This window comes from Scyliorhinus canicula, chromosome 9 (genome assembly GCF_902713615.1).
Source record: "Scyliorhinus canicula chromosome 9, sScyCan1.1, whole genome shotgun sequence".
Taxonomy (NCBI): domain Eukaryota; kingdom Metazoa; phylum Chordata; class Chondrichthyes; order Carcharhiniformes; family Scyliorhinidae; genus Scyliorhinus; species Scyliorhinus canicula.
In genome coordinates this window covers 133,616,782-133,752,663 of record NC_052154.1, presented here as the reverse complement: position 1 = coordinate 133,752,663, position 135,882 = coordinate 133,616,782, and the positions used below count along the sequence as shown (strand labels likewise).

Sequence of the window (135,882 nt, the reverse complement as noted above, 5' to 3'; positions counted from 1 at the left end):
CCCCACATCCACCCTCCGCCACATCCACCCCCCCATCCACCCCCCATCCACCCCCCATCCAACCCCCTATCCACCCCCTATCCCCCCAACTCACCCCCATCCACCAACGCCCCCCATCCTCCACCCCCCATCCTCCATCCACTGCCCCATCCTCCACCCCTCCACATCCACCCCCCCACATCTACCCCCCCATCCACCCCCCCATCCTCCCCCCCCCACATCTACCCCCCACATCCACCCCCCCCACATCCACCCCCTATCCCCCCACTCACCCCCATCCACGACCGCCCCATCCTCCACCCCCCCATCCACCCCCCCTCCTCCACCCCCCCACATCCACCCCCACATCCACCCCCCATTGACCCTCCCCCCACATCCAGCCCCCCCCCCCCACATCCACCCTCCGCCACATCCACCCCCCCCCACACACATCCACCCCCCACATCCACCCTCCGCCACATCCACCCCCCCATCCACCCCCCATCCACCCCCCATCCAACCCCCTATCCACCCCCTATCCCCCCAACTCACCCCATCCACCAACGCCCCCCATCCTCCACCCCCCATCCTCCATCCACTGCCCCATCCTCCACCCCTCCACATCCACCCCCCCACATCTACCCCCCCATCCACCCCCCCATCCTCCACCCCCCACATCTACCCCCCACATCCACCCCCCCCACATCCACCCCCTATCCCCCCACTCACCCCCATCCACGACCGCCCCATCCTCCACCCCCCCATCCACCCCCCATCCTCCACCCCCCCACATCCACCCCCACATCCACCCCCCATTGACCCTCCCCCCACATCCAGCCCCCCCCCCCCCCCCACATCCACCCTCCGCCACATCCACCCCCCCCCCCCCCCCCCACACACATCCACCACCCACCCCCCCATCACCGGCTGCGAAAGCTACTTCCTGGTTGCCAGGATGGGCCCACCTACTTACCTCCCTCTTCCGCTTCGTCAACCAGCACGACTGGTTGACGATTTAATTTTGCAGGGGTGAACGGCGACAGCGTGACTTAGTCTGGACTGCGGCCCAGCCAGGCCAGAGAATAGCGGGAGCCTGTGTGATGTGCCTCAATTGCCCTCTCGGCGGATTCTCCGACGTGCGCGACACAGATCCCGATGAAGCCATTCCCACCGGTTGGGAGAATGGCGGGGCGGCGTCGGACCGGAGAAACATCCATTCTCCAGTACAGCGCGGCATGGGATAATATTTCACTGAATTTGAAGGCAGACAAGACCCCAGAGGAGTCTGCTTCCTCAAGGTCAATTTTGCTTTTGAATGTCGATTCTAAATTGTTATCTAAAGTGTTGGCGTGATGTTTAGAGGGAATTCTCCATTTGGGGGGACCAGACTGGGTTCATAAAAGGTCGGGGGCTGGATTCTCCGTCAGTGGGATGTTCCATTTTTCCGGTAGCCCGGGGGTTTCCCAACGGCGTCGGGCTGCCCCACAATGGGAAACCCTATTGACCAGCCGGTGTAACGGAGCATCACGCCGGTGGGGTGAAACAGAAATGTGGCGCGGTGGGAATCCAGCTCCAGATTTTGAGCAATAATGTCAGAAGGTTACTGAATGCGATCCAAGTTTTTCAAAAGCGGGTGTTGGATGGGTTAGTGATCTCCCTGGATGCAGAGAAGACTTTTGACAGGGTAGAAGGGAATTTATTAGTTTATACATTATGGAGATTTGGGCTGGGTGAGGACTATATTAAATTAATACAGGTGTTGAATCCAGCAGCAGTGCTCACAAATGGTGATTGATCTGGAATTTTGGCCTTCAGAGAGGGACTAGGGATGAGTCTGCTCCACTATTCAATCATGGCTGATACGTTTCTCATCCCTATTCTCCTGCCTTCTCCCCATAACCCCTGATCCCCCTATAAATCAAGAACCTACCTGTCTCTTTCTTAAAGACACACAGTGTTTTGGCCTCCTCATCCTTCTGCGGCAAAGATTTCTATAGACTCACCACCCTCTGGCTGAAGAAATTCCTCCTCATCGTTCCTTCAGTCTGTGGCTTTGCCCTCAGGTTCTAGTTTTTCCTACAAGTGGAAATATCCTTTCAACGTTCACTCTATCTAGGTCCCTCAGTATCCTGTAAGTTCCAATAAGATCCCTCCTCATCCTTCTAAACTCCAATGAATACAGACCCGGAGTTCTCAATTGAAGCCAGACATTTCTGTTCCCATTATTATCGACGTGGTAGATAGATTTGATACCTTCGCAGGCTATAAGATTAGCTTTACTGTAATAAATGTGCCGAGCAACAGCAATAAAACAAATTTAACAACACATAATAGGATGCAACCTGCCCAGCAACAGATAGCAATCTGCCTAGAGACAGCAGTACCTGTATTCAAAAGATCGGATGAGATGCAACTCTCCCAACAACGCGATTAGAAGGTATTTTAGATAAGAATCAGATGCAAATAGTTTATGAGTAGAAACAGTTTACCTGGATGATTGGGAAGATAATGAAGTTATACATATGATACTGTCTAGAGTCAAGGAATTTGAGAGGGGCAGATAGCTAAGTGCACAGAAGGAAGAATCAAAGTGGAAACAAGGTATAATTGCCATCAACCCCAGAAGCAAGGGAGGCCAGTTGGCACCTGGCAGGCTTAGAAGCAGACAAGCCTGAAGGTCAAGTTTTACATCTAACAACCTCTAAATCTTCGAACCAGGGCAGTGCAGAAACCCTTCATTAAGGCAGTCTAAATAACTTTGCTGGACCAGGAATGGCTGTTTCCCACACTTGATTATCACCCTCTGTTGTGTGATAACTAAAAGCTGTTTTTTAACTTATAGATTTATTTAATTTTGATCTTGTTTGGGAGCTCAGGTATCATAGATATATTTTGGAACAAGGTGTATGTTCTACCTAAACTGTATGTTTGGTAATTCATATACCTTATACCTTGGAGCGGCGCGGTAGCACAGTGGTTAGCACTGTTGCTTCAGAGCTCCAGGGTCCCAGGTTCGATTCCCGGCTTGGGTCACTGTCCGTGCGGAGTCTGCATGTTCTACCCGTGTCTGCATGGACTTCCTCCGGGTGCTCCGGTTTCCTCCCACAGTCCAAAGATGTGCAGTTTAGGTGGATTGGCCATGATAAATTGCCCCTTAGTGTCCAAAAAGGTTGGGTGGGGTTACTGGGTTGCGGGGATAGAGCGGAGGTGTGGACTTCAGTAGGGTGCTCTTTCCGAGGGCAGGTGCAGACTCAATGGGCCAAATGCCCTCCTTTTGCACTGTAAATTCTATGATTCTATTTGTCTTAGAGAAGAGTAGTCTTGTTCGTGTGTATTTGTCTTTTCTTTAATAAATTATTATCTTTAATAATTGTTACATGATGACTGGGCTATTTATTCTCATTGGGATTTCACCTGTCTCTTACCATCAAAACAAAATAAAACTATACACCGCCACAAACCGGTGTTGCAAGTTGGAATATCCTCGCAGATAACAGTGGTGTGCTTCGTGACATTTACAAATGTTGACGCCATGCCGGTGGAAGGGTTGAGAGATGGATTGGCCATGATAAATTCTCCTTCCTCCAGTCTGAAAAGCACTATTCACTGATACTCTGTTTCCTGTCACTCAGCCAACTGCATCCCCATACTGCCACTGTCCTTTTTATTCCATGGTCTTTGACTTTGCTGACAAGCCTGCTATGTGGTGCTCACCATATGAACACCATATTACCCTCATCAACCTCTCAGTTACCTCATCAAAAAATTCAATCAGGTTAGTTAAGCATGATTTTCTTTTATTAAATCCATGCTAACTCTCCTCAATTAATATATACTTATCCAAGTGACTGTTTATTTTGTCCTGGATTATCATTTCTAATGGCTTTCCTACCACAGAGGCCAAACTGACTGGTCTGTAGTTGCTGGGCTTATCCCTTTTTTGAATGGGGTGTATCACTTACAATTTTTGTGTCCTCTGGCATCACCTAAGGGCTCACCCTACCTAAGGCGAAATTGGAAGATTATGGCCAGAGCCTCCGCAGTTTCCAGTTACTTCCCTCTGCATCCTTGGCTGCATACCAGCCAGTCCTGGTGAACTATACACTATACAGCTAAACTTTAAAATATGCCATCTTTATCAATTTCTGCCTATCTCAACTACCTCCTCTTTCACCCTGACCTTAGCAGCCTCTTTCTTCCTTTATAAATTTTAAATATATACATATTTATTGCACTTTTACCAATTTATACAAATTAGTATCCCCAATAACACATAACAACAATATTAATGTCAGAAGAAAGAATAACACCCCCACCCAGAACTACGCTGCCTCCCCCACTAACAGTGCTCCTTAAAGTGCATTATAAACGGCCACCATCTACGAGAACCCATTGATCGACCCCTTCACTGTAACCGTTACCTTCTCAAGGTACAAGAATTCCATCAAATCACCCAACCATGCTGTGCTGCTAGCGATGTCCCTTCCTTCCAACTCAACAAAATCAGCCTCTGGGCCAGCGAAGAGGCGAAGACCAAAATATCCGCCCCCCACCCTATCCTGGCCTCAGCTCCTGCTAGTCTGACACCCCAATACAGCTACCCCAATGAGCATGACTCGAGATCCACATTCAGGATAGTCAATATGGTGCAAAATAAAGGCCCCAAAATGCCCATCAGCTTGGGCAGGACCAAAACAAGAACCCCTCACTCTTATCCTCGACCCCTTCAAAAAATCAATTCATCCTGGCCTTGGTAAGGTGTGCCCTTAACACCATCTTTAGTTGAATCAGGCTTAGCCTCCCGCAGGATGGCATCACATTCACCCTACGCAGGGACTCACTCCACACCTCCTCCTCCAAAATGGGTCCTAGCTCCTCCTCCCACCTGGCCTTCACTTCTTCCACCAAAATCTTTCTACCTTAATAAAGACAAATACGAAACACTCATTGAGTACCTCAGTCTTGCTCTCTACTTCTTCAGTCTCTCATAGGCTGCACCACTTCTCTTACTATTGTTTCTATACCTATGATAGACTTTTGGATTTTCTTTTATGCTAGTTGCCAGTCTCTTCTCATACTCTCTCTTGACCCCTGTGATTTTCTTTTTCACTGCCCCAATGAACTTTCTATATTCAGCCTGGTTTTCACTGTATGATGAATTGAGGCCTGTAGTTCTTTCCATTTGTTCCTTGTGCTCATTATGTTAGTTAAAGAAAGCTTATTTGAGTTACTCACTCTGATCTGTCCATCAGCCACCTCCTTAATATGCTTATCCCCACACCAGTTTGACATGCTATTAGGTAATTTGGACATTCTGAATTATCCCTCTGTGTATCCGAGCAGGCGCCAGAATGTGGCAACTAGGGGCTTTTCACAGTAACTTCATTGCAGTGTTAATGTAAGCCTACTTGTGACAACAAAGATTATTATTATAAATCGCTCCCTCTACAATATCCTTTTAATTTGCTTCAAGATGCCTGGCACCATCCAGGGAGTGTGACTTCACATCCTACTTACAAAGTATGCTATCTGGCCCCCTAATTATTGGATCTCCTATTACTGCCACATTACACTTTCCATTCTTCTTCACCCTTCAGACACCTTCCTGCTCTATGCTGCCCAAGGACCGCATCCTGGCTGTCCTTCTGACAGTCTTTATCTTATCCTCCTACTTGTATACAACTTGTTACACCGCCAACCATTTCTAATTCTGACAAAAGGTCATCAATCTGAAACATTAACATTGTTTCATTGTCTGACAGGCCTGGATGCTGCCAGACCTGCCGAGGATTACAGCATTTTCTGTTTTCAAGCATTGCACGGTACTTTGCTCCTGTTATGATGACAGAAGAATTGCAGCGTCGACTGATCATGATGTTAGGCAGGTACAGAAGTCAGGAAGGGAGCTTGAGGCTGATGGTAGAGAAGAGAGAGTGTGACAGGGATGACAGTGGGGGAATGGGTTTTAGGGAGTAGGTATGAGGGGTGGGAGTAAAGGGGCTACTGCTGAGAAAGAGAGATGGTAGTTGAAGTGATTTAAATGAAGTTGAAGTTCAGATTAAGTTTGTTAGAGAGATTCTGTCAATGATTTGGTACAGTGTGCATTGTCCATTCTCAGTTTACGGTTGTTAAGCACAGCAATATCTTTCAGCCACAGTACCTTCAAAAAACTAACAAAAGTTGATTGGAACAGATGGTTTGGTCTCTCATTCAGTCAAAGAGATAAAGATTATTTTGTGATACAAGAAAGTCTGTGATCAGCGAAGGACTCAGTTTCAACCCCTTACGCCATCACCTCAGTGAATTTGGGCTTGGCACGATGCTGAAATCATTTGTCGTCACCTTTGTCTCTAACTTGCCTCTTTGGGCAAGAGTCCTTCACCGTTCAACGAATCCTTTCACCCACCTCCAGTATCCTCCCTCTACTTGGACCCCTACCTCAGACCTCCTACCTGCTCTTGATCTTTTCATTGAGTACCGTCACCATGACAATGGCAGTCTTAATTTCTCTGCTCCTCTCATCCAACCCAAACTGTCTAATTCTGAACTTGTGCACTCGCTCTCTCAGGTCGAACCTTGACTTTGTGATCAAACGTGCTGACAAGTGTGGTGCTGTTGTTTGATATGGTAACCTCTATCTAGAAGAGGCTGAGCACCAACTCTCAGATACTTCTTCCTACCTCCCCCTGGGCCATGACCCCACCACCGAACATCAAGCCATTGTTTCCAGGACTATCACTGACCTAATCTCCAGAGATCTTCCCTCCGCAGCATCCAACCCTACAGTCTCCCAACCCCACACATCCCGCTTCTACCTCCTTCCCAAAATCCACAAACAGGAGTGTCCTGGTCGATACATTTTCCCAACCTGTTTGTACCCCGCGGATCCCATTTCATCCTATCTTCACACCATTCTCTCTTCCTTTGACCAGTCCCTTCCCAGCCACTTGCAATTCCTCTGATGCCCTACAACACATCAACAATTTCCAGTTTCCTGACCCTAACCGCCTCCCATTCACGATGGACGTGCATTCCCTCCACACCTCCAACCCTGACCAGGAGGGTCTGTGGGCCCTCCCCTACTTCCTTGAACAGAGGCCCGACTAATCCTCACTCACCACCACTCTCTTCCAACTGGCTGGATCTGTTGCCTCACTGAACGATTTCCCCTTTAACTTATCTCACTTCCTCCATGGATATGGATACCAGCTGGGCCCCAGTTACACCTGTCTTTTTGTGGGGTCTGTGGAACAAAACTTGCTCCAGCCATACTCAGGCTCCCTCCCACAACTCTTTTTCCGCTACACCAAAGACTGTACCGGTGCCACTTCCTGTTCTTATTTGGACCTGGCAAAATTTATCGATTTTGCTTCCAATTTCCACCCTTCCCTCAACTTCACATGGTATATCTCAGACACTTCTCTTCCTTTCCTTGAACTCTCTGTCTCCATTTCTGGTGATATATTGTTTACCAATATTTATTACACACTCACCGACTCCCACAACTTCCTCGACTACGGCTTCTCACACCAGGCTTTCTGCAAGGACACCATTCCGTTCTCCTCTATCATATCTGTTCCAGTGATGCAACCTTCCAAAATAGCACTTCTGGCGTCTACCTTTTTCTTGAGCCAAGTTTTCTGCCCCCCCCACTGTGGTTGACAGTGCCCCCAACAATGTATGACCAATGCCCTCACCCCTTTCTTGCCCAGCCCTTCCTCCCATAACCATGATGGGGGTCTCCCTTGTCCTCACTTTTCACCTCACCTGCCTCGGCATTCAAAAACATTTCTTCACTATTTTCACCAACCTCAGCATGATGCCACCACCAAACACATCTTCCCCTCACGGCCCCATCAGCATTCCATCAGGACCATTCCCTCCTTGACATCTGAGTCCACTCCTCCATCACCCACAATTCCTCATCCACTTCCCATGGCATCTTCCCATGTGATCACAGAAGGTGTAACACCTGACCCATTAAATCATCTCCCCTCACCCTCAAGGACCCAAACATTCCTTTAAGGTGAAGCAGCAGCACAGTGGTTAGCACTGCTGCCTCACGGCACAAGGGACGCGGGTTCAATTGCAGCCTTGGGTGACTGTCAGTGTGGAGTTTGCACCTTCTCCCCTTGTCTGCGTGGGTTTACCCCAGGTACACCGGTTTACTCCCACAGTCCGAAGATGAGCAGGTTAGGTGGATTGGCCATGCTAAATGGCCCCTTAGTGTCCAAAGACGTGCAGGTTAGGTGGATCGGCTATGATAAATGCACGAGTTTATCGGGATATGGGTGGGGGAGTGGGCCTAGGTATAGTGCTCTTTCAGAGGATTGGTGCAGATTTGATGGGCCGAATGGCCTCCTTCTGCACTGTAGGGATGCTGTGGACTTGCACTTCCTTCAATTTAGTCTACTGTATTTGCTGCTCACAATGTGGTCTCCTGTACATTGGGGAGACTAAATGCAGACAGGCTGACTGCTTTGCAGCACATCTTCTCTCAGCCAGCAAGCATACCCCCAAATATCCTGTTGCTTGCCATTTGAACCCAGTATCTTGCTCTCATGCCCACATGCCCATCCTTGGCCTCCTACAATGTTCCAGTGAAGTACAATACAAACTAGAGGAACAGCACCTCATCTTCCAATTAGGCACTTTACAGTCTTCTGGAGTTCACATTGAGTTCAACAGCTTCAGACCATGAACTCTCTCTGCTCCACTTTGATACCAACCCCTTCCCCAAGTCTGTAATTTGTTCTTACGATTTACTTTCAGAGAGCACTGATCCTTGTATGCTGTTAACACATTCCACTAACTGACCTTCAAGCCACTATCAGCACCTTCTTTAGTCTTTAATGCTACTCTTAACATTCCCTTTGCGTTGTGCCCATGACATCTTTGTTACTCTCTCGTTAGCTCCCATTTATCTTTGACCCTCTATTTTGTTCCTCCCCCTCTTCAACGGTATAAAACCCATCACATTTCTACCTCTCTTCAGCTCTGAAGAAGAGGCATCCGGACTCAAAACATTAACTCTGTGTCTCTCTCCACAGACGCTGCCAGCCCTGCTGAGATTTTCAACATTTTCTGTTTTTATTTCAGATTTCCAGCATCCGCAGTATTTTGGGTTTATTATGCAAGCAAGTCTATTCGTTTGACTTGACACAGCTGGGGCACATACATGATGTCAGCAAATCAAGGCAAACTCTGCTCCGGAATGTGGAAAAACTGCTAGGCACAAGACTCGTTGGTGCGGAGAACAATACTGAATTTTCTACAGATTATCAGAGATGCAAACATATGCTGGGTGATAGGGTAGTTAATATTTATTGACACCAATTGCGAGAGCACCAGACCGATAATTTAATAACAGGTGTTACCTCCTCAGTTAAGCGTAATGAGGTTAAAGGAAGTCTTTAAACAAAGGGGAGTTACAGATAGGTCTGTCATATGGTAGTGATAAGAAAGGTTATAAAGGTAGAGAGTCAGCACCTAAACAGCTACAGTGCATCTATCCTATATGGAAGAAAGTAATCTTGGCTGGCATGGTTCCCATGTCCAAGATAATCACTGTGTTCTTGGTATGGTTTGATTTGATTTGGATGTATTGTCATGCGTACCGAGGTATAGTGAAAAGTATTGTTTTGCATACAGTCCAGGCATGTTCCATACATCAAGAACATAGGACATATGATAGATACACAATGTAAATACATAGGCACAGACATCAGGTGAAGCATACGGAGTGTAGTACTACTCAGAGACAATGCATGGAGAGTTCAGTTCAGTCCATAACAGGGTCATTCAGGAATCTGGTAACAACAGGAAAGAAGTTGTTTTTGAATCTGTTATTGCGTATTCTCAGACTTTTGTATCTCCTGTCACAGAGGTTTGAAGAGAGAATAACCCGGATAGGAGGGGTCTTTGATTATGGTGTCTTCCCAAGGCACTGGGAGGTGTAAACAGAGTCAATGGATAGGAGGTGGTTTTGCATGATGGACCGGGCTGTGTTTACAACACTCTGTAGTTTCTTACAGTCTTGGGCCGAGCAGTTGCCGTGCCAGGCTTTGATGCAGCCAGATAGGATGCTTTCTATGGTGCATCTATAAAAATTGGTAAGAGTCAATCGGACATGCCGAATTTCCTTAGTTTCTTTAAGGAGTATAGGCGCTGTTGTGTTTTCTTGGTCGTAGTGTTGACATTGGGTGGACCAGGACAGATTGTTGGTGATGTGCACACCTAGGAATTTAAAGCTGTCAACCATCTCCACCTTGGCACCATTGATGCAGACAGGGGTGTGTACGATACTTCACTTCCTGAAATCAATGACCAGCTCCTTAGTTTTGCTGACATTGAGGGAGAGATTGTTGTTGTTACACCACCCACCAGGTTCTCAATCTACCTCCTGTACTCTGACTCATCGTTGTTTGAGATCCGATCCACTACGGTCGTGCCATCAGCAAACTTGTAGATGGAGTTGGAGCCACAATTTGCCACACAGTCATGTGTATGTATGGAGTATACATAGGCTAGCTTTAGTGTTGGAGATAACTTACTTCATCATGTTATGAAGGTTTTCCAGGGAAGAAACTGTCTGAATTCTGAAATAGGCCATGAGGATCACGGTGTGTGAGTAACTCAGGCTGTTCCTTTGCTTACAACCATCACGTAAATTTGTGCTGCAAGCACTTAACAACACTGTTCATTGGTTCCATGACTCAGGGGAGGGCCCAATATCGCACGTGGCTAGCGCTCCAATTCACCTATGATGCAATATCTGATAACCAATGTCACAGCTTCCATTGCAGAACAGCAGCTTCCTTCTGCAGGAGAAGCCCTCATGGGTCTGGATACCAGAGTTCAAATGTGATTCCAAAGCCTTACCATAGTTGGTGAATCTGTTCTCCCAGTCGGGGAAGGCGCCGGGGCCGGATGGGTTTCCGGCGGAATTTTATAAAAGGTATGTGGACCTGTTGGGCCCCCTGTTGGTCCGGACCTTTAACGAGGCAAGGGAGGGGGGGGGCTTTGCCCCCAACTATGTCACGGGCGCTGATTTCCTTGATCCTGAAGCGGGACAAGGACCCTCTGTAGTGTGGGTCATATAGGCCGATCTTGCTGCTAAATGTAGACGCCAAACTGCTGGCAAAGATCCTAGCCACAAGAATAGAGGATTGTGTGCCGGGGGTCATTCATGAGAACCAGAAGGGATTTGTGAAGGGAAGGCAGTTGAATACAAACGTACAAAGGCTCCTCAACGTCATTATGATGCCAGCTGTGGAAGGGGAGGCGGAGATAGTGGTGGCATTAGATGCCTTTGATAGGGTTGAGTGGGGGTATCTGTGGGAGGTGTTGGAGAGGTTTGGGTTTGGGGAGGGGTTTGTCCGTTGGGTGAGGTTGCTCTATGAGGCCCCGATGGCGAGTGTAGCCACGAATAGGAGGAGGTCGGAGTACTTTCGGCTGTACCGGGGGACGAGACAGGGGTGTCCCCTGTCCCCCTTGCTCTTTGCATTGGCAATTGAGCCCCTGTCCATGGCGTTGAGGGAGTCAGAGAACTGGAGGGGCCTGGTGCGGGGTGGGGAGGAGCATCGAGTGTCGCTTTATGCGGACGACCTGTTGCTGTATGTGGCGGACCCGGTGGGGGGGATGCCGGAGGTGATGAGGATTGTTAGTGAATTCAGGGGCTTCTCTGGGTATAAGCTGAACTTGGGCAAGAGCGAGTTGTTCGTGGTGCACCCAGGGGATCAGGAGGAGGGGATTGGTAAGCTCCCACTGAAGCAGGCAGGGAAGAGCTTCAGGTACCTAGGGGTCCAGGTGGCTGGGAGCTGGGGGGCCCTGCACAAGCTCAACCTCACAAGGTCGGTGGAGCAGATGGAGGAGGAGTTCAAAAGGTGGGATATGTTACCGCTTTCACTGGCGGGGAGGGTGCAGTCCGTTAAGATGACGGTGCTCCCGAGGTTTTTGTTCCTGTTCCAGTGCCTCCCAATCCTTATCCCGAAGGCCTTTTTTAGGAGGGTCAACAGGAGTATTACGGGATTTGTGTAGGCGCATGGGACTCCGAGGGTGAGAAGAGTGTTCCTGGAACGGGGCAGGAATAGGGGGGGGCTGGCATTGCCCAACCTCTGTGGGTACTATTGGGCTGCCAATGCAGCGATGGTGCGTAAGTGGGTAATGGACGGGGAAGGGGCAGCATGGAAGAGGATGGAGGTGGCGTCCTGTGTGGGCACGAGACTGGAGGCGCTGTGTTGCACGTTTTACTATGGGCGTAAAACGCGTTTATTGGAGTGTATTAACACGCCTCCGAGTTCGACGTGTGCTTAACACTGCTAGGCTCTGTTCTATGTAATTATTTAAGCTCTGGAGTCGCCAGCTGCCGTATAGGCAACGTCACAAGTATTCCAAGGTCAAATTCAAAGTAATAAAGACGATACACCGATTAGTCAAGTTCAAACGATCAATATTTATTATACAGTTAATAATAAATACTCATGCACACACACTAAGAGACTAAGCTACAACTAAACATAAGCAAACAGAATACTTATCTAACAGGAACAGGCAAGGTCAGAGAACGAGGCCTTCGTCCTGGTTTTGTCTGCAGCCTTCAGCAAGCGTTCTGGCACTTGGGAGTCTAGCGGGCTTGGATCGCGTAGCGAGCGTTGAACTTACGGTTTCGGCGGCTGGTGCTCAACGGCTGGAGTCAGGATACCAGGTGTCAGTCGGGGCCGGAGCACAGGTTTAACAGACCGGACAACACGAGGTCCCTATCTTTTATAGGGGTTCCATTGTCCTTCCCTCTTCTCGGGCGGGCTCTACCTATTGGATCAATTTCTTATCGATACTGGATTAATTCCCCAATGCGAGGGGGTCTCCGTGATGGAGGGGGCGTTTCTTATGTCCTTTTGTTCGGAGATTTCTGGTGCCTCGATGTCTGGGTCTTGATTGGAATGTGTCCATTCAGAACCAAATGTATCTATTGTGTGGGTGTTCAAGTCTGATGGCCTCATTAGCATGCAAAGCGTTTTGCCATTTGCACCTAGCTAAGGTCTCTTCACCTGAGCCCAAACTGGTTTCTGCTGCTGCAGAATGCAAACTGCTCTTTGCAGACTGCTGTTCTGGCTGAACTGTCTGTTTCTCAGCAGCCTTCCATTTTAGTTTGGCTCAGTGTCCATTTTGCGTGGCCAGCATGGCTACATTCCCTCCTTGTGATCCTCACAATCATACTATTGTGAAGGATCACCTATGTACTTTGCCTCCTTGTGTTCTGACCTCTTGCCAGTTCCTGTTCTACTCTGTTCTAAACTATGGGAAGAAGAGAAAAAAATTTTAACTAACATTTCTACTTGGCCCTATGTCAAAGGGACATGCATTACTACAATTGGGAACCTCTACCTATCACTATTAACCTTAACCTTAACTTAAACATTTAATCACTCTAAAATCTTAACCATTCACACCACAACATCACACTTCCCAACTCGGCAGTCGAGTATGGAACAATATAATACATGGCTGAATTTTATTTACAGAGTGTTGTAATCAGTGAGGGGTTGAGGGGTTTGGTGGAATCCGAAGATGGGGGATTGCACTCTATAGATGGGTGAGGTGCTGGAACGAGAGGCTCTCCTCTTCCATTTCCTCAACCTGAGGGTCTGCACTAGGATGGTGAGGATCGCAATCACCAACAGTGATTCGATTATGTAGGACATGGAGTACCACGTCATGAATTTAGTACACCAGGTCTGAACCTCGCTGATCAGAGCTGAGCACTGGGGGTTTGCTGTACTAGAAACATTTACGGTGGGGGTTGTGGGGGAAACGTGTCTTGTTTCCACACATATACATATGACATTAAATAGTAATAAGTGGGCTTCCATCATTTTGCTGTTCTTCTTCTTTCTCTTCCTTCTTCCTCCGGTATTGACAATCCTGGCTTCGACCTCTGTCTCGTCCTTTGAAACCTTTGGGATCAAGCACAGTATCTGTCAATACACAGTTTAAGACCTTTACTTGTTAGTGCATCTGTCTTTCAAAACCCAATTGACCCTTTAAAATGACTGGCTAAGTCACACCCTGTGACTCCCCTCATTTTTTTTTTCAAAAAGCGAATTTAAAGACCAGCATACACCTAACAATCCTTCCTTCTGCGAGCCGTCTCGCAGGCTTTGCTGATTTACCATCCGAATGTTTCCGGATGTAAATAGCATGTGGGATGGCGGCCGAAGGGCTACCTAACCTAAAATGAAAACAAATTTGGAAAGAAACATCCGAATGAGTTGCGTATGGGCCGCTACGGGTACGAGTTGGATGGGATCCCCGGGTAGGGCGTGCTGTGCCATACCCGAGCTTGGCTGACCAAGGGTTGGTTCTCAGACAGGGCGGGTCCTCAGTGCCGTTTGTCCACTGCCTGAGTAACCTGGAGAAAACGGGTACGAATGTGTTAACCATGACTTGCAGCCTCTATTTCGCCGAATAGAGGGGCACCTAAAAAACCAAGGGAGCCAAGATGCTCCAACTGAGGACATCACTGAAGTTCTCAGAGATATCTGCAGATAAACTATTTGGCGTGTGGCCTTACAACTTTGGAAAGGATCTCCAATCAAACCGAAGTTCTCAAAAGTTTCGGCAGACAAGCTAACGTGCATGTGAGGTGGTCACAATCTTTTCAGCTGAAAAGAAGATGTCCATCCTCCAACTGAAACATTGTACAATCCTGAGACAAACAAACATAAAACGAAGACAAACATACGTGCAGGTTCCATCAGAAAGGACATCGTTTCCCTCAAACGATTCCTATCTTACATCATCTGGACACCTCACTTTGATTCTGCCTCTGTGAACAGGGTCACAAAGGGGTTGCCGTGTCGGGAGTCAGACACCGTGTCGTCCTGCTCTCCCGGATCCCACACCCTTGTGTGGATCAGGCATGCAATTCTGGAGTTGTGTGACCGGGGGTCACTCTCGTCATTGCGGACAAGTCTGTAGGAATTGTCCCTGTGCCATTGTGTGGCGTCGAGTGTGTTGTCGGGGTAGTCGGGGTCGGGTGGTGGTTCTGGGTTTTTAAGGTAAGTGACTTCCATGGGGTCACTGGAGTCGGGGTCGTAGGTGGTGCAGTGTGGGCTGTATGGCTGTGTGGTGTCGCTGTCTTCAGAGTCAGTGTCTGTCCTACTGTCTCTGCTGTGGCAGCTTGTGGGCGTGTCGGGGCGTGGTCTGTAGTGGTCTGTGGGCGGAGTCGTGGGCGAGTCCGTTGATGAACTGGTCTGTGAGGGGGATGGTGGAAAAGTGTTTCTGGTGGGCGGGGTGAAGTGTTCTGCTGCATCCAGCAGGACATGGTGAGCATGGTTGGCCTGTGTTCCATAAGCCTTTAACTGGTTTATATGGAACCACGCGGTCTTCCCATTAGGATACTTTATCCTGTAAACGGAGGGGCTAATTTTGTCCGAAATTGAGTAGGGACCGGAATATTTTGGAGCCAAAAAACTGCTGGGGTTATAAACAGATAACATTACCTGTTGCCCAACCTGGAATTCTGTGGTGTGTACGGTCTTATTGAAACAGGCAGTCCGTTGCTGTCGGCGTTTCCCTAGCTGGACTGCGGCTGCGAGCTGTGCAGACCTCACAGTCTCAACTAGTTCTTTAACTGCCTTTTCATGTGTGAGGGCCGTCACTTCGGGGCTTGTCATGTCCAGTCCTAAAAGGAATTCGGTACCTTTCATAGGGCGTCCGGTCATGAGTGTGTGTGGTGTGTATCCTGTCGATGTGGAGACAGTGTTCCTTATGAACATAAGTGCAAAGGGGAGCACTGAATCCCATGTGGAATTGTTCTCTTGAACCATTTTCCTAAGGGTAGTTTTTAGGGTCCGATTCATGCGCTCCACAATCCCGCTGGACTGTGGATGATACGCAATGTGGAAGTTTTGTTTGATGCCGAATATTGTCAGGACGTTCCTCATGACCCGTCCTGTAAAGTGAGATCCCTGGTCCGAATCGATACTTCGGGGTAAACCCCATCTCGTGAAGATGTGGTGGGTCAGGATCTTTGCAGCTGTCTTAGCTGTGTTTGTTCGCGAGGGAAATGCCTCTACCCATTTGGTGAAGGTATCTATCACCACCAGAACGTATTTATAGCCATTCCGACAAGGGGGCAATGGACCTATAAAGTCGATCTGGAGGTTTGTCCAAGGGCCGTTAACTGGGCGAGTATGCCGAAGTTGTGCCTTCTTAGAATACCTGTCCGGGTTATTCTGAGCACAAATCAGGCAATTCTCTATGTAGTGCGTTACATCATTCCTGAGATCAGGCCACCAACAGAGTTGCCTGAGGTGCCTCGTTGTTGCATCAATTCCCTGATGCCCGTGTCCGTCATGGAACAAGGCAATCATCTGATTCCTGTCCTGCTGTGGGACCACATAAAGTCGGTCCTTAATGATCACACCCTCATGTGTGGTCAGTGCGTGTTTAAAGTGCTCGTAAGCAGGCACAAAGTTTCCCTTAAAAACCTCCCTGAGGTCTCCGTCCTGTTTTTGTGCTGCCACGAGATCTTTAATATCAGTCTGTGAGACTTGGACTGCGCTCACAGGGGCGCTAGCTGGTGCGCTAGCTGGGGGGGTCCATAAGTGTCCTCTCCTGGAACCTGCCTTAGCCAACGCGTCGGCTTTTACATTCCCAGGGGGTGATGACCTATGGTGACTTCTTACTTTTATTATGCCGAAGGTCCTGTCCTTCGCTTTCGCTAAAATATGCTGGAGTAGAGGGGCTGATGGAAGGGGTTTTCCGTCTGCGGAGACAAAACCTCGTGTCCTCCACAGGGGCAGAAAATCGGTTAAACTGTTACAGACATATAAGCTGTCTGAATATATGTCTGCTGGGCTGGGGAAAGAATCGGGGTGGTCCACTATGTACGCTATGGCTGCTAGCTCTGCTGCCTGCGCGCCTAGGTGACCTGGTAACTTAAGAGCGATTTCTTCGAGAGCGCGCCCCTGCGCGTCCTCTACATAGATGCCGCATCCTGTGATACGCTCACCATTTAAAACTGTGGAGGAACCGTCTACATAAATCCTCAAGGGTCCACACGTGTCTGTGGGCTGGGGGCTTTGTTTTGGGTTCCCTATCTTCCTGGGGGGTGTTTTTGCTAAAAAGGGTCCTGTGTTATGCAGGGGAGCTACAATTTCACAGTCATGGGGCTGTCCGGGGTATTGGAGGTTGTCTGCTAAGTATGTGTGTGTGCGTGTCCGTTTCACTGTAATGTCCCGTCCTTGTAAGAGTAGGGTCCACCTAGCTGCCCTAATCTGGCTAACTGAACCGTCCTTCAGTCGACCGTCTAGTAGTAGCTGTGTGGGTGTGTGTTCGGTCAGAATAGTAATGGGGTTGAGTCCGGTGATGTATGAGAAATACTGCACTGCCCAGAAGACAGCAAGGAGGTGCCTCTCACAGGCTGAAAATCCTTGTTCTACCGGGTCTAACAGTCGGGAGGCATAAGCCACTGGTCTTAGCTGCTCGTGCCGTTCCTGAAGCAACACGGCCGAGAGGGTTAGATCTGTGCTAGCTACCTCGATTGCGTACGGTGAAAGTTGGTCGGGGACTAGCAGCGCGGGTGCTGCACTAAGGGCTCGTTTCAACTCTTCCACAGCGCCTGTATGCTGCGGAAGCCATTCCCAGGGGGCTCCTTTCTTAAGGAGGTCTGAAAGTGGGGCGGCTTTTGTCGCGAATCCGTCTATGTGGTTCCGACAATAGCCAACCAGTCCTAAAAACGACCGGAGGGCTGATACATTCTGGGGAAGGGGCAATTTGACGATCGAATCAATTCTTTTGAATTCGATCTCGCGTTTGCCGTGCGTGATGACTGATCCCAAATACATCACTTTACTTTCCAATATTTGGGCCTTTTTCGGGTTAACTTTACAGCCAATTTCAGTTAAGAGTTCCAGGAGTTCGGCCAGAAGCGAAATGTGCTCTGCCTTTGTGTCTGTCTGCAGTAGTAGGTCGTCTACATACTGGACCAGACAATCGGGTCGGGAAAATTTCTCTAATCCACTTGCCAGCTGTCGGTGGAAAATGGAGGGGGAATTGTGGAATCCTTGTGGGAGGCATGTCCACGTGTACTGCTGTGTTTTAAAAGTGAATGCGAATTTGTATTGGCACGCTTTTGCCAATGGTATTGACCAGAATCCATTACTGATGTCCAATACCGTGAAGTACTTGGCGTTGAGACCCTGCTTGAGCATGGTCTCGGGACTAGTAGCTACCGTTGGGGCTACTGCGGGGGTTACTTTGTTGAGTTCCCGATAATCGATGGTCAGACGCCATGATCCATCGGGCTTCCTCACTGGCCAAATAGGGGCATTGTTGGTGGAGGCTACCGTTCTTAGTACACCTTGGTCCAACAAGCTGCCTATAACTTTTTCTATTTCCACCTCTGCCTCGAGGGGAAATCTATACTGCTTTTGCGGTCGGGGGTCCTGTCCGGTAACATGAACTTGTCCAGTCATTCTGCCACAGTCATGACGGTGACTTGCAAATGCTGTCCTGTGTTTGTTTAGTAGGGCCTTAATTTGTCGGTCGGTGTGGAGTGTAGTCAGGTCGAATGAGTACTCTCCCACTGCGCTAATCCGATTAGCGTAGTCTCCTACTGTGAGGGTGGCTGGGGCTCTGTCTGATCTCGCCATTCGCCAGACACACTGGTTCACTGGGTCGAACGACAAGCTGTGGGCGTTCATAAAATCTATCCCCAGGATGTGCTCTGCTGTCCGGGGAAGATTTACTAAAACTACGGGGTGCCTTGTGCTAATGTTCCCTAGCTGGATCGCTACGGGTGCTGTGATATGTCCCTGCTGCGAGTGTCCGGTGAACCCGCTAAGTGTGATGGTGGAGGTGGTCGGCCACGTGTCTGAGTGTGCCGTGGTCGTGGAGTTAATGGTGGTGCGGGATCCTCCTGTGTCCCACAATAACTCTATGGGCTTCCCTTTGACTTTTGCCGTGACTACGGGCCTCCCTGATGAGTCCCATAGTGTGTCACAGACCCAAGTGGGGGAGCCCGAACACCGTCAGTTCGTCTCGTCCACATTGGTGGGTCCTGACTGTACTGCTACATTGTGGATGGGTTTTGCCTTGTTGCGGTTCAGAGTGCCTGTCTGCTGGCCTCTCTGAGATCGCTGGGGTGCTTGGCATTCTTTTGCCCAATGCCCTAACTGTCCACAGTTATAGCACTCCTGTCCTTTCTGTTGAGGGCTGCTCTTGCCTTCATTTACCCATGCGGGCTTCTGGTGCTCTCTGACTGCTTGGATATCGGCAGCAGCCTGAGCCTCTTCTGGGGATCTAACCTTTGCTTTTGCCTGAAGCGATTGCTCCCAAGCGCGGGACAATCTTTTGAGGACCCATTTTTCGTTATGGGCCTCTTCTGAGGGGTCGTAATTATTGCAAGCGCTCTGTCCTGCTTCTGTTGCGTGTGAGATAATTGTGCGCGTCCACTTAACCATGTTTTCGCGGGTTAAATGCGCTCTATCTAGCTGTCCGAAAACTGCGCTGAAGTGAATCCACAGCCTTCCGGCGAATGCTGTGGGGTGTTCAGATCTCTTCTGCCTGCACTTATTCAAGCCTTCTACGGGGTCACCTCTATTGTACCCGATGGCATCTAAAATGGCAGTGTGCATCTCCTCTAGGCTGCCTCCTGCCACGTTCTGTGGGTCGGGGAGGGCTGCCACTACACTCTGGTCTAAGCTCAGCACGGTGAGCTTAACCTGCTCTCTCTCATCCAGGCCGTACATGGTAGCCTGCTGTTTTACTTTCGCAAAGAACTGGTGGGGGTCTGCGGTGGGGAGGAACGGAGTGATCTTTTCACAAGCGTCCCTTAGCTGGGTTACTGTTAAAGGGGTGGTGTAAGTTATGTCTGGGGCGCCTTCTGATTCGGCTTTCCTCTGTGTGGTTACGGGATTCATGGGTGCGGTTATGATCTGAGCTGTGGGGGGTTGGGGTGCCTGTCGTTTCTGCTGAGCTGCGGGCGCACATGTTCCCTGAACATAACGCTGCGCTGTCTCGCTTAATTCCTGCCAATCTGGGGCGTTTTCCCCATCTAACTGAGCTCCAAAGGTGCTTTGGAAGCCATTCTGCACCGAAAGCAGAGATTGCAGTTCCGCAATCTGTTTTCTGCATTTCGCGTGGTCAACTGTGCTTTGTCTTTGTTCGGTCGTTGCAGCGTGGAGTGCTCTCAAAGCTGCTTTGAGATCGGAGCATTGCCTCTGCAATGCCTCCACCTGCTTTTCCGATTCCTGTCTTATCAGAACGGCACGTTGCACGTCCTGATAGGCTTTCTCATACTGGGTCTGGGAACTGTTCAGATGAGCTAGACAAGACTGGTGAGCCCTCTTGGCATCATCCACCTCTCTACCCTTCTCTGCCAACTTCCCTTTAAGATCCAGGTTTTCTTTCTCGATGTCCCTGACATCGACCTTACTCATTCGGTTCCTTTCCTCTAAATCTGCCCGGAGCGTCCTGATGACCTCCTCTGCGCCTCGCAACTGTGCCAAGCAGGACACAATCGCCATCGGCTTGCGTGCTTTACTTAAACTCTTTTTGTGTATCTGAGAGAGGTTCTCCCACCAAGTATGACCTATACTTCCGGGACCTGTCTCCTCATTTGCACAAAACTCTTTCCAAAGGGGCCATCCCTTTCCTTGTAAATATTTGCGGAGTTCCAGCTCCCACGTGGGACACTGGCCTACTCTGCTACTGCTGCTGGTCGCTGCGACCACAAACTTTGCTGGATCCATCAGGCGTTCCATTGCCTGCATGGCCATTTCCTCTGACTCTCTTTTTATAATTTGGAACAGGGGGTTGCTGGGGTGGTGTTTTGAGAAAAGGGTACGGCTTACGCTATTTTCCGATCACAAAACTACCGAAAGTTTGTCGCAACAAAAAGCTTTCAGTTTTACCTTACAGCCCTGTTAGTACGCATGCACTAAAACACACTTCCGAATTTCGCTTATTATTTTGAACACCTTGAATACTTGTGATCTCTTTCTTTCTCTGCAATTTGGAGTTCTAATTCAAATTTCAGGGTCCTGGACACTGTGGTGTTTCCACTTACAACAGGGTCCCGGCGGAGTCGCCACTAAATGTTGCACGTTTTACTATGGGCGTAAAACGCGTTTATTGGAGTGTATTAACACGCCTCCGAGTTCGACGTGTGCTTAACACTGCTAGGCTCTGTTCTATGTAATTATTTAAGCTCTGGAGTCGCCAGCTGCCGTATAGGCAACGTCACAAGTATTCCAAGGTCAAATTCAAAGTAATAAAGACGATACACCGATTAGTCAAGTTCAAACGATCAATATTTATTATACAGTTAATAATAAATACTCATGCACACACACTAAGAGACTAAGCTACAACTAAACATAAGCAAACAGAATACTTATCTAACAGGAACAGGCAAGGTCAGAGAACGAGGCCTTCGTCCTGGTTTTGTCTGCAGCCTTCAGCAAGCGTTCTGGCACTTGGGAGTCTAGCGGGCTTGGATCGCGTAGCGAGCGTTGAACTTACGGTTTCGGCGGCTGGTGCTCAACGGCTGGAGTCAGGATACCAGGTGTCAGTCGGGGCCGGAGCACAGGTTTAACAGACCGGACAACACGAGGTCCCTATCTTTTATAGGGGTTCCATTGTCCTTCCCTCTTCTCGGGCGGGCTCTACCTATTGGATCAATTTCTTATCGATACTGGATTAATTCCCCAATGCGAGGGGGTCTCCGTGATGGAGGGGGCGTTTCTTATGTCCTTTTGTTCGGAGATTTCTGGTGCCTCGATGTCTGGGTCTTGATTGGAATGTGTCCATTCAGAACCAAATGTATCTATTGTGTGGGTGTTCAAGTCTGATGGCCTCATTAGCATGCAAAGCGTTTTGCCATTTGCACCTAGCTAAGGTCTCTTCACCTGAGCCCAAACTGGTTTCTGCTGCTGCAGAATGCAAACTGCTCTTTGCAGACTGCTGTTCTGGCTGAACTGTCTGTTTCTCAGCAGCCTTCCATTTTAGTTTGGCTCAGTGTCCATTTTGCGTGGCCAGCATGGCTACAGCTGGTAACGGCGCCATTGTCACTCCCTCCAACGAGGTATACCACGAGCCCGGTGGTGGCGGCTTCCCTCAAAATTTGGGGGCAATGGAGACGGCATAGGGGAGAAGTGGGGGGCTCGATGGAGGCCCCGATACGGGGGAACCATCGGTTTGTCCCAGGGAGCATTGATGGCGGATTTCTGGGCTGGCACAGGGTAGGGGTTAGGAGGTTGAGGGACCTGTTTGTGGAGGGGAGGTTCGCAAGCTTGGGGGAGTTAAAGGGGAAGTTTGGGCTCCCCCCGGGGAACATGTTTAGGTACATGCAGGTTAGGGCGTTTGCCAGGCGACAGGTGGAAGGGTTCCCCTTGCTGCCCCCATGTGGGGTACGGGACAGGGTGCTCTCGGGGGTGTGGGTTGGAGGAGGGAGGATTTCGGACACATACCGGGTAATGCAGGAGGTAGGGGTGGGGGGGTTTGGTTCGGAGGGAGGGAGAACTGTGTACATGGTTTTGTGGGATGTGGCGGGTGTTATCTCTTTCCCTTTTGTTGTTTGGGTGTTTTTTTGGGTTTTTTTGTTCGCAGTTGCTTTTGTAGTTGGGTGGGTGTTGTTCTTGGGTTTTTACCACGGTTGTTTTGTTAATATTGTTTTGTTGTTTATATTTTGTGAAAATCTTAATAAAAATTATTTTTAAAAAAAAGAATCTGTTCTCCAACAGATCAGTAGGATTACTGAGGTGCTTCCCCAAGAGAGTGGCAGTGGCTCCATAGAGGGGGGGGGGGGGGGGGGGGGAGATGTTTGGGGGGGGGGAGATGTTTGGGGGGGGGGGGGAGATGTTTGTGGGGGGGGGGGGAGATGTTTGTGTGGGGGGGGGATGTTTGTGGTTATTGGTATCACTTATGAATTATTTCATCATGTAGACAAATGGGCCGTGCACATTGTAGAATCTCTTCGTATTCTTGTCCCACATTTTCTGTTACACTTCATCCTCATCCGCCTGCTCCTCAGCTTCTTACATTTTTAAAATTTCATTACGGGTTGTGAGCAGCGCTGGCTAGGCCAGCATTTATTGCCCATTCCTTATTACCCTTGAGAAGGTGGTGGTCTTGAACCACTGCAGTCCCTGTGATGTAGGTACCCCCACAGCACTGTTAGGGAGGGAGTTTCAGGATTTTGGACCCAGCAATAGTGAAGGAACAGCAATATATTTCCAAATCAGGATGGTGAATGACTTGGAGGGGAACTTGCAGGTGGTGGTGTTCCCATGCATCTGCTGCCTTTGTTATTCTTGGTGGTAGTGGCTGTGGATATGGAAGGTGCTGCATAAGGAGCCTTAGGTGAGTTCCTGTAATGCATCTTATAGATGGTACAGCTGCTACTGTACATCAGTGGTGGAGGGAGTGAATGGTTGTGAACGGGGTGCCAATCAAGCGGGCTGCTTTGCCCTGGATGGTATGGCGATTCCTCCATGTTGTTGGAGCTGCACTCATCCAGGCAAGTAGAGAGTATGCCATCACACTCCTGACTTGTGCTGTGTAGATGGTGAACAGGCTTTTGGGAGTCAGGAGGTAGGTTCCCGCTGCAGGATTCCGAGCTTCTGACCTGCTTTTGTAGCCTCAGTATTTACCTGGCTAATCCAGCTCAGTTTCTGGTCAATGGTAATCCCCAGGATGTTGATAGTGCCATTAAATGTCAAGGAGCAATGGTTAGACCGTAGAATTTACAGTGCAGAAAGAGGCCATTCGGCCCATTGAGTCTGCATCAGCCCATGGAAAGAGCACCCTCCACCCTATCCCCATAACCCAGTAACCCCACCTAACCTTTTTGAACACTAAGGGGCAATTTATCATGGCCAATCCACCTAACCTGCACATCTTTGGAATGTGGTAGAAAACAGAGCATCCGGAGGAAACCCACGTTAGATTATCTCTTGTTGGAGATGGTCATTGCCTGCCACTTTTGTGGCCCGAATGGTACTTGCCACTTGCACATGTTCTATGCCACTGGATATAGTCCAGAGCTTTATGGATTTGGTCATGGACCCTTCAGTATCTGAGGAGTTGTGAGTGATGCTGAACATTGTGAAATCATTAGGAAATATCCCGAATTCTGACCGTATGATGGAAGGAAAGTCATTGATGAAGCAGCTGAAAATGGTTGGGACTAGGGCACTACCCTGAGGACTTGACAACTGGTAAAGACGCGTGTCACAATTAGTTTTTCTTTCCTACTCCCTGATTGATTACAACAGGATTTTAAAAAAAAATTGATAAGGTTGAAAGTATCAATTCAATGTTTGTTTCGAACCATTTATGTGCTGATTGCAAAGAGCTCAGTCTGACAGGCTTTCTTGAGTTAAACACAAAGGGGTTCGTTTGTATTGTGCTAAAGACCCACCCAGGTAAATATATATACATATTTCCAAAGTTAAACCACATGTGACCTTTGCAACACACGTACACACACAACAAAGAGTTCACTGTTTAGGATTTATTCACTGCTGTTCATGGCTGAGATGGTTTTTAATGGTTCTTCTGATTTTTCCCTCTGGAAATGCAGATTTGGGATTTTGAAGTTTCCTTCATTTTTTTCTGTCTGTTGATCCCAGTATGATATAAGTCTGCTGAGTGATTGAAATTCTCAATCTCGGTTATGCATTCCGAAATTTAACAAAGGTATGGCTCATAACATGAGGGTAGCTGGGAGAGAGATGTTACTCGTCAATTTGCAGATTTCTTCTGACTGATAGGAGCAAGTAGGGTGTTCATAGAATCATGGAATCTCTACAGTGCAGAATGGGATAATCCAGCCCATTGGGTCTGCACCAATCCTCTGAAAGTCACCCTAATCTCAACCCACTCCCCGCAGTATCCCAGTAACCCCACCTAATCTACAGGTCAATTTTAACATGGCCAATTCCTTGGCATGTCCTAATTGTAATCCACATTGGATACTTGCAGAAACTGACCAGGTTGTAATTCCAGATGTGTTAAGTGACCTGTGGCAGCCATCCTAAATAAATATATTTTCTTGCTTTAAAAATCCTCTTAAATAATTTAAATATATATTTGACCAGCCAATGAAATTAAAGATTAATATTCCACATGCACGCTTCACACCATCATAACAACAGGCAGTGGCTTGGGCTGCTCTTTCATACTGCTTAAACTGGGCACCATGCAGCAAACTACCAGAACCTATAATACCTGTTCAGCAGAGTGCCGCTGGGTTCATCCAAAATGATTCAGGCAGCAGAACCATTTCTTAGTTGTCAATGGTGTGCTCTATAATATTCCTTTTTTTGTTAAAATGTATTTTATTCAAACATGTATCAAAACAGGTTACAACAAATGAACACCCAGGAAACTTTTCCCTTTTTCACCCTCTCCTCCCCTCCCCTCCTACCCCTCGCCTTCCCACCTGCAATGAACAGCTCTTAAAACACAGTCACAAACATCCCCCACCTTTTCACAAACCCCTCTGCAGGGCCCCTTAACTCATACTTTATCTTCTCCAACCGCAGGAAATCGTACAGGTCACCCAACTAAGCCACTACCCCCAGTGGCGATGCCGACCGCCACTCCAGTAAAATTCGACGCCATGCAATCAGAGGCGAAGGCCACGACATTGGCCTTCCTCCTCTCCATCGGCTCCGGCTTCTCTGAAACCCCAAATATTGCCACCAAAAGGTCCGGGTCCACCTCCTCCTCCACTACCCTGGCTAAGAGCTCGAATACTCCTGCCCATAATCTTCCCAATTTTTCACAACCCCAAAACATGTTCACGTGATTCGCTGGCCTCCGCCCACGCCTCTCACATGCATCTGCTACCCCCTGAAAGAACCCACTCATTCTCGCTTGAGCGATATGTACGCTGTGCAGCACCTTAACCTGTACCCGGCTCATCCTTGCACAAGAGGAGGTCCCGTTTACCCTACGCAGTGCCTCACTCCATTCTCCCCAATTGATCTCCTCTCCCAACTCTGCTTCCCATGTCTCCTTGATCTTCACCACCCGCTCACCTCCCTGCTCCCCCAGCCACTTGTATTTATCCCCAATTCTTCCCTCCCCTTCCACATCCGGAAGCAGCAGTCGCTCCAGCAGGGTGTATCCCGGCAACCTAGGTGGCCCCCTACAGACCTTTCGCACAAAGTCCCTAACCTGCAGATACCTGAACTTACTCCTGTTCGGCAGCTCTACCATCTCCCTTAGCTCCTCCAGACTGGTGCACGCTTCCTCCAAATATAGATCCCTCACTTTGACCAGCTCCACCTCCTGCCACCTCCTGTATACACTATCCATTCTCCCCCGCCCCCCCCATGATTCTTGCACAGTGGTGTTAACACAGACATCCTTTCCACCCTAAAATGCCTCCTCAACTGATTCCATATCATTACTGTGGACTGCACCACTGGACTCCCTGAATACCTACTCAGAGTCATTGGCAACGCTGTCACCATTGCCCTCAAACTAGACCTCTTACAAGATTCATCCTCCATCCTAACCCACTCTGCCCCTTGTCCTTCCCACCATTTAGGCCTCACGGTAGCATGGTGGTTAGCATCAATGCTTCACAGCTCCAGGGTCCCAGGTTCGATTCTCGGCTGGGTCACTATCTGTGTGGAGTCTGCACGTCCTCCCCGTGTGTGCGTGGGTTTCCTCCGGGTGCTCCGGTTTCCTCCCACAGTCCAAAGATGTGCGGGTTAGGTGGATTGGCCATGCTAAATTGCCCGTAGTGTAAGGTTAATGGGGGGATTGTTGGGTATACGGGTTACGTGGGTTTAAGTAGGGTGATCATTGTTCGGCACAACATCGAGGGCCGAAGGGCCTGTTCTGTGCTGTACTGTTCTATGTTCTATGTTCTATGTTCATCGCCGCACCTTGTCTACATTCGCTCCCCAATAATAATGAAGCAGGTTCAGCAACGTCAACCCCTCCGGCTGCCTCTGCCTCTGTAGCAGGGTCCTCCTAACTCTCAGCACCTTCCCCGTCCCTGTCTGAATTGGTCATGTCCAATTTCCAAAAAAAGACCTTTGGTATAAAGACCGGGAGAGCCTGAAAGATAAACAAGAACCGTGGCAGAAGGGCTTCCGGGGGCGTGGCACAGGGTGGCTGCAGTGCGAAGAGCTCCTGCCGGGGGGCACGAGTCGCGGCGTTTTCGGGGATTTCCCCGAACATTAACTACCGTCGGCCTTTGGGGCCGTCGCGAGCAGCCAGCCGGTGAAAACCGGTGAAGAACCCCGCGCGGGTGTTGGGGCGATGGGGGCTGAGGTCCTGGGCCCAGCGCAGCGTCGGGGCCAGAGCAGCGGGGGCGGAGCTACGAGGAGGCAGGCCCGAGTCCAGGACACCATGTAAGAGCGGTGTCCCACAACGAATGGCTTCCACCTAGGAGGAGAAAAGAAGGCTGGAATCTGGTCCCAGGGGAGTTCTGGATGAGTACAGAGGGGAAAGGAAGAGAGCTGGAAGATTTAAAGAAATTTTAAAGAAGTTTGGTGAAGTTTTTTTTCCCTCCCCTTTGTCTTTAAAAAAAAAAGAATAATTCAGATTGATGAAGGACAGAAGGGTGGAGGGAGAGAGAGAAGAGAAAGAAAGTGAAAAACAATAAGCGGCTAAAGGATGCGAAAAGCAGCGTCGAAGAAGGGAGGAAAAGCGGGGTCGCCGTTGAAGGCGAAGATGAATAAAAGTGGTGGTAGGATGGCGGACGCCGAACTGCAAAGCGGGGCCGCACTATTTACGGTGGAGAAGATGACCGAGGTGATGGCGGGGGAGCTGGAAAAACAGTTTGCAGGGCACATGGAGGCCTGGAAAAAGGAGACAGCAGCCGCATTGAAGTTTCTGGTGGAGGAGGCAGTGGCAAAGGCATTGGCCGAGGTGAGAGAGCAGGGCGAGAAGATGAAAGAAGTGGAGGAAGCCATGTCATGACACAGTGACCAGGTCACCTCGATGGGAGATGAGTTGCGGAGGGCTGTGGAGATTAATAGAGGTCTCCGAGCAAAGCTGGAAGCCTTGGAAAACCGCTCAAGGCGGCATAATTTGAGAATTGTGGGCTTGCCCGAAGGGACAGAGGGCCCAAGGCCAACACAATACTTCGCTAAGAAGTTGGCGGAGCTGATGAGGGAGGGTGAGAACCCCTCCCAGTATGAGCTAGACCGAGCCCATCGGTCATTAAGGCCGAAGCCCAAAGTGATCGAGCCGCCAAGGGCAGTAATTATCTGCTTCCATAAGTTTTGCGTGAAAGAGAAGATGTTAAACTGGGCGAAGCAGAAGTGGGAGATACTATGGGATGGCACTATGGTCCGGATCTACCACAACTTGACGGTGGAGTTGGCAAAAAGACGAGCGGCGTTTGGGCGAGTGAAGGCGACGTTGTACAAGAAGAGGGTACGGTTTGGTATGGTGTACCCAACGAGGTTGAGGGTAACGTATAACGGCAAAGACTTTTATTTTGAGACAGCGGATGTGGCTGAGGCGTTTGTGAAGGCAGAAAGCTTGGGACAGACATGAAGAGCGGAGCTGGAAGAGAGACTGTGGACTGTGTTTGAACAGCCGGAAAATCTATAAATGTTATAACTTACTTTTTACGGATTTGTATTGTAATCTACTTCTCTTTGTCTTGTTATCGAGTTTAAGTTAATGGTGGGTTGATGGGCGTTCTGTGTTGCGACGGTTACATGTTATATTAGTGAATTGTATGGGTTGGATTGTTGGGTTTGTTTTTTTTTTCTCTGGGACTGGGTGGAAGGGGAGGATATGTCTTGGCGGGGGGGGAGCCACCCGCACCAGCTAGCTAAAGTCAGTCAGCTAGTGAACGGAGGTGAGAGGAGAGGAGGGCTGCGGACATTGGAGCCTGGATAGCAGGCGTCAATGGGCCTACGAGGCGAGCAAGAGGGGGGGGGGGGGGGGGGGAGGAAGGGTTGGATGCTGGGGGATGTTTCTGGGGGAAAGGTAGGGGTGGTTTTCGGGAGGGGGGGGGGAAGGGGTTCGATGTTAACAACGGACAGGGGCGGGTCAGGCTTAAGGGGCAGGGCCCGGCGGTGTGTTGATGGTGGATAAGAAAGGTGGGGGTGGGGGGGGGGGGGGGGGGGGGGGGGTGAGAGACCCCCAGTAAGGATGGATTAAGATTCTAAAAGATTTGTTTCCCCAGTGTCGATTTGCAGGATTGAGGGAGCTGGAAGCGAAGTATGGGCTGGAGCAGGGAGAAGTGTGTGTCCTGGCGTGGCGAGAGGACCTGTTGGAATACTTGACCCTTGAGAAGGTTAAGCTCGAACTGAGGGGAAGCTCGGAGGGGTTCTACAAGTCATGGGCACTATTTATTATGCACTTTCGAGAACTAGATAACATCGAACATTAGTTGGGGGGGGAGGGGGCTGTGTATGTTGAAGATGGCTATGGGTAATCCCTGATTCCTTTTTTCTTCCTTTGTCATTTGTTTATGTTAACATGCGGGCTAATGTCTGGGCATGGTGGGAGGATGGGATCGTTGTTACTGTTATGGGGATTGAGATATTTGTTGTTGGTTATTGATTGTTGTTGGGTATAAATTCGGGAGAAAAATTGTGAAAAAGGAGAATAAAAATATTTTTTAAAAAAGAACCTTGGCAGAATATTCATTTTCACCACTTGGACCCTCCCCTCCAGCGTTAAGTGCAGTGAATCCCACCTCTTAAGATCCTCCCCAGCCTCCTCCACCAGCTTTGTTAAGTTCCACTTATGGAGCCCCGTACATTCTCTTGCTACCTAAACCTATCCTTCACTACCCTAAATGGCACCCCTCTTAATTAGCCCGCTGTGCCAGCTCATTCACCGGGAATACCTTGCTTTTCCCTCCATTCAGTTTCTATCCCGAGAACCCTCCAAACCTCCCCAGCAATCCCATAATCCTTCCCATACTCGCCAACGGATCCGAAACATACAGCAAGAGATCACTGGCAGAGAGCGACACCTGATACTCCTGCTGTCCCCTCATAATCCCCCACCACTCCGCTGACCACCTAAGCGCCATCGCCAATGGCTCTATGGCCAGCACAAACAGCCACGGCGACAGCGGCACCCTTGCCTCGTTTGTACCCCTGTGTAAGTCAAAGCTTCGCAAACTCATATTATTCGTCTGCACACTCGCCCTTGGTGCCACATACAGCAACCGTACCCATGCCACAAATCTCGGCACAAACACAAACCTCCCCAAAACTTTGAACAAGTACCTTCACCCGATCAAATGCCTTCTCTGCGTCCATGTACACCATCACCTCCTGTACCAGAGCCCCCGACGGAATTGTCACTACATTCAACAGCCATCTTATATTACTCGCGAGCTGCCTACACAAAGCCTGTTTGATCTTCTGCGACCACCCCCGGGACACAATCCTCCACCCTCCCCGCCAACAACTTAGCCAATACTGTCACATCCATGTTCAATAGTGATATGGACCTACATTCCACCGGATCCTTCCCCTTTTTCGGGATTAGCATGATTACTGTCTGCTTCATCATCTCCGCCAGCTCCCCCTTCTCCAGCGCTTCATTAAATGCCCCCAACAGATGTGGTGCCAGTCCGTCGCAAATTCCTTATAAAATACCCACAGGCCCTGGGCATTTCCTTACTTCATACCCTTGATACGATCCAGCACATCCCTCAGCCCCAGAGGCTCCTCCAATGCCTGCCTCTTTGCTTCCTCCACCTGGGGACATTCTAGCTCATCCAGAAACCGCACCTTGTGTTCTATAATGTTCCTGATGACTCTCATTGAATGTCTGCCGTGTGCATGAATTTTGACTGAAGTCATGAGCCATGTCATGAGCAGTAGCCTTTGTTGGCCAATAGCCAGTCTTTGACTTGCCATGCTAGTTGAAATGAAAGTAGCACAAAGAACGATCTTCAAATGAAGGAATCGTGACAACTGCCAGATATCAGCATTCACCAACATGATTAGTTGCACACCAGCTGCACATTGAGAGATTGGAATCTATTTTCATTCACGAAAGTGGCTAGGTTGTCATAAGGTGCACACAAGGCAATGTGCTTACAGACAATGGAACCTTGGAAAAGCCTGTCTTATGATCCCCTTAGAGGCCAATAACTTGAAAACAAAGGAATCCCCCAATGATCTGAACAAAATGAACTGGTGAACAAGATTTAATTTTTCCAAATGCTTTAACAGACAAACCTAAAATTAAACATTCATTAACATATAAATGGTATTTCACTAGAAATGAAGAATTCCACTTTATATGGTCAATATAATGAAGATACGCCCCACAAAAGTACAAGCATTCCTGTTCAGCTTGTATGGTATTAGTTCCACAATATGCAGTTCTTTATTCACAGTGCAAGCCAGGAGTCCTCTTTGTCCAAAGCTTTCACAATTTTGATCAAAGTGGACCTGGCCCGGGCACTTTTTCTCCCAACCAATCGATGACACCTCTGCTCATGGTTTGACCAGTTCTGGTAAAACCATCCGGCTCTTTAGCACAGCTATTCACACAGCGTTCCATGTTTTAGACCTTTTTTTATCCAGCTTGTGCTTTGCTTCTGAAAGCTCTGTCTCATTTTCTGTCAAACAAAATATAAACCCCTACCTGAGAGAGATTTTCTTCTTCTTCTCCAGCAAGATTCCCGTGTGTTCTGTTGCTGATCAAAAACTGTAATCTGAAACCCCAATTAATTTGTATTTGTTTTTTTTAATAACCTAGCTTTCATCCTCATAACAACCTTTGTCATAATCTAACTTCTCAGAAAATATGCCACAACCAGGAAATCCAATTACACCCCTTAATGCTTCTCGTGTGCCCCCACCACCTTCTCCATCTTCTGGATCGCCTGATCCTGGGCTGCCAGCTTCGTTTCCACGTGGTCAACCACCACCCTAATCGAATTCACTGCCCGGGCCAGGTCCACTTTGATTTCAAGAGCTATCTCAGAAATACATTTCTTTTGCAAAATTCAGAGTTTGTCACGTCTGTAATCCAAGCAATGATGTATGTTCACTCTGCTTGCTTATCTCTGGCAAGAGGGAATTAAATGGAGCTGTCTCTGTGTAGGGAGCCTTTATGACTTCCCTTGTATGGGCGGAGGAGGCGGTAGAATTTGTCAGAAATAATGAACTGGCAGGAGAAGGTGGACTTTGAACTTTGGTGAAGGTGCTGGTACGATGTTGCTGTTAACTTATGTTTGGGGCCATTTCTTTCTTTTTCAGATCCAGGTGTGTTTTGTTGTCCTTTGTTAAGGGAGGAGGGGTTGGTCCCTTTGCTTGGTTTGTTTGCACTCCTGTTCGAGCAGAGGGGAGGCAAATCAGCGGGGGGTAGGATGCGAGGCGCCATAGGCGGGGGCCGCCAGGCTAGCTGGGCGGGCTAGTTCATGGAAGCGCAATGGGGGGGTGAGTAGGAGGTCAGTGGGGGATGGGGCAAGGGTTGTTACTGGGGGCTCTTGGGGGGGGGGGGGTACTGCTTTTAAAGTGTAAGGGGAGAAGGATCGCTGATGGTGGGTGCCTGAGGGCGGGCCTGGGGAGGTGCGAGACGTGGGCTGGAGGCTGGCCCAATAGGGACTATGGTTGATCGGCAGGGTGCCCCCCGATTAGGCTGGTCACGTGGAACATGCGAGGATTGAATGGGCCAGACAAGAGGGCCCATGTGTTTGCACACTTAAAGCGATTGAAGGTGGTTGTGGTCACGCTACAAGTGATGCACTTGAAGATGGGGGATCAGATTAGGCTGAGGAAGGGAGGGGTTGGGCAAGTGTTTCATTCAGGGTTGGATTCTAAAACAAGGGGTGTGGCAATTTTGGTCAATAAGTGGGTGGCATTCGAGGTGGGGAATATAGTGGCGGTCTCTGCGGTGGGCTACTTTATGGTAAGTGGGAAACTGGAGCGGATGCCGATGGTGTTAGTCAACATCTATGCCCTGAACTGGGATGACATGGAATTTATGAGGCAGGTGCTGGGGAAGATTCCGGACCTGGATTCTCATCACCTGATTATGGGGGGGGAGGGGGGTCTTTAGTACGGTCCTGGATCCGAGGCTGGACTGGTTGTTTCGAGGTAGGGGAGGGTATCGGCTACAGTTAACGATCTTCGGGGGTTCATGGAGAACATGGGGAGGTGGATCTGTGGAGATTTGGGAGGCCGAGGGCGAAAAGATTTTCATTTTGCTTCAATGTGCACAATGTCTACGTCCGAATAGATTTTTTTCATGGTGGATAAGACATTGTTGGCGGGGGGGGGGGGGGGGGGGGGGGGGATGTTGAATATTTGGCACTAGTGGTGTCGGACCATGCCCCGCACTGAGTGGATTTACGAGTGAGCAGGGAAAGGGGGGGGGGGGGGCAATGCCCGCCATGGAGGCTGGATGTGGGACTGAGGAGGAGGTATGTGAGCGGGTGAGGAAGGCCATCCGGGGGTATGTGGAGATTAATGACATGGGGGAGGTTTCGGCAGGTACGGTACGGTCTGGGAGACACTGAAAGCAGTGGTCAGGGGAGTTTATTTTGATTCGGGCACACAGGGAAAAGGCGGAGTGGGTGGAGATAGAAAGGCTAGTGGAGGAAATTCTGCAGGTGGACTGGAGATATGCAGGGGCCCTGGAGGAAGGGTTGTTAAAGGAACGCCAGAGGCTGCAAATGGAATTTGGGTTGGTAACCGCAGGTAAGGCGATAGGGCAGCTGCGAAGGGTGAGAGGGGTGGTATACGAGTACGGGGAGAAAGTGAGCAGGATGTTAGTGCACCAATTGAGGAAGCAGGAGTGGCGAGAGAAATTGGGAAAGTGAAGGGCACGGTCTTGGACCCGGCGGGTATGAATGGGGTGTTTAGGGAGTTTTGTAGCAAATTGTATAAGTCGGAACCCCCGGCTGGGGAGGAGGGGATGAGGATGTTTCTGGAAGGGTTGGAGTTCCCGAAGGTTGATGAGGAGCTGGTGGAGGGCTTGGGGGCCTCAATTGGGCTTGTAGAAGTAGTGGAGGGGTTGAAGGCGATGCAATCGGGTTAGGCCCCGGGACCGGATGAGTATCTGGTGGAATTTTATATGACGTTCTCGGGGTTGTTGGGACCGCTGTTGGTAAGGGCTTTCAACGAAGCAATGTGTCACAGGTGTCAATCTCCCTCATTTTAAAACGGGAAAAGGATCCGGAAAATTGTGGGTCGTATAGGCCGATCTCTTTATTGAATGTGAATAAATATTGGCGAAGATTGTGGCCACAAGGATCAAGGACTGCGTCCCAGGGGTATTGGGGAGGACCAGATGGGGTTCGTAAAGGGGCAGCACTTGGCGACCAACATTAGGAGGTTCATGGATGTAATTATGATGCCTCCAGAGGGGCACGAAGTTGAGGTGGTGGTGGCCATGGACACAGAGAAGGCCTTTGATCAGGTGGAGTGGAAATACTTATGGGAGGGCCTGGGGCGGTTTGGGCAGGGATTTGGGTTCGATTGCAATACCAGGCACTGGTGGCAAGTGTGTGGACAAATCGGGTGTGATCAGACTAGTTCAGGTTGTACCGGAGGACGAGGCAGGGATGTCCACTTGCCCCACTGTTGTTTGCCTTGGCTATAGAACTGTTTGCAATGGCATTGAGAGCATCTAGGGTCTGGCAGGGGATAGAACGGAGGGGGGTGGAACACAGCGTCTCGCTCTACATGGACGATCTGCTTCTGTACATATCGGACCTGCTGAGGGGAATTGGAGGGATTACGGGGATATTAGAGGAATTCAACTGGTTTTTAGGATACAAATTGAATATGGGTAAGAGTGAGGTCTTTGCGATCTAGGCGAGGGGTAGGAGAAGGGACTGGGTAAGATGCCATTCAAGGTGGTGGGGGGGAGCTTTTGATATTTGGGTATCCAGGTGGCGCGGGAGTGGGAGCAGCTGCATAAACTGAAATTGGGGCAGCTGGTAGAACAGATGAGAGGGGATTTTCGGAGGTGGGACGCACTCTCATTGTCATTGGCAGGGCGGGTACAGATAGTTAAAATGACGGTCCTCCCAAGGTTTTTGTTTGTTTTCCAGATCCTCCCAATTTTTATTCCCAAGGTATCCTTCAAAAAGGAGAATGCAGAGATCTCGGGATTTGTTTGGGCGGGTATAACCCGCGGGTGAAAAATGTACTGCTGTGGGGGGGGGGGGGGGGGGGGGGGGGCTGCTGCTAGCTCTTCCGAATTTTATTAACTACTACTGGGTGCAGATTATTGCGATGGTCAGGAAGTGGGTAGTGGGGGAGGAGTCGGTATGGGAACAGGTGGAGGTGGCGTCATGTGAGGACACAAGTTCGGGGGCATTGTTAACGGCACCCCTGCCGTTCTCACAGGTTCGTACTCCACAAGCCCAGTGGTAGTGTGTGGACAGTGGAGGCACATGAGGTTGGGGGGGGGGGTCGCTGTGGGCACCGTAGGTGATAACCACCGGTTTGCGCCAGGTTGGGGGGGGGGGGGAGTTTGGTTGGATGGGGGGTTTGTGCCGGGGGGTTTGTTGGGTCTATTATTGAGTTTTTGTTTATTGTTGAAACTTGGATGTTTATAAATTGTTAAAATTATAAATGCCTCAATTAAATATTTTCTAAAAAAAAAAGCAGCGGAGGCATTAGCAATAGCTAAAAAATGGCTCCTAATGGGCCTAATTTCTCCTTCTCAGTATTTAGACAACACTCCCATTAAACCACAACCTGATGAATTGATCTGGTCTAATTATAACAGTCTCCAATGTCGATGGATTATTTTGTTGAGGGAATTGTAAGAAATTTGAGGACTTTGAGAGTTTTATTTTATGTCACGCAAGTGGATAGACAAACCTATTTTTCCCAAAGTAAAATAAAGAAGAATTCTGGCTCAGCACAGGACAGCCGTTATGAAATGTTAGTTGAGTTCCACTGTACTTATTGATTTCACAATGAGGCCCTCATAGCCAATGTTCCCTTTAAAATTCAGTTGTGTGCAGCCCATTCCTTAGATTTAGATTTGGATTTGGGTTTGTAGTCACGTGTAGCGAGGAATAGTGAAAAGTATTGTTCTGCGTAAAATCCAGACAGATTGTTCCGTACATGAAAAAAACATAGGACATACGATAGATACACAATGTAAATACATAGACACAGACATTGGGTAAAGAATACGGAATGTAGTACTACTCAGTAGAGAAGATGTGTGGAGAGATCAGTTCAGTCCATAAGAGGGTCATCCAAGAGTCTGGTAACAGCGGAGACAAAGCTGTTTTTAAATCTGTTAGTGCATGTTCTCAGACTTTTGTAACTCCTGCCAATGGAATGGGTTGGAAAAGAGAATAACCTGGGTGGGAGGGGTCTTTGATTATGCAGCTCTTTCCCAAGGAAGCGGGAGATATAGACAGAGTAAATGGATGGAAGGCGGCTTTACATGATAGACTGGGCTCTGTTCACGACTCTCTGTAGTTTCTTACGGTCTTGCGCTGAGCAGTTGCCATACCAGGCTGTGATGCAGCCAGATAGGGTGCTTTCTATGGTGCATCTGTAAAAATTGGTAAGAGTCAATGTGGACATGCTGAATTACCTTAGTTTCCTGGGGAAGTATAGACGCTGTTGTGCTTTCTTGGTCATAGCATCAACATGGGTGGACCAGGACAAATTGTTGATGATGTCTTTCAGTGCATGGTGTTGCCTTTTTTACCTGCTATAAATATGGCAATCAATGAGGTTGCCCTTCTTTCTTTAGATATCAATGTTATATTGCTCAGAGTCGCCAGGTATCAAATGATACCACCACAAGGTTCAACCGGATATCGATTTAAAGAGCCAAACACTGGTTAATTAGTTCAAGATCAAGGCTACTTTATTTACACACACAATCAATCATGCAACATAGACACTACTAGTTAAACTACACCTGTCAGCTATGACAACCTGTACTTAACTTCAGGCACCCGGCTTAGGTCAGAGGAACAGTGGCCGTTGTTCGATTCTGGATCTATCGAGTCTGTAGAAGTAACTGCTGCTCAGCTGGGCTCATCCATCTGGTAGCGGGTGTTGAACTTGAACTTGCTTCTGGTGGTGCTGCCCTTGGAAGCAGACGTTCCCGGAGCGCCTGGTCCAAGAGAGGCCAAACACTGGTGGACTCTCTTTTTATCCTTGGGGAGTTTTGCGCTCTTTTGGGTGGTCCTTCAGTTTGGATCCCACTAATTGGGTAATTCTTTTTTTTTAATATAATTTTTATTGGAATTTTTTACAGAAAATATAAAACATGACAAACAATGAAATGCAACAAAATAACCCATAATAACTGTGACACCCCCAGACCGTATCGGCGCATGTATCACATCCCCCCCACCCCCCAACCCCAATGAACAACAAAAGAACTTAAAAATATATTAAAATTAAATAAACAAACATAGTCATTGTCGCCCCCCCCCCCTTTTCCCTCCCCTTTTCCCTCCCCCCCCCCCCGGGTTGCTGCTGCTACTGTCCCTGTACCCTACCGTTGAGCCAGAAAGTCGAGAAAAGGCTGCCACCGCCTAAAGAACCCTTGTACCGACCCTCTCAGGGCGAATTTGACCTTCTCTAGCTTAATGAAACCAGCCATGTCATTGATCCAGGTCTCCACGCTTGGAGGCCTCGCATCCTTCCATTGTAGCAAGATCCTTCGCCGGGCTACTAGGGACGCAAAGGCCAGCACACCGGCCTCTTTCGCCTCCTGCACTCCCGGCTCCACCCCAACCCCAAAAATCGCGAGTCCCCATCCTGGCTTGACCCTGGATCCCACCACCCTCGACACCGTCCTCGCCACCCCCTTCCAGAACTCCTCCAGTGCCGGGCATGCCCAGAACATATGGGCATGGTTCGCTGGACTCCCCGAGCACCTGACACACCTGTCCTCACCCCCAAAGAACCTACTCATCCTCGTCCCAGTCATGTGGGCCCTATGCAGCACCTTGAATTGGATGAGGCTAAGCCGCGCACACGAGGAGGAAGAATTAACCCTCTCCAGAGCATCAGCCCATGTCCCGTCTTCGATCTGTTCCCCCAGTTCCCCCTCCCACTTAGCTTTCAGCTCCTCTACTGACGCCTCCTCCACCTCCTGCATAACCTTGTAGATATCGGATATCTTCCCCTCCCCGACCCAGACCCCTGAAAGCACCCTGTCGCTCACCCCCCTCGCGGGAAGCGAAGGGAATCCCTCCACCTGCCGCCTAGCAAATGCCTTTACCTGCAGAAACCTGAACATGTTCCCCGGGGGGAGCCTAAATTTCTCCTCCAACTCCCCCAGGCTCGCAAACCTCCCATCAATAAACAGGTCCCTCAGCTGTCTGATGCCCGCTCTGTGCCAACCCTGAAATCCCCCATCAATGTTCCCCGGGACGAACCTATGGTTCCCCCTTAACGGAGCCTCCATTGAGCCCCCCACTTCTCCCCTATGTCGCCTCCACTGCCCCCAAATCTTGAGGGTAGCCGCCACCACCGGACTCGTGGTATACCTCGTAGGAGGGAGCGGCCACGACGCCGTTACCAGGGCCTCCAGGCTTGTATCCCCACAGGACGCCCTCTCCATCCGTTTCCATGCTGCCCCCTCCCCCTCCATTACCCACTTGCGCACCATCGACACATTGGCCGCCCAATAATACCCCGAGAGATTGGGTAACGCCAGCCCCCCACCATCTCTACCCCGCTCCAAGAAGACCCTCTTCACCCTCGGGGTCCCATGCGCCCAAACAAAGCTCATGATGCTGCTAGTCACCCTTCTAAAAAAGGCCCTAGGGATAAAGATGGGCAAACACTGAAAAAGGAACAAGAACCTCGGGAGAACCGTCATTTTGACGGACTGCACTCTACCCGCCAACGATAGCGGCACCATGTCCCACCTTTTAAATTCCTCCTCCATCTGCTCCACCAGCCTGGTAAAATTAAGCTTATGGAGAGTCCCCCAACTCCTGGCCACCTGCACCCCCAGGTATCTGAAACTCTTCACTGCCCTCTTAAATGGGAGTCTCCCGATTCCCTCCTCCTGATCACCCGGGGTGTACTACAAATACCTCACTCTTGCCTAAATTTAACTTATAGCCCGAGAAGCCCCCAAATTCCGCTAACAGCTCCATCACCCCCGGCATTCCACCCTCTGGATCCGCCACATACAACAGCAGGTCGTCCGCATACAGCGATACACGATGTTCCTCCCCACCCCGCACCAGACCCCTCCATCTCCCTGACTCCCTCAACGCCATAGCCAAAGGTTCAATCGCCAGTGCAAAGAGCAAGGGGGACAGGGGGCACCCCTGCCTGGTCCCACGGTAGAGCCTAAAGTACTCCAATCTCCTTCCATTGGTAACTACACTTGCCATCGGAGCCGCGTAGAGCAGCCTCACCCATTTGATGAATCCCTCCCCGAATCCGAACCGCTCCAGCACCTCCCACAGGTACCCCCACTCAACTCTATCAAATGCTTTCTCCGCATCCAGCGCCACCACTATCTCAGCCTCCCCCTCCACTGCCGGCATCATAATAACATTTAGTAGTCTCCGCACATTCGTGTTGAGCTGCCGTCCCTTGACAAATCCTGTCTGATCCTCATGTATCACCCCTGGCACACAGTCCTCTATCCTGGTGGCCAGGATCTTCGCCAGCAACTTAGCGTCAACATTGAGGAGCGAGATAGGCCTGTATGATCCACACTGTAATTGGGTAATTCTTGATCACTGGATTTGATTTGAGCCAATAAAGGAGCGGGTGCCTCGATGGCTGGGCATGTCCTAAGTGGTCATTTACCCTGTTGTTGATGCATCCTGGGTACAAGGAGCGGCGCCGAAATGTCTGGGATTGTATCGGTTGCTCAAGTATCAGTCCTTTGTCTTACGGAGATGGGCCATCAAAATGCCAATCGGTTGGGGGTTTCGATGCTGTCTGGATTCTTCGCTCACAATATACATTCAGGCTCTGAGCCTGCCTGAACCTTGCATTGTCCATTTTTCCCGTTATGCTTTGCGACCGTCCATGTTTCTTATTGTAAGTGGCCATCCCAGAAGGCTACAATAGTCCCTTTAAGTTTACTTGCATTGCACGCACATATGCTATTTCTCACAAAGCCAGGCCTGTGTAGTATACTTCTTTTTGTTTTAGGTGTAGCTTAATTGCAGTTTTCAAATTTTCCACAGTAGTTGCATCAAAACAAAGGGAAATGCGAAAAAAAAGCCATAGGTATCAATGCAAAACAGGTGCAGCACATAACAAAAGTAATTGCCATCATAGGAACAAACAAGACCGGATGAGTTGGGGATAAAATCCCCAATGTGTTCCTCCCACAAATACAAGATCCGTTTGCACCACAGCAGGATATAGTCAACAACACAAGGTTACATCATACTCAGCTTCAAAACAAAAATAATAGAGGAATTAAAAAACCCAGAGAACCTCAGTGCTAAGGTGGGGGTTTACACTGACACTCACAACGCAGTCAAACTCCCTTTCAGGCCCAGGACAGAGCAGACAACCATTATGTAACTACGAGACAATAAGGAGAGGGCTGAGTACATCAAGTCTAAGGAAGTCTCAAGCCTCAAAGCCAGGGTCTCCCATAGAAAATTCAGAAAAGAATGAAGAGTAAAAAACAAGCAGCAAGCAAGACCCTAGCTACCAAATCCCACCCACTGGGTGTCAGGTCCAAGGAAGGAACAGGCGTGGACTATCACTGGCTCCCTCACTGGGGAGCCAGAGTAGCCAAGAGGTTCAAGACCAAGAATGATATCAACAGATCACAGCCAGGAAGGGGGAACCCTGCCGCAGGGAGGAGGGGACTATCAGGGCCAGTCCACTGCTTCCTCCCCCTCCCCCAGCACAAGGCAACCCACCCCGACAGCCAAGACCATTCAGAAAATAGGGAAAGGCTACCACAAGACCACTTACTAAAAAGGCCCGCTCATTTAACCACGGCACCGAGACCTGCCACCTTAACAATCCCACAAGTTCTTAGGAGAAAGCCAAGAACAAAGTGAGGGATTCAATGGAAGCCACACCTCCAAGGTCTTTCAGAGGGAAGAAAAAGACAAGGAGAAAGCAAGAACTAACTGACAGAGTTGCCTAGGCTACCGCCCAAGGCACCATTATTTCCACCATGTCGTCTCACCAACACCCAGCTGGTCAACAGCCTAGGCTCTGGCCAGAGGAGGGGGGAATGACTCAATTGGCTCAGCCACCTCCAACCCCTCATGACCAACATCAGGAACAGGACAACACAGGACCAGTGGTTGGAAGACCGCCCCAACCTCAGGTCTTGAAGACAGGATTAGATGTGCTCCATTCAATTTGATTTGCCCAGTCTCCAGATTGAGATTCCCGAAATATGGCACCAAATTCTTGACCTTGACTTGGAACATCTCCAACGCCTCAGCGTTGAGTACCCAATTAATTTTTTCCAATTAAGGGGCAACTTAGCATGGCCAATTCACCTACCCTGCACACCTTTGGGTTGTGGGAGTGAAACCCCGCAAACATGGGGAGAATGTGCAAACTCCACACAGACAGTGACCCAGAGCCGGGATCGAACCTGGGTCCTCGGTGCCGTCAGGCAGCAATGCTAACCACTGCGCCAGCGTGCTGCCCTAATCTATCTTGATGGATAACAGGCCATGCAGCAGGAACTCAACAGTACGGAGGCAGCTCCCATCAGAGACAGTGCTCTCTCCGTTTCTGAACACTCTCATGTGCCACCATTGCCTCCATAAAAAAACCCGCAACTCCTGGAATTGGGCCTTGTGGAGCTGTATCTCAGAGCCGGGATTTCCAGTGAGAATGGCATCTTCACTGCTGCTTTCATCTGTCATTGCACACCGCACCATCGAGGCAGGAGCCTGCTCAATAGCAATTAAAGGCAAGGCCCCATCCCAACTCCTTCCAGCCGCCATAAACGAACAAGGATTTATACATTCTAACTCAGCTCTGTCATGCAGAAACACCAACCAATAATTCTCGGAACATAGTGTAAGCTATGTATACCAAGAAAAGGCAAAAAAAATACAGAGATGAAAAGACAGATTAAAAGATGAGAAGAGCCGGAGCTCGTAAAAACACAGTCACTCCTGCACTCACAACACATGACCCCCCCACCCCCACACTGTGATGTATTTATTGTTGCGCAGTTGTGCAACTTATCAGGTATTTAACTTTGAACATCACCATTGCAATATTGCATGCACTCACTTTACAATATGTAATAGACAGGAACTATTCCAGAACCAGACAACAGGGACTAAGCAGCATTTTTAAAAAAATTATTAATTCTCAGGATAAGGGTTTAATTGGCAACTCTATAATTTATTGTCTATTTCTAGTTGTCTTTTAGAAGGTGGCGATGGGCTTTCTTCTGCATGGTGATGGTACACATAGTGCTGTTATGTAGAGAAGTCCAGGATTTTGACTCAATGACAACGAAGAAAAATTGATATATCTCCAAGTCAGCATGGTGTGTAACAGGACAGGGAATTTGGAGATGATGGTATCACATGCATCTTCTGCCCTAGGCTTTTCGTAGATGGTGGAGTTCACAAGTTTTGGATGGTGCTGATGAAAAAGTCTTAACAAGTTGCTGTGGGTGCACCTCCTAGATAATATGCATGACAACTCTACTATGGTTGTGTTGGAGGGAGTCGATTTCTAAGTTGGTGGATGGAATGTTGATCATGAGCACTTTTGGATTGTGGCAAGCTTCTTGAGTGTTGTTACAGTGGCTTCTAACCCAGTAAGCATAGAATATTCTAGATGAATATTCTATCCAACTCATGACTTGAGCCTGTACGTGGTAGAGAGGTTTTGAAGAGTCATGATTTGAACCATTTATCATAGTATGCCCAGATCCTGCCAGGATATTTTTGTGGCTGGTCCAGTTGAGATTTGGTCAAAGTCAATCTCAGGATATTGATGGTGACGGATTCAACAATGATAATGTAATTGAATCATTGAATGTCAGGAGCAGTCGTTTAGAATCTGTCTTGTTGGAGGTGACCATTGCCTGAAACTTGTGTGGCGCAAATGTTATTTGCTATTTGTTAGTTCAAACCTGGATACTGTCCAGGTCTTGCTGCATACAAGTATGGACTGCTTCATTATCGGAGGAATTGCAAGTGGAACTGAACACTATGCAATCATCAGTGAACAGCTCCACTTCTGACCTTATGATGAAGAGAAGGTCATCATTGAAGCAGCTGAAAATAGTTCTGCCTCGGGCATTACCCTGAGGAACTCCTGCATTTATGTCCTGGGACTGTGATGCTTGACCTCCAAAACCTACAGCCATCTTTCTTTGCGCTAGCTTTGACTCTGTTGAATGTTGCCATGATCCACGATGACTTCAGCTAGAGCTTCTAGTGCCACATTCAGTCGCATGCTGTCTTCATGTCAAGAGCAGTCAGATTCATTTGTGAAATGCAGCTCTTGTGTCTAGAAGGTTATTCCTGAGCAAGTGCCATTTGATAGCACTGTTGATGACTGGCTTTAGATGGTTTTAAACGTTTTGTTTTTGTTTTTTTTACTCGCATACTAGGCTACATTAGCTGTAAGGATGGGAATGTGCAGCCTCTTCCTCCCATTAGCTGCTTAATTGTCCACCACCATTCATGACTCAATTTGGCTGTGCTACAGAGCTTTGACTTGATTGTGGGATCTAACTATAGCAGTGGTTCTCAAACTCTGTTTGTTGAGGGACAATTTTAAAAAATGGATTGTTAATTATATATCTAAATGATCACCTATCATCAACTTAGATCATTTAACTTATAACACTGGGATATCTTGTGGCTGAGTGGATGCCATCTGTGCCTCGGAAACAGAGCTCTGGGTTTGAGACCCATTGCAGGACTTGAAGGCCATGGAAGGTGTGTTCATAATGTGGCCAAACAGGTTGATTGTCAACTTGTAATTTATTATATCTATGACAGGCGGTAAGAGTGGCAGAGTCAGCCAGAACTGTGTAGTAGCTGCAATGCAACAGCCTCCACATGTTGAAAGAATCCACAGACAGGCTCTTGCCACTGGCTGCACTCTGTGGCAAGTGTTCTCCTCGCTTCGAGGAACTGCTGATGATGATGAAATTATAATACCATATAATATCATAATATGAAAGTGCTGCATTTAGATTGCTTTCAGGAAATCGAGTATTTACTCAAGGTGGGCTATGTAACTGCCTCTCACTGCAGAGTTTGTCTATGATTAGCAGCAGCACAAAGGGTGTAACAACACAGGGAGAGCAGAGCATTGAGGAATAAGCCGAGGGGAGTAGGAACATGGTGGAGTGCAGGAGCAGAGGAAGAACAGAGCACAACTCTAGTTGCATCTCATTCGATTTTTCTTGACCAGGGTGCCCTCGGACAATCCATTTTTAAAAATTGTCCTTCAACAAACAGAGTTTGAGAACCACTGCTGTAGATAGATCCCACAATCAAGTCAAAGCTCTGTAGCACAGCCACATTGAGTTGTGTTCTGCTTTGATACCCAAGTCATAGTTGAGTGGTGTGTCCAGTCTTATTCTTTGCAATGGTTTGAGATAACAAAATGACTTGCTAGGCCCCTTCAGAAAACAGTTAAGAGTCATGGGATAATTGAATCGTAGAATGATTTTAGCCCATTTAGCCCATCCTGTTTGTTCTGGATCTCTGCGGGAGCAACCTCCTACTTCCCGGTCATTACCCAAAGCCCTGTATTCTTTCCTCTTCAGCCACATTGTTATTGTACTGGAGTTACATATATTCCAGGCCAGGTAAGTTAAGCAGGTTTTCTTTTGTTAAGGACATTGGTGAAGCAATTTTGTTATCTCAAAGGATCAGTACTGGAAGCCATGTTCTCAAGATTATTAGTCCAGGTGTCTGATTATTAATGAAGTCACATAAACATACACAACAGGATTTGCTTAAAAAATAGTTTCCACTTCATTTCATAATATGAGCAGCCATTTTGAAATAATGGAATGTGATGCGAACTCTGTTTCTGGTCCAAAAGAGATTCTTCCGCTTAGATGCTATTGAAAACCAAATCATTACATTTTTAAAGAGAGACATATGTAGAACATACAGCACAGAAACAGGCTATTTGGCCCAACCCTACCATGTTTCTGCTCCACTTGACCCTTTTCCAATCCCTCATCTAATTTATCAGTGAATCCTTCTATTCATTTCTCCCTCATATTCTTGTCTCAAATGCATCTCTGCCATTTGCCTCAGGCACTCCTGTCACAGCACTTCCACAGTCTCACCACTCTCTGCATAAAGTTGTTTCTCTTGAATTCTCTAGGTGACTATCTAACATTGACATTACCCCCCATGTTTGCTCTTCTTCACTTTAGGAAAGGTTTTTTTTTAATCATTCCTGGGCCTTGGGTGTCACTGTTAAGGCCAGTATTGGCTTCCCATTCTTAGCTGCCCCTCGCAGATGGGAGTATGCTGTCTTCTTGGATCACTGTAGTCCTTGTTGTATAGATATGTCGTATTCTTAGGCAGGGAGCGGGTTTACCCACAATGTTGTTAGGGAGGGAATTCCAGGATCCTGACCCAGTGACAGTGAAGGAATGGCAATATAGTTCCAAGTCAGGATGGTATGTGGTTTTGGCAGAACACCAGGTGGTGGCATTCTCATATATCTTCCGCTCTTGTCTTTCTAGGTGGTAGAGGCTGTGGGTTTATCAGGTACTGTCAAAGGAGGCTGGATGACTTGCTGCCGTGCATCTTGTGCACAGTTCACTTTGCATCGGTGGTGGAGGGAACATGTGAATGGAAGAGCAAGAGTATATAGTAGACCATATTTTGAACTAAGAAGGAACAAGAAAATTCAGAGGGGCAATGGATGGAGCAACCTAATCACATAAAACTTTGTTCAGACAGAAAAAAAAAATGCCCTCTCCCTGGTTATAATACTGAGTTCTGATGCCCGGCCGTGATTTCGGTGAGATTTATAATGGACATTTTGACAGATGAAAAAAATAGACCTTCAAATTTTTTTATAGACTATTACAGAGCACAAATGGTTCCAGGAATGAGGAATTTCAGTTATGTAGATAGCACACTGGTGAGCACTGTTGCTTCACAGTACCAGGGACCAGGTTAGATTCCCGGCTTGAGTCATTGTGTGGAGTCTGCATGTTCTCCCGTGTCTACGTGGGTTTCCTCCAGGTGCTCCGGTTCCCTCCCACAAGTCCCGAAAGACGTGCTTGTTAGGTGAATTGGACATTCTGAATTCTCCCTCAGTGTATCCGAACAGGCGCCGGAGTGTGGCAACTAGGGGATTTTCACAGTAACTTCATTGCAGTGCTAATGTAAGCCTACTTGTGACAATAAAAAACATTACTATTATTATTATGTAGATTGCCGAGATTGGGATTATTGTCCTTCGAAGGAGAAGGTAGAGCAGGGATTTGAATGAGGTATTCCAAATCATTAGGGGGTTTGGATAGAGTAGATAGAGAAAGACTGATGGAAGGATTGAGAATAAGAGGAATTTCAGAGGAAATTAGAACATAGAACATAGAAGAGTACAGCACAGAACAGGCCCTTCGGCCCTCGATGTTGTGCCGAGCCATGATCACGCTACTCAAACCCACGTATCCATCCTATACCCGTAACCCAACAACCCCCCCCCCCCTTAACCTTACTTTTTAAGGACACTACGGGCAATTTAGCATGGCCAATCCACCTAACCCGCACATGTTTGGACTGTGGGAGGAAACCGGAGCACCCGGAGGAAACCCACGCACACACGGGGAGGACGTGCAGACTCCGCACAGACAGTGACCCAGCCGGGAATCGAACCTGCGACCCTGGAGCTGTGAAGCATTTATGCTAACCACCATGCTACTGTGCTGCCCAATTGGATTATTATTTGAAAAGGAAGAATGTGCTGGGCTACGGGCAGGAGGCCAGGGGATGTAACCAGCACAGACATTTTTTTTTTAAATTTAGAGTATCCAATTCATTTTTTTTAATTTAACGTGGCCATTCCACCTACTCTACACATTTTTTGGGTTGTGGGGGTAAACCCACACAAACAAGGGGAGAATGTGCAAACTCCACACGGACAGTGACCCAGAGCCGGGATCGAACCTGGGACCTCGGCGCCGTGAGTCAACCGTGCTAACCACTTGCGCCACCGTGCTGCCCAACCAGCACAAACATGACGGGCTGAATGATCTCATTCTGTGTTGTAACAATTCTGTAATTCTATGAAGCGGACCATACAAATTTGCAGGCGTGACTTTCTACATGTAAGCCATCTGGCCTAATACCATTCTCTTGCTCATTCCCCTTATTCTATACAATTCATCTCTTTCAAGTAACATATTTGTTTGAAAAACAATTCATGCTTCAACAGCATTTTATAGCACAGAATCCCACATTTTAACTACTCATTGTGTAAGGTGTGTTTTAACCTCTCCTTTAATTATTTTGTGATAATCTTAAATTTGTAATCTCTTGTTATCACTTTACTAACCAACGAAAATAATTTATCACTATTTACCTCATCATAATACTTTGTAACCTTGAAGATCTATATTGTGTTCCCATCATCGTATTGAGCTTGAGTGTAAAACTGACCCATTCAAGTTATTCATCATAATTCTAACTTAACTTTACACTGTTTTCATTGCTTTAAATCATTGCTCTAGTGAAGAAATTGTGTCCAATTATTCTGTTTAACTTTTGAATTATTAAAAAAATCCCCAAACAAAACAATCTTGAATTAGTTTCAGAATCATAAAGACTAATTTAATTGTGGTATGTTCCAACATTTAAACCAATAGACCCAGCCTAAATGATGGGCTGTATTCTCGCAGAGTTGGGCAGACTCCATAGGCTTTTGAAAATGGCAGCCGGGATCCAATTCCAGGATTCCGGATACCATTCGTAGCACCACCAATTTTTGTCAGAGCAGGATATGGGTGAAACTGGTGTGGGGCACGAGGCCACACCCTGCACTCACCTGCTGACTTCATTGTGTGTATAGGCATCTCCTATCCCTCTGCAATTGTTATGAAGCTTTTCAAAGAATCATGGTCCATGGCCCTCAGAGGTGTTGCGACCCATAGTTTGGGTGAGGAAACCTTTCAAAAGGTCTTACCCATGCCACCTCATGCCCCTCCACCCAACCCCAATGGCCACTTATGAACCTCATGCCAATTGATGCCCCTCCCCCTCTCCTACTGTCCTTTCATACCCTCCATGCCAACCGATGTCCCTTCACCCATCCTCAATTTGCACAAGATAAATTGGTGTCAAGTGTTTGCAGTTTCTACAGTTGATACGTTGAAGGTCTGGTTGACAGACACTTTTATATGGCTGTAGTAAAGGGAGTTTTTTTAATAATAAAGTTATGAATGAATGTCTGCTTTAAAAACACTTTTTTACACATCACATTATCATGATAGAGTTCAATAGTTCTGCACAGTGTACATTGAGTAAATAGATATTGAAGTGTCATAGGTTGCCATATAAGGACCATTGGCGGCGGGTGCATAGGTTTGCATAGAAAGTATGATTAGCTATTGGGGACGGGTGGAGGGGCACGAGGTGACATGAATTGTCATGGAGAGGGTATGTGGAGCCATAGAGTTTTACAACACAGCAAGAGGCCCTTTAGCCCATCATATCTGCGCCAGCCATCAAGCACTTATCTATTCTAATCCCATTTTTCTGCACTTGGTCCGTAGCCTTGTATGCTATGGTATTTCAAGTGCCATCTAAATGCGTCTTAAATGTGGTGAGGGTTCCTGCCTCTACCCCCCTTTCAGGTGGCAGTGAGTTCCAGATTCCCACCACCCTCTGGGTGAAAAAGCATTTCCCCTCTTAATCTCCTCCCCTTCTCTTAAACCTATGCTCCATGGTAATTGACCCCTCTACTAAGGGAATATAGTTCTTCTTATCTACCCTCTCTATGTCCCTCATAATTTTGTTCAGCTCAATCAGGTTGACCCCCCCACCTTCTCTGCTCTAATTAAAACAATCCCAACCAAACCAGCCGTTCTTCATAGCTGTAACGCCCTATCCCAGCCAACAGGTGGGATTTACCTCCCTTGAGGTAAGGGAGGTAAGTTGAGGATGGGTGAAGAGGCATCGGTTGGCATGGAGGGTATGAAAGGACAGAGGGTGAGGGGCATCAATTGGCATGAGGTTCATAAGTGGCCATTGGGGTTGGGTGGAGGGGCATGAGGTGGCATGGGTAAGACCTTTTGAAAGGTTTCCTCACCCAAACTATGGGTCGCAACACCTCTGAGGGCCATGGACCGTGATTCTTTGAAAAGCTTCATAACAATTGCAGAGGGATAGGAGATGCCTATACACACAATGAAGTCAGCAGGTGAGTGCAGGGTGTGGCCTCGTGCCCCACACCAGTGTCACCCAACTTAGTGTCGCAATGAGACTGTTGAATCTTGCAAGAGGCCTCTTGCAAAGTTTGCGATGCTCAAGACGTCTTAAGACCATAAGATATAGAAGCAGGACTTGGCCCATCGAGTTTGCTCTGCCATTCAATCATGGCTGATATTTTTCTCATCCCCATTCTCCTGCCTTCTCCCCATAATCCCTGATCCCCTTATTATGTGTGATTCAACCAAACCTCGTGATCTGGATCGCCCCCACGCTGGATTCTCCCAGCGCCCAGGAACTAATGGCCTCTCCAGTGAGGTCTCGACTGGGCGCGTTTAGTACTGATCCACACAAACGTGGACCAGGCGCAAACTCACCTGGGATGTCTCCCAGGCCATTGGAAACCCTTGAGTGGTCAGGGACAGGGCAGGGTGACAACCTGGGTCTACCTCTGGCACCTCGACACTGCCACCCTGGCACTTCCAGGTGCCCAGTTGGCACTGCCAAGGATCGGGGCCTGAGGGGGGAGGGAACCATGCTGATGAAAGGCAGGATGAGGGGGTAAAAAAGGTGGGAGGGTGAAGGTGCCTCATAAAGTTTGGGGAGGTGAAAAGGGCAGTAGGCTTGAAAATGGGGTCCTCTCATTGACCCCATAGCGTGTTCTTTCACTTGTGGGTTGGGGGAGAGGTAGTGCCCAAGTGTGCAGTGTGGACATTGTCCATGGGTGGGGGGGTCGGGATGCCATTTAGAAATGGTGTTCTGATCTCCTGCTTCAATGGGGAGTTTCGGTCGCTGTACAAGTCGGGGCTACGTGCAGCCTTGGCTGTTCAGGCCCTCGTTGCGTTGAATAGCCCTGTGTTTTTTGTCACTGCGGATGCCAGGAAACATGCGGCTAAACACACTCGGTAGGGGACTTTGTTCTCTTTTGGGAGAATCGCGCCCTTAGAAGTGTTTTGGTTGAGCTCTGTCCAACATCCTGGTGAATCCTCTTTGCACCCTTTCTAGTGCAATCACCTCCTTCCGATAGAGTGGAATTGTAATGGGAGACAGCTAGAAGGTAGTTTTCTGTTTTATTGATTTTTCTGTAACTGGTTTGAAGACCCAGGGCACCCAACCAGGCCTTTTAAACAGTCCACTTCCCTACCTGGTGAACCTTGTGGGTCTCTCCAAACTATTTCCTGGGGTAGCAGGGTTCCCATAAAACCTGGCCACCCCGGAATGAAAATCTCATTAAATCGACCCCAAACAGATATTCTCTTCCTAATTAATATATACCAATCAAAATCACTTGTCAATGTCCAATGCATCTGTGCAAAATTAATGAGTCAAACCCCATTAGCATGCTGAGCTAAGAAATTTCCTGACTCTCATTACCCGCCTCTAGGATGAAAATCCAGCCCGTGTGTGTGTGTGTGTTTCTGTGAGCGTGTGTGAGAGGGTCGGCACGAGGCAGTATATGTTTTACATAAGAACGTGTAACCTTGTAAAAATCCAGAAATAATAATCAGTGATTATTACATTAGAAAGTTTCTCTTCAGATGGATCACATCATGTAACACAAAACAGAAACATTGTTTAAAGAGTGTAACTGTTGAAGTCTTTAAAATGAAAGAGAAGACAAAAATTGAGTATTTGAGAATTTGTCCAGATAACTAAAATGTAACTTTTTATCTCCGAAGTTAAAGCCAGGGAAAATCCAGCAGTTGATAATTTTGCAATGGAAACTTTACAAGCTTCAGCAAAACGTTGTACTCTTTCGTGTTCATTAACAGTTTCGCCTGGTTGGAAATTTGGAAGGACACTAAAGGGCCTCCTTAGTGTTCACCAATGGAGAGGTGGGTTTCCATTAACAAGCAGAACAGGCGGCCCAAATGGACGCTAGGAAGAGGCCAGCGTTGTGAAAGTGAAAGTCTGCACGGGAAAAAAAAAACTGGCATTAAGACAATTCAGTAGACTTGCATCACATTTACAGAGAAAGGCCTGGAAGGTGACAGGACAAGTTTTAAGGGCGAGGTAGAATGGGTTGGTGCATGGTACTTAAGAGAATAGAATGAAATGATTGGTCTACCATTGTGCAAGATTATACACCCCTCCTTTGGTAGCCTCAGGTTCAATATCAGATGGGTTTGGAGATGAGCAGCATGTTCAGAGATGTTCTGGAAGACGTGTCTGTGACGCAGATACAGGAGGAGGCTTCAGCTCTGAAAACTAAACTCTTTTTAATTTTGATACAGCAGCAGTTTACATGACTTAATATAATGAAAAGTGATAGTATGAAAAAAAGTTATAAAAGAATCCTAGAAATCGTAGCAATTGAATCCTTAATTTGTTTATATAATATTTTTCTATTAGTTTAATGAATTTATTAATGGCACCATTAAAACTGTAGGCAAAATATACAATTATTTTAAACATCTGTGCTAATGTCACAGACAGTAAAATTAAATTGATAATTAAAATATATGAAATACTAGTTTTTAAAAAAGATGACTCTACGAATTTGTACATTTGTTCAATGCAGGTCTTCATATCTGGAGTCTATCTACATCAACAGAATGTCTCTTTCTCTCTCTTCATCATTCATTTCATCTGGCAAAGAGTTTCCATCTCTCCCTTCATCTGTTTTTCACTCCCTCCCCTAACTATGAATTTGGTTTAATATAGGCTACTCAGGGTACATGGTTAGTCTACTAATAGCACTAATTAAATGCATTACCATCCTAGACATGGGACCAACCCAGGTTGGAGTCAGTAAAAAAACATGAGTTTTCCTCATTTACAGATTTGAAAGAGCTCAATAAGGTAAGTTTCAGGTTATAATATTTAACTTTTCCACAATCCAATATGGTCATGTACCCAATTAAAGTCGGGCTTAAATATGACCTTATATCAAAATTGCCTGTCTGAAAGAAAAATAAGGAAGGAGGATAGAAATTAAGAGAGGCAGTGTGCAATTAACTTCATGGTCAAATATATGCTTTGTACAGGCAAATATAACTGAGCCATACAAACTAGGAAGTCTCTGGTCCCAGGTTCATGCTAAATTAGTTCATCTGAGGCAACATTCATCAGTTTTAGTGTCTCTGTATTAGGGCGAGGTCTAAGACATAGTGATCTTGCTCCTGTTCATTATCCAGTGACTACTTCTGGAAAATGGACATATGTAGATATTGGATAAGGACAGAATTCGGTTTGATTGTGATGGGTCACTGTCTGTGTGGAGTCTGCATATTCGCCTTGTGTCTGAGTGAGTTTCCTCCGGGTGCTCCGGTTTCTTCCCACACATCCTGAAAGATGTGCTGTTAGGTGAATTGGATATTCTGAATTCTCCCTGTGTGTGTGCACCCGAACAGGTGCTGGAATGTGGCGATGGAGGGCTTTTCACAGTAACTTCATTGTAGTGTTAATGTAAGCCTACTTGTGACTATCAAGGTTATCAAAGATTATCAAAAAGAGTGGCTCAGTAGCACCAATACTGAACGAGCTGGCTGAGTCCTAAATAATAATAAATCGCTTATCACAAGTAGGCCTCAATGAAGTTACTGTGAAAAGCCCCTAGTTGCCACATTCCAGTGCCTGTTCGGGGAGGCTGGTACGGGAATTGAGCCCACGCTGATGGCATTGTTCTGCATTGCAAGCCAGCTGTTTAGCCCACTGTGCTAAACCAACCCAGGACACAACTGCTAGACTGGGTCTGCAAAAGGAGGTGAGGGAACCAACCAGTGGGAGAAATATATTTGAATCATCCTCACCAACCTGCCTGTCCATGGCATCTGTGGTAGCAGTAACCACCTACCTTTGTGGAGACAAAGTTCCCTCATTTTTTTTTAAACCAACCATTTTGGGAGACAAGGAGGCGATTCTCCAAAATGGAGACCATGTGTTTGCGCCGTCCTGAACGCCGTTGTGTTTCACGACGGAGCAAAATGGGTACGGGGACGACCGATTCTGTCCCGCACAGGGGGCCAGCACAGCGCTCGAGGGGTTCAAGCCGCTCCAGCCTCCCTTCCCGGCGCCAAATGGGAGCCGCGCCAACCCACGCATGCACGGGGGACTTCTTCAACGCTCCGGCCCCTCGGCAACATGGCGCGGGGGTTCGGGGCCGGAAGTGGAAGAAAGTAGGCCCGGGGCGGGGGGGAGAAAAAGAGGCCGGCCCGCCGATTAGTGAGCCCCGATCGCGGGCCAGACCCCATCGGAGGCACCCCCCGGTGAAGGAGCGGTTTTCCCCGCCCCACAGGCCGCCCCCCGACCCATCGCGCAGTTCCCGCCGGCAGCGACCAGGGGTGAAAGGCGCCGGTGGGACTCTGCCGTTTCCGCGCGGCCGCTCAGCCCATCCAGGCTGCGGTACGGCCGGCACCACGCCAAACGCGCCGGCGCAAATGGCGCCGATTCTCCACACCTCGGAGAATCGGGCGGCGGCGTCGGGGCGCGTTCGCGGCGATTCTCCGGCCTGGCGCTGGGGCTCGGAGAATCGCGCCCAAGACATCCGAAAAGAACAATCTGTAAAAGGGCAGTCTGTGGTCGATGCGTTGAGTGGGAGGACAGTTCTCCGTCCCGCAACGAGGTAGTTTTTGTAATAGCAGCAAATTTTGTTTCAACTAAGTGTATTGAACATGTAAAGAGCAGTTGGGGTTAGCGACCGAAGGGTCGCCGGAAACCAATGTTGAGTGCAGAGACTGTGGCAAAGAGCATTCTTTAAACCACACGCAAAAAAACCCAGATCAGGGCGAAACAAAGACCTGCCAGAGACAGTAAAGAGTTTTTTAAAAACTTTTCCAAATCAATGATGGGAACATGGGGTGTGTATGAGCTGCGGCAGGGCAAGAATGGGTGGGATCTCTGGGTAGGGCAGTGATCAGTGCCATTGCTCCACTACCCGAGCTTGGCTGACTGACTATATAGGGGGTCCTCAGGCAGGGCGGGGATTAGTGCCGTTACTCCACTGCCTGGGTGACCTTACACGAGCGGAAAGAGTTTGTAACATATGGACTCCAAGAATGTGTAGATGAGTAATCATGACTACATCAAGAAATTTAGTGGACGCGTGACATTTATGAAACATCCGAGACTGGAAGAATAAGGTGTATCAAGAAATTTGAGAACTAAAGGCGGGCAGGCTCCATCAGGAAATAGGACACCGTAAATCTCAATCGGTTCCTTTTTCGCATCATCTGGACACCTCAGAGTTCCATTTCTAAAAGTGTTGTAAAAGGGTTACCATAACGGGAGTCAGACTCCGAGTCATCACCATGTCCTGGTTGCCAAACCCGTGTCTGCCGTTTTCGTGCCATGGCCACGTGGGCCGTCGTGGGATCCGAATCGTCGTTCCATACCAACCGACAAGAGTTATCGCGGTGCCAATGGGGAATTCTTCGGTCAGAAGGGGCGGTAGCTGCAAAGGGCAAACTTTGATCGTGTGGCGGTGGCTCTGGTTGTGGCAATGAAAGGGGGTATGAGGGGCCAAACATATCTTGGCCGGGGTTCCTGGGGCTGGAGCGACTGGGGCCTGGGCGGTTGTGCTATTGGTCGTTGATTTCAGATAAGTCTGGAGTGCTGTGGCTAGCGTCCGAATCAAGTTTAAGGTGGAAAGTCTTTCCTGGGGGCGGAGACGAGGTCGGGTCTGTGGACGTGCTGTCCTAGCTGGGAGAGGGTCGGGCTAGGTTGTCCGTGGGCGAGGCGTAATCGTCTGCTATTGCCAGGGAGATGTGGTGCGAGTGGCTGCCCTGGGTTCCATAAACCTTAAGTTGGTTGATATGAACCATCCTGACTTTCGATTAGGATACGTTATTTTATATACCGAGGGGCTTACTTTATCTGAAATCGAGTAGGGTCTTGCAAATTTAGGAGAGGAATGAACTGGTGTTATGTAGGGAAACCATCACCTGCTGACCGACTGCATACTCTACTGGGTGTACTGTTTTATCAAAGCAGGCCTTACTCTGCTTTTTCCTAGCGCTTAGTCGGACAGCTACAGCGAGCTGGGCTGCCTTAACATTTTCCATTACCTGTCGGACTGCTTTTTCGTGGGTGAGAGCGGTGACTGTGGGGCTGGCCAAATCAAGTCCTAATAAATATTTAGTTCCTTTCATGGGTCTTCTGGTCATAAGGGTGTGGGGGGTGAAACCTGTGGAACTTGATACTGTGTTCCTAATAAACATAAGTGCAAATGGGAGAACTGTGTCTCATGTAGTGCTGTGCTGTTGCACCATTTTCCTGATAGTCGCTTTTAGGGTTCTGTTCATACGTTCCACAATGCCACAGGATTGTGGGTGATAGGCAATATGGAATTTTTGTTTTATTCCAAAAATCGTCAAAACGTTCTGCATCACTCTTCCTGTAAAATGCAAATCTTGATCTGATTCAATGCTGTTTGGGAGTCCCCAGCGTGTAAATATTTGCTGTGTTAAAATCTTGGCTGTTGCCTTAGCCGTGTTTGTCCTGGAGGGAAATGCTTCCGCCCATTTTGTGAAGGTGATCCCCACCAACACATATTTAAAACCATTTCTGCAGGAGGGGGTGGGGGTGCGGGGACCAGTATAATCTAGCTGTAAATTCGTCCATGGGCCATTAACAGGGCGGGTGTGTCTTAATTGACCTTTCCTGGAGTATCTGTCTGGATTATTTTGAGCGCACATTTAGCAATTTTGAATATAATGTGTGACGTCTGCTTTTAAATCAGGCCACCAGCACAAGGGTCTTAAGTGGGCAATGGTGGTTTCTATCCCCTGATGTCCGTGTCCGTCATGAAATTGACAAATAAGCTGGTTCCTGGCCTGGGTGGGAACCACATAAATTCCATTCTTCAATACAATTCCGTCCTGTACCATCAGTGTATCCTTGAATTTGTCGTAGGGGGCTAGGAATTTACCGTTTAAAATTTGCTGAAGAGTGTCGTCTGCCTTTTGGGCCTGTGCTAAATCTCGGATATTGGTCTGTGAGACCCGGACTGCGTGTACTGGGGCACTCTCGGGGGGGGGGGGGGGGGGGGGGGGGGGGGTTGCCAAAAGTGACCGTGTCGTGATCGTGCCTTTGCTAGGGCGTTTGCTTTTACGTTACCGGGTGGGGACGAACGATGATGATGGCTTCTGACTTTTATTATGCCATATTTGCGGTCTTTAGCTGTTTCAAGAATGTGCTGAGGGTAGGGGTTTGCCGTCGGCGGATATGAATCCTCTAGATTCCCACAGGGGCAGGAATTCCGTCAAACTGTAACAGACATATAGGGCGCGATTCTCCCATATGGGGAGAAATCGTAAGGCTGGCGTCAAATCCGGGCGGGTTTGACGCCAGCCCCCCCTTCCCGACCGGGAACCGATTCTGGTCCCCGGTCGGGGCTAGCATCCCGACGCCGTAAACTCCGGCATCGCGGGCTTAACGAATTTCGTTAAGCCCGCTTGCCAGAGTTAGCGCCGGCTGACGCATCATATGACGTCAGCCGCGCATGCGCGGATTGGAAGACTCCAACCCGCGCATGCGCGGATGACGTCATCGCGTATTTGCGCGAAACCCGCGCATGCGCGGGCCGGGATGCCCCTCAGCCGCCCCGCGAATGGATACTGCGGGGCGGCGGAAGGACAAAGAGTGCGCGGGCATCGGGCCCGCTGCCCGCGATCGGTGCCCACCGATCGCGGGCCCATGGCACCTTGGCACGGCCGTGGTACTGCCGTGCCAATCGGTGCCATGGTTTTAAAAATCGACAGTTTACGGCCGTTTTTTACGAACGGCCAGACCAGGTGTGTTTGCCATTCGTAAAAACAGCCGTAAAGGGCTGGGAACTCGGCCCATCCATCAGCTGAGAATCGCTGCCGGCCGTAAAAAAACGGCGGCAGCGATTCGTATCGGGAGTCGGGCGTGGGGGGGGGGGGGGGGGGGGGAGAATAGCGGGATGGCGTCGGAACAGCGTGGCCGTAAAATTTTACGAGCCACGCTATTCTCCGCACCGTCGGGAGTGCGGAGAATCGCGCCCATAAACTGTCTGAATATATATCTGCGGGGGTTGGGAAAGAATCTGGGTGCTGCATTATTTATGCGATGGCTGCTAACTCGGCTGCCTGCGATCCTAAATGTCCTGGCAACTTTAGCGGTATCTCCTCCAATGCACGTCCCTGTTCGTCTTCCACATATATACCACATCCTGTAATCCTTTTTCCATTATCAACGGTGGAGGAACCATCTACATAAAATTTTTTAAGATTTATCCGTGGGCTGGGTTCTCTGTGGTCTGATGCCTGCTTTTGTGGGTAGCGATTTAGGAATAAAGGGTCCTGTGTTGTGCCTGGCTGCGATGATTTCACACATGTGGGGTTCCTACTGCAAATTATCTGCTAGAAATGTGTGTGCCTTTGTCCTTTTTACTGTAATGTCCCTTCCTTGTAAGAGTAGGGTCCAGCACCCTGCTCTAATCTGGCTAACTGAACCGTCCTGTAACCTACCATCTAACAGTAGTTGCATTGGGATGTGCTCGGTTAAAATCGTTACGGGGTTGAGGCCTGTGATGTATGGAAAGTACTGAACAGCCCAAAAAACTGTGAGCAAGTGCCTTTCGCAGGCTGAAACTCCTTGCTCCACTTCGTCGAAAACTCGTGAGGCATAGGCTACAGGTCCTAAACGATTGTGCCTTTCTTGGAGTAGTAGGGTAGCAGGGTAGCATGGTGGTTAGCATAAATGCTTCACAGCTCCAGGGTCCCAGGTTCGATTCCCGGCTGGGTCACTGTCTGTGTGGAGTCTGCACGTCCTCCCCCTGTGTGCGTGGGTTTCCTCCGGGTGCTCCGGTTTCCTCCCACAGTCCAAAGATGTGCGGGTTAGGTGGATTGGCCATGCTAAATTGCCCGTAGTGTCCTAATAAAAGTAAGGTTAAGGGGGGGGTTGTTGGGTTACGGGTATAGGGTGGATACGTGGGTTTGAGTAGGGTGATCATGGCTCGGCACAACATTGAGGGCCGAAGGGCCTGTTCTGTGCTGTACTGTTCTATGTTCTATGTTCTAGTACGGCCGATAGGGTTCAGTCGGTGGTCGCAGGGGCTGCACCTATGGTGCGTTTTAATGTATCAATGACATCCATATGCTGTGGAAGCCATTCCCAAGGGGCGTTCTTTTGTAGGGGCTGCCTTGGTGGCCAAACCGTCTGTATGATTCCTACAGTAACCAACCAGTCCTAAAAATGGCAGGAGTGCAGTGACACTATGAGGCAAGGGCAATTTAACAATCAAATCAATCTGTTTTTGCTCTATCTCTCTTTTTCCGTGCGTGATGACTGGGCCTAAATAAAATACCTTTTCTTTTAGGATTTGGGCCTTTTTCGGGTTGACATTACATCCAATTGAGTGTAGGAGACCTAATAGTTCGGAAAGAAGCAAAATGTGCTCTTCCTTGGATCAGTTTGCAGGAGCAAGTCATCCACATACTGAATGAAGCATTCGGGTCGGGAAAATTTGGATAATCCATTTGCCAATTGTCAGTGGAAAATGGAGGGGGTGTTGTGGAAACCTTGCGTAAGGCATGTCCATGTATATTGCTGTCCTTGGAACGTGAAGGTGAGTTTATATTGACAATTCTTATCTAATGGAATGGACCAGAAGCCATTGCTAATGTCCAGTACCGTAAAATACCTCGACTGCAGTTCCTGCTTTAGCATTGTCTCGGGACTCGTGGCAATGGTGGGGGCTGCTAATGGAGTTACTTTATTGAGTTCTCTGCAATCGATGGTCAGTCTCCATGAACCGTCTGGTTTCCTTACGGGCCAAATTGGGGCATTGTTTGTTGAGGCTACAGGTCGAGCAAACTTTGAATTACTTTTGCAATTTCTACCTCGGCTTGCTGTGGGAAGCCATATTGTTTCTAGGGCTTGGGATCGGGACCTGTAATGGCGACTGTTCCCGGAATGTTTCCACAGTCGTGCTTGTGCTGGGCGAAGGATGCTTTGTGTTTCCTTAGGACCTCTCTAATTGTCCTATCTGTACTAATGGCTTGCGGATCAAACCAATAGTCACCTACTGAGCAGATTCTGTGTTCGTAGTCTCCTATGTGAGCGTGGCGGGGGCTCTCTCTATTCTAGCCATTTTCCAAACACACTTATTCATGTGGTCAGAGGAAAGGTTGTGTCGATCCCTAAAATGTGTTCTGCTGTTCAGGGCAAATCTGCTAAAACAACGGGGTGCTTGGCCTGTAAATCCACTAAGGGTGATAGTGTCTGTAGTGGGCCATTTGTCTCGCTGAAACATTGTGGAGGCGTTTAAAGTGGTGTGGGACACTCCTGTGACCCAAAGGAACTCCAAGGGGTGTCCCCAGACTGTGCCTGTGACTACTGGTCTACCTGACTTGTCCCAGAGTATGTCGCAGACCCAGGTTGGGGAGTCTGAACACCGTCAATCTGTGCTATTTATGGAAGAATTGTCTGGGCAGGCGCTAATACTGTGTTAGGCCTGGCATTGTTCCTATGTGGGGGCGTTCGCTTTATGATTCCGTTGCTGGTTCTGGGGGGGGGGGGGGCATTGCATTCGCGGGCGTAATGTCCCTTTTGTCTGCAATTATAGCACCCCTGTGCTCTGTGGTGCTGTCCGTCATGTCTACCCTTGTTTACCCGTGCGGGGTCCTGATGTGTCCTTACTGGATTCATATTTGCTTCTGCTTTCTCCTGCTCTGCCTTTTTATGTAAGGATTGTTCCCAAGCTCTAGAAAGTTTCTACAGAACCCACACTTCGTTATGTGCGGCGTCTGAGGGGTCATAATTCACACAGGCTTTTTGACCTGCTTCTGTGGCATGGGAGACTAAAACATGGGTCCATTTGGTTGTGTTTTCGACATTTAAGTGTGCCTGGACTAAATCTCCAAATACCGCTTTAAAATGGATCCAAAGGCGTCCTGCGTATGCAGTTGGATACTCTCCCTTCTTTTGTCAGCAGCGATTTAGACCTTTTACGGGATCTCCTCTGTTATAACCAATTGCATATAAAATAGCTGCCTTCATGTCCTGGAGGCTTCCTCCTCCTATAAACTGTGGATCGGGTAATGCTGAACTAATGGATGGGTCAAGGCTCATACTATAAGTTTCACTTACTCCGGTTCGTCCAGACCGTACATAACTGTCTGTTGTCTTACTCGCTCAAAGAAATGGTGTGGGTCTGCTGTGGGTTGGATTGGTTCAATTTTGGCGCAGGCATCCCTCAATTGTGTGATGGTTAGTGGGGTGGTATAAACGAAATCGGGCTCCTCGTGATCCTGTGACGTGCGCTGCGTGGTGACTGATTCATGGGGTTGTGTGCTGCCTGTGCAGTCGATCGTGCGGCTTCTTTTCTTTTCGGGGCCTGAGGGGCTCTATTGTGATTTTCGGTGTCTTCTACATACCTATAGGCAGTTTCTTTGAGTACCTGCCAATCGGTCCCATCTTGCTGGTCTAAATTTGGTCCAACGGTGTCTCTGAAACCATTTTGTACTGAGAGCAGTGACTGTAACCTTGAAATTTGATGCCTGCATTTGGCGTGGTCTACTGAACTCTGCCTTTGTTCCGTTGTGGAACTGTGGAGTGCTCGTAAAGCTGCCTTCAAGTCTACGCATTGCTTCTTTAACTGTTCTACCTATTGTTCCGTCTCTTCTCTTACCAAGACTGCACGTTGTGTATCTTGGTAGGCCTTATCGTATTGTGTCTGAAAGCTGCTTATGTGGACTAAACAAGATTGGTGTGCCCGTTTGGCATCGGCCATCTCCTTGTCTTTTGCTACTAGCTGCTCTCAGAATTGCTCATTAACTTTTTCACACTTGCTAATGCTTCCCTCACTCTTCTCTTCTTTCTCTACAAGCTGTCTGCGGAGCATCCTCACGACCTCCTCTGTGCCTCGCAATTGTGCCAGACAGGACACGATTGCCATCGGCTTACGAACTTTCCCTAAACTCTTCTTGTGTATCTCGGTTAGGTTGTCCCACCAAGTTTGTCCTATACTACCAGGACCTGACTCTTCATTCGAACAAAACTCAGACCAAAGGGCCATCCTTTCCCCTTCACGTATTTCCTTAGTTCCTCTTCCCATATGGGACACTGCTCTGCTCTATTGGCCGCTGTGACCTCAGGTTCCTGCGGGTTCATGAGGCGTTCCATTGCTTTTGCTGCCGTTTCTACTGGTATCTCTTTTCTGCATCCTAAATTTGGGACGGGGGGAATAGGGTGGCGATGCAAACAGCGGGTATGGCCTAAGCTATTTCCGGTTCACAAAACTCCCGATAGTTTTACGCAACAAAACCTAACGAGTTTACCTTATATCCCTGTTAGTACGCATGCAAATTATTACACACTTCCGAATCTTGGAGGTTTGATCAATACTGGTCTTACACTTGTGTTTCTTTTCACTTTTCCAATTGGGTTTCTTTTATTAAAAAAATAATTTTTATTGAGATTTTTAAAAAAATGTATAACAACAAAACAATAATAATAATAACAACAATAACAATAATAAACACCCCCCCCCCCCCCGGCACCCATAACAACGCATATAACGAACCCCCCCACCCCCCCAAACCCAATAAACAACAAAATAAATTAACAATAAATTAAAGTAACATAAACAATGCCCCCCTGAAACCCCCCCCCCCTTTTTTTCCCCCCTCCCCCCCGGGTTGCCGCTGCCGCTGGCCTAGTTCCCTATCGTTGAGCCAGAAAGTCGAGGAAAGGTTGCCACCGCCTAAAGAACCCTTGTACCGACCCCCTCAGGGCGAATTTGACCTTCTCCAGCTTAATGAATCCCGCCATGTCATTGATCCAGGTCTCCACGCTTGGGGGTCTCGTATCTTTCCATTGTAACAAGATTCTCCGCCGGGCTACTAGGGACGCAAAGGCCAAAACACCGGCCTCTTTCGCCTCCTGCACTCCCGGCTCCATCCCAACCCCAAATATCGCGAGTCCCCAGCCTGGTTTGACCCTGGATCCTGCCACCCACGACACCGTCCTTGCTACCCCCTTCCAGAATTCCCCCAGTGCCGGGCATGCCCAAAACATATGGGCATGGTTTGCTGGGCTCCCCGAACACCTAATGCACCTGTCCTCACCCCCAAAAAACCTGCTCATCCTCGTCCTGGACATGTGAGCCCTGTGCAGTACCTTGAACTGGATGAGGCCAAGCCTCGCACATGAAGAGGAGTTCACCCTCTCCAGGGCGTCCGCCCATGTCCCCTCCTCAATCTGCTCCCCCAGCTCCACTTCCCACTTAGCCTTCAGCTCCTCTACCGACGCCTCCCCCACCTCCTTCATCACCTGGTAAATGTCAGACACATTCCCATCCCCGGCCCACACCCCTGAGAGCACCTATCCCTTACCCCCCACGGGGGCAGCAAAGGGAACCCCTCCACCTGCCGCCTAGCAAACGCCTTGACCTGAAGGTACCTGAACATATTCCCCGGGGGGGAGCTCAAACTTCTCCAGCTCACCCAGGCTCGCAAACCTCCCGTCAATGAACAGGTCTCCCAACTTCCTAATGCCCGCCCTGTGCCACCCCAGGAACCCGCCATCAATGTTCCCTGGGACAAACCGGTGGTTCCCCCGCAGCGGGGCCTCCACTGAGCTCCCCACTTCCCCCTATGTCGCCTCCACTGCCCCCAAATCTTGAGGGTAGCCACCACCACCGGGCTCGTAGTGTACCTCGTTGGAGGAAGCGGCAATGGTGCCGTTACCAGTGCCTTCAGGCTCGTGCCTCCACCGGACGCCATCTCCATCTGTTTCCATGCTGCCACCTCCCCATCCATTACCCACTTGCGTACCATCGAGACATTAGCCGCCCAATAGTACCCAGAGAGGTTGGGCAGCGCCAGCCCCCCTCTATCCCTGCCCCGCTCCAAAAAGACCCTCCTCACCCTCGGAGTCCCGTGCGCCCAAACAAATCCCATGATGCTGCTGTTCACCCTCCTAAAAAAGGCCATCAGAATGAAAATGGGGAGGCACTGGAACAAAAGCAAAAACCTCGGGAGCACCGTCATTTTAACGGACTGTACTCTACCCGCCAACGACAGCGGCAGCATGTCCCACCTTTTAAATTCCTCCTCCATCTGCTCCACCAACCTAGTAAAATTGAGCTTGTGCAGAGTCCCCCAACTCCTAGCCACCTGAACGCCCAGGTACCTAAAACTCCTCACTGCCCTCTTTAGCGGGAGCCTACCAATCCCCTCCTCCTGATCTCCCGGGTGTACAACAAACAGCTCACTCTTGCCCAGGTTCAACTTGTAGCCCGAGAAACTCCCAAACTCAGCAAGAATCTCCATCACCTCCGGCATTCCCCCCATCGGGTCTGCTATGTACAGCAGCAAGTCATCTGCATAAAGTGACACTTGGTGCTCCTCCCCACCCCGCACCAGACACCTCCACCTCCCCGACTCCCTGAGATCCATGGCCAGAGGCTCAATTGCCAACGCAAAAAGCAAGGGGGACAGGGGGCACCCCTGCCTCGTCCCACGGTAGAGCCTGAAGTACTCGGACCTCCTCCCATTTGTCGCTACACTCGCCATCGGGGCCTCGTACAGCAATCTCACCCATTTAATAAAGCCCTCCCCGAACCCGAACCTCTCTAACACCTCCCACAAGTACCCCCACTCAACCCTATCGAAGGCCTTCTCCGCATCCAATGCCACCACAATCTCCACCTCTCCTTCTGCCGCCGGCATCATTATCACATTTAGCAGCCTTCGCACGTTAGCGTTCAGCTGCCTCCCCTTCACAAAACCCGTCTGATCTTCATGTATCAGCCCTGGCACACAGTCCTCTATTCTAGTGGCCAAGATTTTCGCCAGCAACTTGGCATCCACAGATACAGCAGTGAAATTGGCCTATATGATCCACACTGCAAGGGGTCCTTATCTCGCTTCAGGGTCAGGGAAATCGTGCCCGTGACATCGTCGGGGGCAAAACTCCCCCCTCCCATGCCTCGTTAAAGGTCCGAACCAACAGGGGGCCCAACAGGTCTGCGTATTTTTTATAAAATTCAGCCGGGAACCCATCCGATCCCGGCGCCTTCCCCGACTGCATGTGGCCAATCCCACTGACCAGCTCCTCCAACTCGATTGGCGCCCCCAGTCCCTCCACCTGCTCCTCCTGCACCCTTGGAAATCGCAGCCTGTTCAAAAAGCTCTCCATTCCCTTCCTCCACTGGCGGCTCCGACCGGTACAGTTCCCTATAGAAGTCCCTAAAGACCCCATTGACCTCTGCCCCCTGCCACACCACATTCCCACCCCTATCCTTCACTCCACCAATCTCCCTAGCCGCGTCCCGCTTGCGAAGCTGATGCGCCAGTATCCTGCACGCCTTCTCTCCATATTCATAGACCGCTCCCTGTGCCTTCCTCCACTGTGTCTCCGCCTTTCTGGTGGTCAATAAATCAAACTTGGCCTGCAAGCTACGCCGTTCCCCCAGCAATCCCTCCTCCGGGGCCTCCGCATACCTCCTATCTACACACAGCAACTCCCCCACCAGTCTCTCCCTCTCCCTCCTCTCCCCCCTCTCCCTATGGGCTCGGATGGAGATCAGCTCCCCCCTAATCACTGCCTTCAGAGCCTCCCACACCATCCCCACCCGGACCTCCCCAGTATCATTGGCCTCGAGGTACCTCTCAATACATCCCCGGACCCTCCTGCACACCTCCTCATCAGCCAACAACCCCACGTCCAGACGCCAAAGCGGGCGCTGGTCCCGCACCTCCCCCATCTCCAGATCCACCTAATACGGAGCATGGTCCGAAATTGCTATAGCCGAATATTCGGCATCCTCCACCCTCGGGACCAACTCCCTACTCAGGACAAAAAAATCAATGCGGGAATAAACCCTGTGCACGTGGGAGAAAAAAAGAGTACTCCCCAGCCCTCGGCCTCCCAAACCTCCAGGGATCCACCCCTCCCATCTGGTCCATAAACCCACTCAACACCTTGGCTGCCGCCGGCCTCCTGCCTGTCCTAGAACTAGAAGGATCCAGTGGGGGATCCAGCACCGTATTGAAGTCCCCCCCGCCGATGATCAAGCCCCCCACCTCCAGGCCAGGAATGCGGCCCAACATACGCCTCATGAAACCAGCATCATCCCAATTTGGGACATACACATTTACCAACACCACCCTCTCCCCCTGCAGCTTACCGCTCACCATCACATATCTGCCGCCACTATCAGCCACCAACTCAGATGCCTCAAATGCCACCCTCTTCCCCACCAGGATCGCCACCCCCCGGTTCTTCGCGTCGAGCCCTGAATGAAAAACTTGCCCCACCCACCCCTTCCTCAGACGAACCTGGTCCGCCACCTTCAGGTGAGTTTCCTGAAGCATGGCCACGTCCGCCTTCAGCCCCTTCAGATGCGAAAACACCCGGGCCCGCTTAACCGGCCCATTCAACCCCCGCACGTTCCACGTGATCAGCCGGATCAGGGGGCACCCCGCCCCCCTCCCCGTCGACTAGCCATAGCCCATCGACTGCTCGCCCCTGGCCAGCACCCCCCACTCGGCCCATTTCCCACGCCGATAGAACCTCACCCCGACCCCCCCGACCCTCACCAGCTCCTCCCTGGCCAATCCAGCAGCAACCCGGTATCTCCCCCCCCCCCAGCCACGACGCTCCCTCCATAGTACTTCCGTGAACCAGCTGACTTCTGCTGACCCCGGCAGCTCCCGCCCTAACTCCGACCCCTCCCGATATGGGGTCATCCCCCCCCCCCGCAACAGCTCCTTGGCACCGCTCCAGCGTGGGAAAACGGAACTGATATCCACGCCCCTTGCCTCCAGCTCCACCCCCCTCGTCCCGCTTGGCGGGAAACCAGAGGAAAGCCCGCGCTTTCCCACTGCCCCACCCCACCCCCTCAGTGCAGCTCCCAAATAGCAGTCCCAACCCATCCACCCCCCCAGTACAAACAAAAACAGAACAACCACAGACCCCAACACCCCCCTTAAAACACAAAACCATAACCAACATCATCCGAAAGCGGGGAAAAAAAACCAAACAGAATAGCCAGCAACAGCATAAACAGTGATACAAAAAAACACCCCACAGTCCCCAATCCCTAGTTCGAGACCAACTTTTCAGCCTGCACAAAGGCCCACGCTTCCTCCGGGGACTCAAAATAGTGATACCGGTCCTTGTAGGTGACCCACAAGCGCGCAGGCGGCAGCATGCCGAATTTCACCTGCCTGCTGTGGAGCACCGCCTTCGTCCGGTTAAACCCGGCTCTCCGCTTGGCCACCTCCGCACTCCAGTCCTGGTAGATACGCACTACCGAATTCTCCCACTTGCTGTTCCTCACCTTCTTGGCCCATCGCAGCACACACTCCCGGTCACTGAACCGATGGAACCGCACCAGCACCGCCCGCGGGGATTCATTCGCCTTAGGCCTCCTGGCCAGTACTCTGTGGGCCCCCTCCAGCTCCAGGGGCAGATGGAAAGATCCTGCCCCTACCAGCGAGTTCAGCATCACGGCCACATAAGCCGGCAGGTCCGACCCCTCCAGCCCCTCCGTGAGGCCCAGGATCCGCAAGTTCTTCCTCCTTGACCGAAACTCCATCTCCTCAAAGCGGTCCTGCCACTTTTTGTGGAGCGCCTCGTGCATCTCCACCTTCCCCACGAGGGCCGAGACCTCATCCTCATGCTCAGAGGCCTGCTGCTGCAACTCAAGGATCACTGCACCCTGGGTTGTCTGGGTCTACAGCAGCTTACTTGTCGTAACCTTCAGAGAGTCCAGCAACTCCACTTTCAGCTCCGTAAAGTAGCGCAGAAGGGCCGCCGGCTGCTCCTCCGCCCACTGCCTCCACTCCCCCGCTTTTCCAGGGGAACTGCTGCCGCTTTTTTCCTCGCCCCACTCCGGGTCCGCACCATAAATCCCGGGGGGGGGGGGGGTATTGCTCCAGACCCCTTTACACACCGGGAATCGTCGAATCAGCGCTGTTTGGGGCCCTTAAAAGAGCCCACAAGTCCTATGCTAGCGGGAGCTGCCGAACGTGCGACTTGGCTCCGCATAGCCGCAACCGGAAGTCTATCTCCAATTGGGTTTCTAATTCAACGTTTTGTTGGTTCGCTCAGAATGACAAAATCACTCCTAGGTCGAGTCCCGTCAGAGGTCTCCAATAACTATTGCAAATTTGCACCGGAGACGCCAATAATGTTGCCAATTAATAATGATGATTTTACTTTTCAGAGTCGCCAGGTATCAAATGATACCAGCACAAGGTTCAACCGGATAATGAGCAAAGATCCAACAACCAGTCAGTTAGTTCAAGTTCAATAATAGTTTATTTACACACAAGATTAACTCACGTATGCAACATAAAAAGACTGCAAGCTAAATTATACCGAACTTTACAACAGCTGTACTTAACTTCAGGCACCTGGCTTTGGCAGAGGAACAAGGCCTTTGTTTGGATCTGGAGTGGCTGGGTCTGGAGAAGTAACTTTGGTTCTGCTGGGCTCATCCGTCTGGTAGCGATCGTTGATCTTTAACTTGCTTTAGTTCGTGGTGCTGCAGTCGGCTTCAGGTATAGGCCGCGGCGAAGAGTGCCGGTGTGCCAGGGCCAAAAGAGATCGAACACATGGCAGTGTCTCTCTTTATCCTTTGGGGTTTCGCGCTCTTTTGGGCGGTCCTTGGCTTTGGACCCAATAATTCGGCAGGCTTCAATTACTGCCTTCGATTTGAGCCAATAAAGGGGTGGGTGCCTTGATGGCTGGGTGTGTCCTGAGCGGTCATTTACCTTGGCTGTTTGGGCTTCCTGGGTGAAGGGAGTGGCGCCGATGTGTCTGGAATTGTATCTGAGACCTGAGTACCAGTCCTTTGTCCTGGGGAAATGGGCCATTAGAATGCAAATTGGCTAGGGGTTTCGATACTGTCTGGTTCTCTGTTAACAAATATACATTTAGGCTCTGAGTTTGCCTGAATCCTGTATTGGCCATATTTCCCTTGAGTCTTTACAAGTATCCATGTTTACTTAAAGTGGCCATCCCAGATGGCTACAATACCCATCACCAATATGGATTGTGGTTGTTGGAGGTCAATCATCTCAGTTCCAGTATATCACTGCAGGAATTCCTTGGGATTGCACCCTAGTCCCAATCATCTTCAGCTGATTCATCAATGACCTTCCTTTCATCATAAGGTCAGGTGTGAAGATGTTCGCTGATGATTGCACAATGTTCAGCGCCATTCACAGCTTTCTCAGATACTGAAGTAGTCCAGGTCCAAATGCAGCAAGACCTGGACAATATCCAGGCTTGGGTTGACAAGTGACAAGTAGCATTCATGCTACACAAGTTCTATGCAATGACCATCTCCTGGCCCTCGGTCACTGTCCATGTGGAATTTGCACATTCTCCCCATGCCTGTGTGGGTCTCATCCCCATAACCCAAAAGATGCATGGGTAGGTGGATTGGCCACGCTAAATTGCCCCTTAATTGGGAAAAAGATAATTGGGTATTTTAAATTTAAAAAAAAAGAACTCCACGCCATTCAAAGATAAAGAGCACAGGGCTAAATCGCTGGCTTTGAAAGCAGGCCAAACAGGCCAGCAGCACGGTTCGATTCCCGTAACAGCCTTCCCGAAGAGGCGCCGGAATATGGCGACTAGGGGCTTTTCACAGTAACTTCATTTGAAGCCTACTTGTGACAATAAGTGATTTTCATTTTATTTCATTTCATTTTTATGCATCATTCACTCCCTTCACCGCTGACTCACAGCGCCAGCAATGTGTACCATTTACAGGATGCACTGCAGAAACTTACCAATGCTCCTCGGACAGCACCTTCCAAACCTACGACTGCTACCATCTAGAAGGGTAAGGGCAGCAGATACATGGGAACACCACCACCTGCAGGTTCCCCTCCAAGCCACATTTAATCCTGACTTGGAAAAATATCACCATTCCTTCACTGTTGCTGGGTCAAAATGTTGAACCTCCCTAACAGCATTGTGGGTGTACGGAAACCACAGGGACTGCAGAAGTTCGAGAAAGCTGCTCACCACCATCTTCTCAAGGGCAATTAGGGATGGGCAATATATGCTAGTATAGCCAGTGACTCCCATACCCCATGAAAGAACATTTAAAATATTGAATCGACTGCTGAGTCCAGTCGTTTAGCCATTCGTTAACAGGGGGTAATGAAGAGACAGATTTTGGGTGTGGTGCTTTCTTGGAGAATAGAGATTCTGGGATTGGCTCTCTGGAGAGGAGGGGACAAGAGAATCACCTGCTTATTGTTAAAGGGTGTGGAAACAGGGAGGGACGGCTTTAATTGCAGGGAGAATATTGCAACAATCACTTCTCTTTTCTTTCTCTTCCTTGTCCCATGTATGTCCTCACTTTTCCACTCTTAAAGTGTCTAGCTTTCAGGGTACCACCTTGAAATATCAGAATGTAGTTTCTCTTTTTAACATTTCCAATACTTAATTTTGATATCAGATTTCCAGCATTTACAATTCAGCTACATAGCCGGCTGCTTTCACATAACCAAAAGCCGTAAATTTTGTGGTGGGGTGATTTGCAGCTGCCCTTTAGTTTTCTAGATTGGCCTGTTTGATGTGGAATTTATTTGTGAGGTCTTACTGTGACAAATTAGCTGGTGCTTTGAAGTTATTCTGTTTCAAAGGAATTCACTGCCTCCAAAGCCTTGGCAGGAGTGAAAAGGGGACAGATGTTAAATTCCGTCTCGATATTTTGCGTCTGTGACTATTATTTTTTAAGCTAGACTGCAGCCTCACGTGCCAGCTTCCTTGCCAGCTGACAGAGTGTGATGTGAGTAATGAAGGTGGTTGCAGCCCATGGCGAGCTGCACAGAGACTCTTGCCCTCACTCCATTCATTCTCAGTGAATCTGATGTCCATGTATCGGCCAATAAAAGACAGGGCCTGAACCGCGTGAGAGGGGTGGATGCTGCCGAATGAGCCAATAGCAACTGGGGCGTGACGAGCCAGCATCTCTCTCGACCAATGGAATGTGGGAATGGTTTAATCCCCGCCCAGGATGTCCGCCATTGGCGGGGCGGGAGCTGCCCATCTGATTGACGGCCCCTCAGACCAATCACAGCGGGAGGCGGCCGTGATTGATGCAGTAACGACCCAATGGCGCGCCCGGGGGGGGGGGGGGGAGGCGGGATCTCGATCTCCCGGCGCTTGTTGCTCGATGTGGTCCTGAAACTGGGGGGGGATGCAAAGCTGGGTAAGCGGTCCGGATCAGACACACAGGCTGGCCGGAGAGTGAGGGGAAGTGGGGAGAGACACGGTCCGGGTGATGGGCTCGAGTGCGGAGTGTGACCGGGACAGGTTCTTTAATTGGGAGGAGGTGCAGAGACACTGCACCCGCAGCGACCGCTGGCTGGTGATCTGCAGGAAGGTCTACGATATCAGCGACTTCAGCAAAAGGCACCCGGGAGGCGCCCGAGTGATCGGGCACTACGCGGGGCAGGACGCCACGGTAAGGCTGGCACCTCCCGGAGTAATCCGTGTGAGAAAGGGAGGCCACTGAGAAATAATCAGAACAGTCACTCATCAATAGGCAACGGCAACGTTTCTGGGAAGTTTTAAGGCTGGTGGAGAGTAGCTGCTTTGTTCTTGGTCAGTGTTCAGAGGAAACATAGGAACAGGAGTAGGCCATTCAGCCCCTCGAGCCTAACCCACCATTCAATGAGATCATGGCTGATCTGTGATCTAGGTCCATGGGCGGGATTCTCTGAGTCTCCGTGCCGAAATCGCGATCGGCACGGGGGCGGAGAATGGGTGTCGATGCCGAAATCAGGCGTGATGCCGTTGCCGCAATTCTCTGGGGACCGCGTGGTCTATGCAGAGCGGGTAGGGGGCCATTGACAGAGGCCCCTGCACCAATTCTCCGGGGACAACTGGCCGAATTCCCGACGGTGTGGTTCTAACCACGTTTTGCCTGTCGGGAACAACCGGAGTTGGCTGTGGGCTCAGTCCGTGGCAGCCCTGGTAGGGGATCCTTCACCGGGGAGGGCCTCAGGACGGCCAGGGGGTTGATCGGGCAGCACCGATCCGCGGGTGCGCGATCTCGGGGACCTACATTTTTGGTGCCGCTCTGCGGTCTGAGTCCATCATCGCACACTGTGCGGCTGCTGCAGGCCGTGCGCATGTGTGGACTCCCGACCAGAAATGCAGAGCCCTGTATCCGCAGCTTAAGGAAAGTCCAGAGTGAAACTCCCGGGTTTTGATGCTGGCTTGGGGACGTAGCCCTGTTATTGGAGAATCCCAGCCCACATACCTGCCTTTTGGCCTTTTGCTTAACAAAAGCCCATCTATTTCAGAATTAAAGTGAGCAAGTTTCAGCTTCAACTGCTGTTTGTGGGAGAGAGTTCCAAACCTCTACCACCCTTTGAGTGAAGAAGTTCTTCCTAACATCTCTCCTGAATGGTCGAACTCTAATTTTTAGACAATGCCCCTAGTTTTAGAATCTCCAACCAGTACTGTTTGATCTTTACCCTATCTTTCCCTGCTAATATATTGAATACTTCGATCAGATCACCCCTTAGCCTTCTAAATTCTAGCGAAAACTAGTCTAATTTGTCGTAACAACCTCTGTGAATACTCTTCAATATGCGACACTGATCTAAGTATGCTGCTCCAGTTTTGGGCTTTTCTGAAGGCCTTAAAGCTGAGAAGCTGCTTTATAGGCAGTCTCTGATCTAAACCATAACACGTAATGCATAGTGGATAGCCCTGAAAGCTGAAACGTCATTGAAAATCACAAGGTGTGCCTACCCCATTCCCCTGTTTCCAGAGTCAACATGAGTATCATAAATATTACTGATCAATAATTGGAGCAAGGTTCATGATTGGTTGTCACAGGCTAATGGTCACAGAGACCAATAGAACATAGAACAGTACAGCACAGAACAGGCCCTTCGGCCCTCGATGTTGTGCCGAGCAATGATCACCCTACTTAAACCCACGTAACCCATATACCCGTAACCCAACAATCCCCCCATTAACCTTACACTACGGGCAATTTAGCATGGCCAATCCACCTAACCCGCACATCCCTGGACCGTGGGAGGAAACCGGAGCACCCGGAGGAAACCCACGCACACACGGGAGGACGTGCAGACTCCACACAGACAGTGACCCAGCCGGGAATCGAACCTGGGACCCTGGAGCTGTGAAGCATTGATACTAACCACCATGCTACCGTGAGGCCCGTAATGGTAGGGGAATGGGAAAATCAGAAATGATTGAACCAAATTATGATTGGCATTTACTGATGGCTAATCAGAACAGAATAAGAGATAAATAAATCTTAAGGAGAGACAGATTAATGATGACATATTACAGATCAATTATTAGAGAAAAGAGGTGATCACAGATCAGTAACACAGGATAGTGATTGATAATTTGAAAGAGGACTTCTGGGGATGGGCTGAGCGGACACACGGAAGGGGCTGTCCTGGAAACTTGAAATTAGACACTTTTAGACCACAAATTGACCGCTAAACCCTGGAAAAAAATTCTTCCCCCCCCCCCCCCTTCCTCCAACACCACCACCACAATGAAGCAGGCATGCCAGGCAACAGCCCAGGGAACCAAAAGACAGCAGAGCCAGTAAAAGTCTGGAGAGGAAGATTGAGGCAATGGTGTACACACGGGGCGACAAGGACCCAGCCACATTTGACCGCGATGGGTCTCCAGAACATATCCCTGGCTACTCCCCGATAAATGAATGGACAAACCTCCTAACACAGGACCTCTAAGTGCTCAAAAACGGTATTAAACCCAAAATAATGGCGATGGTGAAAGTAGCAGTAGCGGAGATACTAGTCCCCCTTTAAGGAGTGCTGGAAACGACAAAGCGCCGTCTGGAGATAGAGGCGATGATCAGACAGCTGGAAAAGGCTGCGACCGACCAAAGCAATCGGATCGCCTCACTGGAGATGGAAAAGGCAAGGTTGGTGACGATGCAGGAACCCTACGGAGTACGTGGCACAGATGCTGGGCAAACTTGTTGGTGGGGAAAGCTTCCCCAAGCTCCCAGAAGTATACAAAGCCCACAGGTCACTCTGGCAAAAAGCCAATGGCCGGGAAGTAGCTGCGAGCCATCATTGCGAAACTGCACCGGCACCAAGACACGGAATGATCCTGAACTTTGCAAGACATACATGTCCTATAAATGGCCTCCTTCTGCACTGCAGGGGTTCTATGACATTGGGCAGACCTGGCCAAGCACTAGACAAAGGGCAGCACGGTAGCATTGTGGATAGCACAATGGCTTCACAGCTCCAGGGTCCCAGGTTCGAATCCGGCTTGGGTCACTGTCTGTGCGGAGTCTGCACATCCTCCCCGTGTGTGCGTGGGTTTCCTCCAGGTGCTCCGGTTTCCTCCCACAGTCCAAAGATGTGCAGGTTAGGTGGATTGGCCATGATAAATTGCCCTTAGAGTCCAAAATTGCCCTTAGTGTTGGGTGGGGTTACTGGGTTATGGGGATAGGGTGGAGGTGTTGACCTTGGGTAGTGTGCTCTTTCCAAGAGCCGGTGCAGACTCGATGGGCCGAATGGCCTCCTTCTGCACTGTAAATTCTATGATTGATAGACAGAATTTAACACAGCCAAGGCAGCCCTTTACAAGAACAGTATGTGATTCAGGATGCTGTACACTGCCAAGCTCTGGGTGATGTTCCAGGTAGGGAGTACTATTTCACCGCAGACGAATTTGTGTGCAAGCACTGGTAAGGAAGGCAGCAACATCAGCAGAGAACCACACATCTAGTCTCCTCAGTTAAAAAGAGAGAGAGGCTATTTGTGCAGGATTGATCTGCCTTGTGCTCGAGTCTCAGAAAAGAGGGGTTGAGAGCAGTAGGATGCAGAAGGGGGTGAGGAGGGGGGGGGAAGAAATGCAGTGCTTGGGGTAAGGTGTGGAGCAATCCCTGGGGGGGGGGGTGCGTGGTGGCACCACACCAGTGGGTGAGCTAGCACAGGGAATTATGAGTCTGGCAGTGGGGGGGTGGGACTCTAGATGGGGGGGGGGGGGGGGGGGGGGGAAACGGGGGGGGCGGACAGGTCCAGGGAGATAGTCGTGGGGTGGGGTAGAAGGCTGGCTACAACAGATCGTACACGGCGACAACGGAAACAAGGGCCCCGAAAGGGGGTGAACAGGGGGGAGGGGGCAAAGGCATGCAAAGAAAACGAGAGAGAGTAGGGGACTGCTCCGAAGGCAAGATGAAGCCCAAACTGAACTGTAAATAGACACTTGTAAATGCGTGCCCTGGCCATACTGGGGATTGTAACAGATGTGTGCCGACTAAAGGGTCATGGCCACAGCGGGAGGGAAGAGAATTGGCTGTAAATATATGCCCTGATTTCTGTGTCTCCTTTGTTTTCCTTTACATTTTGGCGTGATTTTGTAATGTGTAACTTATGAATTGTGGAATATAAGATGTGAATAAAAACACAAAAAAAATTAAAAAGAGTGTTCTTAGTGTCAATAATCAGAGAAGGATTAAACGTCAATTTTCTGGGAAGATTACAGAGAAGTAATTTTAAAAACTGACAATCATAGCGATTACTTACCAATAAAGACCAAAGCCATTCGACAATGCAAACATGGTACAGTAAGGTTTGGAGGGGAGATTGAAAATGCAAGCCATAAATCAAAAGCATGGAAAGTGTTAAGGGGTTTAGGAATAGGCATTGTGCTCTTGTTAGCCCTCCAGCAGCCTCAGGATCATCATTGGGGAGTCTGGTCATTCCCTCTGGCAGATCTATGGGAACTAAGGAGCCATTCAGTGGATGTATGGCATCCTCAGCTGCATCATGGATACACAGGACATTCCAGTGTCCCCAAGAATGACCATTTACCACACATCAGACCACTTCTCATCTAAAGCATGCCCCAGAGATGAAATGGCCGCATGAGGCTAGCCTATTTCTATCAGCCTTGGTAATGAGGAAGGAGTTTCTTACAAAGGGAGTAGCTCATCCCCATTCAATCTGCCATAACGAGGCACTGCCTAACGCGGTGATGATTGGTAGCCGAGTCCAGGTATGTCTTCTGCTGATTATGTCAGTGGTGAAAGGTATTTCATATGACAATGAAAAATAACGGCTTCCGGTGTACACCATGGAGTAAGTGGTCACACACAAGGCAGCTCCTGCCCAAGGTTCCAGAAAACAGCTCTTTTTTAAGCAATACAGAGTGGAATTTTGATGAAAAGGTGTATGTGAATATTGGAGGAGTACTTTCCCCCAGGAATGGTATGTTTCTTGGTTACCAGACCCGCAGAAACAGTGAAAGAATTGGCTGAAGCTACAGCAGAGACAAAAGCCTCTTCCAGCATGCAGGTGGGGGAAGGGCGAGCTTAAAGGCCTCAAGCTGACTTGAGGGCCTTTGTGAAAGCTGAATTCTAGCAGCAGAGGGAACAACTGTGAAAAGATCTCAATAAGGCCATTGAAGAAGCGGTGAAGGCTGACTTCTGGTGACGGCGGGAGGCAGCCACGCGTTGGAGGGCTCCCGTTCAGGAACGGCATTGTCGGGGATTGCCCGGTCCTAGGGGCAGCGAAGGTGGTGAAGGCCAGGAGAAAGCACAGGGAAGGGATATGTCGAGGTCCAGTAAGAAAACGGCTGTGAAAACAGCTGAAAGTTCGTCGGGGAGTAGATAGGCCACTGTGGGGTCACCAAGGAAGATGGAGGCTGGAGCACCAGGGAAGGCCGTTTTGCTTACGGCTGAAGAAATAACTAAGGTAATGGCTGTGGAATTCGAAAGGCAGTTTACAAAATACATGGAGACAATGAGGAAGGAGATGAAGGAGGTTTTGAGTGTGGTGGTGGTGGAGGAGGCGATTTCCCCGGTGACGACGGCGGAGGTGCGGGAGCAAGGGGAGGCGCTGAAGGAAGTGGAGGAGACATTATTGCAGCATGGTGATCAACTTACGTCAATGTGGAAGGAGATGTGGAAGGTTATGGAGATTAATAAGGATCTGCGAGGAAAAATGGAAGACCTGGAAAACAGGTCCAGGCGACAGAATTTGAGGATTGTGGGGCTGCCCGAAGGAGTTGAAGGGCCGAGACCGACAGTATTTTGCTGCGATGCTGGCGAAACTATTGGGGGAGGGGGAGGATCCCTCCCGGTACGAACTGGATCGGGCTCATCGGTCGTGGAGGCCTGTACCAAAGGCGAGTGAGCCGCCAAGGGTAGTGATCTGTACTTCTGTAGGTACAGTGTGAAGGAGAAGGTCCTGTGCTAGGTCAAGCAGAAGCAGGTGGTGCAGTGGGCTGGAACTGGTATACGCGTTTACCAGGACTTTACGGTGGAGCTGGCGAAGAGGCGGGCTGCTTTCAACTGGGTGAAGAGGGCACTGTACATTAGCAAGGTGCAGTGCGGCATTGTATATCCAGCGAAGCTGAGGGTGACTTACAAGCTCAAGGACTTTTATTTGGAACGGCGGAGGCAGTGGAGGAGTTTGCGAAGGCAGAAGGACTGTGGCAGAACTGAGAAATTGAGAAATGGCCATGTGCCGATGTAATCTTATGACTGTATTTTCTTTTTTTTGTTTGTTTGTTTCACTGCGTGCGGGTGTATGGGCTAAAGGAGCCGGTGTTGTATATATTTCGGCAAGGGAAGTGATGGGACTTTCACTCGAAGTGAGGACTCTTTGGGGTGTAGGTGGATATGCGGGGTTTGTGCGCTAAAAGTGGGATTTTTGGGCTTTCCTAGGGTCGGGCAAGGGGGAAAGGGACCCGGGCGGGGGCCTCCACGCTGGCCAGTCTAAGCCGGCCAGTGGACGGGAGTGAGGTGGGGGGGAGGGGCTGTGGACATCGGAGCCTGGCAGAACTGGGTCCGAGTGGTCTAGCCGGGGTGGAAAGTTGGAGGGGAAGGAACCGAGGTTGGGGGAAGGAGTTTTACAAGAGGCAGTGGACGGGAGGAGTTGGGAAGGAGTGGGGGGGGGGGGGGGGGGGGGGGGGGGGGGGGGGGGGGGGGGGGGGGGGGGGGAGGAAAGTGGACTCTATGGTGACCATGGGCGGTACTGGACTCCTTTTTTCTTTTTCTCCTTTGTTTTTTGTTTCCACCGTGGGGGGGTTTGTTTTATTGGATGCATATATTGACAGGTGGGCCGTTGTTTGTGGTGGTGGGAGGATGGGATCGTTGTTATTGTTAAGGGGATTGATTTTGTATTTGTTACCGTTTACTGTGGGTGGGGTGTAAATTTTGGAGGAAAATGTGAAAATGGAGCACAACCCATGATTCCCACACATAGGAATCCGAGTCATCACTGGCATGTGCCCCAGTATAAAGTGCCTCCTCAGCTGGTTCCAAATTTTTATGGATGACTCCACCACCGGACTGCTTGTGTACTTCCTCTGAACGGGGCCGTCACAAGGGACCTCGGGCTCATCCCCTCGCAAGACTCCTCCTCTAACCTGACCCAACTGCCCCCACCTTCCCACCTCGGCCTTTGCAACAGAGTCCTATTAACCCTCGGCACTCTCCCTGCCCACACAAATTCTGAGATAAACGCATCTACTGTGGTGATATGCGTGTGCACAGTTCTGTATATAGTTAGCAATAAGACCTCCAACCAGTTGGTGGCGATCTAGATATATCAGGTGACTAGAGATACCCGCCAGTTGGTAGTAAGATGTATATGAGGGTGGTTGTAGTATAAGTAGCTCCAGGAGAATTCACTGAATTAATTGATTTGTTACTTCTGTATCACAATTCGTTGGTTATCTTTCCACATGTTAATATTGTTAAGAAATCACCTTACTGGTCAAAGAATTAGATGTTCTGTGTGCATCTGTACTACGGCCAGAACACAACATAACATCTACCTTCTGAAAAAAGGCCGTGGGAAGGAAAATCGTGAGAGAATGAAACACAAACAGGAATCTTGGTGGTACGTTCATCCTTACCATCTGTACCCTCCCCGCCAATGTCAGGCGCAGAGTGTTCCACTGTTTAAGGTCCCCCTTAACCTGCTACACCAACCATGTCAAGGTCCACCTATGCATTGTGGTCCACTCGTGCATTACCTGGATCTCCAGATACCCGAACCTCTCCCTTGCCACCTTAAATGGCATTGCCCCCAGGTTTGCACCCCGCCGCAAAGCATTCACCGGGAATACCTCGTTTTTCCCAACATTCAATTTATAGCCTGAAGACCCCAAACCTCTCCAGTAAGCCCATGATTCTGCCCATGCTTTCTAACGGGTCCATCACGAACAGCAACAGGTCATCGGCATTCAACGAACCCGGTGATCCTGCACCCCCCTCAATCCCCCGCCACTCAGCTGAGGCCCGAAGTGCCATCACCAAGGGTTCAATCACCATTGTGAATAGCAGCGGGGACAGGGGTCACCCCTGTCTCATTCCCCTGTGAAGCCCAAAATACCCTGAGCTTGTCTCATTCGTTCACACATTTTCCATGGCGGACGCATACAGCAACCAAACCCACCCCACAAACGTCGGCCCAAACCCAAACCTCCCCAGGATTTCAAACAAATACCTCCACTCTAACCAATCAAAGGCCTTCTCTGCGTCCATTGGCACAATCACATGCACACGCCTCCCAACAGGGTCATAATTACATTTGGCAACCTCCTAATGTTGCTAGAAAGCTGCCTCCCTATCACAAACATCCGTATTCACCAGCGAGATGGGCCTATAGGACCGGCACTCCAATGGATTCTTCCCCTTTTTCGAGATCATCAAAATCGATGCCTGTGCCAGGGTCACATGGGGTTGAATGCAATAACAATGCTGTTAACTCTACAACGGTCAGGGTGGCACAGTGGTTAGCATTGCTGCCTCATGGCGCCGAGGTCCTAGGTTCGATCCTGGTTCTGGGTCACTGTCCGTGTGGAGATCGCACGTTCTCCCCATGTTTGCGTGGGTTTCACCCCCACAACCCAAAGATGTGCAGGGTAGGTGGATTGACCACACTAAATTGCCCCTTAATTGGCAAAAATTAATTGGGTATTCTAAATTTATTTTAAAAATCTCTACAAAGGTCTGATCTAGACTGAGGCAAAGCCCGTGAAGCAGCCGACGACAACACAAACTAGACGTGTCACTAGACTCTTAAAGTGACCATGCAACAATATAACAACAGCCCCAAATATATTATAATACCCACTTCTGAACTTATGGAATGGAAGGTCATTGATCAAGCGGCTGAAGATGACTGGCCAGAAGAATCTCCGCAGTGATGTCCTGGAGCTGAGATGATTGACGTCCAACCGCCAAAACCATCTTCCTTTGTACTAGGTATGACTCCAATCAGCAGAGGGTTCCCCCCCCCCCCCCCCCCCCCCCCCGATTCCCATTGTCTCCAGTTTTGTTAGGGCTCCTTGAAGTCACACTCAGTCGAATGATGCCTTGATGGGCAGCACGGTGACACAGTGGTTAGCACTGCAGTCTCACAGCGCTGAGGTCCCAGGTTCGACCCCGGCTCTGGGTCACTGTCCATGTGGTGTTTGCACATTTTCCCCGTGTTTGCGTGGGTTTCGCCCCCACATCACAAAAAGATGTGCAAGGTAGGTGGACTGAACACTCTTAAAATTGCTCCTTAATTGGAAAAAATGAATTGGGTACTCCAAATTTATAAAAAAGAAAAACAAAAGTTGCCTTGATGCCAAAGGCAGTCACTCTCACCGCACCTCTGGCATTCAGCTCTTTTGTCCGTGTTTGAATGAAGACTGTAATGAGGTTAGCAGCTGAGTGACCCTGACAGAACCCGAATTGAGCATCCTTGAGCAGGCTACTGCTGAGTAAGTGCCACTTGTTAGTGCTATTGATGACCTCTTCTATCTATCACTTTGCTGGTTGAGCGAAGATTGGGCTGATAATTGGCAGAATTGGATTTGTCCTGTTTCTTGTATACAGGACATTGCGGGGTCGATGTTAGTGTTGTAGCTTGGCTGGGGGCATGGCAAGTTCTTCAGTATTATTGTCGGAATATTATCAGGACCCATAGCCATTGCAGTATCCAGGACCTTCAGCCGTTTCTTGCTATCACATGAAATGAATCGGTTTAGCTGAAGGCTGACATCTGTGATGCTGGGAACCTCTGGAGGAGGCTGAGATTAATCATTCATTCAGCACTTCTGGCTGCAAATATTTCAGTCTTGCCTTTTGCACTTTTGTGCTGGGTTCCTCTGTCATTGAGGATGGGGATTTTAGTGGAGCCTCCTCCTCCAGTGAGTTGTTCAATCGTCCACCGCCATTCACTGTTGGATGTGGCAGGACTGCAGAGTTTGGGCCTGATCCGTTGGTTGTGGAATTGCTTAGCTCCATTACTTGCTGCTTAAGCTGTTTGGCACACAAATAGTCCTGTGTTGCAGCTTCAGAGTTAGTGGACAGAGTTAGTATGGTTATTACTGTGGCCTGGAGTTTATGATAGTTTTATCATCATAATCTGCGAGAGATTGCTCAAACTGTGCAAAACGTCATGGAAGCTCAGGTGTAAATTACATTTCAATAATCTTTACACTGGTTTAAAAATGTTATCTAAAGCCAGGCCCACCCTCAATAATACTTCTTTTATTAAAAACTGACTTGAGGTTCCCCAGTGAAATCAGTAAGTAGCATAGTGTTTTTAAATAATTTTCAGTGATTTAAAATCAGATTACTCATAGGTGAAGAACAAGACACTTTTTTATTTCGAGGCTTTTTATATGGCAAGCCAGCTTCCAGCTGCAATAATACAATTATACCAGGCTCCCACTCAGATATGCCAATGAGTATTTTTAATGCAAAGTGTAAAACAATTGCATTTCATTATTCTGTCCAATTGCCTGTGTTATGATGACCATGAAAGACACCGGGGATCATCGATTGAGCTCCCTGTGGGGTTCGTGGAATAAGAGTTCCCCTATTGTGTGGGCTGAGGCTCACCCAGTAGGAACTATTTGGCAGGAGTTTAAATTCCGCAGCCCAGACCTGGACTGGCGTTCCCGATGGTCCCCGGGCTGCAACACAATCACTGTACACCGCGGCAGCAGTTTTGTTTAAATAAAAAGAGTTTTTGTATGATTCCTGGCCTTGGCAGAGTTATTGCATTTTGGTTCATGGAAGAATTTCCCTTTTGTGATTTTGCAAATGTCTTTCAGCAGAATCATGACTTGTAACTTTAAACATTGCAATTTCAAATGCAATTTGTGCCTAAACATTAGGCCAGTGGCACCCAAAATACGTTCTCCCCCTGTGTAACTATATGGAGTTTTTCCCCCCGCCCTTTGATGATCTGTACAGAGTTTCTGTCAATTCAGCATGGTGATAATTGCTCATTGTGTATTTGTACAGTTCTTGTTTGTTCAGCAGGATATGGTTACTCACTGTGCAATTGTACAAAACTCCTGTTAATTGAACTGGATAAACCCTTTCAATTATTTGCATATACTTGCCTGAGGTCCTCTGTGTACAGTGATGCCCAAGGTTATCACTGACATTTGACTAAGATCTGACACATGTCCGTGCAGTAATGTTCCAATTTTGAATTTATTTTGGGGCCTTTCATACTTCCCTCAAATTTAATGCATGCAGTAGTTTGGTTCCTGTTCACCGAGCGTTATCTACAATGCTCTTGTGTTGAAGCAACTTGCCAATTGCTCAGGGATTGTTTAATGAATGTCTCCAAATGGTATCCTCACATTGTTGAGACACAAGATATATACTGAAGTAGAGGTATTGTGGAACCATTTTAATGACAGATTCACAGAGCCTGCACACCAACCAAGGAGCATTTGTTGAAGACAGTGTGAGAATCGGCGTGACAGGTTGTATTCCTGTCTCTTGAGTGTGACTCATCTCAGGAAACATGTACTCGTATATAATTATACCTTATTGAAAATTCTCACCCTGCTCCTGCTGATATGGAGTCTGTGCTGGGTCTGCTTTAGCCACACAATAATTAAATGCTTTAACTGTTAACACTATAATTGATGTGGGTAATATTGTCCTTGTCTGTTTTGTCTTGTTGATTGTGATACAAGTTGTATTTTATCTCCAATCTAACTCCTATGACAGACTACTTATGGATTCTCTGTCACCAAATTCTCCCTTCCCCTCTCTCACTGTACTAATACACTTGTCAATGTGTGTGTGTGTGTTTAATTACTCTGTGGTTTGTTGATGGATTTCTGTTATTTCTGAAGCTGCCAGCCTCTTTTTCATTCTATGTGCTGCCTCGTTGATCCCTTTTTACATTAATATCCTGATCCCACTATGTTCACTGAATTCTTTTTCAATTCATTCATGAAATGTGGACCTGTTGGCAAAGCCAGGATTTATTGACCATCTCGAATTGTCCTTGAGCAGATGAGCTGCCTTCTTGTGCTGTTGTAGGATTTATTGCCCATCTCGAATTGTCCTTGAGCAGATGAGCTGCCTTTTTGTGCTGTTGTAGGATTTATTGCCCATCTCGAATTGTCCTTGAGCAGATGAGCTGCCTTTTTGTGCTGTTGTAGGATTTATTGACCATCTCGAATTGTCCTTGAGCGGATGAGCAGCCTTCTTGTGCTGTTGTGGTGAATGTGGTGTAGGTGCACCCGCAGTGTTGTTGGGAATGGAGTTCCAGGATTTTGAACCAGTGACAGCAAAGGGACGGTAATATATTTCCAAGTAAGAATTTTGTGTGGCTTGGAGGAGAACTCTCAGGTGGTGGGGTCCCAGGCATCTGCTGCCCTTGTCTTCCAGGTGGTAGAGGTCATGCATTTGAAAGGTGCTGTTGAAGGAGCCTTGGTGACTCGCTGCAGTGCGTCTTGTAAATGGTATACACTGCTGCCACTGTGCACCAGTGATGGAGGGAGTGAATGGTTAAGATGGTGACTGGGGTACCAATCAAACAGGATGCTTTGTGTAGGATGGTGTTGAGCTTCTTGAGTGTACTCATCCAGGCAAGTAGAGAGTATTATTCCATTACGCTCCTAACTTGTGCCTTTTAGATAGTGAACAGTCTTTGGGAAGTCAGGAGATGAGTTACTTTCTGCAGAGTTCCCAGCTTCTGACCTGCTCTTGGAACCACAATGTTTATATGGCTTGTCCAGTTGAGTTTCTGATCAATGGTAAACCCTAGGATGTTGGTAGAAGGGGGTGCATCAATGGTAATTCCATTGAGTCCAAAGGAGCTTGGTTGGATTCACGTTTGTTGGAGATGGTCATTGCCTGGCACTTGTGCGGCACAAATATTACCATAAGACCATAAGACATAGGAGTGGAAGTAAGGCCATTCGGCCCATCGAGTCCACTCCACCATTCAATCATGGTTGATTTCAACTCCATTTACCCGCTCTCTCCCCATAGCCCTTAATTCCTCGAGAAATCAAGAATTTATCAATTTCTGTCTTAAAGACACTCAATGTCCCGGCCTCCACCGCCCTCTGTGGCAATGAATTCCACAGACCTACCACTCTCTGGCTGAAGAAATTTCTCCTCATCTCTGTTCTAAAGTGACTCCCTTTTATTCTAAGGCTGTGCCCCCGCGTCCTAGTCTCCCCTGCTAATGGAAACAACTTCCCTACGTCCATCCTATCCAAGCCATTCATTATCTTGTACGTTTCTATTAGATCTCCCCTCAACCTCCTAAACTCCAATGAATATAATCCCACGATCCTCAGACGTTCATCGTATGTTAGGCCTACCATTCCTGGGATCATCCGTGTGAATCTCCGCTGGACCCGCTCCAGTGCCAGTATGTCCTTCCTGAGGTATGGGGCCCAAAATTGCTCACAGTATTCTAAATGGGGCCTAACTAGTGCTTTATAAAGCCTCAGAAGTACATCCCTGCTTTTATATTCCAAGCCTCTTGAGATAAATGACAACATTACATTTGCTTTCTTAATTACGGACTCAACCTGCAAGTTTACCTTTAGAGAATCCTGGACTAGGACTCCCAAGTCCCTTTGCACTTTAGCATTATGAATTTTGTCACCGTTTAGAAAATAGTCCATGCCTCTATTCTTTTTTCCAAAGTGCAAGACCTCGCACTTGCCCACGTTGAATTTCATCAGCCACTTCTTGGACCATTCTCCTAAACTGTCTAAATCTTTCTGCAGCCTCCCCACCTCCTCAATACTACCTGCCCCTCCACCTATCTTTGTATCATCGGCAAACTTGGCCAGAATGCCCCCAGTCCAGTCATCTAGATCGTTAATATATAAAGAGAACAGCTGTGGCCCCAACACTGAACCCTGCGGGACACCACTTGTCATCGGTTGCTATTCCGAAAAAGAACCTTTTATCCCAACTCTCTGCCTTCTGTCTGACAGCCAATCATCAATCCATGTTAGTACCTTGCCTCGAATACCATGGGCCCTTATTTTACTCAGCAGTCTCCCGTGAGTCACCTTGTCTTAGGCCTTTTGGAAGTCAAGATAGATAACATCCATTGGCTCTCCTTGGTCTAACCTATTTGTTATCTCTTCAAAGAACTCTAACAGGTTTGTCAGGCACGACCTCCCCTTACTAAATCCATGCTGACTTGTCCAAATCCGACCCTGCACTTCCAAGAATTTAGAAATCTCATCCTTAACGATGGATTCTAGAATTTTGCCAACAACCGAGGTTAGGCTAATTGGCCTATAATTTTCCATCTTTTTTCTTGTTCCCTTCTTGAACAGGGGGGTTACAACAGCGATTTTCCAATCCTCTGGGACTTTCCCTGATTCCAGTGACTTTTGAAAGATCATAACTAACGCCGCCACTATTTCTTCAGCTATCTCCTTTAGAACTCTAGGATGTAGCCCATCTGGGCCCGGAGATTTATCAATTTTCAGACCTTTTAGTTTCTCTAGCACTTTCTCCTTTGTGATGGCAACCATATTCAACTCTGCCCCCTGACTTTCCTGAATTGTTGGGATATTACTCATGTCTTCTACTGTGAAGACTGACGCAAAGTACTTATTAAGTTCCTCAGCTATTTCCTTGTCTCCCATCACTAGATTACCAGCGTCATTTTGGAGCGGCCCAATGTCTACTTTTGCCTCCCGTTTGTTTTTAATGTATTTAAAGAAACTTTTACTATCATTCCTAATGTTACTGGCTAGCCTACCTTCATATTTGATCCTCTCCTTCCTTATTTCTCTCTTTGTTATCCTCTGTTTGTTTTTGTAGCCTTCCCAATCTTCTGACTTCCCATTACTCTTTGCCACATTATAGGCTCTCTCTTTTGCCTTGATGCATTCCCTGACTTCCTTTGTCAGCCATGGCTGCCTAATCCTCCCTCTGATAACCTTTCTTTCCTTTGGGATGAACCTCTGCACTGTGTCCTCAATTACTCCCAGAAACTCCTGCCATTGCTGTTCTACTGTCTTTCCCACTAGGCTCTGCTTCCAGTCGATTTTCGTCAGTTCCTCCCTCATGCGCCTGTAATTACCTTTATTTAACTGTAAAACCTTTACATCTGATTCTACCTTCTTTCAAATTGCAGACTGAATTCTACCATATTATGATCACTGCTTCCTAAGTGTTCCCTTTTATCAATTCTGGCTCATTACATACAAGTTGGGCTTGTGGCGTAACGGTAGCGAGTCTGACTCCAGATCAGAAGGTTGCGTGTTCAAATCACGTCAGGCTCACGGTGTTCCAGGAATTTCTCTCTCTCTGGTGATGTTCTGGAAATGACTCCGTTCAAAACCACAATGAAATTTTTTTTTCTAGGGGCCTCACGGTAGCATGGTGGTTAGCATCAATGCTTCACAGCTCCAGGGTCCCAGGTTCGATTCCCGGCTGGGTCACTGTTTGTGTGGAGTCTGCACGTCCTCCCCGTGTGTGCGTGGGTTTCCTCCGGGTGCTCCGGTTTCCTCCCACAGTCCAAAGATGTGCGGGTTAGGTGGATTGGCCATGCTAAATTGCCCGTAGTGTAAGGTTAATGGGGGGATTGTTGGGTTACGGGTATACGGGTTACGTGGGTTTAAGTAGGGTGATCATTGCTCGGCACAACATCGAGGGCCGAAGGGCCTGTTCTGTGCTGTACTGTTCTATGTTCTATGTTCTATAACACTAAGTCCAGAATAGCCTGTTCCCTCGTGGGCTCCATCACAAGCTGTTCCAAAAAGCCATCCTGTAAACATTCAATGAATTCCCTTTCTTTGGGTCCACTGGCAACATTATTTACCCAGTCCACCTGCATATTGAAGTCCCCCATGATCACTGTGACCTTGCCTTTCTGACATGCCCTTTCTATTTCGTGGTGCATTTTGTGCCCCTGGTCCTGACCACTGTCAGGAGGCCTGTACATAACTCCCATTATGGTTTTTTTGCCTTTGTGGTTCCTCAACTCTACCCACACAGACTCCACATCGTCTGACCCTATGTCGTTTAGTGCTATTGATTTAATTTCATTTCTAATTAACAAGGCAACCCCGCCCCCTCTACCCACCTCTCTGTCTTTTCGATAGGTTGTAAATCCCTGGATGTTTAACTGCCAGTCCTGAACCCCCTGCAACCACGTCTCTGTGATGCCTACCACATCATACCTGCCAGTCACAATCTGGGCCACAAGCTCATCTACCTTGTTCCGTACACTGCTGGCATTTAAATATAGCACCTTTAATTCCCTATTGACTGTCCCTTTTTGTTTTCTTAGTGTGGTGGACCTTGGTTTACTCAGCCTTTCCATACACTGTGTCATATTTTGTGAGATGGGGACTATCGTAACCTCTCCTGAGCTCTGTCTTTTCGTGATTTTTTGTAATCCTAAGCAGCTACGCTTCCCACTGATTCCTTCACCTCTTGGTTTACCTGACTTTCCCTTCCCCCCCCAATCTCTAGTTTAAAGTCCTATTGACTTGCCACTTATCAGGCCTGAATGTTGTCTGGGCTTTGCTGCATACGAGTACAAACTGCTTTAGAATCTGAGGAGTCACAAATGGTGCTGAACATTATACAATCATCCATGAACATCTACACTTCTGTCCTTGTGATGGAGGGAAAGTAATTGATAATATAGCTGTCCTTGTGATGGAGGGAAGGTAATTGATAATATAGCTGAAGATGGTTGGGCCTAAGACATTACCCTGAGGAACTCGTGCAGTGATGTTCTGGGACTATAATGATTAACCCAGCCACAGCCGTCTTCCTTTGTGCCAGGCATGACCAGTGTAGGGTTTTCCTGATTCCCATTGACTCCAGTTTAGCTAGGCCTCCTTGATGCCATACTCTTAGTGCTGCCTTAATGTTAGGAGCAGTCATTCTCATCTCACCTCTGGAGTTCAACTCTATTGTCCATATCCATGTATATGGCAGCACACATGATTAGCACTGTGACTTCACAGCACCAGAGTCCCAGGTTCGATTCCCTGCTGGGTCACTGTCGGTGCGGAGTCTGCATGTTCTTCCCGTGTCTGCTAGGGTTTCCTCTAGGTGCGCCGGTTTCCTTCCACAGTCCAAAGACATGCAGGTTAGGTGGATTGGCCATGATAAATTGCCCTTAGTGACCAAAAAGGTTAGGTGGGGTTATTGGGTTACAGGGATAGGGTAGAAGTGAGGGCTTAAGTGGGTCGGTGCAAACTCGATGGGCCGACTGGCCTCCTTCTGTACTGTATGTTCTATGTTAATCTATGTTAATATATCCCAGGTTTGAAAATACTCAAGGACTGCGCCTCCATGTCTCTTGGGGTAGGTCCAAACATTCACAGCTTCTCTCATCTGAGTCTTAAATGACAGATCCTTAAATCTGAGACTATAACCCTTAGTTCTAACCTCTTTAGCCAGCAGAAACCAGCCTCTCCGTGTCTGCCTTGTCAAGTTCCCCTCAGAACCGTGTAAATTAATTAGCAATTAGATCAACTCTTGTTCATCTAAACTTCAAGTAAACTCCCAGCCTACTTGATCTCTCATCATAGAGCAATCCTCTCACCCCAGAATCAATTTAATGAAGCATTCAAAGAAAGTCTACCCTTCCTTGACCCAAACTGTGCATAGTATCTAAGACAGGGGTGGGCAAACTACGGCCCGCGGGCCGCATGCGGCCCGCCAAAGGTATTTCTGCGGCCCACCAAGTCATTAAAAAAAAAGATTTAAAAAAAAAAAAAAAAAATGTTTTTTAAGGTTAATGGGGGGGGGGGCTGTTGGGTTACTTACTGGTATAGGGTGGATATGTTGACTTGAGTAGGGTGATCATTGCTCGGCACAACGTCGAGGGCCGAAGGGCCTGTTTTGTGCTGTACTGTTCTATGTTCTATATGAGGTGCCCAGAATCATAACCGGGTGAAGTAATTATTTTACTTAATATACTATGCGGCCCTTTGTGAATTGTGAATTTCTGAATGTGGCCCTTGCACAGAAAAGTTTGCCCACCCCTGATCTAAGACAACCATATCAATTTACAAGTCACACAAAAGGAGAAAGTGAACTATTTATCGCAGAAATGGCAGGCATTTAGCTCTAGATGGACCTCACTTTTCATTTGGTTCCCAACAATTATTTTCCAGTTTGAATTGGGAGGAAGTTCCAAGACTCTGGGGGAAAATGTGAAATAGTGCACATCGTCAGGAGGAATAGAAAAGCAAAATATCATTTAAATGGATAGAGATTGCAGAACTCTGAGATTTTTTAAAAAATCATTTCCGGGATGTGGGTGTCACTGGTCAGGCCAGCATTTATTTCCTATCCCTAGTTGCCCTTCAGAAGGCGGTGGTGAGTACTTTCTTGAACCACTGAATCCTTCAGGTGTAGGTACACCCACTATGCTGTTAGGGAGGGAGTTCCAGGATTTTGCCCCAGCGACAGAGAAGGAACAGCAATGTATTTCCAAGTCAGGGTGGTGAGCGACTGAGAGGGGAACCTCCAGGTGGTGGGGTTCCCATGTATCTGCTGCTCTTGTCCTTCTCGATGCTAGTGGTCGTGGGTTTGGAAGATGCTGTCGAAGGAACCTTGGTGAGTTGCTGCAGTGCATCTTGTAGATGATGTGCACGGCTGCCACTGTTGTCAGTAGTGGAGGGTTTGAATGTTTGAATGAGGACAAATCAAGCGGGCTGTTTTGTCCTGGATGGTGTCAGGCTTCTTGAGTATTGTTGGAACTGCACTCATCCAGGCAAATGGAGAGTATTCCATTGCACTCCTGACTTGTGCCTTGTAGATGGTGAACAGGCTTTGGGGGGTCAGCAGGGGAGTTACTCGCCGTAAGATTCTTAGCCTTTGACCTGCCCTGGTAGCCACAGTATTAATGTGGTTAGTCCAGTTCAGTTTCTGATCAACGGTAACCCCCTGGATGTTGATTGTGGGGGATTCAGCGATGGTAATGCCGTTTAATGTCAAGGGGTGATGGTTAGATCCTCTCTTGTAGGAGATGGTCATTGCCTGGCACTTGAGTGGTGCGTATGTAACTTGCCACTTGTCAGATCAAGCCTGGATATTGTCCAGGTCTTGCTGCATTTGGACATGGACTGTTTCATTATCTGAGGAGTCGCGAATGGTGCGGAACATTGTGCAGTCATCCGCAAAAATCTCCCCTTCTGATGGAAGGCAAGTCATTGATGAAGCAGCTGAAGATGGTTGGGTCCAGGACATTACTCTGAGGAACTCCTGCAGTGATGTCCTGCAGCTTAGTTGATTGATGTCCAACCACCACAACCATCTTCCTTTGTGCCAGGTATGACTCCAATCAGCGGACAGTTTTCCTCCTGATTCCCATTGACTCCAGTATAGTTAGGGCTCCTTGATGCCATACTCGGTCAAATCCTGCCTTGATGTCAAGGGCAGCCACTCTCACTTAACGTCTGGCATTCAGCTCTTTTCTCCATGTTTGAACCAAGGCTGTAATGAGGTCAGGAGCTGAGTGATCCTGGTGGAACCCAAACTGAGCATCCGTGAGCAGGGTTATTGCTGAGTAAGTGCCGCTTGATAGCACTGTTGATGACTCCTTCCATCACTTTGCAGATGATGGAGAATAAACTGATAGGGCGATAATTGTCTGGGTTGGATTTGTCCTCTTTCTTGTATACAGTGCAATTTTACAATCGCCGGGTAGATGCCAATGTTGTAGCTGTACTGGAACAGCTTGGTGAGGGGTGCAGCAAGTTCTGGAGCACTATTGTTGAAATATTATCAGAACCCATAGCCTTTGTAGTATCCAGTGCCTTCAGCCTTTTCTTGATATTATGTGGAGTGAATCGTATTGGCTGAAGACTAACATCTGCAGTGCTGGGTACCTCCGGAGGAGATTGAGACGGATCATCTACTCGGCACTTCTGGCTGAAGATTGTTGTGAATGCCTCCGCCTTGTCTTTTGCACATATGTGCTGGGCTCCTCCATCATTGATGATGGGGATATTTATGGAGCCTCCTCCTCCAGTGAGGTGTTTAATTGTCCACCACCATTCATGGCTGGATGTCACAGGACTGCAGAGTTTAGATCTCATGCGGTGGTTGTTGAATCACTTAGTTGTCTATTACTTGCTGCATATGTTGTTTGGCGCACAAGTAGTCCTGTGTTGTAGCTTCACCAGGTTGACACCTCATTTTTTGGTATGCCTGATGTTGCTCTTGGCATGCTCGCCTGCATTCTTCATTGAACCAGGGTTGATCTCTTGCCTTGGTGGTAATGGTAGAGTGGGAATATGCTGGGCCTTGAGGTTGCAGATTGTGGTTGAATACAATTCTGCTGCTGCTGATGGCCTACAGCGCCTCATGGATGCCCAGCCTTGAGTTGCTAGATATATTCGAAGTCCATCCCATTTAGCACAGTGGTAGTGCCACACAACACGATTGAGGGTATCCTCAATGCGATACAGAGGGATCTGGGTATTGCTGTGAACAAGAGGGGATTTAATATCAAACAGCCCTGATTTCTCCATCCGTGAGAGGAGAACTATATATATGCGAAACAGAAAAGTTTTTTTGTATTTTATATTTCCCCCTTGATAAGTGGTGGCACATTTTCCCCAACCCTTAAATTTGGAGAGATCCAGTCCACGATTAATAACCCTTGATACATTCACACAATAAAAGAAGGATAAGGAAAGAAAGAGAGACAGAGCAAACACCACAGACAAAATAAGAATTATAGCTTCATGTGATTCCAGAGACTAGAATCGAAAGCTGAATAGTGTATTCCTTCAGCGAGGGTAGCTGGCTGAAACTTCTACAATGGGAGAAACATGTAGAGACAAACTAGTCTTGAGTAGGCACTAGTACAGGCTCTCATATGTTCCAGTAGAAACAGTGTAGATTAAGGCGAGGTAATTTAAACCTCAACAGAACTCTGCTCCTGCTATTATTTGGTTGATGGAAGATGGCAGACTGACTCTTTTAGCTTCACAAGGCAATATTGCAGGTTCTAACAAATTGGGGGTGGGGGAAGTTATGCAACATAACTCACTTCTTCCCCTTGATTTAGACAAAGGATGTATATTCCTGGTCAGGATTATTTTTGAATATATTTTTTATTAAACTTCTTTCATTTTATACAAAAAATTACAAGCAATGGTAAACAGAATAATAAAAACAATAACTTATTAAACCCCTTTACTCTCCCCGGCATCCCCCCAACAGCTAACTGTGATCAGTTCCTTAAAGTACAATATGAACGGTTGGCATCTGCAGTAGAACCCTTCAATTGACCCACTCACTGTATATTTCACCTTCTCGAGGTGCAAAAACTCCAAGTCACCTAGCCACGCCGAGGCACTTTGTGGTATCGCCAGTCTCCAAATCAGGAGAATTTGCCTCTGAGCAATTAGCGAGACGAGTGCTGAGGCATCTGCCCCTGCCCGCAACTCCAGCAGGGTCGATACCCCTACTATAGCCACTAAAGGACACGGCTTCAACTCAATATTCAGGATTGCCGATATGGTGCTGGAAAAAGAGACACAGAAACCCACAAGCTTGGGACAGGACCAGAACAAGTGCATATGGTTCGCAGGCCCTCTCGAACAGCGCTCGTACTTATCCTCAATCCCCTCCAAGAAACGATTCATTCTGGCTTTCATGAGGTGCATCCTAAACACTACCTTGAGTTGTATCAAATTCAGCCTCGCACAGAATGATGTGTTCACCATGCAGGGGGTCTCACTGCACACCTCCTCATCCAGCATGAGTCCCTCCTCCCATTTAACCTTCACCCCCTCCACCGAGACTGACTCTTCCCCCAAAATACATCCATAGATGCCGGACTAATTACTCTCTTCCGATCCCAAGCAAGAAAGCATCCTATCCAATAAGGTTAAAGGCGGCACAAACGGAAATGTTGGAAATATCAATCGAACAAAATTCCGAAGCTGGAGGTACCCAAGTGTGTCCGAGCTCAAGAACCCGACTTTCTCTTTTTGCTTCTCCAGGCTGTCAAACTGCCCCTAAAAATAAATCCCTCACTCTCTCCAGCCCCTGTCCCTTCTATCCCCCAAATGTGGTATCCAACTTCGCTAGTTTGAACAAGTAGTTCATGCAAATTGAGGCCCACCTTGATGCTGACCCCAACTTGAAGTGCTGATGGAGTTGCTTCCATATTTTTAAAGTGGAAACAACCACCGGGTTTGAAGAGTACTTTGCCAGAGCACTTTGAGTACTTTGTCACCAGCTCCCCAAACTGGACCCTCTGCATGACCCAGACTCCATCCTGGTCAGGATTATTGAGATGGTTAATATTTCATCCATTAATAAGTTTACCAAAGATTTCAGGATCCATTTGTCTTCAGAGATGCATTGTCTCCTTTGACTAGGGCTTTACCTCAGAAATGTAAAGGGGCCTTTGTGCATTTCCTTAGAATTTGATTACTGCAATCAAGGGGACATCTTTGGAGATGACGATTGCTGTGGTTTTGTGAATGCCACAAATGTATTTTGTGTGAGTCGTAGCCAGCCATATCTTGAGTCAGTGTAAAGCCAGAATGATATATATATATTATATATTTCCTTATTTCCAAGCTGTCCAGGCTGACAGGGACACTGCCAGGGTCCAGGCTAGTAGTGCCCACTGCCAGGCTGGTATTGTGCCCACGCCGGGTTCGGGCCATGGGGTAAGTTGGGTTTGGGAGGGAACGCGAGGACCCCTTTATAGGTAAGTTGGGATTTTGGAGGGTCTGGGGGTCACAGGTCGGGGGGGGGGGGGTCAAGAGATCAGGACACCATTTAAAAATGGCGGTCTGATTTCCTCCTGCATGAAGGCATTCTGGTGAGCGGAGCTCCTCAATGCAGGATATGGGACCAAGTGTGGCCTTGGTGGGGCATTCCCTGCTGAGGCCCTAGATTGCAGCAGAGTCTCATTCGATAGCATGGTCTTTCCTGGTGCTATGAATGCTGGTAAACACCCAAATAAATGTACTCGACACAGGACCCCGTTGCAATTCTGTTAGATTGCACCCATGATCTTATTGAATGGTGGAACAGGCTTGAGGGGCTGAATGGCCTATTCCTGCTCCTAATTTGTAAGTCTATATGTAAGAGTGTTGTGTTGGCAAAGTAATCAGCTCAATAAATGAAGCAATTTATTGTTCAAGTTAGCCCTCTCTGCAATAACTGTTTCAATCATATGTGTGTATTTTCATTAGTTAGAGTTTACATTGCCCCTGAAAATCTCCAAGGACCCACCCAATAAAAGGTTCCTCTAACTCAGCTAAAATAATCCAGCTGGTCTAAAATCTTAGTACAACCAAGAGTCATCGCCAACAACCCACGTGAACAATCTCATGAACACTCTCCCAGACAGAATAAAGGAACAGATTTGTCAAGAAGTAGGCAACCCTTCTCTCCATTCTCATTTTCAGTCTCTGTCTCCCACCTCATTTTTCTTGATATTTTATTCTGATGATATTCTAAAATTTGCCAGTCTAAGCATTGCCCAGTGTTCCGACCTCATCCTGCACGTTCTTCCTCCTCCCTAAATCCTGATCGTGTTGAAACATTAATTTAGCTACTCTGACCTATTCTTTCCCAAAACATCAAAGCTGTACAGATCATGAGAAACAGGAGGAGGAATAGTCCATTCGGCCCCTCGAGCGTGCGCCATCACCAGTCAGCCGAAGCATGGGAACACTAATTTGAAGTTTGCCTCTGAACCTCACACCATCTCGACGTGGAAATATGTCACCATTCCGTCACTGTTCCTGGCTCTAAATCCTGGAACTCCCTAACAGCAATGTGGGTGTACCTACACTTCAACAGTTAAAGAAGGCAGCTCTCCACCACCTTCTCAAGGGCAATTAGGGATGGGCAATAAATGCTGGTGTAGCCAGAGACGCCCACATCCAGTGAATGGATTTTCAAAAACATTCAATAAGATGATGGCTGATCTGATTGTGGGTATGTCGGTCTCCTGTAACCCTTAATGCCTAAAAGCCTTGCTTCCCTGCATCTTCCCTTCCTCCAGGTTTGGGATCAATTCTCAATTTATGTATCTGAAGTATGTAATGACCCTTGGGCTGGTGCTCACTGGTTTTAGAGCAATAAAGCAGTTATTTTTTCAGAAAGCAGGAGAGGGAGAGTTTGTTTCACTTCCAAGGTCTAAATATTTCTGCCACGTTCTCCCAGAAAGCGTCACACAAGGAACCAATCATTGGTCAGGCAGAACACGGTCCTTGGCCATCCGTTAGCCAATCAAACTGATTCCTTCCAAAACCGGTTCCTAAAATTCACTTTCCGCCGAAGAATCTGGCCTCTCTTCTCCAAATATAAAACCTGGGAACACAATATCCTGCCAAACAGGCTACTTCAGCTCGAGTCTTCTGCTTAAAGACATTCCGAGGTATGGCTCCATGGACAAAAATAAAATAAGAAAAGAAAATGGGCAGGCTGGATTCTTACAACAGTCCCAATCTTTTTAGCCTTGGTGGTGCCCTGCTTGATTTGATTTCACCTTCCATCTAGATTTCTGTAGTTTAAAACAAAATCTGAGCTTTTGGAACACTTTCAAACTTTACCTCATTGTTTGTATAAATAATAGCATTTTGCGCAGGATAACTATTGGTCTCTTCCTTTAGGATCCTTTTACTGCCTTTCATATTGATAAGACGCTGGTGAACAAGTACCTGAAATCACTGCTGATCGGAGAGCTTGCTCCTGACCAGCCCAGCTTGGAATCGTGGAAAAGTGTGAGTACTTTCTCAATCACTGTTCTGCAGAATGGGATCTGGGAAGAATGTCCGGTTATTATCACATTGCTATTTTGGGATCTTACTGTGTACATGTCCTAATGCACATTTACTATACTTAATTGGCTGTAATGCTCTTTGGGTCATCCTGAGGTCACCAAAGACACGGGGCTGGATTCTCCCAAAATTGGACTATGTCCCCACGCCAGCATAAAAACAAAGGCGTTTACTCTGGAGATTCCTGGGAAAACGTGGAGTGGATTCAATGACCTGCAGGGGGCCAGCTGGGACCCAGAGTAATACACACACCTTTAGCTGTGGATATGGGCCCCCGCACTTGTGGTTTTGTGTCCGCGCAGGCGCACGGCGGCAGCCTCCAGCGGCCACGCCGAGCATCATGGCAGTCTCGAACCACGGAACCACACCGGGAAAAGAGACCCCCCACACAATCGGCCGCGCGCCCAAAAGTCTGACCGCACGGATCTCCCCCCCCCCCCACCCCCCCGCCTGCCCGCCACCAGGGTGGCTGCGGACTGAGTTAGTTCCACGCCGCCGGAAACTCGGCTGGTTGGGAGCGGAGGATCGCTGGGCTGTCCTCTGGCAATGGGCCCCCAGCTGCATGGAGTACTCTGCGATCATGCCGATTCTCGGGTCCTGGAGAATTGCCGGACCCGCACGGGCCTGATTTCGGTGTGAAATTGGATTCTCCGCCCCCGCGCTGAACTGCGGAAAATCCAGCCTGTTATATAAATACAAATCTTCTTGACTAGAGAATTGTTGCTACTGCCATGCATGCCGAAGAAAGATTTACAGGGTGCTGTCCTGTTTACTCCAACACAGAAAATAGTCACCTGCTTTTCAACATTATTTGGACAAGATGGTTCAAGACAGCACAAATTTCTCAATACGAGTGATCACTTGAGGTGCAGTCGTACTAACGCTGTTCAGCAGCACTTTGCTTTTGATGCCGATGGTCATTTTCTCCATTTCTCTCTCAGAAACCGGCAACGGACGATTTCCGGGAACTACGTGCCCTGGTGGAAAGGACAAACCTCCTAAAGCCAAATAAACTGTTCTTTGCTGGACTGCTAGTGCACCTTCTGCTCCTCGATGTTGCGGCCTGGCTCACCCTATGGTATTTTGGCACCTCCTTGCTCCCTTTTCTGATCAGCACAGCTCTCCTGGCCATTGTGCAGGTAGGTTCACAGTTAGCTGGCGTGTAACTAGGTGAACCTCTCCTGCACACATCCAGCTGACGTGTTAACTGGAGTGTGCACTACGTGAAGTGGGATTTGTTTCTCAGTCTGATTTGTCCAAGTGTGTAATATAATGTTTTAACGTTGTGGTCACCAGTGAATCCTGTCAACAACATTTACCTTATGAAATGCCAGAAATTATATTTCACCAGTCACCATGTGATTCGGGGTTTCTGAATATCACAAACTTTGATTTAGCCCAGTCACTTCAGAGAGGGCTGTTCTAACTAGCAGATTTGCAATCCGTCTGATCAAAGATCAGGGGCGAAATTCTCCGACCCCCCGCAGGGTCGGAGAATCGCCCGGGGCCAGCGAAAATCCCGCCCCCGCCGTGGCCGGAATTCTCCGCCACCCGGGAATTGGCGGGGGCGGGAATCACACCCCGCCGATTGGCGAGCCCCCCGCGGCGATTCTCCGGCCTGCGATGGGCCGAAGCCCCGCCGCTGATAGGCCTCTCCCGCCGCCGTGGTTTGAACCACCTCTGGTGGCGGAGGGATCGGCGGCGCGAGCGGGCCCCCGGGGTCCTGGGGGGGAGCGGGGAGTGATCGGTCTCCGGGGGGTGCCCCCACAGTGGCCAGGCCCGCGATCGGGGCCCATGGATCGGCGGACGGGCCAGTGCTGTGGCGGCACTCTTTTTCTTCCGCCGCCGACACGGCCTCCACCATGGCGGAGGCGGAAGAGAATCCCCCAGCGCGCATGCTGATGCACCGGCGCATGTGCGAACCGGCGAAGGACTTTCGGCCAGCCCCGGCGCCGGGTGGCGGGCGTGAAAGGCCGTTGGTGCCGGTTTTGGCACCAGTCGGCGTGGTGCCAACCACTCTGATGCGGGCCTAGCCCCTCAATATGAGGGCTTGGCCCCTAAAGGTGCGGATAATTCCGACCTTTGGGGAGGCCCGACGACGGAGTGGTTGGCGCCACTCTGCTGCGCCGGGACCCCCCGCCCCGCCGGGTAGGGGAGAATCCCGCCCCAGGATTCCAACCTGGGACCTTCTGATCCCTGTGCTTAGTCTGAAGAGTCATTTTAATCGTAAGCTCAGACTGGCCACAGTAACATGGACTTCCCAGTTGATGAAAATTGTTGTGGTATTTAGATGTAATGTGCTCTCTTGTGATTTTATTTACAGGCTCAGGGTGGTTGGCTACAGCATGACTTTGGCCATCTCTCTGTGTTTAGCAAGTCCAAGTGGAACCATCTTGTCCACAAGTTTATTATTGGCCACCTGAAGGTGGGTCACACTATGTATGTATGGAATTTACTGCAGTGCTTTGTTGCTCATCTATTATTTTTAAGAAATATATTTTTATTAAGATTTTTTTTTATTATCCACAAACAACAATACAACAACCCCCCCCCCCCCACCTCGTATGAGACTTTAAAAAAACCTAAACAAAATAGAGTCAAACCCCCGCCCTCCCGAAAAGCTGATGGTAACCCGATCTCTGAAAAAGGAGATGAAAGGTTTCCGCTGACCCCCTCATGGTATACTTGAATGCTAGAGCATGCTTGAGGGCGAGACCACCTCATTCCTGTTGAACTCAGCATACTCTCCAATGACAGAGGATATTCGCTCACAAAATCCCTCCTCCACAAGGAACGACGTTCCTAATCTTCACTGGGGACACTGAGAATGGCCCGGCTCCAACATCAAGTCCACAAAATGTGGAGCATGATCCCATATCACTATTACCGAGTGCCCCACCCCAGCTTACCCCAGGGAGAAGAGACCTACCCATAATCCGGGTGTAAACCCAATGGACGTGGGGGGGAAAAAAAACCTCCTTGGGCTGGATTCTCTGCTTCAGCTGTTAAGTGCTGTCACCAGCAGAGCATGTGTGGTCTTTTACGACTACAACGGTGCATGCCTGCCACGATGACGCCATTTCAGAGGGAGCGGAGCATGGCTGGCCAGCCCCAATTTCGGAGTCGATTGTCCGCCCGATCGGCAGTTATGCTATCGGCGCCGGGCAAGGGAGAATTTGCCCCTTAATTCTTATAAACTTAAATATCCACGGGTCTGATCCCCCACCCTCCAATCTGTTCCATGAACACCAATACCTCTTTGCCATCCCAGATTGACTCAGTGACTTGGGACTTGACCTAGCCAACCTAGGATCTAAAAGATAAGTGAAGTCCTTCCCCACCCCCTAATTAACCGATGTGAATCAAGGTCTGGGAAAGTAACCAGGATCTTATTAATGAATGCCGTTTCATCCCAGTTCGGTGCATACACATTGACCAACACCACTGGAATACCCGCCAGCAAACGACTGATGATTACGTACCTCCCACTTGGGTCTGCCAATGTGTTAACTGCAGAAAAAACCACCCTCTTATTAAGCAACACAGCATCCCCCGCACCTTATAATCAAAACCTGAGTGATATACCTGCCCCACAGAACCTATCTGCAACCTTGTTTGATCCTTAATCTTCAGTTGGGTCTCTTGTAGGAAAAACACATTTGCCTGCAAGGTCCTCAGGTGCGTAAACATCCGGCACCTTTTTACTGGGCCATTCAACACCCTCACATTCCACGTTATCAACTGGATAGGGGGCCTCTGAGCCCCATCCCCGACCCAAGATCAGCCATATCCACCTTGTGAGGCAATCCAGTAGAGCCACAATCTGCACCACCTCTGGGCTAACCTTGGGTGGCCGCCACATTGTCCATCAAGCCACTCTTAAAAACAAAGGAACCATCAATGTCAGCAGTGTACCCCTCCCTGTCTCCCAGCTCCACCCCACCCAGAAAACCAAACACCCAACCAACAAAGAAACAAAAGCTTCCCCTCCCTATCTGCCAAACCAAACCAACTAGAAACAAAGGCCAAATCTTGCTACCTTAAAAAAGCACAAACACTCATTCCAATGGTAGCCAGCTGCAGGCATCTCCCCCTCTAGCAATACTGCAAGCAGGATGACCCCTGCACAGGGTATAAATCAAAGTCAGTATATCAACAGTCAGGCTCCATGTGCAAACCAAACTTTAATATAAAACCCTCGAGGAAAATCAACACCCAGCTCACTTGCAAAATTATAAAAAAACAGAATACAAAAAGCGCAGTACACAAGCCCCAAACCTGCCCCCCCAAAAAACACCCCTCAACAAGCCCAGGCACAACCCCTAGCCCTTCCCCACCTTACAAAAATTCCCACAGAAAATACAAATACATGCCCTTAAGCACTTTAATTCACCCCCAGTCCGTGCTTCTTAACAAACTCATTTGCATACTCCAGCATCAAAGTAATAGTCATTGTTCTTGAGAGTCACCCAAAGACGAGCCAGATACATCACTCCAAATCTCACATTGCTCTTGTACATCTTGATGTATTCTGATGACATAACGTCCCATCGACAGTCTCGATGGCCCTTCACCCAGCTCAGGACCCGCACCTTATCAGGGAAACCTAACTATGATTGCCCGTGGTGGCTTCCCAGACCTGGCCTTCGGCCTCTGTGATCTCTGGGTCCAGTCCAACTCGGATGCGGTCGAAAAGACCTCCTCCTCCACCAACTTTCCGAACACCTTAGACAAATAGTCCATGGAGTTGGAGCCCTCCAGGCCTCCAGTCGCCCAACAATCCTTAAGGTTTGCTGTCTGGAGTGATTCTCTTGAAGCTTTATGCTCTTCAGCCAGCAATGCCATCTTTGCCAACAGGGAGATAATCCAATCACTATGATCAGAGAGTGCCACCTCCACCTTCTGTATCGTCACCTCTTGTACCTCTATCCACTGGTCCATCTTGTCCATGGCTGCCCGAATTGGGTCAATGCCCCCTCCATTGCCCTCTCCAGGTCCTTGGTGACCGCCTGCCGCTGCTTCTTAAATTTGTCGGTCAAGAAGCTGACCAACTTCTCAGTCATCCACTGAGGGGCCACTGACTCCACAGGAACCACTGCCATGTTCCTCCCACTGAGTTTAGAGAAAATCCCTTGCCCGACTTCTGACTTGAGCTATTTTTACCGGATATTACTCGAACGAGGGGAACTTATTCCATCCAACTACACCAATTTCCTCCAAAGAAGTCATCCACAAACCAGGTAGTAAGGGCCAAAACCAAGTACCCTGGCAGGAGCCACCACATGTGCGACTGCTCACCACATAGTCACCACTGGAAGTCATTGCTAGTCTACTATATTCCTGTATCATAGACACAGGGCACGATTTCACCAAAAGAAAATAGTCTGTTCTAGGTGGGAACGACCCCGCAATCGAACAACACTCTGTTTCTTTAATGCCCCCCCCCCCCGAAAGCCCCAACTCAACTATAAGGGGGGCATCTAGCCCCCCCCCCCCCCAAACCAGCCTCACAGAGACAGGGCACACCTGGGCCTGATCCTGGTATGGGATAAATGCCACCCTGCCCCCCCCCCCACAGGTACCGTTCCACCTTGTCCTTGTTTGTGGGGACCAGTACTGAACATCGCCCAGCTGGGGTCTCCTTAGCAAGGCCAGTAGATGCTGGGGGCTGTTAGGTCCGGCGCGAGCATGGCTAAGTGTGTTATTAAATTCACGTAGCCGTGTGAGACTGGGTCACGTCCATTGTGGGTGGGACCAGACCGCGACATCTCGCGCGATCTGGTTAGATCTCGCGAGGCGTAACAGCCATCGGGAATCCTGGGGAAGGCCAGTCGATCGCGCCCACACCCTAACCCAGTAACATGTATCTCTCTAGTTTACTTTATTCACTTCCTGTCTCGTGCTCATTCTCCTTGTCCCTACTTTACTCTCACACTTTCTTCTCTCTTTCTCTCCCTTCTCTATATCTCCACTTCTGACAAAATTAAGCTTTGAAACAGGAGCAGCTTCAAATAAATTCCTTACTTATGTCTGCCTAGATTCCTGTGTCCATCCTTTTCTCTCTCTGTCCCTCTTTGCCTCTTTCCGTCAACCTCTTTTGTACTCTGTCTCTCTCTCTATCTGCTGTTTGCTCTCTTTATATTTTGCCTTCAGTTCCTCTCGCTCTTTCTTTTATGTTTGTATCTCTATAACATATGCTCCATATTTATCGCTGTCTGTCTCGCTCGATGCTATGCACATCCCCAAACCAACTCCATATCAACTGCTTTAGGGCACTGACTCCATATCAACTCCTGTAATGTTTGTTTAAAACTACTGTCTGAGGGCAATTAGGGATGGGCAATAAATGCTGGTCTAGCCAACAGTGCCCATTCCATGAACAAATAAATAAAAGAAATACACAGACACCATCAATTCCTTCTCTAGTTTCTTGCACCGTACACTTGCTCCATGAAGCCTACACATGTGAATTATATCCCAGAAAGAGTGAACATCTTGAAGAGATGATTGTTATTCCCTTTTTATAATCAATGCAGAGATAGACTGAACCCTCCCGCACCCCCAGGACACTGATATTAATATGGGGCAAAACAAAAATATATCCACGCCAGTGGCTGCGTGAGTTCAGTCTGTGTGGCTGAAGGCTGTGCACACTTTATTTGAGGTTTGGAGGTGTTTTCGCATTTGATTCCCTTGAGCTGGCCTGATGGTTTCCCTTTTTTCTGGTTCTAGGGTGCTCCAGCCAGCTGGTGGAACCACCTCCACTTTCAGCATCATGCCAAACCCAACTGCTTCCGCAAGGACCCTGATATCAACATGCATCCCATCTTTTTTGTTCTGGGAAAGAAACTCTCCGTTGAGGCAAGTAGAGCAAAGATATCCAGCCGGCTGCTCAACGCCGTGACAGCTTCACTGGCAGGGCTTTTAGAAACTGTTAAGATCCATCAGATACAGGCAGACAGAGTGGAAGGGCAAGCTGGTGAACAGGAAAAAGTATTTAGGAAGCAAGGTTTTCTAAATAATGGTATGGTGTGTCTGGTGAGTGGGATTAGCAACCTCCAGGGAGGAGTGTGGGTTGCCATGGAGGCGGGTAGGACAGAGATAGAGACGTGCCCAAGGGGGGGTGCGGAGGAAGTACAAGCGATGACCACCAGAGTCTCACTGTGGCTCCACATTCGAGTAAGTATTTTTTTTTTTAAACTTAGTTTGTTGATTGCAACTTTAGGACTGCTTTTTAGGCCTGATTTTCACAAATACATAGAAAATAGGAACAGAAGGAGGCCATTCGGCCCTTCAAGCTGACTCCGCCATTCATTAAGATTGTGCCTGATCATCCAATTTAATAACCTAATCCCACTTTCATATCCTTTGATCCCCTTCACCATAAGTGCTGTATCTAACTGCTTCTTGAAACACACAGATTCCACGGTCTGCCAGCTGCCTGTTCCTCGCCCTCGCCATCAGCAGGATTCTCCATCCCCGCCACTTGCCAATGGGATTTCCCATTGTGTCATCCCATGCTGCCGGGAAACCAGCGGGTGTGGGTGTGCTGTCACCGGAACTGAGAATCCCATCCACAATGTTTTGGCCTCAACTACTTCCTGCGGTAATGGATTCCTGAGGCTCACCACTATCTGGGTGAAGAAATTTCTCCTCATCTCTGCCCTAAATGGTCTACCCCGTATCCTCAGACTGATCCCTGGTTTTGGAGGCAACCATCATCGGGAACATCCTTCCTGCATCCATCCTGTCCAGTCCTGTTAGAATTTTATAGGTTTCTCATTCTTCTGAACTCCAGCGAATACAATCCTAGCCGACTTAATCTCTCCTCATACGTTAGTCCCACCATCCCAGGAATCAGTATGGTAAACCTTCGCTGCACTCCTTCTAGAGCAAGAACATCCTTGCTCAGATATGCAGTCCAAAACTGCACACAATATTCCAGGTGTGGCCTCCCCAAGGCCCTGTATAATTTCAACTAGACAACCCTGCTCCTGTACTCAAATCTTCTCTCAATAAAGGCCAGCATACCATTTGCCTTCTTCATCGCCTGTTATACCTGCATACTTGCCTTCATTGCCTGGTGCATGAGGACATCCAGGTTTCATTGCACCTTCCCCTCTCATAATTTATGGCCATTCAGATAATAATTTGCCTTCTTATTTTTGCTGCCAAAGTGGATAACCTCGCATTTATCCAAATTATATTGCATCTGCCATTCATTTGTCCACTCACTCAACTTGTCCAAATCACACTGAAGGATCTCTACATTCTCCTCGAAGCTTATCCTCCCACCCAATGTGGTGTCATCTGCAAATCTGGAGATTTTACATTTTAGTCCCTCGTCTAAATCATTACTATATATTGTGAGTGGCTGGGGTCCTAGCACCAATCAGTGTGGTATGTCACTAGTCACTGTCTGCCAATTTGAAAAAGACCCATTAATTCCTACTCTGTTTCCTGTCTGTCAACCATTTTTCTATCCATCCCAATGCACTAACCCTAATCCCAGGGGCTTTGGCAGCATGGTGGTGCAGTGGTTAGCACTACTGTCTACGGCGTTGAGGACCCGGATTCGATCCCAGCCCTGGATCACTGTCTGTGTGGAGTTTGCTCATTCTCCCTGTGTCTTCGTGGCTTTCACCCCACAACCCAAAGATGTGCAGGTTAGGTGGATTGACTAATGGTAAATTGCCCCTTAATTTGAAAAAAAATAATAATTTGGCACTCTAAATTTATTTATTTTTTAATCCCATGCACTTTAATTTTAGAGTCAGAAACAGGGGAATGTATAATAGGGATAAAGAAATCGCTCATGCAGGACTTTGTCAAAAGCCTTCTGAAAGTCCAAATATACCACATCCACTGGCACTCCCTCGTCTGCTCTACTAGATACATCCTCGAAGAATTCCAGTAGATTTGCCACGCATGATTTCCCCTTCGTAAATCTATGCTGATTCTGTCTGATTTTGCCACTATTTACTAAGTGCTCAACTATAAAATCTTTGATAATGGATTCTAGAATTTTCCCCACTACTGACATCAGGCATGTTGGTCTATAATTCCCTGCTTTCTCGCCACCTTCCTTTTTAAATAGTGGAGTTATATTAGCGACCCGCCAATCTGCAGGAATCATTCCAGAGTCTATAGACTCCTAGAACATGATCACCAATACCCATCCACCATTTTTAGAGCCACGTCCTTAAGCACTCTGGGATGTAGATTGTCAGACCGTGGGGATTTATCAGCCTTCAATCCCATCAATTTCCCTAACACCACTTCTCGACTAGTATTAATCTCCTTCAGTTCCTCCCTTTCACTAAGCACTGTGTTCCCCAACATTTCTGGAATCTGGGGCGGGATTCTCCCCTACCCGGCGGGGCGGGGGGTCCCGGCGTAGCGGAGAGGCGCCAACCACTCTGACGTCGGGCCTCCCCAAAGGTGCAGAATTCACTGCACCTTTAGGGGCTAGGACCGCGCCGGAGTGGTTGGCGCCACGCCGACTGACGCCAAAACCGGTGCCAACGGCCTTTGACGCCCGCTGGTTGGCGTTGGGGTTGGCCGAAACGCCCTAGCCGTTTCGCGCATGCGTCGTTGCGTCAGCGGCTGCTGACGTCACCACCGGCGCATGAGCGGTAGGGGGGTCTCTTCCGCCTCCGCCATGGTGGCGGCGGAAGAAAAAGAGTGCCCCCACGGCACTGGCCCGCCTGCTGATCGGTGGGCCCCGATCGCGGGCCAGGTCACCGTGGGGGCACCCCCGGGGTCCGATCGCCCCGTGGCCCCCCCCCCCCCCCCCCCCCCCCAAAGGACCTTTGGGGCTCGCCCGCGCCACCAGTCCCGCCGCCACCAGAGGTGGTTCAAACTTCGGTGGTGGCAGAGGCCTGTCAGCGGCGGGACTTCGGTCCATCGCGGGCGGTGAGGCGCGATTCCCGCTCCCGCCGATTCCCGGGTGGCGGAGAATTCCGGCCACGGCGGGGGCGGGATTTACTCCGGCCCCGGGCGATTCTCCGACCCTGCGGGGGGTCAGAGAATTCCGCCCCTGATTTGTATCCTCATTTCTGAAGACAAGACAAACCAAAGTATGGATTTAGTTGCACAGCCATTTATTTGTCCCCTATTATACATGCCCCTGTTTCTGACTGTAAGGGACCTACATTTGTCTTCCCAATCTTTTTCTCTTCACATACCTATAGAAACCTTTACAGTCAGTTTTTATGTTCCCTTACTCTTAAACTTTAGTTTCCCCTTCTTAATCAATCCCTTTGTCCTTCTTTACTGAATTTTAAACTGCTCCCACAGACCGGTTGTTTGTCTTGTCCAGTTTTTATGCTTCTTCCTTGGGTGGAATACTACCTCTGGTTTCCTGACCCTTGGATAAATCAATCATTAAATGGAAGTCGCACCTGTTGTCTTTATGTTCCTGATTTGTTTACTAAAGGAATTTAGGGATGTGGAGATAGGTGTGGGAAGAAGAGGTTGAGTTAGTAGATCAACCATGATCTTGCTGAATGGTAGAGCAGGCTCAATGGGGTGAATGGCATTCTGCTCATATTTCTTATGTTCAAACGGATGTTAGACTCTTTATTTGTATATATGGAACTCTGTATCTGAAAGTACAGGGATAATCTCTGCATCTTGTGTCCATGCTGCCATAGTGATTTACATAGTGCAGCTTCCTGAATCTGGGAGAAGGGACAGTGAAGGCAGTACAAATAATTCTTAGGACTTCAACTAGGGCAGGGTGAATTGCAAGGTTGAAGCAGTTAGACCGGTCTTAAATATTGTGAATGCAAAACAAATTAGCTAGCTGTGCCTCGGTGTATGTGCATATTTAGCACCGGACAGTGCAGGAGCATTAAGTGTCGGTAAAGGCTCCTTCAGCAGCACCATCCAAACCGGTGAACTCCACCATCTCAAACGTCAAGGAGGAAGGTGCATGTAAACACCAGCAAATGCATGTTCCCCTCATAACCATTCACCATCGTAATTTGAACATGTATCACCGTTCCTTCACTGTCGCCGGGTCAAGATCCTGGAGCTCACTACCTAACGACACTGTGAGAGTTGTCTCATCATGGTGGCTGCAGTGATCAAGAAGGCTTGCAACTATTATCTTGAGGGCAACCAAAGGTGGGTTAATAAATGCTGGCCGTGTCAACAGCACCCAGATTCTGAGAGTGACATTTTCAAAAATAAAAGAGGAATTAATTTAGAAATTCCTACCTGAACAAAGCAAAACACAAGGTAAGGCCAGTTACAGGACATGTTCGGTGGGAATGAAGGGCTATATGGGGCAGCCCATGGTGACCAGCGGAGATCATGAAAGCTAGGTAGGGAAACAAAGTAAACACAGAGGGATGGATTTCATGAATCTGTGCTCCTGGCACAGAGCATTATATGTTGACTCCACAGGTGGGATTTACCGATCAACCCGCCGCGTGTTTTTTAACGGCAGAGGTGGCCCACCAGCGGGCTTTTCTGGTCCTGCCGTTGTCAATGGGATTTCCCTTTAACTGCACCCCTGATCACTGGGAAGCCCATGCACCATTGTTGGAACCGGCATATCCTGTCGGCGTGAACAGCCAGTAAATTCCGCCCCTCGTTTGGGAACTTGGACATAGAAATCAGTGTGGCTTGATGGATTTTAAAATCAGTGGATGAGAAACTGTACGGTGTACTGACTTGCAGATCTGGATTGTCAACATGTACTCCCATTGTTTGAAGCTGAAGTGCTATTTATAAAATCCGATGTACAGGTCTTGATTTGAGTTTTGTACTTGAACACAAAGGCAATGCAAACCTTTTCTTTGTTTTCTTTGACCGACAGGTGGGGAAACAGAAGAAGAAATATATGCCATACCAATACCAGCACAAGTATTTCTTCCTGAGTAAGTCCGAGCAGCATTCTGTCATTCTGCATCATTGCATTTAAATGGATTGACATAGAAAATACTGCACAGAAAAAATTGACTGGGCACACATGACTCATGTTGATGTTTATGCTTCACAGCAGCCTCCTCTCACCTCTCCATCTAATCTTAAAGGTATAACCTACTCTTTTCTCCTTTATCTAGCTTCTACTTTAACATACTCATGCTACTCACATCAACTATTCTGTGTGATAGAGAATTCCACATCCTAACCATTCCCTGGATAAAAAAGGTTTCTCCTGAATTCTCTGGTGAGTTTAATAGTGGCTATATTTATGGCCGTTAGTTCTAGTTTCCCCCATTTTCCATGTCCTTTTTTGTAAAAATTAACTTTATTCGTACAATATCGGAAGGAACTTTACAAACATTTCAAAAAATGCAATAATATTCAGGTTCTCAACATGCATCAGGCAAAATTCTCCCAAAAAATGGCTGAGCGTCATTTTGGGTGGGAATCGGGAATGATTCCCACTGGGTGTATGGGCGCAAACCATGGGCGGGATTTTCCGACCTGTCGCACCACATTTCTGCAACCAGCCGGTGGGATTCTCCGTTACGCCAGCCGGTCAATGGTGTTTCCTATTGTAGAGCAACCCCATGCTGTCGGGAAACCCCTGGGCGCCGGCATAACGGAGAATCCTGCCCATATCTCAATTCACCCACACTCACTCATTTGTTTGGAGCTTGGAGAGATTCTCACTGAAAAATCACACATCTTCCCAAAAGGGAACAAAGTTCCCGAGCGAGCGCGTTTAGCCGTGTCTTTCCCAGCACTCCCACTGCTGAGAAACACATGGCTATTCAACGTGACTGACTTTGAATAAGGGGCCCGAATGGGGAATGTGTGGCTAAGGCCACACACAGCCCCGTTTTTTACAATGGGGAGCTCCGCTCACTGGAACTCCACATTGTAGCAAGAGATTGGGACGCCACTTAAAGTAGCGTCCCGATCTCCGAGGCCTACCAGCGCTGAAGGGCATTTGCCTGAGGTCCCTGAGGCGAAGGGATTGAATCCCAAAGCCTCCGGTACCTCTGGAATCGGCACATTATAGAGAAAGGCTTACTAGCTTGCTCTAATGTGCAGATTTGCCAAAAAGTGATCCCGTCCATTCACTTGCGTGTTTGCGATGAATCCCACGAGGGCAAGTGAGCCAGGTGGATCCCAGGAGCGGGTTCTCCCAGCTTTTCCGGCGCAGCATGGCCAGACGATTGTGCCCTTTCTGGAGTGGGGAACTAAAGGCCGACTCCTCCGAGATCCGGGTGCCCTATTTAAAGGGTGCCCAGATCGTGAAGTTAAGTTAAAGGCCCCCACAAGCCCCACCCATGGATATCATGACCCACCGCAGACATGGACAACACTCTGAACCCTCGATCCCAGAGCGTCAACTACCAGCCCCCCATCACTAAATGTCCACATCACCATCCCCCACACCACGCAGGCATGAGGGTGCCCCGGCCCCACCCCAATTTGTCCCCTTTGGCATCAGGGCATCATGCCATTTCCCAAGTGAGCATACCCACTATGGGATTGCTGAGGTACCCCCATCTTTAAGGCCCATGTGCCCACCTTTCATAACCCACCCCACCCTTCATACACCTCCTCAGGCCCCCCCCACCCACCATTATGCACCCCCTCTTCATGCCCCCTTCACTCCATTTCATGGGTATGGCCCTCCTCAGGACCCACCTCTTGGCAGTGCCAGCCTGGCACCCAGGCACCAGGTGGCACTGTCCAGGTTCCAGGGGAAGTGCCAGGACAAAGGCCTCTGAGCCCCCAGGTTTGACCATCACGTCGGGTTTCCATTTTTGGAAACCAGTTCTGATTGACGCCAGTGTCACGCTGCGGCGGTGGGGCTGGTGAATCCCGGGAGCCAGAAAACCCCGCCCTCAAATGGGATGAACATATTTAAATTACTTTTAAGACTCATTTAAATATGCTGATCTGGATCACGCTCAGTGAGTGCGTGATGTAGATCATGTCAGGCGCTGCGGGTTGTGATCATCGTGGTCGATTCAGCTCCCGGCGCGAAACCCGTTTTTGTTCTTTCCTGCTATTCACTGGGAATAGTGGGATTGGCACCGGGCACAGTGCAGCTGGAAAATCACACCCCTCATGTTGCTCTCTTGAGGTACTTTAATACAGTCAAAGAAACATTAGACATTTTAAAATGATTGTTACAAGTGGTGCAAAGACATTTAAGCAATTACCTGGATCAGGTTGCACTCTTGAGGTGCTTCAATACAACTGTGATACATGTAATATTCACTGTATACATTCAATGTGAGTTATTCAGCCCGAGGGGATTCTGTACAATTCCCCTTCCCCTGGCTCGCTATGGCTGAAAGGTCTTCGAAAGCAACCTTCCCTCATTGCATCTCTGCGGCGGCTGCCCCAAGCTTTAGTGCATCCCTCAGCACATAGCAATGTGCCAATCTGCAGCACTCTCTCAGGAACAGTTCTTTGCGCTGGATGCCCAACAGGTTTCAGGCAGACCAAAGAGGGTCTTTCACCAAGCAGATGATCCTCCAGCAGCTGATGTTTGTCTTGGTGTGTGTCCCTGGGCGTGTCGCGTCTTTTCGTCCGACGTCACTTCGTCCAACGACACTTTGTCCACGTCTTTTGGTCCAACGTCTTTTTGTCCGCCCGTCTTTTGGTCCAACGTCACTTTGTCCAATTATCCAATTACAAATTAACTCCGTATAAAACCATTTAATTGATAAAATGCAAGTACAATACAGCAAGTGAATTTAATTGCTAAAATGCAAGTAATTGATAAAATGCAAGTAAAATGCAAGTTGAAAAATGCAGTTAAAAAGTTAAAAAATCTAAAAATGCAGTTAAAAAATCTAAAAGTTTACTAATTACTTAAAATTCCCAAAATTACTTAAAATTGATGTAAATTGTAAATTCCCGAAATTCCCTAAAAGTTAGATTTCCAGAACTGTACCCGAGAGAGAATAATGGGGAGAGGACAAGATGATTTGATATTCTACAATTCCGACAGACACAGATATAAGTGGGAGTCTAATTGGATTTAAACAATGAGTGCAGTTCTGAAAGAAGCAGATTTAAACACTATTTTCGTCGACTGATTAAAACCTCTGGTTGGCAGTGGGTTCTGACATTACAGGTCTGAAATGATCAAATATTCCATCAGATACAATGGCTCTCATCACGCTGGAGCATACATGGGTGAATATCCTGCAGCTTATCTTAATAATGTCTGGAGATCAAGCAGCACAAATGCAGAACTCAACCTTAAGAGGCGAAATAGGTGGAGAGGATCCTTGAGCAGTAACATTGAAAAACTAAATTAAACTATTTGTAATTGGATAATTGGACGAAGTGACGTTGGACCAAAAGCCGGGCGGACAAAAAGACGTTGGACCAAAAGACGTGGACGAAGTGTCGTTGGACGAAATGACGTCGGACGAAAAGACATAGCACCGTCCCTGGGAACAGCCCATAGAGCACCCAGTCCTGCATCACAGAGCTGCTCGGGACGAAACATGACAAAAACGACCTAATTCTCTTCAGACTTTCTTTGCAAAGGCACATTCCACAAGGAGGTGGACAACTGCAATGTGCAATGGAGTGAGACTCCGGGCATGAAGGTTTTTCCATATCTGAATAAACCCTTTCATAATCTTAAAGACCTCCAGTAGGTCACCCCCGATCATCACTTTTCCAGAGAAAAGAGCCCCAGCTTGTTCAATCTTTCCTTATAGTATTCCCTCTCAGTTCTGGTGTGTTCCTAGGAAATCCTTTTTTCATCTTGTCCATTGCCTCTGTATATTTTTTAGAATATGAAAACCACAACTGTGCACTATGCTCTAATTGTGGCTTAATCAAGATTCTATGCAAGTTGGACATAAATTTTCTGCTTTCCAATTTATCTATCACAAAATGAACCCCGGTGCTTGTGTTTTTGTGTTATGGACTTATTAATCTGTGTTACAATTTATAGTGATTATTGCGTCTGTACTCTCCGATTCTCAACTCCTCCACACCATTTAGATTCTTTTTTTTTAAAAATAATTTTTATTGAAAGATTTTGTATTTATATAACAACACTTGGGGGCCTCGCATCTTTCCACTGCAGCAAGATCCTCCGCCGGGCTACTAGGGACGCAAAGGCCAAAACACCGGCCTCTTTCGCCTCCTGCACTCCCGGCTCCGCCGCAACTCCAAAAATCGCGAGTCCCCAACCTGGTTTGACCCTGGATCCAACTACCCACGACACTGTCCTCGCCACCACCTTCCAGAATTCTTCCAGTGCCGGGCATGCCCAGAACATATGGGCATGATTCACTGGACTCCCCGAACACCTGGTGCACCTGTCCTCACCCCCAAAGAACCTACTCATCCGAGTCACAGACATATGGGCCCGATGCAGCACCTTAAATTGGGTGAGACTAAGCCTCGCACATGAAGAGGAAGAGTTAACCCTCTCCAAGGCATCCGCCCAAGTCCCATCCTCTATCTGCTCCCCTAGTTCCCCCTCCCATTTAGCCTTCAGCTCCTCCACTGACGACTCCTCCACCTCCTGCATAACCTTTTAAATGTCAGACACCTTCCCCTCTCCGACCCACACCCCCGAAAGCACTCTGTACATTGCCCCCCACGAGGGCAGCAAAGGAAATTCCTCTACCTGTCGCCTAGCAAACGCCTTTACCTGCAAGTATCTGAACATGTTCCCTTGGGGGAGCCCAAATTTATCTTCCAATTCCCCCAGGCCCGCAAACCTCCTGCCAATAAACAGGTCCCTCAATTTACTGATGCCCACCCTATACCACCCCCTAAAACCCCCATCAGTGTTCCCCGGGATGAACCGATGATTTCCACCTAATGGAGCCTCCATCGAGCCCCCTGTTTCCCCCCTATGTCGTCTCCTCTGTCCCCAGATTCTTAGGGTCGCCGCCACCACCGGGCTCGTGATATACCTCTTAGGAGAGAGCGGCAACGGCGCCGTTACCAAGGCACCCAGGCTTGTACCTCTAAAAGACGCCATCCCCATTCTTTTCTACGCCGCCCCCCCCCTCCCCCCCCATCGCCCAATTACGCATCATTGACACATTGGCCGCCCAATAGTACCCCAAAAGGTTGGGCGGCGCCAGCCCGCCTCTATCCCTCCCTCGCTCCAGGAAAACCCTCTTCACTCTCGGAGTTCCATGCGCCCACACAAAGCTCAAAATACTTCTAGTCACCCTCCTAAAGAAGGCCCTGGGGATGAAGATGGGCAGGCATTGAAAGAGGAACAAGAACCTCGGAAACACCGTCATTTTGACGGACTGCACCCTCCCCACCAACGACAATGGCAACATGTCCCACCTTTTGAACTCCTCCTCCATCTGATCCACAAGCCTGGTGAAATTACGCTTGTGAAGAGTCCCCCAGTCCCTGGCCACCTGCACCCCCAGGTACCTAAAACTCTCCCCTGCCCTCTTAAGCGGGAGCCTACCAATTCCCTCCTCCTGGTCCCCAGGGTGCACCACAAACACCTCACTCTTGCCTAGATTTAGTTTACCATTTAGATTCCTGTTGTCCATCATAGAATTTACAGTGCAGAAGGAGGCCATTCGGCCCATTGAGTCTGCACCGGCTCTTGGAAAGAGCACCCTACCCAAGGTCAACACCTCCACCCTATCCCCATAACCCAGTAACCCCACCCAACACTAAGGGCAATTTTGGACACTAAGGGCAATTTATCATGGCCAATCCACCTAACCTGCACATCTTTGGAATGTGGGAGGAAGCCGGAGCACCCGGAGGAAACCCACTCACACATGGGGAGGATGTGCAGACTCCGCACAGGCAGTGACCCAAGCCGGAATCGAACCTGGGACCCTGGAGCTGTGAAGCAATTCTGCTATCCACAATGCTACCGTGCTGTCCATGGTGTACCTATCAAAATGCATCCCCTTTCACCTTTATGTATGGGATGTGGGCGTCGCTGGCTAGGCCAGCATTTATTGTCCATCCCTAATTACCCTTGATAAGGTGATTGTGAGGGCGGCACGGTGGCGCTGAGGACCCAGGTTCCATCCTGGCCCCACACTGTCCGTGTGGAGTTAACATCTTCTCCCCATGTTGGCGGAGGGTCTCACCCCCACAACCCAAAAATATGTGCAGGGTAAGTGAATTGGCCACTCTAAATTGCCCCTTAATTGGGAAGAAATGTTTTGGACACTCTAAATGTATTTAGAAAAAGGTGATTGCGAGCTGCCTTCTTGAACTATTTCAGTCCATGTTGTGTAAGTATACCCACAGTGCTATTGGGGAGGGAGTTCCAGGATTTTGACCCAGCGACAGTGAAAGAACATCAATATATTTGCAAGTTAGGATGGTAAGTGACTTGGACGGGAACATTTAGGAGGTAGTGGTTCCCATGTATCTGCTACCCTGTCCTTCTAGGTGGCAGTAGACAGGGTTTGGGTAGTATTTATGGGAGAGGAGCGGTTATGTGCACTATGGTTTGGTTGAAGTGTTGGTTTTCCGTTGATGTAATAGCTCAATAAAATGGTTTGTTTAAAAAAAAAGAAGGAGCCTTGGTGAGTTCCTGCAGTGCATCTTCTAGATGGTACACACTGCTGCCATTGTGCGTTGGTGGTGGAGGGAGTAAATGTTTAAAGTGGTGGGTGGAGTGCCAATCAAGTGGGTTGCTTTGTCACAGATGGTGTCAAGCTTCTTGAAAAGCATGGTGGCACAGTGGTTATCACTCCTGCCTCACAGTGCCAGGGACCCAGGTTCAATTCTGGCCTTGCCTGACTGTCTTGTGTAGAGTTTTCACTTCTCCCAGTGTCTGCTTGAGTTTTTTTCGGGGGCTCCGGTTTCCTCCCACAGTCCACAGATGCGCAGGTTAGGTGGATTGGCCATTCTAAAATTGCCCCTTTGGGTCCAAAGATGTGCAGGTTAGGTTGGGTTACAGGTATGGGGCAGGGAAGTGGGCCTGGGTAGGATGCTCTTTCAGAGGGTCAGTGCAGACTCAATGGGCGAAATGGGCTCCTTCTGCACTGTAAGTACTCTGATTGTTGTTGGAGCGGCACTCATCTCGGCAAAGGGAGTTTATTCTATCACATTTATCTGTGCTAAAATATATTTACCAATGATGCGCCCATTCTACAAGTTTATTAATATCTTTCAGACGTATGAACTGTGGTAGATCTGGCAATTAAGGTTAGATAGGCCCTCCACCGTGTACTTTCACTGCAATGTGAATGTGACCAAAGCAGGACTCAATTAGAACATTGCATTATAGCCGTGAATGAGATTTTAAGCTGTGGTAAATGTGAATTTAAAATGAAACTTTGTTCGCTGCTTTGAAATGAGTTCATTCAGGACTTGTGCCGGCCCCTCCACTCACAGCCCTGCCCTTTTTTCCCAGATCAGGGACCCTCATTAAGGTGTAAACTGGACATCAAATTAGTCTTGTTATTTTAGCTTGAACTCTAAAGTCTGAAAACGCATTTATTCACCAATGGGGGAGGACAGCATTGCATAGTGGGAAATCTGTGCAAACTCTGGTGTGAAGTAACTCAGTAAATGACCCTCGCATGCTATTCCTACTCATGACAGACTTTAACCACAAATTTCAGGTCACAATGAGCTTGAGTTCATCTGCAGAAATTGCGTTTTGCAGTGAACACAAGTAGAGAAATAGGAAAGAGCCTGAATGTTAAAGGCTGGAATTTGCCCCAATTTCATGACTAAAATACCTATTTAGAAACTGACAACTGGAGAAAGAAGACTGGGATAAGAAGGCACAGGGTACCGTTCATTTGGCAGTCAGGGGGCCCTCCTTTCTTTGCTGCACAGGAGTTACATCTCACTCCTCCCTTGTTGGAGTAGAAAAGGCATCTCATCACTCTGTGGATTGGGCAGGTATGTTGCCGACCTCCATTTGTGGGCATGGTGAGCTTTTTAATGATTGGGCAGGAGCACAGGTGGATGATGGAGTGCAAACTCATAAAAATGACCCTTTACTGGGCAGCTGTATTATTCAATGGAGCCACCTGAAAGCAGGTATATCGTCACCCTGCTCATGTCAATGTGGCCTTGTGAGCAATGAAGTAGTTAATAAAAGTTAAATAAGAATGAGCACCGAAAGCTGCTGAGTGACCAGGCCAGCCAGAGGAATGATGCTGCTGGTTTGTACAGAAGGTACTCTCAGCAGAGCTGGTGCTCCTCAGTGCACTCCTATTCCTGGCCCTAGGCAGGCCCTCTGTCATTTCGGATCTCCTGATGTATCTTGCTGTGGTGAGATTCCTTTCCCTTCTCGTTGATTGGCCAGCTCCCTCTCCTGACTTTCCTGTAAACTAAGCTGGTGTTCAGAGTGGATTTCCTATGCTTACCTCACACAGACTGGAGCCTGTCAACCATGCAAGATTTGCTCAGCCATGTGTTTGCTGTGTATGATTCATTCCGAGGGCATGTACATGAAGCCAGAAATGTGACCAGAGCTTTATATGCTGGACAAAACACATGTTCATACCTTTTAATATTAAATAAAATTCTTTGTGCAAATTTATTTTTCCAGCTCTTTCCTCTCTCTACTATCTGAACGCACTGACATTTTCTTAGCTTTAGTTCTGTGAGTATTGTCTGACCTATAGTACTTCTTCCATGTGGCTATTCCACACACATGAACCAAAACAATGACTGCCAGCATGCAGTTTGACTATGGAGGGCATCACAACTGAGCCTGATCTTGGTTTTAACCCACCATTCGTATGTACACAGGGGTTATCGGATGCTGATCAGGAGCTGGAAAATTTCTAACTTTCCCCTCACTGCTCCGGACAAACTGAGGTGGATTGTTACAGTCTCTGTTGTTCATATCAACTAACTCAGCACAGACTGGAGATTTAACCTGAAAACCTATTGGTTTGCTTGTGTTAGACTTACAGCCGGCAATGACTTTAACCATAGCCAAACGGCAGCAATACTGATTCACCAGCGAACCTATCTGAAGGTTGGGAAAACTTTGAAAACCAAATTGTAAATGGTACCTCCAAAGGCCCCTGAGCAGCTGGCCCCTTGACACTTCTGTGACCTGGGTGCAGATTGGATTTGACAGGGAGAGACTCCAATCTCTGTACTTGACCTAATATGACTGTGATAGCAATACAGGACTATCCAAACACTTGATGGGAGCGAGGGGCAGAGAATCTTTGCAGGGGGTGCTCACTGAAAACCAGCCGTAACTTAGAGGATTCCACTGGAGTTACAGTGGGAGATAAGGCGAACCTCCGTGGAAATTGTAGGTGGAAATCTCTGTGAATGTGGAGCAATTAAATGGAAGTTGGACACTGAATCTAGACAGATACGGAAATCTGGGGTTGGATTCTCCGCTCCCCGATGCCAAAATCGCATTCGGCGACAGGCCGGAAAATCCGTTTTGCCGCCGAAATTGGGAGCGGTGCCGGTTTCTTAATTCTCCGCCCCCTGGAAAGCGGCGTATTCTAGGAGTATGCCACGCTGATTATCCACCGCCTCAGGCCATTGCCTGAGGCCCACCCTGTGATGCTCCGTCCCCGACCGACCAAATTCCCAACGGCATGGGTTATGTGTGCTCACACCGTCGGGGAAACTCATATATGGCGGCTGCGGACTCAGTCCGGGGCCGCCACAGTCGGGGAAAGGCTAATCGGCGGGCAGGTGTGGCATCATTTGGGGCTGGGGTCAATGTGGGCGAGCAGTCCGGGGCATGCGAGCGGCCGATGGGGGGCACTACTTTGGCGGTCCAGGGCAGCGGGCTGAGTCTGCCATGGAGCGCGGTGCAGCCGCTGCAGGCTGCCACTGTGCGTATGCACGGCCTCTGGACCAGAGGTGCTGGGGCCCGTATCGGCAGCTAGAGCCGAGAGCTCTCTGCTGCCTCCCTGCTGGCCCCCAGCAAAACGGGGAATCGGTGGCCTTTTGACGACAGTTTTCCTGGCGTAAAAGACTATAGTTTTCACGTCGGCATGGGAACTTAGGCCCCAAAATGGAGAATCTAGCCCCTCCTATCTCTCATCTCAGAATGTTGGTACCTGAAGTGGAAAGTGTTTCTGTTTGCCGCCTATCAACTGTAATAGCACTCAAGCAGATAAATATAAAGCTCACTAAAACATAAACTCCCTTTTAGCACCCGATAAACTATCTTGGTCCATGTGAGCAAACTCTCCTTCAGTGCTGGTCTCTGTCGGAGCTGTTACTCCTTTCTTGGACCCTGTGGAGTCGCATAGGCTGCCTGTATCTTTTCAGGTAGCCAAACTGCTCTTGAGCATGGTCGTGGTCACACTTGTGCATTACCCATGATTTTGAATGCCTGCCAATTGCATTGCTCCACTTTGCTCTGGAAAGAACAGCCTTTATAACATCCCAGCTCTATCCTCTGTTGTGATTTTGTTTCCCTCTTGTATCCTTCCAGCATTTATGCTACGTGCATGAATGAAAAACAATGTTCTCCTGGAGTCCCTGTAGTGCAGAAGGAGGCTATTCAGCCCATTGAGTTTGTACCGACCCTCCGAAAGAGCACCCTACCCAGGCCCACACCCTTGTCTTATCCCCAAACCCCATACCCCTTTGAACACGAAGAGGCAATTTTAGCATGGCAAGTCCACCTAACCTGTACATCTTTGGACATATTTGGAGGAAAATGGAATAGTGTAGGTCAGATAGGCTTCAGATGGTTTCACAGGTCGGCGCAACATCGAGGGCCGAAGGGTCCGTACTGCGCTGTAATGTTCTATGTTTTATGAAACCGGAGCATCTGGAGGAAACCCACGCAGACATGGGGAGAATGTGGAAACGCCACACAGACACCCAAGGTTGGAATTGAACCCAGGTCCCTGGTGCTGTAAGGCACCTGTTAACCACTGTGGTGCTGTTAGCCACTGTGCCATCCCTATGTTCTATGATGAGTGGCAGGCAAATCAGAGCGTTGGCTGACAGAGGAAAATAGTTATCATGAACTCGTATAATGATAGGCACAAGAATAGGAGGCACAGGAAAGGTTCCTTGTTTCTGACTTCAGTTATGTCACAGTTGTATATCACATTACGTCTACAGATTTTCAAATCTAAATCCTTTGTTTTCTCGTTCTATCACAGTTGGACCTCCAGCACTGCTCCCCCTCTACTTCCAATGGTACATCTTTTATTTTGCTGTGCAGCGAAGACAGTGGGTGGTGAGTATTTCCTAATGGGCCAATCCCTGCTTTAATTCAGTCAGCATTTCACTTGTGATTTGAAACTAGGTTATCATTGGCCGAGTGGCTAAATGCATTGGTTGGAATTTGCCGGCCGTTGGGATTCTCTGCTCCCGCTTCCGTGGGGTAGCTTCAATGGGAAATCCCATTGACAAGCAACAGGAAGAGAGAATCCCTCCACCACTGAATGGTGCGTAGCTGAGAACCACATGGCTGGGGGACCGTAGCGTTATCTGGGCTGTACTAAGCCATTGAGACCAAAGGATCCCAAGTTCTAACCCTACTCTGTGCTAAATTAGTTGACTTCATTCGGGCAATGTGATAGGTGCAAACGTTTTCTTTAGGATTATGAGCATAAGAAGAGGAACCAACTTATCAGCAAGGGTTCCTGCTCCTCATTACTATCCAGTGACTGCTGAAGACCTTGAGTAATACCTGGAGAATGTGGGTACAGCTGGGTTTTTATTTAGTAATATACTTGCATATGCACTGGGTAATGCTGAGGTAAGATATAAATGGTATATTTCACAATGTGAGGAGGGTTTAATTCCTCCCCCCCCCCCCCCCCCCCCCCCCCCCCCCCCGCCCCGCCCCCCTTCCCCCTTCAGAGGAGAAGAGTCATATTGGGCTCAAGATGTCAACACGGTGCGATTCTCCCCAAAAATGTCTGAGTTAATTTGTGGGGAGTTCTTCAGGAAGTTTCCTGACGGCTCTGCCGGCAAGTTCCCCACCGCCAGTCAATGACACTTAGTCACTTTTTTGGGCCCTGGGGGTTTCCCACTGGTTTAGCCCACACTTAGAATTTTTTTTACCACTGGGGAACTGATAAATGTGAAGTAATTCATTTTGGAAGGTCGCATTAGAATGCTGAATACAGGGTTAAAGGCAGGATTCTTGGAAGTGTGGAGGAACAGAGGGATCTTGGGGTCCACGTACATAGATCCCTCAAAGTTGCACCCAGGTTGATAGGGTTGTTAAGAAGGCGTATGGTCTCGGAGATATATCAGGAGCTGCAGGAGGTGGAGGAAGCCTCGGTGGAGGAGTTGAAGGGCAATAGGGAGGAGGAGCTGGGCGAGGAGCTGGATGAGGGCCTGTGGGCTGACGCCCTGGGCAGGGCTAATTCCTCCTCATCTTGCGTCAGGCTCAGCCTGATCCAGTTTAAAGTGTTACACAGGGCGCATATGACAGGGGCGAGGATGAGTAACTTTTTTGGGGTGGAGGACAGATGTGTGAGGTGCTCAAGGAGCCCAGCAAACCACGCCATATGTTCTGGGCGTGCCCGGTGCTTGCGGAGTTCTGGAAGGGCTTTGCAAAGGTCATGTCCAAGGTCTTGGACACTCGGGTAAAACCGAGTTGGGGGATAGCGTTATTTGGGGTTTTGGAGGATCCGGGAGTGCAGGAGTCGAAAGAGGCCGGAGTTCTGGCCTTTGCCTCCTTGGTAGCCCGGAGAAGGCTCTTGTTATTGTGGAGGGACGCCAAGCCCCCAAGTGTGGAGGCTTGGATCAATGACATGGCGGGGTTTCTTAGGTTGGAGAAGATAAAGTTTGCATTGCGAGGGTCCTTGCAGGGGTTCTCCGGGCGGTGGCAACCGTTCCTTGACTTTCTTGCGGAATGTTAGGTGGAGGTCAACAGCAGCAGCAACCCAGTTTGGGGGGGGTGGCTGATTTCTTTCTCTTTTTGAAAGGGGAGCTTGCCCTATTTTGTTTTGAGTAGGGTGTTAATTTGTTAAACTGTTTATCTGTTCAGAGGGTTAAGTTGTTTTGTTTGGTTGGCATGTTGCCCTTTTCTCTTTGTATTATTTTCCTTTTTGGAGTGTTCTGTAAAACCTTTTGAAAAACTTTGAATAAATACATTTAAAAAAAACAAGGCATATGGGGCGGAATTCTCCGCTCCCGCAATAAATCGGGAAGGCTGTCGTGAACTCGGTCGAGTTTCACGACGGCCTCGGAGGCCGCTCCTCGCACCTAATTCACCCCCACCCGGGGGCGGCTAGGAGCGGCGCTCCGTAAATCTCGGTCGCCGGGCCTTGACGCTTGCGTTAAGGCAGCGCGCCGAGAGTGACGCGACGGCGGCGCCTGAATGACGTCAGCCGCGCATGCGCAGGTTGGCCGGCTCCAACCCGCGCATGCACGGTTGCTGTCTTCCCAGGGCCGGCCCAAGGTACCGGCAACTCGGGCAGTCGCCCGGGGCGCCATGTGCTAGGGGGCGCCAGAGACTCGGGTCCCGCGCATGCGCAGTTGGGCCGGTGCCAACCAGCGCATGCGCGGTGGCCGCCCTCCCCCAGGGTGGCTCGGCCCCGCCCGCCCCTCGGTCCCGCCCCCCTCAGCCCGACCCGCCCCCACCCCCCCCCCCCCCCCCCCGGCCTCGGCCCGACCCCCCCCCCCCCCCCCCCCCCGAAGGGCGCTGAAGTTCAGCTTGCCCGGGGCGCCAGCAACCCTAGGGCCGGCGCTGCGTCTTCCCCTCCGCTGCCCCGCAATACATGGCGGCTTGATCTTGCGGGGCGGCGGAGGGGAAAGAGTGCGTCACTTTGAGACGCCGGCCCGACGATCGGTGCGCACCGATCGCGGGCCAGTCCCCTCCCGAGCACGGCCGTGGTGCTCACTCCCCTCTCCGCCCCCTACAAGGTTCAAACCAGCATTTGGCGCCCATGTTCACGACGGCAGCGACCAGCTGTGGTTGCCGCCATCGTGAACCGGTCGGGAACGGCAGGCCACTCGGCCCATTCGGGCCGGAGAATCGCCGGTCGCCATGAAAAACGTGAGCGGCGATTCTTCCGAGCGGGGGGTGGGAGAATCGCAGGGGGCTTGAGGGGGGCGTGTCGTGAGTCGCCCGGCCCTCCCGCAATTCTCCCACCCGGCGTGTGTTGGCTTTCATTAACAGGGGGATTGAGTTTAAGAGCAGTGAGGTTTTGCTGCAGCTTTATGAAACTCTAGTTAGACCACACTTGGAATATTGTGTCCAGTTCTGGTCGCCTCATAGGAAGGATGTGGATGCTTTGGAGAGGGTACAGAGGAGATTTACCAGGATGCTGCCAGGAATGGAGGGCATGTCTTATGAAGAAAGATTGAGGGAGCTAGGGCTTTTCTCACTGGAGCGAAGAAGGAAGAGAGGAGACTTGAGAGGTGTACAAGGTGATGAGAGACATGGATAGAGTAGATCTAGAGACTTTTCCCCAGGGCAGAAATGGCTGTCACGAGATACATAGTTTTAAGGTGATTGGAGGAAGGTATTGGGGAGATGTCAGAGGTTGGTTCGTTACACTGAGTGGTGGGTGTGTGGAATGCACTGCCAGCAGAGGTGGTGGAGTCAGAGTCATCAGGGACATTTCAGCGATTCTTGGACAGGCACATGGACAGCAGTAAATTGAAGGGGTGTAAATTAGGTTAATCTTAGATTTGGATAAATGGTCGGCACAACATTGTGGGCCGAAGGGCCTGTACTGTTCTATGTCTATGAACTCTGAGATCGGCTGCCATTTTGAAAGGGTGCGGCGATCTATAGTGAACTTGTGGGTCCCTCACACCCCACCCATGTGCAATGACACCCCCCACATGGACACTACCCCCCACATGGACACTACCCCCCACATGGACACTACCCTATAACCCCCCCAAGTGAGGACACCCTGCTGTAGGGTCCCCTGGGGTGCCCCTGTTCAGGCCCCCCCCCTCCCAAGTTCCCTTACCCTAGCACTCACTCCCTTCTAGGACCCCTGCCGATCACCCACCCAACCTCCCGGAGGCCCCTACCTATCTGCCCTGCACTCCCCCACCCTTCAAAATCCCATCCACCCTCATTTAATGGGCCTGCCCCCCCCCCCCCCCCCCCCCCTCGTCCCATGGCCCCTTGCACTGCCACCCTGGCACCCAGGCAGTACTCCTGCTGGCTTGGCAGTGCCATTCATACACCATGGCAATGCCAGGATGCCTGGGATACCCCTGCCAGACCTGTTGAGTATTTCAAGCATTTTATGTTTTTATTTCAGAATTCCAGCATTTGCGATCTTTTGCTTTTAATTTAGGTAGTACAACTTGGGATTAAAGACCGGTGTCCCCTGACGTGACCACATACAAATGAAGGAGTCTATAAACACGTATACATCTGCAGTTAGATCTCTTTGGTGTGTTGCACCTGCATTTAATTGTCCCCCACCTCATGAACCCATGTTCTTTAACTGAATAAGAATTTCCCGTTCCCCACCCCCTTCCTGATGTACTTAAACAATCGCAGCAATGAAGGATATTGAAGAAAAATATTGGCATGAAAGAGTAGTGCAAAAATGGTAAACAGTCCAGCAAAAAAACAATACCTGGAGCAAATTTAGTAAAATGTAAATAGAAAAGCAAAACAAAAGTTTTAGCAGAAGCTCGGTCTCTCTTTAAGGAGCCAACTTGAGCAGACCAGGCCAGGATGTGCCGTTCTCTCTAGGTTTAGTGAGCACTCTGGCAGAAGCCAATTCAAAAATTGCAAGATTTTGTGGTTTACCACTTTACCAATTATAGGATTAACTGAAGTTCACACATGCTTGAAACGTTGTCTCATCATGGCCCCTGGAATTATATATCAAGAGCAGTGAATCACCCCTGTGTCCTGCCTCCACAGCCCAAACCTGTTGCAGTAGAGTTTGTAAAATGAACCTTGTTCAGCCATAATGGGGAGGAAGGCGTCTTTTATTTTTTTGCTGAGAGGATTTTGGATTCTTCCTGTTGCCATACGTTATCATGATGATCTGCAGTATCCATGGTGTCTCTACTAACAGTCCTACTGAGTAATCTCAGTAGGAGCTTCCAGACTGTCCTGGGTTCATCCTTGTTCATTTTATGCACACATTGCACATCATGTACAGCACTGCTGACTTCTGACATTCACCGATTGTAGTGAAAACTGGTAGTAGTGACCAACCCAACTGCTCCTGACATAATCGAAAAAAGATTAAACAGATGCTATCCATCTCGACCACTGTTATTATCACCGAGATGGTAAATTATATTAGCATACATGCAATGTAAGAATAATCTACCATGGTAATATTATACCCATTCCTTCTTTATTCAAATCATTCCCACCACCAGTGACAGATTTGTAACCTGTGACCCTGCATTTCATGCTGGTGTAATGCAACTCAAAGCAGTCTCTCCAGCCATTAGCCACATCTGAAAGTACAGAATCTGTAATTATATTGCTGAGTGTTTTCACACTTCAACCTCTGGTCTGAAACCTCCATTTGGCTCACCTGTGGAAGGAGTAAAGTGTTGATTTTCAACTAGAGTTGGCTAAAATTCATGTTGTGTTGGAGCTCTGGATTGAGTACAGGATTGGTAAGGATAGGACCAGCCAAGGTTTCGTTCTCACTCCTCTTCCCAATTTTTCAACAGCCCCAACGCTCATGTGTGAAGAATGGACACTGGGGTGTGGTAATAGAGGACAGTCAGTGCCTATGACCAGGGACTAGTTATCACTTTCGGTGGGGGAGTAGTGAAGCTCGAAAGGCAAATAATGGTTCATTTATGAAACAATGTGTTTCTTGCCCTTCACAGGACTTGGCCTGGATGGTGTCTTTCTACATCCGCATCAGCCTGACTTACATCCCACTGCTCGGCATTCAAGGTTTCCTGATAATGTTATTTCTTGTGAGGTGGGGTTCCCATATCATATTACTAACTATTATTTGGTTGTCTGCTGCAACAATTGCAATAATTGGTGCTGTGAATCTGGAGTATATAAACCATCCATTAACAAATGCTTGTCATAGCTGTGGCTAATGTGGAAACTGGCTATGTGTGGTTTCTTTTGCTCGCCGTTTTATTTAATATGTATGAATAAACTAAGGCAATGGTGCAGCATTTCTTCAATAGCCCTGTTTACATTGTTTTACATGACTCTGGCCTCCGTTTTATCTGCGTGTCTTTTAGTTCCCATTCACTACCTTTGTTTGTTTCTGTTTTGCTGCCTATTTTCCACTCCCTCTATTTCCCGACATCAGCTGTGTCTAATAATTGAACAATTTATTCTTGCACTCAGTCAGACTGTCTGCATATTTATTGCAATCACTGCAGCTGATGTAATATTATAACAGCTGCTGTATCCCACCACTGAGAATCCAATCTCTAAGCTAAATGCTGTAGGTTTGCTGAACCATTATTCAACACTTCCTCCACCCACTGAGATCCTGGCATTGATCTGTGCATTTCTTTTTTTTTAAATGTATTTTATTACAAACCTGTATCAAAACAGGTTACAGCGAATAAACACCCCGGGAAACATACTTCCCAACCATCAACTTACAATTTGTTACAGGCTTTTCCTCTTTTTCACCCCATCACTCCCACGCGACGAACAGCCCCTCAAACACGGTCACAAACATCCCCCACCTTTCCTCAAACCCCCCTGAAGAGCCCCTTAACTCATACTTTATCTTCTCTAACCGCAGGAAGTCGTACAGGTCACCCAACCAAGCCACTACCCCCGGTGGCGATGCCGACCGCCACTCCAGCAAATTTTGCCGCTATGCAATCAGAGACGCGAAGGCCAAGACATCGGCCATCCTCCTCTCCATGAGCTCCGGCTTCTCTGAAACCCCAAATATCTCCACCTCCCACCTCCTCCCACCTCCTCCCCCACTACCCTGGCTAAGAACGCGAACACTCCCACCCAGAATCTTCCCAATTTTATGCAACCGGAAAACATGTGCGCATGATTCGCACATCTCTCACACTCATCTGCTAACCCCTGAAAGAACCCACTCATTCTTGGGTTGGATTAGATTGGATTTGTTTACTGAGGTACAGTGAAAAGTATTTTTCTGCAAGCAGCTCAACAGATTAAGTACATGAAAAGAAAAGGAAATTTTTAAAAATACATAAAAGAAAATGCATAATAGGGCAACACAATGTAACTACGTAAGCACCGGCATTGGATGAAGCATACAGAGGTGTAGTGTTAATGAGGTCAGTCCATAAGAGGGTCGTTTAGAAGCCTGGTAACAGCGGGGAAGAGGCTGTTTTTGAGTAAGTTTGTGCGTGTTATCAGACTTCTGTATCTCCTACCCAAGGAAGAAGTTGGAAGAGTGAGTAAGGGGGGAGGACTCTTTGATTATGCTGCCCGCTTTCCACAGGCAGCGGGGACTCTTGCCCGAGTCACATGCACCCTGTGCACCACGTTAAACTGTATCAGGCTCATCCTTGCATAAGAGAAGTTCCCGTGTACCCTATGCAGTGACTCACTCTATACTCCCCAATTGATCTCCCCTCCCAACTCCACTTCCCATTTCTCCTTCTTCTTCACCACCCACTCGCCTCCCTGCTCCCCCAGCAGCGTTAGCACCGACATCCCTAAAATGCCTTCTCAGCTGATACCATATCTTCACTGTGGACTGCACCACTGGGCTCCTTGAATACCTGATCGGAGTCATTGGCAATGCTGCTATCACCATAGCCCTCAAACTAGACCCCTTACAAGAATTGTCCTCCATCCTAACTCACTCTACCCCTTCTCCTTCCCACCACTGCCGCATCTGGTCCACATTTGCCGCCGAATAATAATGAAGCAAGTTCGATAACGCCAACCCCCCCCAGCTGCCTCTGCCTCTGTAGCAGGGTCCTCCCCACCCTCGGAACCTTCCCCGCCCATACAAAGTCAGAAATGATCGTGTCCACTTTCCGTAAAAAGGCCTTTGGTATAAGGATCGGGAGAGCTTGAAAGATAAACAAGAACTTTGAAGATTATTCATTTTCACCACTTGGACCCTCCCCGCCAGCGTTAAGTGCAGTGTGTCCCACCTCTTAAGATCCTCCCTAGCCTCCTCCACCAGCTTCGTCAAGTAACACTTGTGGTGCCCCGTCCATTCCCTCACTACCTCAATCCCCAAATACCTAAACCTCGCTACCGTAAATGGCATCCCCCCCTAAATTAGCTCGCTGTGCCAGCTCATTCACCGGCAATACCTCGCTTTTCCCTACTTTCAGTTTGTATGGTTTGTACATTTCAATGCTGTTAGATGCACAAAAGATCTATTTATTTCTGTCCCACTACCTGTTTTTATGCTCTTTCTTATTCCCTCTCTATTTACCAAGGAGCTGGTTAACCCTAACCCTAACCCCCAACAAGCAGGTTAGGCAATGCCAGTGGCAACTCCATGACAAACTGACCAAATTAGAACTGCTATCCAGCTGTGTGACCCAGGCATGGACTGCCCCCCTCCTCCCCCCAACCTGGACTACCCCCCATCCCTCACCACTGCCAGACCAGGCTTGGGGTCTCTTTCCAGACCCAAGTACCAGGCATCACACCAAAAGAAAGATGTGACAGTGACTAAAAGATGGGTAAAAGTTTCCGAGACAGTGATTTACAGATCCCTGGATAGCAGCTGGGATGGTGTAGGTTCTCGGTTTAGAGGTCGACCACTGATTATTTTGATATTGTAGAACTGATTACAATGTATAGCGTGCATCTTTTTCTTCAACAACAACTTGCATTTATATAGTGCCCTGAACGTAATGAAACTTTCCAAATCTCATCACAAGAGCATTATCAAACAAAATACCACACCAAACCATGTAAGGAGACAGTTAGCACAGTTGACCAAAAGCTTGGTCAACAAGGTAGATTTTAAGGAGCATCTTACATGGGAAAAGAGATGTATAGAATTAGAAAGGTTTAGGGAGAGAATTCCAGAGCTTAGGGTCTTGTCAACTCAATGAAAAACTGTCAATGATAGAGCAATTAAAATCAGGCATGCTCAAGAGGCCAGAGATGGAGGGGCCCAGAGATCTTCGAAGGTTGTACGTCCATCAACTTTGATGGACTGGACAGTGTCTGGTGACCAAAACAATTTTCCCCACCAAGTCCTGTTTTCTCAATTCGCAAATGACCAAGGTTCCAAGATAGGGCAAAGTAGATGCTTCAAATGCACTCTGAAGCTCTTCTTATAGCACTGCAACACTCACATTGATGACTGGGAAAGCTCACTAACAATCATTCAAAAGGTTGACAACTTGTCCATCCAAGTTGCATCACTCTTTGAGTCAAAACATCATGATGATGAAGCAAAGTAGTGCCAGAGAAGGAAAGAAAAGGAAGAAAGTCCCACATGCTGGAACCCACTACTTTGTGTGACATCTGCCCCATAGGCCCGCTGACCGGCGCGGCGCGATTCCCGCCCCCGCCGAATCTCTGGTGGCACGTGGCACCATCCCTAATTGCACGTGAGACGGTGCTGGTGAGGTTTGTGTGGTATAGATACACTTGCAGTGCTGCTAGGAAGGAAGTTTCATGACTTTAGTCCCGAAACAATGAAAAAAATGGCAGTATTGTTCCAAGTCTGGATGGTTTGTGACTTAGAGGGGAAATTTGAAGTGGTGATGTTTTCATGTGTCTGCAACCCTTGTCATTCCAGGCTGTAGAGGTTATGGATTGAGGATGTTAACTGTATATCAATTGTTTAACTAAATGCAGGTGGAGGACATTAATTGGGTGTTTCACTTGACGATACATAAAAAGACACTCTTGTCATCAACAGGACCATGCAGTGGGCGATCAGGAGGGTCGTCCAGCCCCTCGACCACGGATATATTTGCGGCTGTGTGTCCTGGAGAGGGAACACATGGGGCGGGATTCTCCGACCCCCCGCCGGGTCGGAGAATCGCCGGCAGGGCGGATTGAATCCCGCCCCTGCTGGCCGGCGAATTCTCCGGCGCCAGAGATTCGGCGGGGGCGGGAATCGTGCCGTGCTGGTTGGCGGCCGCTCACAGCGCCCCCCTGCCCCCCGGCGATTCTCTGACCCGAGATGGGCCGAAGTCTTGCAGGTCCCGCCGGGGTAAATTCAGCTAGGTCCCTTACCAGCGGGACCTGGTGGCGCGGGCGGGCTCCGTGGTCCTGGGGGGGGGGGGGCGATCTGGCCCCGGGGGATGCCCCCACGGTGGCCTGGCCCGCGATCGGGGCCCACCGATCCGAGGGCGGGCCTGTGCCATGGGAACACTCTTTTCCTGCGCGCCGGCCGTGTGGTCCTCCGCGATGGCCAGCGTGAAGGTGAACCCCCCCCGCGCATCCACGGGGTTGATGTCAGCAGCTGCTGATGGCTCCCACGCATGTGCGGACCCGCGTCGGCCGGCGGAGTCCCTTCGGCCAGGCCTTCCACACTTGCCGGCAGGGCGCAACCCACTCCGCCGCCGGCTTAGCTCCTGAAGGTGCGGAATTGGGGCGGGCCGACGCCAGAGTGGTTCATGCCACTCCGTCCCGCCACGACCCCCTGCCCCACTGGGTACGGGAGAATCCCGCCAACCATGTCTGTTGGCACAATTTGAGGCCTTCCATGCCCAGTGGGCACCGCAGGGACGGGAGTGATTTACAGGCCCCTTTAGCCACTTTTTGATTTAATGTTTGATGATTCCCTTACCGTTTGTTTTCATTTGATGCAGTATCCCTTTAAGGAGCTGCTCTTTTAATGTCTCCAGTATTCTTCTTCATCAACTGACTTGTTGAAGTAGAACCTGGGAGGTGCTTTCAGAGAAGCTTTGGCGAGTTGCTGCAGTGCATTCTGCAGATGCAGTCATAGCTCACTGGTGGAGAGTTGTATGTCTAAGTTTGCATATGACACTGTAGGTAGGGTGTGAGGTTGGGGAACGGGCAGTTACCAAGAGATATATTAGACTGAGTTCCGGAAAACTCCGGGAGATAGTGTTTGAGGTCATCCAAGACAAATTGATTTTCTTAATGAGCCACTAGGGACTGAAGGAGTTGGATGTCCACGTAAACAAATCGATGAAAACTAGTGGGTAGGTCCAAAAAAATAGCGAAGAGGCAAATGGAACGTTTGCCTTTATTTTAGGGGATTGGAATACATTACTGAGAAAATAATACTTCATTTGCACAGGAAACTGAACAGACCACATCTCAAATATTGTTTTAATTTCCGAACACTGCATCTCAGGAAGTTCTGCTGGTCTTTCGAGGAATAGTGTAGATTAAACCGAATAGTATCAAGACGTAAACAATTAAATTATTAGAACAAATGTAAACAACTATGAGGTGATATAATCAAGATCTTTAAAATTACAAAGGAATTTGACAGGGTAGGTACAAAGAGCAGGATTTAATGAAGGTGATGGAGGGTCTTGCCTAGTGGCTGGAGCCCCATGTCATCTCTTGTAGGGAAGACTCGCTGGCGGGTCTTTTCCAAAATCAAGGATCCGGGGGAAACTGAGTGCAGCCTCGGCTGGGCGTTGCCCCGCTGAGGTCCGAAAAATAAATACAGAGTGCCGTTAGATAGCGCCATTGTACCCGGCGCTACCAGCACCAGGAATGTCCCCTCTAATCACGCCCAGAATTGACTTTTTTTTTCTTGTGAAGATTGCGCTCATAATCTTAAAAGTAAAGCGAGTCCATTTCGGAGTAAATTCAGTCGGGAATTTTGCGGGGGGGTGGTCTTCTGGAGCACGATCCCCTAAAAGACTGCTGGATCAAATGGAGCTTTCAAGACCGAGGTTGATAGATTTTATGAGGTAAGTGAGTACATTTTTATTAAGTGAGTAAATGCTTTTCCTCGAGCTTCCATTCAGCAAATTCTTCTTAGTAATTTGGTGCTTAGTGACAGCATTGACGATAGGCTCCCATATCAGTCGGGTTTGAGTTTATATTTTACCTCTGCCAAATTGAAGATTTTATTATATTAATACTTTGTTCGACCATGTTCCTTACTTACCTCAGATGATAATTCCATAATTTGTTTTTGTTTGCAGGTTTGTGGAAAGTAATTGGTTTGTGTGGGTGACTCAGATGAATCACATTCCCATGATGATTGACCATGATCAGAAGGAAGACTGGCTGACCATGCAGGTGAGAAGCTAAAGGACACTGGCCGAAGTGGGGAGCTCCTGGCAGTGAGAGAACCTTTTTCATGTACGTTGCATGCAGTGCGAAAAGCCCTAAACACTGACCACACCAAAATATGCAACAGATGAGGAGGTAAATCGAAAATCTAGTTTTGGATTTTAAAACATAATTTGTGGAAGAAAGGAAAGGCTGAGAAAGATGAAGAGTTACAGAGCCAAGGGAATGAATGAGTTGGTATTGGAGGTCGTATACTAGCACAGTGCGTCTTAATGTTTCAGGTGCCAAACAGATATGTACCTCAGAGTCTCTGGGAGTTAAATCCATGATCCCATTTTGTCTGAAGTTGCAGATACAAGCAAACTTGGTCCTCTGATGTAGGATTTATCCCACAGTGAGACCATAGCCCTACAAACAGCCTTGCCCAAACCTTCAAAGCACAAATTTCAACTGGAGAATTATAAACACAACCAAAAATTGTGCCAATTATCCTCGGCTTCAAGGTCTGAGCTGCCACTGCTAGGAGGCTGCATATTGGACATTGCTAAACCCAAGATTTCAGGGAGGAGACAGGGTGCAGGTGGGAGATTGGGGGAGATTCTTTCTACAGAAGATAGCCAATGTATTTCTGTGGTCATCTGAAGGTATGAGTAGCTGCTCTCCAATATTATACAACCCAAATCGCGCACGCTGGTTAATATCTGCAACCAAGTGTGACTAACAAATTCCTTTTTGCATTCTGTGTAATGTACAAGTATAGGAGCTGATACTAGGACATGTGACCTGTACAATACCAGGTGGGTACTGCCATTATTACCCAGTGTCTACAGTACATGCTGATCTCTGTGGGCTGTATCTACAATGATTGTCTGTATCAGTCAATCAAAAATATCCCTCACGAAGTATTGTAATGAATTTCAATCTAACTAATTAATGTCCTCCTGATCTGTACCATGGAGCAAGAGACAGAAGATTGAAAACTACCAGAAAATTAAGGAAATGCAGGTCAGGTCCTATTCTGGATAGGTTGAACTGAAAAAGAATGAAGCTGCAGTTGTGGGGTTAGAGGGACAGAGAGAGAGAGACATGGAGAGAGTCCAATGGTTTCAGTATTGGACTGGAAATCAGATGTCAGGATTTAGAATTCCACCATGACTATTTATGAAATAGTTACTGGTAATTTGATCATTTGTGAGCTGTCAGCAGAAACCTGTCCATAAAAGCTTCTGGAGTTTCATAACTATAAATTGTAACCTCTACCCAGTCTGACCTACATGTGACTCCCGCCACACGTTAATTATCCACTGCTTTGTCCTGTGGTCATATCCAGAAGAAACTGAATTGAGACTGGCCCAGATTCATTTCCTTTGCACTTAAAGGAGAAGAGATTTCCATCCCGTTGTTGTTGAGTCGTTCCAAACCCTATTCCCACAGGTAAATAACCTGTTCCTGCGGAAAGCTATTTTGTTGTTTTCTTCCTCCCATGAAATAATCTGTACACCTGGGGAAGAAAGGATCCCTGGTGAGTTGGTGTAGGGTATTCCACCACCCTGCTGACTCACCATCATATTAGCAGCAGATGAGGTTTTGCTATATTTTGGGCCTGCCTTCCAGAATCAATGATATCTCTAACCCTCTTGTTTTCTCTCGCAGTTGCATGCCACTTGTAACGTCCATCAGTCCCTCTTCAACGACTGGTTCACAGGTCACCTCAACTTCCAGATTGAACATCAGTGAGTACCCCAGCCTTCAGCAGGCCAGATGTTTTTGCAGAAAAAGGGCACACAGGGGGCAGTGCCCATCCTGTGTTGTTACACTGAGAGTGAAGTACAGTTGATCCCGCAAATATATGACTCAGATTGGCATACAGAGGGAGTTGCCCTATTTGGATAGGGTTATGGAGCTCATGATGAAGTGAGAGTTACCCATTGTAGATTATACATTAGCCAAACAGTCATTGGGGATGGGTTGTTCGAGTGTACTCCTGTGTCAGGCGAAAACTGACCTGCTGTATTAGCAGCTATTTTAAATGAAGAAGAAGGGTTTGCATTTCTACAGTGTCTTTCATGATCACTGGCCTTTCCAAGTGCTTTACAGCCAATGGAGTATTATTGAAGTGTAGTCACTGCTGTAATATAAAAAATCAGTTCTGTTCTCCCTGTAAACTCAGCAGTGGGTGTGTCTGTATTGTGTAGACTGGGTATTAGCATTGACTTCTTAATATGTTAAGCAATTCTAACTGTGTTGTAATATTAAACAAACCTCACTGATGTAACATGTTTCTGATCAACTTCTTGTATAAACCAATTACAAAGTGGCACTGAAACTAGTGAGTGTCAGAAAATAAAATAAATTTCTAGGCTAAAATTCACCCCAAGAGGGAAGACAAAATAGGCTTCAATATAAAGAAGAATTGGACAGGGTGTATAACTGATGGCCAATTCACCATCACCCATTTTGCACCCCTATTGAGGTTGAATTGTATCCCAATGGTGTTTAAACTCTGTACCTGTCTAATTTCCTCTTGTGTTTCCAGCCTGTTTCCCACAATGCCAAGGCATAACTTCCACAAGGTGGCGCCATTGGTAAGGTCACTCTGTGCAAAACATGGCCTGGAGTACCAGTCCAAGCCTTTATTCACCGCCTTCGCAGACATAGTGCAGTAAGTAGTGCATCTTCTCTGATTTTAATTTTCTCACGTTGACCAGGAATGAACTGTAAATCAAGAGAATATTTCTAAGCTGCAAATACCCTTTCTTGAAAACTGTATCTTTGCTGACTTTGATGACTTAATGCATCATTTCCAACACTAACTTATTCCTTCACAACTCCGATCCCAGAACTGTGGACCCCCTGCGCTCAACTTCTACGATCTTTCAAAATATAAACCCATCTCCTTTTTTAATCATGAAAACTCTTGTTCTACTCTTTGGAGACATGGTGGTGTGATCAGACACTCTGCAGGATCATTTGCCTCACTAACCCTGCTAGTCAGATTAATTAAACAGTCAACAGCTGCCACTGTGTTTCTATCGAGAAAGCCAGGTGAATGGCCAGGTCCAATAGCTCAGCACATAACCAGAGCAGAACTGAAGAAAGGCTAAATCAGATATGGATTAGGTGATGCTCAGAGTGTGTTTTAACACCCGGTTACATGTGGGGGAAGTAGGTACTGAGGGGGGTTAGGTCTGACGTCCTTGAAAGGTCAAGACTGAGGTGTTTTATTTATTTATTCTTTCATGGGATGTGGGCGCAACTGGAAAAGCCAGCATTTGTTCGCCCATCCCTAATTGCCCTTGATTTGAGTAGCTTAGTAGGCCATCTATGACGGCAGTTCAGAGTCAGGAATGTGGGTCAGGAGTCGTACTAGACCAGACCTTTGAGAACGGCAGATTTCCTTCCCTGAAGGAACATTAGTTTTTATGACAATCAATATCAGTTTTGAGGTTGCTATTTCTGAGGCTAGCTTTCAATTCCAGATTCTTTGTTAATCAAATTTAAATTCCACCAGCTGTCATGGTGGGTTTTGAATCCATATTTAGGTCTGGTGCTGAGGCCCCGAGCCTTGAATTTTTTTGACACAGTGAAGAGGAGGAGAGTGTGGGATGGTCATAGTAAAAATGGAAATGGTTGAGACCGAGAGAAGTTGGAGTGTTAGACATGAGAGGGGAATTGCTCGTCAGACAAGAAGCTATCACTGCTTCATAGTCCAGAGAGCTGTGTTATTGGAGCTGAAGCTAGTACTGAGGCAACTCCTTCAGCTGCCTCAGAAACCTTTTCCCATTCTGCGATATGGGAAAGACGCAATGAGGACAGGAATTATAAAAGAAGCTCAACTTTTGGTGCAAAATAATAAAAAGCTGTAGCAGTCCATATTCATTGTGAGCTAGGAGACATTTTTAACTCAGTAGAGATTTGACTCTCTCTAAAGTTTTGAGGGTTCTGGACAGAAAAAAGAAATGGTTGGTACCAATGATGTAGTGGGACTTCTTGAAACATCTTTAACAGAGTTTGTTTGAATGTCAGCCCATCTTGTGTTTCGCAGCATTTAAAGGAAAGGAGCAAGCAGATTGTCCTGAATTTGCTTACCTCAGCCAGAATCCCAGCACCCTGGGCTGCAGAGGTGTTTGAACCCCAGATCACTCTTCCTGAAAAATATCTGTAAAGACGGTGGACAAGAGCAGGTGTGGGATTGGCTGTGAAGCCACCTGAAATCAAACAGGCTGTTGCCCATCACAATCTGTGCACAATCACAGGAAAAATGGTTGCTTGACTAAAATACAGGAGATGTCCGAAGAAACATATTCCAGCAAATGGTAGCTCCATTGTGACAGGAAAGTGGAAGATGGGGGGAAAAATTAAGTCCTCCTACGCCCCCCACAAACCCCTCCTCCCAACCCCCGCCAAGACCTGTGTGCCTTCAATTCCTCATGCCATATACTTAAGACTGTTCCTAAATGTGTGCAGGTTTGTGTGCTGATGCTAAATCATAGGCAGTGCTCTTCTGCATCAAACTGTTGAAGCATAAAGTTCGCTCTCGATGCACCATTACTCTACCAATAGTTATGCCCTGCTTGGTGCTTTTATAGAACTTACAACACACATAAATGCTAATGTTTGCTTTTGCTGCCTCTTCCCACCTTACTTCATTCACCAAATCAACATATCCCTCTGCTACATTCTTCTTATACGCATTTAGTTTCCCCTCCATGTAGTCTTGCATTTTGCAATCTGAACATTGTGAATAAATAAGTTAACCTGATGTGAGCAGAATAATGAATTTTTGGCAAGAGGTCGTGATTAACGCGCACCCCATGAGGAGAGAGATTTGGGATTTATATGTATTCAATATTTATTTGTGTTCTATTATAGCTCCTTGAAAGAATCTGGGGAGCTCTGGCTGGATGCATATCTACATAAGTGATTTATCGCACCAAACAACTAACTCGTATTCAAACGGCTGCCGCCTTGCAGATGGGAAAGAAAGACGGTTCCCAAAGGAGCTGCTGCCATTTTGTAGACATTGTGCCAAATGCTGCAGAAGAAATGCCCATATTGTTAATTCCAATGGGATAAATTAGTGTTAAAGAAACTGAACTGATGTCAGTAAGAATCTAAATACGATTCCGGTCTGAATAGATAATAAATTTGTAAATTGATTGTTTTTGCTGATCAAAGGATTCTAGTGCTGGAGAATGTTCCAATCCATTCACCTAGGGCTTGATCCTTAGTCCCTGAGGGGGGCATACTCACCTGAAAAGGCAACCAACTTGCTGCATCTTCAGGGCTGACTGGCCTCCTGTTGGTACTCCAACTTCGAGAGCCCACCCACCCTTCGCCTTTAATTGGCTGCAAGCCTGCCCACTGCCTACTAATTGGTAAGTTTGGGGACTATTTCCCACCTAGTGTGGGCTTCTGACCCCCCCCCCCCCCCCCCCCCCCCCCCCCCTCCAGTGACACTGCCAAGCATTACCAGGTCAAGTATAAAACAGATGAGCAGTAAAGCTCCCTTCACAATGTGCCTCAGGCACACAGATTGCCAGTTTTATGCTTTAGGTCCATGCCCTCTGTGAACTGGATTTGAATACATTTGAAGCAAGCCCCATACAGCCAACAGTGAAAGGACCCTTTCATCCCA

At 48.5% G+C, this 135,882-nt stretch overlaps 1 protein-coding gene and 1 non-coding gene across 2 annotated transcripts; both read left to right on the top strand.

Moving 5' to 3' along the window:
- Positions 1-70,400: 70,400 nt before the first annotated feature.
- Positions 70,401-135,679, top strand: LOC119971717 (acyl-CoA (8-3)-desaturase-like). Its single transcript, XM_038807657.1, has 12 exons — positions 70,401-70,694; positions 95,132-95,242; positions 96,241-96,438; positions 97,623-97,724; positions 102,032-102,160; positions 107,127-107,187; positions 118,321-118,397; positions 123,956-124,053; positions 130,154-130,250; positions 131,898-131,977; positions 132,781-132,906; positions 135,117-135,679. Exons 1-12 carry the CDS (start codon positions 70,512-70,514, stop codon positions 135,166-135,168), a joined length of 1,314 nt encoding a protein of 437 aa, XP_038663585.1. The 5' UTR covers positions 70,401-70,511; the 3' UTR covers positions 135,169-135,679.
- Positions 85,721-85,792, top strand: trnaw-cca. The gene has a single exon. It is a non-coding gene; the product is annotated as a tRNA-Trp (tRNA).
- Positions 135,680-135,882: the final 203 nt, after the last annotated feature.

Coding starts and splice junctions, on each gene's coding strand:
- LOC119971717 (XM_038807657.1), top strand. CDS start 70,512: ATGGGCTCGAGTGCGGAGTGTGACCGGGACAGGTTCTTTAATTGGGAG. Junction 70,695..95,131: donor ACGCGGGGCAGGACGCCACG/GTAAGGCTGGCA, acceptor CTCTTCCTTTAG/GATCCTTTTACTGCCTTTCA. Junction 118,398..123,955: donor TGCAGCGAAGACAGTGGGTG/GTGAGTATTTCC, acceptor TGCCCTTCACAG/GACTTGGCCTGGATGGTGTC.